This window comes from Maylandia zebra, linkage group LG3 (assembly GCF_041146795.1).
Source record: "Maylandia zebra isolate NMK-2024a linkage group LG3, Mzebra_GT3a, whole genome shotgun sequence".
Lineage (NCBI taxonomy): Eukaryota > Metazoa > Chordata > Actinopteri > Cichliformes > Cichlidae > Maylandia > Maylandia zebra.
In genome coordinates, this window is record NC_135169.1 from 4,988,102 (window position 1) to 5,098,662 (window position 110,561).

Consider the following 110,561-nt stretch of genomic DNA (forward strand, 5'->3'; position numbering starts at 1 on the left):
ATAAGAAAAACAAGATGAACAATAACTGAAAAACAATGTATACATAAAAAAAATCTCTTGATGGATAAATTATAGGCAAGGATATGCCCAAAAGCTTAGCTCCACTGGATGTTTCCTTGGAAAATTGTTTCATCCAAGTGACTTCTTCAGTCTCACAGATGAGTGATGAAATGTTTGAAAACCGTTAAATTCAATCGACTTTTTAAGGAGAGTAGTTTAATGCTTAAATGCTCACCAAAGCTGAGGGAAAGCGAAAGTTCTTTCAATAGAAGTGAAACTGACCCCTTTCATCAGTGTTTGTTCTCATAACCAATTACAGATCTGCCAACATCCAAACTCGTTATGTGTTCGTATTTTTATTTCTCCTATTAGTTTGACCGTGTACAAATCACCTTTGAACAGGATGTGTTTTTAAAAAGGTGTGCTCATGAAGACAGTGGGTTCATCTTACAGCACAAGACAAAGTTGCCACATTTGATTAAACCTAATTGAAAAATGAAGGAGAAGAACAGTCAGAGTGTAATATCATCAAACACGATTCATGGTCTCAGATAAAACTTTACAGTATTCATGCTACTTTACCAAACTTTTGATGGCTAGGTGTGCAGTTCATGCTTTAAATGCATTCACTGTTTAGATTGAGAAATCTAAGTGATCGCTGCCCTCTGCTAAGACTGGAGATAATATAAGCAGTGTTGGGTAAGTTACTTTAAATTAGTAACTTAGTTACATTACTAGTTACTTCTGGCAAAAGTAACTCAGTTACTTCAAGTTACTCGTTACTTTCAGAGTAACTAGTTACTAGGGAAAGTAACTTTGGTTTTACTCAGAATTCTCTTGATAATGTGTTGCTTTCGTACCTGGATACCCAGCAAGTTTTCCCGTCTTCTTGCTTACTTGCCACAAGTGCACTGTGCCACCTGCCAATAGAAAGGAAAAAATAATGTGCACATTTCCACGAGAGAAATCCCACGCCTGATTCTATCCTAGCCTGCTTTTTACATCCAACACAAAAACTGCAGTCGTGGTGCTTTCGATTGTACTCAGAACTCGGAAATTCTGCCTTCTGAATAGGAAGATGTAGGTAACACCAGACTGCAGATGAGCTGCATACAGGGCTGGACTGGGACAAAAAAATCATCCCGGGCATTTTGACTAGAGACCGGCCCACCATTATAGGAAAAATCATAAAGCCTTTGAATGAAAACAAACACTGTTGTGACAGTGATGCACACTGTTCTGATGGTATATATGTATCAATCTATCAATTGTTTGTTGCAAGACTCAGATAATTATTCTTTTAAAAGTGAGACATTTTAAATGAGAATAAGAAAGTATTTCACCCAAGATGCACCTGTCCAACTGAACCGTCTGAGAAAAGCCATTTTGTTGTGCTAGCTGGGTTTATGTTAACGAAAGCCAGCAGTAATTTGGGATTTTTATGCCACGTAGACCCCTGGCAACACTTTGCTAGATCCGCACCTGCACAGTTACCAGCTGTCAGCTACCTAAAAAGGGATCCTGGTGTTATTTGTCTCTCAGAAACAGTTCATAACTTCCCTTCAACTCATTCATGTCACCTAAAAGGTAAACCTGTTTCTCCATCACAGCTCTGATGATTCAGTAAGAACATCTCCTGGTTTCATCTTCATGTTTCCCTCTCACCACATATCCAAACCATCATGACCAGCAGGTTTACAGCTGTGGCTCCAGCAAACATCAGCTGATACTAGAAATTAATATTAAATAAATTCTAACAACAGCTGATCAAGCTTAAACGTGCTGCTGTTGTTTAGCGCGACATCCGCTGGTTTCCTCTTTCTGGCACAAAGTGGGCGATAAACAAACAAGAGAGCCGATCAGCTGATCACTGATCAGTTTCATGATTGAAGTAGAAACAGGAGAGGGAGGGTGAGAGAAGAAGAGGCAGCTGTGCAGCGTAAACACAGAATAAATCCAGCTTTGTGTCTTTTCCATTCTATCTGAATTACGGGACAAACTGTTCCTTTTCACCTCAATACGAAACGCGTAATATTTTCTCTGAATGAGACGATTCCGTTTTTTACGGGACGGTTGGCAACTCTAATAATTACCTGTATGAACAAAATAAAGTTCACTATCAGTAACATAGCACCACCCAGCTGTATAGAAACTCCGTCATGCTAGCTAGCACGCAGTACGAAAAAGTCAGCACAACGAAAATAAACTCCAACTAAACTTGATTTATATGTGACTCAGATAGACTGCAGGTCATAACTTCTTACCTGAAGTTCAGTTCACCTGACACTCGGACCAGCGGCCGCTTCGGGTCTCTTTTCCTCTTGCGTCCCTTTTCCTTCATCCACCTGCTGGCCTCCACCACTCGCTAATGTTATTGAATCTGTGGAAGCTCCGCGATAGCCACCACACGAAGTAACGAATAACGAGCCTATCTAAATCCCAGTAACGACTAACGCGTTCCTGGTTTTGGCATAATAACTAGTTACCGTGCTCGTTACCACAATAATAACGTAGTTACTGTAACACGTTACTTAATAACGCGTTAGTCCCAACACTGAATATAAGGAATGAGAGAACTGAGACAGCTGTTATTTTAATCAGCCTGTCTCAGTTCTTTTAACTCACAAAGTAATGTGGTAACATCTGGACTGATGTGTTTACTGTCAGCATTTTAATAGCTAGTTTAAAGGCTGTAGGTTGCAGTTTGCTCTGACACTGTATAAATGTCATAGGCCTCAGTGCTGGTTCTAATTAGGGCTGATATCGTCACTGATTTCTATAACTGATTCCATTCTGATTCACAAAGTACCAATTCAATTCAATCCACAACTCGACTCAGTCAGAAATAGTATAATTCTGCTCATTTATCTGTACATATCCATATTTTTATATCTGCGTATAAAAACAAAGCTGACACTTGTGAGACTTCATCAGAGGTGTAAACATTGTCTTTATGTCAAAGTAGCTGAGGATAAAACAGAAAAACATGAAGGAAATTGTCCTGGACTGACTTTTTACAGCCGATAACCTTAAAAATATACTGCAGAACTAAAACAGAAGAAAACTATGAACATTACCTGATGCTGTTGATGTGAAGCAAGTTATACAGGTTTGATTAGAGACACAGCTAAGAGTTTTGCGATATTTTTCTGTTTACCTGCTCTTTAATCCTGTTGTTGTTTTTGCTGTTCGGTGGTTGTTGAAATTGTTTCATCAGCTTTAACCTAAGATTCTGGTGTTTCTGGCAAAATAGGTTTATATTTAAAACTCGATTCAGGATTTAAACATTCGACATCACTCTATTCAAACTGAAATCAATTTTTCAAACCCAGCCTTAGTTCTAATAGTCTGAGGTGTTTTAAGCTTTATTTGCGAAGAGCACATTAGCTTACTAAAAATGGTAGATAGCTTGTACTGCTGGGGCGTAATACATTCATCAGTCTTCCATCAGTTGTGGTGGACAGCTTCAGCTTCAGTCTTCACATATCCGTGCTGGTCAGAGTGTAAATCTTGAGGCTGAACGGCCTTTGTACAAGATCACACTCTTCTTAGCTGGGCGCAGCTATGAGCACAAACAGCAGTGGCAGCCAGCCTGTGTCTGTCCAACCAATCAGAGCTCCTCACATCAAAAGCAGCATGTGGTTAATTTGGATTGCTTTGGGGTTGTCATGGTCCTACGTCTGACCCAGTGTTTTGTGTTCGCTTATTGGTCATTCGTGGTTTTGGTTTTCTGAATGTTATATGTGTTCTTGCTTCCAGTTTGGGTTACTGTATTTTCCTTGTGTACCATGTGTAACATTCCTTCAGTCGGTTTCTCAGCCTCAAGTACTTGTCCTTGTGAATTGTTTCAGGTTTTATTTTGATAGTCCCTGTCCTGTGTGCAGTGTGTCTGGTTTTGCTTCCCTTGTCTCATTAGCTGTTTCCCTCCTATCTCCCATTCCCTGAATACTCTTGTGTGTATTTAAACCCTGTGTTTTCTTTGCTCTGTGTCGTGTCACACTGTCATATTGTTTCTAGTGTTCCACAGTTTAGTTTTCTCTTTGATTGTGTCAGGAATAAAGCTGAGGTTTTTGAGTTTATATTGTGTATCCTAGAGTACATTTGGGCCTTTCTCTCCTGTCCACACACAGCGTTCATCCGTGACAGGGATTTAAAAAATAGATAGCAAATCAAATAGTTAATCCCAAAGCTAATTCATTATCTAATATCATAGCTAACCTGTGAGCTAACAGGAGGTAAAATGGGTTTCAAATGAGTGGAATCACCATTCTACATGTCAGTAATAAATCTTAATTTTTGTATCTATTGATTTCTTTCTGTTGTTTTTTAAAAACAATTTTGAAAATCAATTTTTGAATGCAGAATGCAAAAATGGTTTAATGAAATGAGGTTTTTATTGAAAGTTTAATTCTGCTTTTCTGAAATTCATAAATATTGATTTAGATGTTTTATTTTTGTTTAAAATTAAATCGTTAAATAATAAATGACATACATCTAGGATCCCATCTCATTTGACCTGACTTACATCCCAGCACCCCACTCACTATCTGTCTTTTGCCCCATCTGTTTCAGCTTGTTCTTGTTGTGTGTCATGTCCTGTATAGGTTTTGCCCTGTTAAAATAAAATGAAAAAAAACAGAAGTCAGATAATACACGCAAACTAGTTAAATTACTGTATTAAAGACTTAAAGAGTTGGATGACCTCTAATCTTCTTCTTCGAAATTCAGATAAATTGAGTAAATTCTTGTACTTGTCCCTGCAAATATAATAGATGTGGTATCCAACCTGGCTCCAGTAACACTGTGAGGATTCTTGGGCTCATTCTTGACAAGGATATGTCCTTCAGCATGGACAGTACAGAAATCTGTGGGAGTGTTTACCTTCATTCTAACATGTGAGCACAGATACATGTTTGTTACCATAAACATGAACATTTTACTATGAAAGCTGCTCAGACACAAATGTTCCTCAGCTCATATGTAACGACTGAAGAGAGGAAACTATGTGGTAGTTTAACAGCTCCACGCTCCCTCTGCTGGAGACATCTGGTAATTGTTTCTAATCTTAGTACTGCTGGTATATATACTGCGTGACTGTACTGTCAGTCACAGGAAAACATACAAGATACTGTGCTCTAAGCTCTCCTACTCACAGTGACATTGAAAACATCAGATATCACTTTAACCCTCTCAGGCTCAAATTAAACTTTTTGTTGCTGATGCACAACCAAGTCCTGCAGCGGTACTTCTGAGTAAAAAATCCTCATAAAATATGTATGTGAGGTAATCAGGTTGTTAGTTTTTAACTGTTGCAAATCGGCAACACCTGCCTTGAGAGGGTTGAACTTGACAAGAAAGATGGCCCGTCTGTCTCCACGGTGATAACCCCACCTACTGAGGTTGGATGTAAAGAGCGATGATGATTTTTATTTTAGCTCTATGTGCCTGAACTTTCCTTACTTTTTAAATGACTGTATCACATTTAAACTAAACGTGAAAAACTTATATTACTTACAGCAGATCTAACCAACAGGTACAGGTCAGGATTTTAAATATTGATGAAAAATATGTAATTATAGTCTAACTTTTGGAACAACCTGCCGAATTATAAGAAAAGCATGTCAGTAGATGAGAAATTTGACTTTATTTATTTCTTTATACGTTATATTTACAAACTGTTTAGCTCGTGGATTATAATTGTTATTCCAGTAAATTTGAGTTTAGATGTGTGAGACTGATTGTTTTAGCTGTGGTGGGCTCTGATACTCTGAGAGTTTAAAAAAAAATTTAAAAACTGAGCTCAGTCTACATGAAATGTCTGTATGAAGTCATTAAGTACATTCCCTGTTTTTTGATCGGGTTAATAACGTTTGTTTGAATAATCTGTATTTCTTACTGAAGCTGGCCAGATAAAAACTTTCACTCAGTGGGCCCACGTCCTCATTTTAGGTTTGATATTATTTTAATACATGAAGGTGAATGGCTTAAACATGAAGTGAGCTGTGGATTGGGGAAGGCCTCGCCCCTGAAGATTCCCAATTACTAATTGTAAGGGAGAAAGTTAAAGAAGTGAAAAAAGGAAGGGTAGACGGGCATGAAGATGAGAATGAACCGCTTGTAGAACTGGGGGATTATATATAGAAAGGAACTGGAAGATGCTTGATTGGAGGAATGGCCCTGTTCCTGAAATTCAAATACTTTATCTCCGATTAGAAAGCACTTGGAGAGCTTCAGTCTCTCTGACCTGAAGCTGTAGGAACTCTGGTCTCATCCTCAAACATCAGGAGCAGCTGCTCCATCAGAAACACCACAGAAGAAGAACCACAGTAGATCAAAGAGGGCATTTTTATTCTGTTCACTGAACAGATTAATATAAATATAAGAGAACTACACCTGCCTCATTACAATAAAATTATTTACATTTGTCATGCCGGGGCAGATCACACGACTCTGTACAATATACAAAGATAAACATAAACAATCACACTGAGGTACACATGAAAACAGATCGATTGGACTGAGACGAAGCAATCATATCTTTGTTTCCTCTCATTTAACAGAATAATGTCTTCCTCAGAGGATCCACCTGTGCTTCCTCTCCTCTCTCCTCCACCTGTTACAGTGAGGGAACGTCCTCCATGATGGAGGAGCTGCTGGAAAGTGCTGAGAGTTTCCTCCAGAGTGAGACCTCTGTCACAGTTCAGAGGATCTACGGCAGCAGAGACCTTCATGGACACTAAAAGTCTCAAACACACAACAACAACATCACACTGACTCCACTCTGACATCACTGATCAATAATCAAAGAACACACAGATCAAACTGATTGATCAGCCATCAGAGGAGTCGGATCAATGGAGCTGCTTCTGTTCCTGATGTCCCCTGTTTGATCCTGGACCTGAACTCTCCCTGCAGAGGAGACACAAGACAGTCAGAGACACACACACACACACACACACGTTTGTATGTATTTACATCCTTGTGGGGACATGCCACTGACATAATGCTTTCCCAAGCTGCTTACCCTAAACATCAAAAATGAAGTCCTAACCCTAAACCTAACCACTGTTTCTAATTTTAATCTTGGTTATTTTATGTTGTAATCTGATATATTATGCTCCGTAAATTTGTTCTGATTTGTTCATCTGTTGTGTGGTTTTAAAGTGTTGGTAGGTGTCGTAAACGTGGTCGTATTGAGCTGCCGTGTTGATGAAAGGTTAGGCAAGTAATCAGGAGCAACAGTTTTCTAACCGTTGCTGTTTATAGTTGTTTTTGGTATAATATCAGGAAAATACAAACTGGGGTCCAACTGGAGATATTTGTTTTGCAGTTTTCAGTTTCAGTGGCATACAAACTATGTTAGAAAAGCACGAGTCAGAAGATTTATGTCCTGCAGAAGTGGAAACGAAGGACTGAAGATTGCCGCTACACTGACACTTAAACCACAATTTGAGACTCAAAAATGCCTTCGAACTCATCGAAATGGGCATTTTGTCCCCACAAGTGACCGTTAGACCCCACAAGTATTGTAGCATGCCAGGTTTGTGTCCTCACAAAGATGTCAAAACATGTACACACACAGAGACACAAGCAAACCTTTGACTTTGAGGAGCACTGTTTTGTTTCTCTTGACCTCCCCGTCGACTTCACATTTATACTCTCCTCGGTCTCTCTCTGTGGGCTGTTTCAGGGTCAGACTGAGGTCTCCAGTTTTCAGCAGGTCTTCATTCATCTTCGTTCGGTCTCTGTAATCCTGGTGCTGTTTGTGAGGCTGGTCAGAGCCGTTCTCATACACATGGACCATTTTATCACCACTGACCTTCCACTGCACCTTGGTATCTCCAGGCAGGTTTGCTGTTGTTTTAAATGGCAGCTGGACAGACTCCGCCCCCTCATCCACCTCCACCTGACAGTCTGAGAGGACGACAAACAAAAGATGAGCTGTACAGACAGCAGCAGTGGGTTTCTCAGTAGAACAGAAGGAGGAGCTTTTGTACCTCCTCACAGTACTCTGTAGTTTCACTGTGTTTACACTGTGTGTGTGCAGGCCTGGATCTCTAACAAAGCTTGGACCTCACTGTTGGTCCATTTCTCTGTAATTTGTTCCAGTTTAGAGCAAGCTGTTCTTCACAGTTAATGATGACGTGGATTTCACTATGTACATCAGTATTTGCCTCGCACCCCACCACATGGAAACCACACAAACCTTTGACTCTGAGCAGCACTCTTTTGTATCTCTGGATCTCCCCGTAGACTCTACAGCTGTATCCTCCTTTGTCTCCATCTGTGGGGTGTTTCAGGGTCAGACTGAGGTCTCCGGTTCTCAGCGGGTCTTTATTCATCTTTGTTCGGTCTCTGTAAAGCTGGTGCTGTTCATCAGGCTGGTCAGAGCCGTTCTTATACACGTGGACCTTCCTGTCATTGCTGTCTCTCCACACCACTTCAGCTTCTTCAGGCAGGTTTTCTGTGGTTTTGAACGGCAGCTCGACAGACTCCACCTCCTCCTCTAACTCCTCACAGCAGACTGAGAGGACAACAAACACAACATGAGCTGTAGCAGCAGCAGTTTTTCAGAGTTGTAGAGAAAGCTGAAGGACAGAAGCAGATCAAAATCTAAAACCTGGAGATATCTTCTTTTTTTTTTTGAAAAATTCTTCTGCAGATGGCTTTGGTTTGGTTTTGTGTGTCTAAAATAGACTTTATTAATAGCTTCCTATTTTCTTTATAATTAGAATTGCCAAGTCTGGTGCATAAGGGGCCGGGCTTTAGGAGCCATTTATGTTTGTGTGCCTCTGTTTTTACACTATGATATGTCTTTATGGCACAGTTTTTAAGGTAGGCACATTTAATTACCATCAGGTGTTGTTGGTCAGTAGGACCTTAAGGTTGTTGTGATCAATGTTCAATGATGTTGAATACTAAGAGGAACTGTTAAACTATGAATAAACTATGAATACAACCATTGGCAAATAATAAATGGGTTAAATGGACAAGATATGTACAGCTGGAGTTATTACACTTTCTCAAGTTTCAATGGCATCTGCAGCTCACACACACAAAACAGCACTGACCTTTGACTTTCAGCTCCACTTGTTTCATCATCAGGATGTTTCCCTCCCTGCTGTAGGCGGTGCAGGTGTAGGTGTCTGTGTCCCAGTCTGTGGGGTACTTCAGGGTCAGACTGAAGTCTCCAGTTCTCAGCGGGTCTTCAGTCATCTGTGTTCGGTCTCTGTAACGGTGGTCCTGATCTTGAAGCTGGTCAGATCTGTTCTCATACACGTGGACCTTCCTGTTGAATCTGGTCTTCCACTCCACTTTAGCAACTTCAGGCAGGTTTATGGTAGTTTTGCAGGGCAGCAGGACAGATGCCTCCCCTGAAACCACCTCCAGCTGGGGGACTGAGAGGACAACAAACACAACATGAGTTGTACAGACTGAAGCAACTCTGAGCATGTTTTGACTGGTTCAAATTAAATATTTGCAATGACAGGTTCCAGTCTGAAACATGTCCAACTGCCCCACTGAACATAAACAGTTTCTTTGTTTTATTTCTGTTCAATCAGCAGCAGAGAGACAGTCAATCCAAACCAAATGAGGCTTGTCTATGACAAGATTTATTTTTTCATGAGCTCTGGAGCTCTACTTAAAGAAATACAAAATAATCAATACAATCCATCAGTGAGCTGATAAACGCTCATTCAGTTTTATGATGATTTATTTCATCCAGTCTGCTGCTGATCAATAAGCTCTGCCTTTCTAAACCACTGAGAACATAAACTGGCCAAGAGGCTGAAGTATGGAGAGGAAATAGTGTCAAATATAAAATATGTTTATTGTATGAAACTATGTTCAGACCTCTGACATGGAGCTCCACTTGTTTCTTCTTCAGCAAGTTTCCCTTCCTGCTGATGGTGCAGGTGTAGGTGGAGTTGTCGTCATCTGTGGGAAGTTTCAGGGTCAGACTGAGGTCTCTAAATTTCAGCAGGTTTCTGTTCATCTCTGTTCGTCCTCTGTAAAACCGGTGCTGTTCTCCACGCTGGTCACGTCCATTCTCATACACATGGACTGTCCTGGTATATCTGTCCTTCCACTCCACTCTAGTGTCTTTGAGGAATCTGACTATAGCTTTGCACGGCAGCTGGACAGACTCCTCCCCTGAATCCACCCCCACCTCGTAAACTGAGAAAACAATAAAGCACAACATGATGACATCAGCAGCAGCTGTGATGGTCACATGACCTCCCTGTCCCTCCTTGTCTTCTAGTCTCAGTCAGATTGTGTCTCAGTTTGTTGCTGATGTGTTCCTGACTCGTTCTTTGGTAACTCGTCTGCAGCGTCCTGTAAAGTGCTGCAGACATGTTGGATGAAGAAGAACAGACAGACTGAGCCTCCACAGTCGGCCATGTCTCACACACATCAGCACAGAAACCATGAAGATCTCGTGTGTCTGAACATCTGAAGCTCTCCACCACATGACTGAGCACAACTCAAGGAGGAACATTTACTGAAGCTGCTGCAACATTTACTGTCAGCACATGTTTCCATGTCAGCTGCTGTTTACCACCACAGAAGAAGAACAGCTTGTCCACATGCAGCCTCTGTGGTCGTGTCCAAATTCATGGGCCGCATCCTCCTGATCAGTGATGGGAATAACGGTGTTACAAGTAACGGCGTTACAAGTAACGGCGTTACTAACAGCGTTACTCTTTTCAGTAACGAGTAATCTAACTAATTACTATTCCTATCCTTACAACGGCGTTACAGTTACTAACAAGGAAATGCGGTCCTTTACTATTTTTCAACAAACAGACGGTTGAAGCTGTGCTCAGCTTACCGCATCTTATATCAGTTGTACGGAAGTAGCTGTAAGTAATCTGGACGCTACAGCTTTAAGCAGCTGTGCGCTCCCGCGGACGGTAATCACGATCACTGTCTAGCACAACACCTGGAGCTAAGGGGGCAAAACAATCGCATGAGTGCTGCTGTTTGACTGAGGAAGAATAAAGTAGTCGTGGTAAGACAATCACATGACCACTTAAAGACAAAGCAACAAGGTGATAGATACCAGTTTGTAAATTGTGTTGATAGGCCACGTAAAACCAAAGTCATGATAAACAATATATACGCAGCGTTTTTTCCTCAATAGTTTCGTCACATTTACTGTCTAAGGACAGCGCAGCGAGCACTCTCTGCTTTTGAGCAAAAAAATTAAATAAAACAGGGGAAGTTTTAGGAGTGACGGCGAGAGAGAGCAGGAAAAGAGAGAGCGAGCGAGTTTTGAGATGTGAGAGATTTGTGACGTTTAGCGTGTTTGGAGTGTGTAGTTAATGTGTTGTCTTGTGTAGTTAGTGTGTGGTGTTGTGGATAGTTTTGTGTTTGTGTCAGAACAATGAGGCGACTGCTGTCTCCAGGTAGAAACAGGAGTGATACACCTGCTGCTGTCAGACCTGCAGGTATCAGGCTGTGATGTTCTCCTTTATAGTGGACACAAATTTTTGGAGTGGCACAAATAATTTGTGGCATCTTATTGAAGAACAGCTGATTGTTCTGTAAATAGTTTGAAATGGTTATTTTAAAAAATCAAGGTAAAAGGTAAATGGATGCAAATAACTTTGTTTGCAAAACTTGTGCATAGGATTTTAAAATTGACAATTTATATTTGCATTTAAAGTTGTGAAATATGATCATTAAACATGTTTGTGGTTGTTACAGTAAAAAATATAACTTTTTCTACTCGGATATTATGTTTTTGTCTGATTTTAGATCAATCGTGTTAATACAGTATGTCAACATGAAAACATGACTGTAAATTCAGACACGTGAGGCTGTGCTGAAAAGAATGACACCAAACAAGGCAAAGTAAATAGTTTAAAGGTGAAATGTGGAGGGAACATCAAAAGTAGTTACAAATGATCAATTATACCCTGGACCCAGAGGGTTAAACGTTTTTTTTTTAAAGTAACGCAATAGTTACTTTTCAAGTAATTAATTACTTTTAGAATATTGTAACTCAGTTACTACCTCAGTTACTTTTTTGAAGAAGTAACTACTAACTATAATTAATTACTTTTTCAAAGTAACTTGCCCAACACTGCTCCTGAGGACGCATTTGTAGACCGATTACATCACAGCGACGCGCCGAAGGCTGTCCAAATTTGTAGACTCCTCCAAATGCAGCCGACAAATGCGTCCTCCTTTTCCCCGAATTTGAAGAATGGGTCGGGTGTGTCCTTCGTGGCCTACCATATCCCAGAATTCATAGCGTGGCCCAGCCAAATTCCAGTTTCCAATAATGGTGGCCGCTACTAAGTTTAAAAATTACTTAGTTTTAAAATTAGTCTTATTAATCTTTCTGGGTCACAAAGTAAGCTTTTAACATATTTTCAGGCGAGAAAGTAGCTGTGTAAACATCAAATATCTGCTCGGTTTATCAAGACATCGCATATTTGCAAAAGTGCTTCAACGTTTTCGGAGACATCTGCTACCCACCAGCTCGATAGCTAGCCGGGAGCTCGAGGATCACTGATGCGGCCGAGAACGGCACAACTCCCGGCACATCATTTTCAGATCACCGCGGACTTTCGCTACTCAGGTTAAACGTAATATATAAGTCACTTAGACAACCTAAAAATGTTATTGTTGGGCTTTTTTCAGTGTTTTGTTTGTTCGTGAGTAAATCGGTTTGGCTGAGATTAAAGTTATTAGATTAGATTAGTTTAGGTAAAACTTTATTAATCCTCCGTGTGGGTTCCTCCTTGGTTTTCACACAGCTGAATAAACGTCAAACAGAAAACTGATTAAACAGAAGTATGAGACAGTCGAGAATTTACGCCAGTGTCCTGTTATATTTTAGATAGCAAGAAGCAGACGGCTGAGTTTATTAAACTCCACCGAGACAGCGGTGACGCTAATCAGAAGGCTAGACCGTCCAATTTCACAGCAGTTTACTTCTGGCCTACCCGACCTTCTGAGGACCCAGCCCACGTAGACCGCGAAGGCCGGGTCATCAGGAGGATGCAGCCCATGAATTTGGACACGACTTGTGTTAGATCAATGCAGTGAAGCACACACACTGTTTAGTAAAGTCATGTTGTGGAGCTGTTTCACTGATCAATGACTGAGTCTGAAGGAGGTTTTCTGACTTCTGGAACAAACCTGGAAGTTTCTCTTCAGCTCTCTGTATCAGCTGTTTGTAACTCTCAACTCTTTCAGCTTCTGGAACAAGTTTGTGTGAGCCACAGTCAAGGAGCCACCAGAGGACACCTGCTAACCATCGGCATTATGGGTAGTGTAGTAGAAGTGACTCACCTGGCATGAAGTACTGCCGGAAACGAAATAAAAGACCTCCAGAAACCACAACAAGAAGCAGGATAACCAGGAGTGCCAACAAAAGTTTGGCCCAGGATGGAAATGGTTCTGCAAAGAAAATAAATATGACTTCTGACTTATATCTATAGCACTCACCTCTGTGTACAGCACTGACCTTTGACCTGCAGCACTACTTTCTTTGTCAGGATGTCTTTGTCCCTGTAGATGGTGCAGATGTATCCTCCACTGTCTCTCACTTTGGGGTGTTTCAGGGTCAGACTGAGGTCTCCAGTTCTCAGCAGGTCTTCATTCATCTTCGTTCGGTCTCTGTAAACTTCGTCCTGAGTCATGAGCTCATCATTTCTGTTAGAATACTCATGGACTGTGATGAGTCCGAGGTCAGAGCGACTCCACTCCACTGTGGTGTCCTCAGGCAGGTCAGGTTTTGCTTTGCAGGGCAGGATGACAGACTCTGAGCCTTCCCTCACCTTCACCTCCACCTGCTGGTCTAAGAGGACAAGAAACCGCAATATAAACCATAGGACTAGAACCCCCCGAAGCTTATCCTGTTCCTGGACATAGCGTTTTCTGTGGGAAAAACATTTCCTCACTCATCCAAGTTACTTGATTTGGTTATAATTAGCAAGGCATCTAAAGAAAGCTCCAGGCGATCCGGGAGAGAAGGAGGACAACTTCTGTTTAAGCGAACAGATTTTTGGATTTTCTTACCTGGATGACTGAGCGCGCATTAACATATAACATATTAACATATAGGACTAGTAATACTGATTGTAACTGGAGCACAGTACAGTATCTACATTCCTGACCTGACTGTTCAGCAACCATTAACAATAATGTTCTCTCTTTTTGTTTTCAGTGTTAAATGTTATTTATGAGATGCTGCTACAGTTACTAAAAGTTCATAATGAATATGTTGGGGGTCAAGTAATTCAAATTTTGGGTTAGCATAAAAACATTGGTTCTGGCAAAACAACCTGAATGTTTCATGTTGAATGATGTATAAAATGACAGCAGGCACTTATAAATATATGTGCAGATGTGTGTGTGTCTCCCTGACATGAACCTCTGACCCGAAGCTGAACTTAGTAATTCTTATTATCACCAAAGGCTGTAGCAGCAAGATCCTATTTTCTTCTGCTTTGTTATTCTTGTTTTGCTGTTTTCAGTGAAGGCAAATCTGAAGTCAAAAGTTGCTGCTGGTATCATCAAGACTTTCAGAACCGCTTAGGAAATACTTCACTTCAGTTTGACCTCTGACCTTTGTTTGTCTTTGTCAGTACTGAGTTATGACCTTTAAGTACAACAGGCCTTTGGGTTTTGTTCTGACCTTTGACCTGCAGCTTGATGGCTCTGATACTCCGTTCTTGTCTTCCATTGCTGATGGAGCAGGTGTAGTTGCCGCTGTCAGTCAGTTGTGGTTTCCTCAGAGTGAGGCTGAAGTCTTTTGTGATTAAGGCGTAACGATTCATTGATGTGCGCCCTCTGTAACGCTGGTTTTGTCCTCTAAGATCGTCTCCTCCTGCTCGACGTAGGTGTACTGATTTGGGATCTATGCCACTGCGAGTCCACATCACTGTGGTGTTGTCCTCAGGTATAGAACCTGAGTACAGACATGACAGCAGGACAGACCTTTCCCCCTCATTCACCTCCACCACCACAGCCAGAGCATGCTGGGAAACTGGAAGAACAGAAACAGAAATCAAATTCATCTTGAAATGATGCACTATTAGCTAATACTACCTTCAAGAACAAGTTTTACAAACAACAAAGAGCCAGCATAAATGTTATCAGTCCCACTGAAGTAAAAGAAATAACATTTTAATCTTTCAAAGAGTGAAATTGCTGCACTCCAACAGATGTCTCGAGGTATTGAGAACACAAAACAGCTTCAGTTTTCCTCAGCATTGATTTTCCTATTCATTTTTTTTTCATAGTCAGTTCTGCGTTTATTTCAGTTTAGCTGTTCTGTTCATGTTTTGTATCTGCCATAATACGCCTTCCATTAAAATTTAGTTTTGCCTCTTGTTGTCTGCATTTAGGTCCTCACAGAAACACACACAGTCTGCAGCCGCAGATCGTGACAACTCCTATAAGAATAGGTCAATCCAAGCTGACTGACATTCACTACAACAATATATGCTTGAAAACATGTTGGAGAGTCAACAGAACACTTTTATTTATTCACTCACTGAGTCATATCCCTAGCTACTCCAATCTGCATGACAAATATCTTGCTGTAGGCAAGATACTAACCCTAGGTTGCTTCTTGGCTGCATCTATGAAATGATGCATCCATGATGTGTTTTCAGGTTGAGCTTTAAAAGAACCATGAAAACACTCACACTGATGTGGAAACAGTAACAGCTAGGCTATCACACTGACTGCACCTGCAGTTAGAGCGCAAATTCTGTTCACAGCAGCTGAAACTGAGCCTGGTTTCTATGTTTGATGAAACTCCAGTGCTCCAGCCTGAGTTTAGTTAAATTTTCAGTTTTATTTACGCCACAATTATTCTTTAGTGGACTGGTGTGTTTGCAGTCCCTGAGCAGTTATGGACAGCCCATCTACCTGCATAGGGCTCTGTTGTCAGAGGGAGGCAGTGGTCATTCTGTGGGCCACTCCTCTCTGTACTGTTGTTGTACCACCAACCAGCCAACATACAAAGAGCTGAAGTGAAACTGAGTGATAGGAACAGTGTTAAGTGTGACTGCAGGGTTTTCCATCTTTCTCTTGGTGCTGCTGCTTCTCTATTCTGGCACACACGTCAACCAGCATCATCCATGTCCATTTTCAGTCTGTGAATACAGACAATGTCATGGGGAAATAAATGATTAATTAGAAATGTTTTTCACAGAGTGAAGTGAGACTGAAGGATCAGAGCTGTCTGAATTCTCTAAATACCAACAAAAGAGTCCTCAGTGCCTTTGTGCTTCACAGTTCTCAGCAAAGCAAAAGTGATTCTCTGCTCAGACGACATTTAAAGTGGATGAGCAGGTACATTTTTGAAATGCTTTTTATTTTTGTTGTGTTGAAGCACAGTCAGACTCTGTTTGGTGAACTCTAGTTTTATAAGTGTTCCATTTTAAAACATACTTTAACAAAGTTTAAGTGTAATAACTTAAAGCTGTGGAGGCTACATGTGTGGCGCAGTAATGTGGGTTCTGCCTCAAAGAACAAAAGAAACCAAAAAACACAGAAAAAAATATCGAAAAGACAACACAGCAGTGGTCAAAATGTTAACACTGAAGCTTCACAGAAATCAAAGTCAAGAAACCAGTGAGTGGTTTCTGGTGGAGATTTTATTGATTGTGTTTTATATATCGTCCATATTAACTAGAAGCATGTTTGTATCTTCGTGTTTGATTATTTTGACCTGAGGCAAAATCCAGCTGTGAGGGTTGTGCAGCTGAAAGTGAAACTATGAATGAAATGAGCAGAATTTTCTTTGTTCAGATGTAATTTTTGGCTACACACACTAACCGTGACATCACCTAAACCTCGCTGATAAGAGAAAGAAAAACCAAAAGTTGGATTCACAGATGTTTTTTTCTTTGGTTTGGGGGTTTAACAGCTTAAATAAATAACTTATTTAATTTACCCCCCACCCGTGTGGGACTGAAACCTTTTCATTTATCTTCATACTTTAAAACTGGATTCAGCGTTTGTTAAATTTTTCAAATATTTCATATTAAATGTATTATTATTATAATAATAATTATTGCTGTTGTTTTCTTCTATTACATGTGTGAATACTTAATGGCAGCAATGAATTTAGATTATTGATGTTTGCAGGTAAACGTCAATAAAGGAGAATCATTTTAGTTTAATCTGTAAAAATGTTGCTGTAACTTTGTTTGGAACAATAAGGGACATTAATAACTGTTTGACTGGTTGAAGTCATTATTCAGAAGAATGCATGTGTGTGTGAATATTTTAAAAACGTTGGTCTACAAATAACTGTACAATAGTCATATTCATAACCTCATGAATGTCTGTTTATGTGATCATGTATTCAGACGCAGTGTCAGAGTTAACAGATGTCAGTATCACAGCTCACAGAGGGACGCCCGACTGTGACTGCAGCTGGTACTGTGCTCTCTGACCCAGCAGAGTTAAATTCTTCAACGGCAAATGAGTAACAAAAGTGATGAAAAATAATAAGAAAGCTGATTTTATGCAAAATAAATCAATACAAGGAGGAATTACGCTGTTATTTAGAATCTATATTCCATATAAAAAATAAATAATCTTTAATTTTTCAGTGTGGACTCTATAAAAAAAACCATAGAGGCTCTGGCTGTTTGCAGGTTGATCGAGAATCACTGTTTTCCAGAGAACTTTTATCTCTAGTCCAGACCCTGGTAAGAAGTGGATCACTTCATATTATTGTGAACTCAGAGTTAAACCTGACTGGACTTCATTAATCCTGCCACTGATATCTGCTTCTCAGGTCCACTCAGACCTGACATAAATCTCTTCATTACATGGTGAACACACAGATGTCCAGTGACATTTTATATTTCACACTTTAAGGAAATATAACAGGGTCGACTGTTGAACCATCAGGTCTCCAGCTGCCAATGGGAACAAAGACTGTAATAAAGGTTCAGTTTTAAGTCTGAACCAGTTGAATCTCATCAGTGTGTAATTGCTTCTAATGGGCACAGTTTATTTTGCATATGTATAAATGTTTCTACACTGACGTAGGCAGACTAGAAATGACTCATGAAGGTAATTAAAGCTAATGTGTGAAGAGTTAAAGAGAAATTGAAGTAAAACAGCTGAAGCAGTCGTATTGAAGAAAATAGCTCCTGTCGAAACGGCACAGTGCAACACTGTAACCAGACATGTGAGAGAACTAAACTTAATGAACAAAGAGAAAAACAGAAACATGGTAAACTATGTAAATTTTTTGCTGAAGTACGTAGTTATTGAAACTTCCAGCAGTCGTATTATTTGATCTGAATCAGAATCCAGTGTTTGATGGAAATCTCCTCCTGCTGCACTTCAACACATTAAAGAGAGAGAGATGAAAGAAAAGCTGATGATGAGAGCAGAGAGAGGAAGGTGTACTTACCGTGCAGGAGGATCACAAACACCACAAACATCTTCATGTTCCTGTCAAACTCAGAGACTCTTTAAAAGCCCTTCAGGACATCAGCTCACAGCAGCTTCACTTTCCTCTGCTGATCATCTACTGACACTCTCACACTGCTTCACTGTCACAGCTCAGAGTTCAGCTTCACACTTTGTTAAAGCACATCTGTGGAATGAAGTCCGGCCGGCCACAGATCAGACGTTTGTGAGAACGGAGGCAGTGATTTGCTGGTTCACCTGTGGGGGCGTGGCTAACAGAAAAGTGGATGAACAGGATGGAAACCATGAGAGAATGAACTCCTCCTACTACTCTTATCAGATAAGTTTGTTTTTGTTCTTTTACTAAAAAGAAAGAGACATAGTTTCATCACACTTTACTTTTAGCCTATTTAGCAGAAGCTAATATTCAGAAGATTGTATTTATGAATATCTAAACACTGCGTGTGTGAAAAGAGAGGGAGAAAACTGTGAGCTCAGGTATTTGCTGATCTTTAAACTTTAAAATCACCACATTCCCACAGACCAATCAGATACAGGATATGAGGAATTATTCACCAGGTGGCCTTTATGACAGGAGAGGAGTTTGGATTCAGCAGCTCTGAGCCTGATACTGAGGTGGACAACTCCAACATACCACGGTACATTTCACCCTGCCCACATACTACATACATACCGTGGCCCAGTGCTGGGTACACGGCCACAGACAGGTTTCTGTGTTTTGTCCTGGTTTGGAGACAGCATGCTGTCGTCTGAGCAGAGGAGGCCTGAGGCAAACTCCTCAACACCAAGTTATCCTGCCCATCATTGAGGTCATGTTGCTGTTTCAGGGCTTCATCTGGATTCCTGCTGATTTAAAGTCTCTGTAGGTTCATGTGAAATAAAGATCTGACATGATAACCTGGTGTTATGTGGACTGAACCAACAATCCAGCAGAGGTCAGGTAAGCAGGGCACTGTGGCAGCCGTCACTCCTGAAGTGGAAACTAAACAGCTCTGTGTGGACTGTGATAAACCAGTATTCAGAGCTTCTAACGACACAAACAGAAGTCTGCATTATGGATCTGCTGCTTTCACAGGACAACAGCAGAGAGCTGCACAGCAGGATTATTCTGAGGCCTCGAGGATCACAGAGGAAAACAGGACATGATTTATGTAAGTATGGGGGAAAGCTCAGTGTGGTCATCACCAGGCACCACTGATAATATTCTTATTATGCAAACTGACTTCAGTAAAAGTAAATATAACTCTCAATTATTAAACGTAAGATGTTAGTTTTAACTGATGAGGTTTCAGTGAATGTAGTGAGATTTATTTATTTTTATATGCAGCACAAACTGTTCAATCCAATTTATCTTGTTAAATCGGTGTAGAGGAGGAAGATGTTTTTGTCTGTGTGCAAACAAATTCACATTTTAATGTTGTTTCTGCAGGCTGTGAGGCATTTAATGAACCAAAGGACAGAAACAAAGCGTAGACATACATGCCAAAGTTTCTGTCAAACGTTTTAAATTGGTCCTAATTTTAATTCTCTGTGACGTTATGAAGTTTAAAAAGTCTTAAATCGAACTTTCCTGAAGCCCACATTCAGCCCCAAACACATCAGAAGCATCAGAAACACCACAGAAGAAGAAGAACACTGATCAAATGAAACCTTACAAAGTTTTTATTTCACAGTTTATAAAATTACAAAAATGTAAAAATATCAGATTTGGCCTCATCTGTAGTCCCTGTGCAGACCAACCAATAAATGAAGAGAAACAGTAAACGGCTCACACTGAGTGGAGCTGGTCACAGGTCAGTTTGAGACAAACACCTTTAATACTTTAGAACTATGAAAAGGTTTTATGACTAAAGTGAAGGCACACTTACATTAATGTGATGCTGCAGATATTCTTTAAAACAGGTATTTTTCCAAGTTAGTTTAAAAAACAATCTCTCTATCAGCATAAAAATGTAAAACATAATCAATAATAAATAAATAATCTCAACTGCTGTAAATAGCATGAAGAACCTGTGATGTTTCCTACAGAGTCAGTGGAACATAATGAGGCAGGTTGTGCATGGAAAGAAGGAGGAAGAAAACGTTGGGGTCCAAGGAAAGCTGATAATAAGAGAGATCTTCTGGTGATAATAACAACAGTGTGTCAAACGATGATTAAAAGGAAGAGGCAGCATCATCCAACACAAAGTCAGAGTCTCAAGGTGACTGAAGCCAGACCAGCATCTGTAGAGGCCACATCTATGGCTCCACATTTATATTCAGCTTTGTCAGCGAACTGAAGTTACACAATTTTAGCACTCTATCATCAGGAGCGTTATCTTTAGTGGACATGCTGCCAGTGGTAGAATGGAGAAAAACCCATCACTCACCAGTTGTCAGAGACTACAGTGAGGTGCAAAGAATCCCAGAAAAAGAGAAAAAGTACAAGTGGCTACAGCAACATGAGATTTCAGAACAAAACAGAAGAGATAGAAGAAGCAAGAAGAAGAACCACAGTGGATCTGTGGGAATGAGAGTGAATGGGAGATTTTCTGGGACAGTAAAAGAAGGAGAAAACTGATGATTTAGAGATAGAAAACTCAGAAAGAGAGTACTGTTACTATTGATTTCAGGAGTCAGACGAAGATGAAGAGAAGAGATTCGCCCTATCACAAGAATAATTCACAAGATCTTAGACACAGATGGAACAAACTTGGAGCTTTCCTCCAAAGGTACAGATGTCACCAAGAATTGCATCGTCTGGCCAGCCTGTGTACGTGCCATCTGTCCATCATGATATGGACTAGTTGCTAAACTCCACCTCTGACAGGAGCTTCAGATTCAGCTGTGAGGGTGAGGCAGCTTCAGGCTGAAAGAAAGTGAAACTATGAATGAAATGTTCAGCATCGTCTTTGTTCAGATGTGATTTTTGGCTACAGACACTAAGTGAGACGTCACCTAAACCTTAAGTGCTGATAAGAGAAAGAAAAACCAAAAGCTGGATTCACAGATGTTTTATTCTTAGTTTTTTTGTTTCACAGGTTAAACAAACAACTTTTTAAATGTAAAAATTCATTTGGAACGATATTTGTTCAGTAATATTAATAACTGTTATTTTGATTGGTTGAAGTCATTGTTCAGAAGAAGCATGTATGTGTGAATATCTCAAAAACATTGGTCTACAAAGAATTGTGCAATATTCATATTCCACAGTTGAAAACAAAACATCATGTCTGTTTATGTGACCGTGTATTCACAGCCAGTGTCAGACTTAACAGATATCAGCATCACAGCTCACAGATGAATTCTTGACTACAACAGCAGCTGGTGTCGCGGTCTCGGACGTTTTTGCAGCAGCAACACCAGCAGAGTTAAATCCTCTGACAGCAACAAGAAACAAAAGAGATAAAAATGACAGTGAAACTATCTTATATAAAGTAAATCAATAAAAGGAGGAATCAAATAGAAATATTTGTATATGTAGTTTTTCACTATGGACTGTGTGTATAAAACTACAGAGGCTCTCACTGATTGCAGATTGATGGAGCTTCACTGTTTTCCAGAGAACGGTTGTTTCCACAACACCTTGAAAAAACCTCACTGAACTTCAAATCCTGCCTCTTGTACCAGCCTCTCAGGTCCACTCAGACCTGAAGTAAATGTCTTTATCACACCGTGAGCACACGGCTCCACAGGGAAAAGGACACCAAAACACACCAACTGCACATTGACCCAAGCACTTCACATAGATTATAAAGAAGTATAACAGGAACGCCTGTCGGACCATCAGGTCTCCAGTTGCCCGTGTCCACAGAGATTGTAGTAAAGGTTGAGTTCAGGAGATTTTCTCTCTGCACATTAAGTTTCTTCAAACAGTTCTTTCTGTAAATGTCAGAGTAAAAAGTACTTCAGCATTTAGATGCAGTGTTGAAGTCTTTGTCACGGTGTGAGCCGTATAGACCTCACTGGTGTGGAGTTCAGTTGCTATATACAGGTGGAGTGAAACAGTGACTAAGTGTAGGCAGTGATAACAATGATCACATGGGAATTAACTACACAAGTATACTTGGGACTGGGGTAATATGTACAAGGGTAAGGCAGGAATACACAGTGAACTGGATTTACTATGGCGGACACTTGGCAAAGAAGTAGGCTAAAGATTACTGCTTTGATGTTACTCTGGTGAAGACTGTGATTGTGGGCAAAGTTTTTACTTCACAGTTTATCATTATAAAAATACAAAATGTAAAAAATATCAGTCTTGACCTCTGTGTGCAGATCCAACTAATAAACAAAGAGAAGTAATCAACAGCTCACACTGAGTGGAGCTGGTCACAGGTCAGTTTGAGACAAACAACTTTAATACGTTGACACCATGATTGTGACTGAAGTGAAGGCACGCTTACATTAATGTGATGCTGCAGATATTTTTTAAAACTGGTATTTTTCCAAGTTAGTTTAAAAAAAAAAATCTCTCTATCGGCATAAAAATGCAAAACATAATCAATAATAAATAAATAATCTCAAGTGCTGTAAATAAAATGAAAGTGCTGAGAGTTTCCTCCAGAGTGAGACCTCTGTCACAGTTCAGAGGATCTACGGCAGCAGAGACCTTCATGGACACTAAAAGTCTCAAACACACAACAACAACATCACACTGACTCCACTCTGACATCACTGATCAATAATCAAAGAACACACAGATCAAACTGATTGATCAGCCATCAGAGGAGTCGGATCAATGGAGCTGCTTCTGTTCCTGATGTCCCCTGTTTGATCCTGGACCTGAACTCTCCCTGCAGAGGAGACACAAGACAGTCAGAGACACACACACACACACACACACACACACAGACACACACACACACAGACACACACACACAGACACACACACACAGACACACACACACACACACACACACACACACACACACACACACACACACACAAACCTTTGACTTTGAGCAGCACAGTTTTGTATCTGTAGATCTGTGTGCTGTCCACTTCACATCTGTATTCTCCACTGTCTCCATCTGTGGGCTGTTTCAGGGTCAGACTGAGGTCTCCAGTTCTCAGCAGGTCTTCATTCATCTGTATTTGGTCCACATAAACTTGGTCCTGTTTGTCAGGCTGGTCAGAGCCGTTTTGATACACATAAACGGTCCTGAATGGTTCATAGTGTCTCCACTCTACTTTAGCATCTTCAGGCAGGTTTTCTGTGGTTTTGAATGGCAGCTGGACAGACTCCGCCCCCTGCTCCACCTCTACCTGACAGACTGAGAGGACAACGAACCCAACATGAGCTGACAGAGACAGCAGCAGCAGGATTTCACAATTGTAGAGAAAGCTGGAGTACAGAAGCACAGTAGAACATAACAGAGGACAGAAATCTAAAAGATAAAGCAGCTTTAGAGCTGATTGAGTGATTGGGTGGGGGCGAGGGTCATCTGCCATGACCAGTTTGGGTGAGTGGAGGAAGACAGGACATAAGTCATGTTTGACTTTTTTGATTTGTATGTACGACACTGACCTTTGACTTTCAGCTCCACTTGTTTCTTCATCAGGATCTTTCTATACCAGTTGTAGACAGTACAGGTGTAGATGCCACTGTCCCAGTCTGTGGGGTATTTTAGTGTTAAAGTAAGATCTCCAGCTTTGATGAGACCTTCATTCATCTCTGTTCGGTGTCTGTAAAAACGATGCTGTAATTCATTAAGGTCAGAGGTGTTGTGATACACCTGGACCTTCCTGTTGTCCTTATCTGTCCACTCCACTTTAGCTCCATCAGGCAGATCAGGTTCGATACTAAAGGGAAGCTCGACAGAATCCTCTCCTGAATGCACCTCTTTCTGGTGAACTGAGGGGACATCAAAGAACAACATGAGCTGGTTAGACAGCAACAGCACTGAACACAGTTTTTTCCTGGATGAAGTGAAATATTATGGATATCCCAAAAAGTTGATTCTGTTCATCTGGATGTAGAATTTTCAGTGGGAGAAATGTTTTGTAACTAATCCAAGTGTCAGCTGACTGCAGGTTTCCCCAATCTTATAAACAGTACATTTGCATAATGACTGAAACCAGATCACTGAAGGAACAATGGGCTGGAGGTCAGTTTATGATCCCTGATATGCATAATCATGACGATTGGCAAAGACTATGAGTACCATTCACAGAGATTTGGGGAATGGCTGCAATCACAGCATTGTAAGATGGCGAAAGATGTACCCTTAGGCCCCTCCTCGATTCAGAGATGGTCTTTCCCTTTTCACATAAATAGCCTCCTTGACTCTGCGCTCAAACCAGCGTTCCTCCCTGTCCAGGATGTGTACATTCTCATCATAGAAAGAATTCAATTAAATTTTAACAACAACTGTCGCCTCAAGGTGCTTTATATTGTAAGGTAGACCCTACAATAATACATACAGAGAAAAACCCAACAATCATATGACCCCCTATGAGCAAGCACATTGGCAACAGCGGGAAGGAAAAACTCCCTTTTAACAGGAAGAAACCTCTGGCAGAACCAGGCTCAGGGAGGGGCGGAAACAGGATAAAGACATGCTGTGGAAGAAAGAAAGACATTAATAACCAGAGTAACGCGTTACTTGTAACACATTACTGTAATTGGATTACTTTTTTCAAGTAACGAGTAAAGTAAGGGATTACTAATGCAAAAACGGTAATTAGATTACTGTTACTTTCCCGTAGGAACGCTGCGTTACTGTGTTACTAAAACCGTGATTTTTTGTGAGAATGTTTCACGACAGTGACGTAAGCAAGTGCGCCGTTAGTGACAACAGCTGTGTGCAGATCAACAATGGATCATATATCGAGTACGGGAGAGAGTATGAGCGTGCAGCGTTTAAAGCGTGGAAGTACTGACCTTACTTTGAGTTTGCTTCCATAAAAAGTGACAAAAACATTAGCGTCCATCGTGCGTGGGAAGAAAACTTCTTTTTACAGCGAAAAAAAACCCCTAAGTTTTCAAGCAAGCACCGAGTAGCTACGACGTAATGGGAAACTCACAGAGAAACTCGCGGATTCTTCAACTGACCTCGGCACACCTGCACCAGGGTAAACCTCTGCCTACTCTACTCCTGCTTTACAGGAGAAAATAGAGCAACAGGACTGCTTAGTCTTTGACTTTATTTATTTTCTGCTGTGTTTTACTTGCATCTATTTGAAAGAGTGAGTGTAAACACAAAAAATATTTTATTTTATGTGCTGGAATGTGCAGAAAATAGGTTTAAATGTTAAACTAATTTATTCAAGTCAGAGAATGTTTCATATAATTAAATTTTTGCTTGATGCATAAAGTTAAAAGATTAAAACTAATAAAACAAATTTTAAAAAGGGACTTTTCCATTTGATTACATTTTGTATGATGGATTATGTAGAAAAAGTAGAATTGGGCTGAAAGACCTATCGCTTTATCACCTATTCAGGTTGTAAATTGTGTTTTTAAAAAGTAACTATGTAACTAAGTAATTGATTACTTTTGAAAATAAGTAATCAGTAAAGTAACGGGATTACTTTTTTGGGGAAGTAATCAGTAATTAGTTACTGATTACTTTTTTCAAGTAACTTGACCAACACTGTTAATAACAGGTATGTTTAAATGCAGAGAGTTCTATTAACACATAGTGAGTGAAGAAGAAACACTCAGTGCATCATGGGAATCCCCCGGCAGCCTACGTCTATTGCAGCATAACTAAGGGAGGATTCAGGGTCACTTGGTCCAGCCCTAACTATATGCTTTAGCGAAAAGGAAAGTTTGAAGCCTAATCTCAAAAGTAGAGATAGTGTCTGTCTCCTGAATCCAAACTGGAAGCTGGTTCCACAGAAGAGGGGCCTGAAAACTGAAATTTCTGGACATACCAAAATTCACGGATCACTTGAACTGTGGTACAGGGAAGCAGAAGAACAGCACATCAAGAAGGCCCTGAGTAAATGTGGTTATTCCAGCTGGACATTTGTCAAAGATGGGAAGACACCTAAAGAAAGCTCCAGGCGAGAAGGACAACCGCTGCCCAAGCGAAAACCTGTCGTGATCCCGTGTCAGGAGTATCGGAGCAGTTGAGACACATTTTTTCTAAACACTGCATCTCTGTGGCTTTTAAACTCCAAAACAGACTGTGCCCAAAATTGATTCACCCCAAGGATCAGGTCCTCCGACACAGAGTAACATAGTGTACGCTGTTAAGTGCCAGGAGGATTGCCAGGATTTTGAGTTTTAAAAATTCTGACACAGTTAAAACGTCAATTGAAATTACAATGAAGTAAATCGAGCTTATTTTCGATTTTAAAAGTGGTCATACCAAATATTAAATTCAATTCAGTTTCATTTATATTTATTGCACCAAACTACAAGAACAGTCGCTTCAAGACCTCTTTAAGTAGTTGCCTCTTTATGTATTGTTAGGTAATACAGCCTACTTCAGCCCAAAACCTTAACAGAGCCTCCACCGAGTGTTCAGTGGGGCCATTTCAGACTTACAGGCAAACAGTAGATGGATTAACTGAAAGTCCACATGGATCTCTCAGGTGTTTTGCCAGATTCCTGCTGGATTTTCTGTTCTTCAGGATTTTACTTCCGGATAGTGTTCATTTTGTAGACCTGCCATGTACAGTACCTTAACTTCCACATGTCCTGTTTCCTCAACTGTTTAAAGGTCACACTGCACAAAATGCCTAGTGTTTGGTTTATAAGTTATTACGAATGATAAGGTATGGCTAGACATCAGGTGATGATGTCAACAATGATTAGATTTTCAGAGAAAAACAGGATGAGAGAGAGAGGAGTGATGCAAATGAACACATGAGGAAAATTTGGGGCTAGTTCTTGCAATGAGCAGAAGAAATCATGTGACTGGATTGTAGGAGTTCACAATGATAAAATATACCAAGTACAGCAGGAGGAACAACCACAGCCAGAACACTTTGCATTTTTTACTTTTTCTCTACTCATTTTTACCGTGTTGGATTATAAATTCAAGAGGATTTGCATCTGCATTGTTTCCTACTGGAATATAACTTTAAAGAACTTAGCACAGAATAAAGATCATAACAAAATCAACATTAGCTCAGAGTAGGTTAAATAGATAAGTGTGATTAAGTGACTTGGTTTTGGAATTATTGTTGTTTGATTCTGCTTTTGATTTGCTCCTGCTAAACTTCTTTAATGAAATCCTTCATTCAAAGAGTCTAAAACATGGACATTCCCTTTTTAACCCTTTGTGAAACAGTAAAGGTAAAAACTTGAGTATCAACCCACATTAATATAAATTACGGAAGAGATTAGAGCTACTGGGGGGAAAAAGCAGGCATGTCTTTTTTCCCCCCCCTTTTCCGGAATTCTGGAAAAGGGAACAAAAATGCACCAATTTGTTTTTTTTCCCACTGTCCCTAATCCTCTTCCGTAGTAAATAGCTGTTGCAGATTATTTTAACTTTTTTAAAACTAACAAACTACCCTCCAGGCCTCTAAACTAAACCCAGTCATAATTCCAAAAGCACTGAACAAGAGGGGAGCTGCTGCAATGGGTGTGGGTGGTAAATTCTAGGCCTCCAGGGCTAATATGACATTCTGTTTTTTTGTTTGTTTGTTTTTGTTTATTTTTAAATCAAAGTACGTGATCAACACCCTTCAAGGTAAATGTAGCTTCTAGATGTAGGTCCAACAAATGTACTTTTACCAAACTTCTGTTATTAAGTGTGCACTGACCTTTGACCTTGAGCATCACTTGTTTCTTCATTAGGACAGTTCCCTTTCTGTTATAGACGGTGCAGGTGTAGGTTGTTATGTCATTGTCTGTGGGGTACTTCAGGGTCAGGCTGACGTCCCCAGTTTTCAGCAGGTCTTCATTCATCTTAGTTCGGTCTCTATAAATCAGGTCCTGCTCATCAGGCTGGTCAGATCTGTTCTGATAAACGTGAACCTTGTCATTATCACTGTCTTTCCACTCCACTTTTGCATCTTCAGGCAGGGGAACTTTGGCTTTGCAGGGCAGCTCAACAATATGCGCCCCTGAATCCACTTTGACAACCTCGGGGACTGAGAGGACAGCAAAGCACAACATGATGACATCAGAAGCAGTAACAACATGGCATAACACGGCTAGATGGCTAATATGGTAACCCTGATTTTTAACTCACTGAATCTTCTTGAAAGACTTTAAACTGATCAAACCAAACAATGCACCAGTTTCACTAATAAATATATTCAGCTGTAAGGATAGCAATGTTTAAGATCCAAACCTTTATCTCCTGATTAGTCTGAACGTTCCTGATTTGGCTCTGTTACATACTATGGGGCTAGGTGGGTGTATCTGTGTGGTGCTCCCACTCTCTCTCTCTTGCATTTTTTCCCCCATCTGGCACTCCTTTCCTCGACTCTGGACCTGGCTCTCTCTCACCAATTAGTCTTCAAACATTTTAAAGGCTAGCTGAGATCTACTTTCAAGGGTTGTTGGAGACCCAGCCCAAAGAATGGAGCACCTCGGTGATGTGTTTAGACAGTTTCTCATATTGGGAGCAGTTTGGAGTTTGCTGCTGGTAGTCAGTAGTGCAGGGTTGTGTGTTGCCCTCTCCTTGTGTGGAGACCTTTTAAATTAAAGTTTGTTATTTAACCATTTTGCCCTGTCAGGCCTTTTTCTTCTCCCTTCAGGCCAAATATGTGAAAAAAATGTGATGAGATGAAATTACAAATAGGTGTAGTTAGGAGAGCTGAAATCTATGAAAATTAACCCATCACTGTCATAGCCATTTAGATCCACATATGCTTAAATATCTTGTATTTCCATCAGAAATGATTCAGCATCCCATGATTGCAAATTAATTATCAGCATGTAAAGAAAGTCTCTTTAGTAATTTGGACTCCAAGATATATATAACAGAGTTCCTCCCAGTAATAACTGAAACTGATGTCAGTTCAATAACTGACTTAACTTAGTATTAATTTTCATTGATCATCAATAGAGTCCAGATGCCCTGGAGAGGGACCACCAAATCAGGTTCCCTATGAGCAACCAGTTGGTGACATTGGCAAGGAGAAACTTCCTTTTAACAGGACGTTCTTCCAACAGAACCAGTCTCACAGAGGTGCAGTTATAACAGGTTGGCAGTGAGTGCAGGAAGACAGCACTGAAGACCCACTGTGTGAAAGTAAAAGAGTTTTGTGATTATTAATAATTAATGCAAGTGGTGTTGGAAAACATGGAGAGTGAAGAGAGAAAAAGATATGCTCAGTGCATGATGGGAAGTTCCCCAGCAGTCGCCATGAATTATGGATAGTTCACAACTGGGTATCATATGAAATGCAAAATAAAAACAAAGTAGTGCTCTGACCTTTGATCTGTATCAACATCACTGACCTCTGACTATCAGCTCGACATCTTTCCTCACTGGGCTTCTTCGTAACCTGTTGTAGACGGTGCAGGTGTAGGTGTTTGTGTCTCTGTCTGTGGGGTATTTCAGGATCAGACTGAAGTCTCCAGGTTCCAGTAAGTTTCTCTTCATCTTTGTTCGGTCTCTATAAACCTCGTCCTGTTCTCCAGGCTGATCAGAGCCGTTCTCATAGACGTGGACCTTCCTGTTGTTTCTGTTCTGCCACTCCACTTTATCATTGTTAGTTGGGGGAAGAATGATTTTGCAGGGCAGCTGGACAGACTCCACCCCTGAATCTACCACCACCTGGTAAACTGAGAGGACAAAGCACAACATAATGACATCAGCAGCAGCTGTGATGGTCACATGACCTCCCTGTCCCTCCTTGTCTTCCAGTCTCAGTCAGATTGTGTCTCAGTTTGTTCCTGATGTGTTCCTGACTCGTTCTTTGGTAACTAGTCTGCAGCGTCCTGTAAAGTGCTGCAGACATGTTGGATGAAGAAGAACAGACAGACTGAGCCTCCACAGTCGGCCATGTCTCACACACATCAGCACAGAAACCATGAAGATCTCGTGTGCCTGAACATCTGAAGCTCTCCACCACATGACTGAGCACAACTCAAGGAGGAACATTTACTGAAGCTGCTGCAACATTTACTGTCAGCACATGTTTCCATGTCAGCTGCTGTTTACCACCACAGAAGAAGAACAGCTTGTCCACATGCAGCCTCTGTGTCAGATCAATGCAGTGAAGCACACACACTTTAGTAAAGTCATGTTGTGGAGCTGTTTCACTGATCAATGACTGAGTCTGAAGGAGGTTTTCTGACTTCTGGAACAAACCTGGAAGTTTCTCTTCAGCTCTCTGTATCAGCTGTTTGTAACTCTCAACTCTTTCAGCTCCTGGAACAAGTTTGTGTGAGCCGCAGTCAAGGAGCCACCAGAGGACACCTGCTGACCATCGGCATTATGGGTAGTGTAGGAGGAGACACTCACCTGACATGAAATAGTGTCGCAAATGAAATAGAAGACCTCCAGAAACAAGAAGAACCAGAAGAATCATCAGAGCTATGGCCCAGGATGGAAATGGTTCTGTGGAGAGGAAAAGAAAATCACCTCTACTTTCTCATTTGCATCTATACTCTGACCTTTTGTATCACTGACCTTTGACCTGCAGCACTACTTTCTGCCTCAGGATGTCTTTGTCCCTGTAGACGGTGCAGATGTATCCTCCACTGTCTCTCTCTGTGGGGTGTTTCAGGGTCAGACTGACGTCCCCAGTTTTCAGCAGGTCTTTGTTCATCTTTGTGCGACCACAGTAAAGGTCGTCCTGTTTCTTAAGGTTCTCACTTCTGTTTGGATACACATGGACCGTCATGAGTTCTACATCCAAATGAGTCCATTCCACTCTCGTGTCATCAGGCAGGTCAGGTGTTGTTTTGCAGGGCAGGATGACTGAGTGTGACCCTTCCTCCACTTTTATCTCCACCTCTTGGTCTGAGAGGGCAATACAGCAAAATAGTAGCTGTAGAAGCATTTATATAAATATTTTAATCATTGACCTGTGACAAAGGGCGTATTCCAGTTGTCCATTTCTAACTGAAAGAAGCAACCCAAAAGTATCTGCATGGTGGAACATCCTTAATGAAAGCAGAGTGGAAAATCCCACCGGTAATTCAGTGTGACGGACTATCCAATCAACAGTGAAAATAATCAGCAAAATAAACAATGACCTTTTTTCTGCTTGGCCGTTACCTAATGATTTGCATTCATTAACAATCTTGTGCTTGTGCTTAAAGTGCTTTGGCACTCTTTGGCAATATTGTAGATAATATTAAACTTAATCATCACATCAGCCTTCTCTGATGACCTGTTTGCTGCTGCCTGCCGCTGAAAGGCATTGGGGACAGGGGACACTTGGACAGTGCATTTATCACCGTATATAATATGTTTTCTGGATACACTGTGCTTTTTCAGCATTCAGAGGTCGATGGCTCTGACCAAATTGGTTGCACTCTAGAGCCCAGTATGTGTGTGTATATATATACATACACAAACACACACACATATATAAAACATTCCCTGTCCTATCTGGCATTGTAGCAATCAAAATTATTGTCTGAATGTCAAGAAAAATGCCCAACAGATTTACTTTCCGCAGTAGACCTTTTTGCTATACTGGTCCACTTAATTGTCATAGTTTATTCAATCTTTATTTTTTTAAGTTATTACAATTAGACTGGACATGACTCTGGGACACAAACAAAAACAAAAATGACAGTAGAGAAACTACAGCAACAACCATGTCAGTGTCTAATGGTAGGGGTCAGGAGCCATAGCCCTGCCCCCCAGCCCATGAAGCAGGCATGGAGGAGATCGAGGCTCCAGACATGTAGAGGTCCCCCAGAGGACAAGAGCCCAAGGAGGACCACCAGAGGCGCAGCTATGCCACCATACTGGAAGCAGCTGAGGAGAGCTCCAGATGGGGGGTCACCCAGCAGTCATGGTGCAGAAGCCCATAGTCTTTGCCAGCAGCCAGCTGTGCCAGACCGGACCGAGCCTCCGGCCCATAGGCCAAGGTCCAAGGGCTCCCCGGAAGAGGCCTGACCGAGCCAAGTGCACCAACCAGGCCCCGCCAAGCCAGTGAGCTAGTACATACCTGAGAGCCCAGCATGATGTTGAGACCACCAATGCACAAACAGTTGATGACATCAGCCAATGGCAGGGAGTGTGATGGCGGGAGATAGGCCCCCAAACCAGGGGGGCCTTTGATATACTCAGAGAAGTTGAGTCTAAGAACCATCCAGACATATAAACATAGACAAAGAGGCACACACAGACACAAACATCTATTCCCACCCTCATGCACACACATACAAATTCTTAGCATTCACCCAAAGTGGGGACAAACAGAAATGAACACTGTACACACAATCACACTCCCCAAACATACTCTATGCCCCAGGTCCTGGTACCAGGAGGGGCAATCCATCCCTAGACCCAGGAGATCTTGACTCGCCACCATTTGACCTTAGAACTGAAGAAGCTTCTCAGATGAGAGGTGAAATGTCTTCAAGAAACTTAAAGAAGCCCAGACGCTTTTCTTTCCAAGCTCCTTAGACATTGTTCTGCTTATGCATTTTGTCTCACAGTGTTGTTGGATGTTCTTAGTGTGCTGTTGTTTCCCTGTCGCGTACAGCACTTTACTGTAACATGCTAATTTGCCGAACTAAGGTTTGGTCATAGGAGCATGCAGGTGGTTTCTCATGTGGTCCGCTATTCTTCTCCCTTTCTTAAAGGTGTGCATGCAGAAGCCCAGTCATATGAAGTTGCTCTGCTGAATTTGTTTTTATGTGAACAGCTGAGAAAGCAAGAGTTGACTCCTCTCATCCTACACATAACACAACACAGAGAACACGGCAATCTGAGTGTCAGGCCAGACCGGCCACAAACACTTGATACCCTTTTTTAAGAAAATAAAAATAAATATAAATGAACTAAATCAGATTGTATCATTTACCCAGTATAGGGTTTTTTACTAATCAGTTGCAGTTACTTTCTGACCTTTGACCTTCAGCTCTATGTTTCTCTGTCCCAGTTCTTCTCTTCCATCACTGACGGAGCAGGTGTAGATGCCGCTGTCGCTCAGTTCTAGTCTTCTGATGGTGAGGCTGAAGTCTACAGTTTCCAGAGCATCAGACGTCATTGATGTGCGCCCCCTGTAACGCTGGTTTTGCATTTTGAGATCATCTCCTTCTTCTAGTCGCAGATGAACACATTTGGGATCAAGATCGTTACGAGTCCACATCACTGTGGGATTCTTCTCAGGAAGAATACCCGAGTACTGGCAGGGCACCAAGACGGACATTGCCTCCTTATACACTTCCACCACCTCAGCCAGGGCATGCTGGGAACCTGTGAGGACACACAAACAGAAACCACGGTTAACTGCATGCTTTGGGTTTGTGTCTGTGTCCAAATGGTAAATTTCAGGGACCAGGGAGAGAACTATTTACAGTTAATCTGTCTATGAAATCTAAATTTACTCAGTAAGACTGAAAAAATCTTTAATAAGCTTGTTTAACAGAGTGAAATGGGTACCTGTGCTTGGTAAAGTTACTGTAAAGGTAATGTAATCAGTGAATAAATAATGACTGAACATATGTATTTATTGTAAGATCTAGTAAATGTAAATGGTCAGTTAGACTTTTGTGTAATTTGTTTGTATAAACTTAGATGATTTTGTTATTTGACCTCAAACATCTTAAAAGTAAGTTTGGTGAGGCAAAAGACAGTGGTAATTAATTTAATCTGTACATTTGAATGCACACCTATGTTTTACTTTTTTTTACAGTTCTGCCAGACACTTTAAAGTCAGAAATATACCACGCCTTCAATCATGAGCAGCTAACATGAAACATTCAAAGGCTTCAGTCAGTTGTTAGTAATAAAATGTCCATCCTGTACAAGGACTGATTGTCACATGTTCACCGACACTTTTGTGATATTTATAATCCCTATATGCCAGTCTCATTTCCTTTATGTTGCCAAAACAAAACAAAGACAGCAGAATTTTAAGCAGGGATTTAATGAAAAAAAAATACATTTTATGAAAATCTGACCTTGAAGAAGAGGTCTGAAGTTCAAAGTAATGTGATATTTAGAATTCCAATATATAATTTCCCATATGCATACAACCAAACGCTGCAACTGTAAAGAGCTCTATACAACATTATTATCACTGTTGCCTTCAGATCAATATATTGACCTTTAAAAGAGAATTCAAAGGTAAACTTTGACATGTTATTGTAGAAATCATAGATTTTAAGTCATACTATTTTTTTTGTCAATTTTAGAGCAATGAATGATTAAGTTGACCTTAAAGAACCAATTTTAGAGCCAATTTTAATGGATTGTTAACGTGTGCTCACTCCACACCACTACATAGTTTTCATAATTCATTTAAAACTTCCCATGTTATTGTGTTTTCAGATGTCCTGTTGTGATATCTACACCAAGAAATGACATTTTCAAAGGAAATTTGATCTGTGAATCAGTCTCTTAGGTCAGCTGACCACCTGCTCTTGGAAGTACCGAGATCCAGGAGGAAGCTCAGAGGGGACAGTGCCGTTTCTATCGTCGCTCCTAAATTATGGAATAACTTGCCCTTGCACGTTAAAGCGGCCCCTTCACTGTCCACTTTTAAAACACGTCTTAAAACCCAACTTTATTCTTTGGCTTTTGACCTCAGTGAGACTTAATAGCTGGTTTAATAACAAGTGACACTAATTAATTAATTTACTTTCATTTGGCTATTATTTACACATTATGTAATTTTATTATTTACTTCCAATGTAAAACACTTTGCGTAAGCTGTGGTTGTTTTAAAGTGCTTTCTAAAATAAAGATATATTTAAAAAAATATATCTGCATTATATATATGTGAATATATGAATAAATGTATTTTATAAATACATTTATGTATAGATGTATTTATAAATAAAGAAATAGTTATAAATATATCTTTATTTTATTTTTAAAAATCTATGAATAAATGTATTTTATAATAAATAGATCTCTTTCTGGCCAGACAATGGCAGAAAGAGAGTACCAATTTGTTTATTTGGTAGTTCAATTAAAATGCTTCAGTACGTTAAGAGTGAAAAATAATGCATTTACATTTGCAGTTTTGTCTTGTTATACAGTATTTTACATTTTTTAAAAACTAAACGAAACTAAATTTTCAGAAATATTTCTGGGTGTTTGCTTGTTTGCTTGCACTTGAACATTAAAGTGCCCCTCACATAAGATGACAGTCCTCTAAATACTAAAACGTTTATTTTATTACTTAATTCAGTATAGCAGACACTGGTGCATTCTTTATGAAAGGAGGCGAGATAATGTTGTACCACAATTCACACACCATCATTCATGAGAACAAACCTGACTGAGACACAAATCATTGCAATGACCATCATAAACAGTGTGTTTCCCAGTTCCTGCCAAAACCTGATAGGTTTGAACAGTTGTTAAACCTGCAGCTGAACCCTAAACGTCACACTGCTGCTTTTAAAGGGATTTTAAAGTTTATCCCGATTTCATTATTTATGTCTATTGTTACAACTGATCGTAATCATATGTAAATTTGAGTGTCCAGGTGCTCCTCCGGGATTGGTGCATCCAGGGTGGATGGCTCACACCGATTGGCTGAGGACTGGGAGGCAGCGGATAAGAAGAGAGCGCCAGGGACTGCCAATTCATTCATCCCCGGCCCAACCCAACCGGCAGACCGTTCACTGTGTCACTATATTATGTTAATGTAAGAGCATGTAGGGGTGGACCGCCTTTTTGTTTGATCAGTTTTCTCCTGTTTTTGTTAGGCAGGGAGGAAAGTGATTGTCGTTTGGTTTAGCTCTTTTGAGTAGGTAAGTTGTGTTTATTCCTGAGATAGGTTACCCTTTGTTTGTTGTTTTGGCCTTGGGTTCACCCTGAAGTTATGGTATGCTCCCTTCCTTTGTTTAACTGCACTTATTGTAAATAAATCACTGTCACAAAGTATTAAGTGTGTGACGTGCTGCTTGTGGTTGGACGGGGATGGATCACCCTTTATGTTGCAGACGTGGTCTGGCCGCGCCTAGACGGGCCATAACACTATTCTTATGTAGCAGTCTTTATGATAAGCATTACTTTTACTTTCATTTGGAATAGAAAGTAACATTTACTGTAAAACACTGGTATGTAACACGGGAATTAAAAAAAGATAAGAAATAAACAGACTTATTCCTGGTGAAATCAAAACCAGCTTTTAGAGGGGAAAAGTTCCGGTGACCGGATCAGAGTATGCGAGATTAACCAGGAAATAAACAATCCGCCATCCGCACAGTTTTTAGAACGAAAACAACTTTCAAGTTTAACTGGTGATATCCCAGTGAGTCACACTTTGTGAACAGTAACAGATATAGGTGACCACTCCAGTGCCTGTTCCTTCTCCTGAGAATGATGGTGGTTTTGTTATGTAGAGGGTTATCTGATCAAAGCCTTTTATCTCAGACCTGCAGCCATGACCTGCGTCACCGGGCTAGCTTCCCCCAGGCTCAAACTTCCAACACAAAGCACTGAGTCTGTCGGTCCAGACTTTCTCACACCATCCCTTACTCTTTTGTAAATAAAGCCACACATCATTAAATCGGTAATCTCACGCACTGCGCGTATCTACCTTTGCGATAATGAGCAAACTTCGGTCTGAGTGCAAGATAAACATTGTTTACAGAGTTTCTTACCGCTAATAAGGAGCAGGAGAAACAGCAGCATCTTCAACCTCCTGCAAGAAACCGCAACCTGCACAAATCCAAACACTTCTCACTGTTGCTCTTAATATTTGCGATTTGTGTCTCATACAAATATTGGGAACCGTCGATAAAAGACAATGGAGGGCGTAACACTCGTTATTAACATATCAACTGTTTACTTTCGGTTTCACGGAAACTCCCGGTGTCCTGTCCCCCAGATCAACTGGTTATTACGTTTGCAGGTGTTGTGCCAAAATGTGATTGTCTGCCAGAAACTGATTGCCGTCCGCGGGAGCGCGCACAGCTGCTTAAAGCTGCAGCGCCCGGATTACTTAACGTGGGGGGGAAAAACCCAAACACATTTATGCCTTCGTTATTAGGCAAAGGTATGCATTTATGGAGCTTTAACGTTTCTTGTAACCGAATTATGGCGCTTATCAGAAGGTTGCTTTCAGTGTGTAGCGCAGTCACGAATGACTACACGCATCACGATGGAATAATTAATGCCTACAGGTTTAGTATGTCTACTCTCGTTGTTCATATTTGTTATAAGACTGTCGAATAGTAGTTAAAACAATAAAGACCTATTGTGCCAGTATCACCATGACTCTTTCTTGTTTGTTCAGAATAACGACTGAGAACATGGCATTTTAGCGCTACCAAAAAGTGATTGTGGCCTATAACTTGTCACTGAAACAATATTTCGGCTTCAAACTTGTTGGATATATTCCAGAAGGGTTACATGTGATATATTATATCCCAAACAGCCTCCAAGAGCTGCTGAATAACTTGTACAGGAACAATAAAACTGACAATATGCCATTTTCAAGCTGCCAAAAAGTGATTGTGGCCTATAACTTGTCACTGAAACAATATTTCTGCTTCAAACTTGGTGGATGTCATTCAGAAGGGTCCTATGTGACACATTATATCTCAAATACTCTCCAAGAACTGCTGAAAAACTTTTAAAAGAACATTAATATAATAATATGTCATTTTCAACCTGCCAAAAAGCGATTGTGGCCTATATCTTGTTAATGAAATACTATTTCTGCTTCAAACTTGCTGCATGTCATTCAGAAGTTGTAATGAATGGTGGACTGAGTATTTTGCAAGATTGTTATTTACATACTTATTTGTATAACACTTTTAACAAAATATTCATGTTACCTTGTTTTGTCTAATTCATACTGGCTGCAAGATTTACCCACGGTGGTACCACAGGAGCTGTGCCAAGAAGCCCTGCAAGACCAAAAAAAACCCATTTGTTTGTGAAGCATGCTGGTCAGAGGGTCGCTGTCAATTTTTCAACGTTTTTGAAATGTTTCTTGTTTTGTATCGTTGTCTCCTATAATATTTATTGGTTGTTTATTTGTTTAGTAATTCATTAATTTATGTTTGTGTTGCTGTGTGTGTTTCTGTGTTGTTCACAACATTAGAGTTCAGCTTTGATTGCAATTTGTTTGTAGGATTATTCAATTATTTTGTGTTTCCTAACATGTTACCATAGTTACTGTATGCAAAGAATTAATATTGTTGTTCCATGGTTAATTGGTGTTGAGCTTCCGCTATACCCCCTGTTTCTGGTCTATTTGTTGGTTTATTTTAACTGGTGGTTTCTTCTTTAATTGGATTTAATTGTTATTTGTTTTTGGTTTTCGTTTCAATTAATAATTGCTGTATTGGAATGACATTTTTATTACCGTTTGTTTTGTCTTTCCTATTACTTGGTGTTCCTAATGTGTTTAAGCAGATCTCCTTCCACCTGTTTCCATTTGGCCATTATCCTTTTTTTGGGTTATTTTTAAATTACAACATTTTTGAAATTTGACGTTTTATGCACAGGTTGAAAATGACATATTATCGGTATTAATGTTCTTTTAAAAGTTATTCAGCAGCTCTTGGATAGTGTTTGAGATATAATATGTCACATAGGACCCTTCTGAATGACATCCACCAAGTTTGAAGCAGAAACATTGTTTCAGTGACAAGATATAGGTGGCAATCACTTTTTGGCAGGCTTAAAATGGCACATTATAGGTATTAATGATCCTTTAAAAGTTATTCAGCATTTCTTAGAGACTGTTTGGGATATGATGTGCCACATATCATCCTTTTGGATGATACCCAACAAGTTTGAAGCAGAAATATTGTTTCAGTGACAATTTATAGGCCACAATCACTTTTTGGCAGCTTGAAAATGGCATATTGTCAGTTTTATTTATTGTTTTATTGTTCCTGTACAAGTTATTCAGCAGTTCTTGAAGAGTTTTTGGGATATAATATATCACAAGTTATAGGCCACAATCGCTTTTTGGTAGCGCTAAAATGCCATGTTCTCAGTCGTTATTCTGAACAAACAAGAAAGAGTCATGGTGATACTGGCACAATAGGTCTTTATTGTTTTAACTACTATTCGACAGTCTTATAACAAATATGAACAACGAGAGTAGACATACTAAACCTGTAGGCATTAATTATTCCGTGTAGTCATTCGTGACTGCGCTACACACTGAAAGCAACCTTCTGATAAGCGTCATAATTCGGTTTCAAGAAACGTTAAAGCTCCATAAATGCATACCTTTGCCTAATAACAAAGGCATAAATGTGTTTGGGTTTTTTCCCCCCCCCCACGTTATATCAGTTGCACGGAAGTAGCTGGCAACGCAAGTAATACGGGCGCTGCAGCTTTAAGCAGCTGCGCGCGCTCCCGCGGACGGCAATCAGTTTCTGGCAGACAATCACTTTTTGGCACAACACCGGCATATGTGTTAGTGATGAGAAGCTCGCCTGTTTTCTGAGAGCTGTCCCACGGCTCCCAAAGACGAGCAAATCTGGAACACCGGCTCTTTTGTCTCCCAATGGCTCTTTATTATCATTCGTGGCCTCATATTTTAGTCTTACCTGGCAAATACGAGTGCTTTGTGTGTTGATAAACCCTTTTGCATTGTGTTTTTTTATGAGAAGCCTTATAATTGCCTAATGCTGTGTATTTGTTCTGTTACAAATGCAGGCATTCTTATTTCTGTTTAACATTTTAATATAACTTTTAATTTATACAAAAACAAAACACTGCAAATGAATCCGCAAAACAGGAGTTTTAATGAAAATAATTTCATTGTGTCTGAAGGTAATATTGATGCGTGTATGCATTTGTAGGACCTGGATACAGAGACTTTTATAATCTTGACAAATCTTGAATTTCGACTCATAATGATCCCCCAAAAGGGAGTCAGTATGAGGAGAAAACAAAAGCTCCATAGCACATAAAGAAGCACAGATATCATCACACTATAACACCATGAAACTGATGAAATACATTCATTCTTTTATCCACATCCCACGATTTGGATGTACCAAACTGCATGAAATAAACAACAGCACCACCATAAAAGCCACGACTACGAGAGAAAAAGTAGTTGCTGCTGCTGTCAGCCTCCGAAGCAAGTTTGACCAAAATAAATAATAAATAAGAGACATAAACTTTTCTCTTTGTTTTTCGTAACACACATGTTTGTGTTTAGTTCACTTCAGACTTCTCTGGATCATAATTATTTACATGTTTGAAAATAACAAAAAATATAAATAATAATAATAACAGAAATTGATGTTTTCAGTCAGTTACTATGGTGACATAAGAGGTAAAAGGCAACTTTCTGATTCTGAAAACCCAACAATTTGACTTTATAGATAACGACTGTGTTGATGTGATCATGTGGTTTGTAGGAACGCTCCTCTTCCTCAGAGGATCCACCTGTGCTTCCTCTCTCCTCCACCTGTTACAGTGAGGGAACGTCCTCCATGATGGAGGAGCTGCTGGAAAGTGCTGAGAGTTTCCTCCAGAGTGAGACCTCTGTCACAGTTCAGAGGATCTACGGCAGCAGAGACCTTCATGGACACTAAAAGTCTCAAACACACAACAACAACATCACACTGACTCCACTCTGACATCACTGATCAATAATCAAAGAACACACAGATCAAACTGATTGATCAGCCATCAGAGGAGTCGGATCAATGGAGCTGCTTCTGTTCCTGATGTCCCCTGTTTGATCCTGGACCTGAACTCTCCCTGCAGAGGAGACACAACACAGTCAGACAGGAACTAAGAATAGAATATAATAGAATAGAATTCAACTTTATTGTCACTGCACATGCACAGGTACAGGGCAACGAAATGCAGTTTGCATCCATCCAGAAGTGCTTTAGTGATATAGATATATTACAATATATATTAGCAATAGTATAGATATGTGAGTACATTACAGAAATGGGTCTATTATGGTATGTTATAATGTACACGGTATGAAGTATGTTGTGAATATTCTATAACTAAGTATGTACAGGCTGTAGTGAGTACAAGCTATGAACAGGCTATTGTGAGGGCAGGGAAATTATTTTACTGCTATTGTTAAAGAATAATCATCATCACCATTGCATTAATAATATAATCTGGAGTTTATATTGCATTCAGAGGTTGAACAGTGTGTGTGTCTTTCAGAAAGACTAAGTCACAGGCTGACAGGAAACAGGCTTGCAGAGAGTTTGCAGAAGTGAAAGTTATTTTGAGCAGCAGGCTAAGACGAGGCTTTAACAATGTAACAGATAGCTTTAAGAAGGCCTTAAGATGTTATGCATACAGTTATTATGTTAACCTTGTATTTCAGGTGCAGTTATAACTATTTTATACATATTGCATATCTGTGCTTATTAAAGAGTTGGTGCTCGGTCAATTAATTGGAGGTTGTAAGCTTTGTTCGGCGCGATGTCCGGACAATCTATTGTGCAAGTGACTTGGAGCTATAGAAGGTTAAAACTGCGTACATGCTTACAAAACACTTATATCAGGTCATTTTATATTAAGGTTTTAGTAGAGGTTCTTGGTTAAAACATTTATTTAGTAGATGACATATACATAGTCTCAGTTAGGTTGTAACACATAAGGATGAGCCTCTGTTCTGGTAAAAGGTCAGAAGTGCAACAGGTGAATTGAGAAAGAGCATTTGAGGACGAGACACAGACAGTTAGTAGGTGAAGAGGTGACACAGAGAGCATGTGAGGTCGTGACACACACACACACACACACACACACACATATGAGTTAGATTTATTTAGAGGAGAGAGAGATTAGTCATGTCTGGATTGTAACGGCGAAAGTGTCTCGGTAAAAGAGGAACAAGACAAGAACTGAAAGGTAGACAGGAAGTGCCAGCCATGAAAATAGAAGATGATGTTCTTTCGAACGGTGGTAAAAGTCATTGTAGTTTTGATATTGACGTATGTCTATATCCTGTCTGTGACGCATGAAGGGGCGTCAGTAAATCAAACCCTGATGCTATAAAAATCTGTGTATGCTTTGATTAAGTCGAAGACCACTTGCTGTCTGCGTACAGAGTGTTCTTCCCACACGTGTGTATTCATTAAAATCAATTGTTTGACCAAGATCTTCTGGACCAATGGTGGTTTGTACTCTCCTTCCTCAATATTTGAACCTTAACACTATGTACAGGATATAAATATGAAAAACTATACAGAATATGAAATAAATAACTTTACAGAAATCTGAGATATACAGCTATACAGAAATGGGAACTATGCAAGTTGTAAACAGTTGTAGGATTAAAGATTATTGAATGTACAGAATGATTATTTACACAGAGCTATACAGTACAAGTACAGCTATACAAGAAACAAACAAACAAACCTTTGACTCTGAGCTGCACTTTTTTGTATCTGCTGGTTCTCCCGTAGACTTTACATCTGTATGTCCCACTGTCTCTCTCTGTGGGACGTTTCAGGGTCAGACTGAGGTCTCCAGTTTTCAGCGGGTTGTTATTCATCTCTGTTCGGTCCCTGTAAACCTGGTCCTGTTCTCCAGCCTGGTCTGAAAACACGTGGACCTTCCTGTCATGAATGTCCCACCACACCACTTTAGCATCTGCAGGAAGGTCTTTCTTGGTTTGAAAGGGCAGCTGGACAGACTCCGCCCCCTTCTCCACCTGCACCTGACAGACTGAGAGGACAACAAACAACATAAGCTGTGAGGGAAAATTTCTATTTGAGTTGACACTGTTTTCTTCCCTCTCATATGAGATTAATGAAGCTTGGACTTTACTGCCTGTCCATGTCTCAGTTTTTTGTTCTGTTGTTCACAGCTGATGATTACGTGGATGCACAGGTCCTCTTCTGCTTATCATGCCTATGGTGTGTCAAAAGGTTCAGTTTTGGAGACTCTTACTATTTCTGTTATATACGTTCCCGCTTCACCAGATTTCCGGCACTTTGACATTACTTGTTACACAATGCAGATGACATTCAGTTGTACATCTCTTTTTTTGAAGTTAAGTTAAAGATGTGGAATTGATGCTTAGACCATTAAAAGTAGGATTGCTGAGAATCTTCTCCAATGTAATAACGAGAAAGCAGAAACAGATTCACTTAAGAAAGATTTCCAAGTAGAGTTTCTTTGTGTTGGGCGTCCTTGTCTAGATTATTGTTGTATTTATTGTTGTACAACCTCGCTGGGATGTCTGCAGATCAGCTTCAGAGTTCACTTTAAGATTTTGCTCTGACAGTTTCTCCTTCAGCTTCATGCTGATCGATTTCCAAACTGTTGCCGATCAGTAAGCTCGATCTTTCCTAACTCACCAGGAGGATAAAGTATGGCGATACATTAGTGTTAAAAGGGTGATATGTCCATATTATGTACATCACATGTGAAAATCAAAGTATTATCTAACCTCTAACTTTAAGCTCCACCTGTTTCTTCATCAGGGTGTTTCCCTGTCCGTTGTAGACGGTGCAGGTGTAGGTCTTTCCATCCCAGTCAGTGGGGTATGTCAGGGTCAGACTGAGGTCTCCAGTTGTCAGCGGGTTGTTTTTCATCTCTGTTCGATCTTTGTAAAACACAAACTGTTCTTCAAGGTTGCCAGGTCTGTTCTGCCATATGTGAACTGTCCGTCCACTCCACTTTAGCGTCTTCAGGCAGATTAACTGTGGCTTTGCAGGGCAGCTGGACCGACTCTACACCTGAATCCACCACCTCCACCTGGGGGACTGAAACAACAACAGAGCACTGAGCACAATAAGTTTTGCACTGAAGTTAAATATTTGTAGTTAAAACATGTTTGACTGATTCCCCTGAAGCTGCCTTTGATGTCCAATCAGCAGCAGAGCTGGTTTCTAATGAACTCAGTGTCATTTTAGAATAAAAGCTTTATTTGCAGTCTTTGAAAGACAATGATACTGCACTTATTATCACAGAGGTGTCCTATGAAACAAGGTCGACATATCCATACTTTCTTTGTTTTAGCTGGATCAACAAAATCTAAAGCCTGTTTTTCTTCACAGCAGTTGCAGGTAAACTGCAGCAACAATGCGACTCAGACAGTTTCTCTGTAACTGCAGGGCTTCCTGCGCTGCTGTTAGTCAGACACGGATCAACAGGTTGTGGATAGAAAGCAGATTCCTTCAGCAGAGGATCCATATCACACGTGAAGCATGTCGTCGGGAAACAATCAGTGAAAATGGGACACTTTGAGCCTCAAACTCTGAACATGACCTGCTGCAGACCAGCTGATGTGTTCAGTTACCATGGAGATCTATTTTTATATTACACACAAACACATATGTACATACATATACATATATGTAACACACGATACTTTACCACTACTGAATGTAGAGAAAGTTAGGATCTTAGGCTTATGGCCTCTAGGAATCGACTAAGGAGCGAATGACACACAGCTAAAAGAACAGTCAACATTTATTCAAAACAAAACCAAAAACAGTCATTCAACAGTTCACAACAGTTCCAATTGTCCATATTTGTCAGTCTGTGTATTCAGTTTTAGAGTTCAGAGTTCAGTGTTCAGAGTTCTTTTCAGTCTTTTCAGTTCAGGTGTGTGAGTGTGTGTGTATAGTGTTAATGTTAGTAGTACTACCCGGGTAGTGTATTGTTCTGAGATCTCATAAGCTTATCTGTCAAGAAGTAACGCAGTTGTCACTTCTAAGTAGGCTGGAAATCTTTCCTGCATCGCAGCTGGGGATCCGGAATCCTGGCTCGCAACTTTAGACTCCAACAAAAAAACCAACCTGCACAGGGCAGTGAACATATTTTACATGAATATCATATAACAACTTAATCAACACTAGTGACCAAATGTCTCTCACTCTTTGTATATAACGACTTAATGCAATCAATAATAAAATTAATCAAAGAACCTTAAAACAATTTCCACATCATACAAATTTAACTCAAATCTCATATTTTGTGAAAAGCAGTCACATCAATCCAATGAATTGAGAGAATGTACATTACTGATGCACGAGGAAAGTGCAAAACGTGGTCGCAGTACTATTTAGCCAAAGACTGCTCATATTTATCATCTCATTACAATAAATAAAACTTACCTACTAGCTTCCAAAGAAATATTTCCGATTGGCTTAAAACATTCACAAGTGAAGAAATAAAAAGATAATACAGCACTTAAAAGGAACACATGAAATTTACATTATACTGAGCTAACGATTAGCTTGCTATGCTAGCGCAGTTAGTCAACTCACCGGAAATGAACAAAAAAAAACACAAAAACAGAGGTACATCAGCATCAACAAAAAGTGTCCGCGTTTCCCAACAAGCGGAAAAGTAAAATCCAATTTGTGTCTTCACACACAATCCTTGTTCAAGAAAAAGGTTAAGGAAAAACTCTGTGAGTAGCTCCGACCAGCATACGTAGCCTTAGCGCTATTCTCCTTCTCTATAGTTCTCAACTCAAGTTCACAAGCACTAAACAATCTCATAGTGCCACCTACTGACATTTTTGGGGAACAGCAGTTCATTTTCATGAGGCAGATTTTAGGTGGGTTACATATATAAAATGAAATTCGTGTTTAAAAGGTCACAGATGTGGATTATATGAAATATATGTGAGTTCTGAATATAAACACACGACTAACCTTTGACAATGAGCTCCACTTTCTTGCTCATGATTGGACGATTTCCTTCGTGGCTGTAGATCGAGCAGGTGTAGATGTGTGTGTCTTTGTCTGTGGGGTATTTCAGGGTCAGACTGAAGTCTCCAGGTTTCAGCAGGTTCCTCTTCATCTCTGTTCGGTCTTTGTAAACCTCGTCCTGTTCTCCAACCTGGTCAGACACGTGGACCTTCCTGTTGGAAATGGAATTGTCCGTCCACTCCACTTTAGCATCGTTGGGTAATCTGACCGTAGTTTTGCATGGCAGCCGGACAGACTCCTCCCCTGAAACCACCACCACCTTGTAACCTGAGGGAACAACAAAGCACAACAGGATGGTCACATGACCTCCCTGTCCCTCCTTGTCTTCTAGTCTCAGTCAGATTGTGTCTCAGTTTGTTCCTGACTCGTTCTTTGGTAACTCGTCTGCAGCATCCTGTAAAGTGCTGCAGACATGTTGGATGAAGAAGAACAGACAGACTGAGCCTCAGCCTGGGGCTGATGAATACCATGCCTGAAAGACTACTCAGGACTTCTGGGTTTTCATCAGAAAGGAAGACATTCAGAAGGCTTCAAGGCAATGAGAACATGTCGAATCCACTCAGCTCTGTCTAAGCTTTGAATTGGATCAGAGTTTAGGTTTTGTTAAAGAGAGAATCAATCTAGACTTCCTGCTTGATGTGCTGGTTTATGCAATTTACACTATAGTGAAATCACATTACCTCTGCCAGCAATGTTGTTGTGTTTAAATTCCACCAAGCCCAAAGCAGCATCAGCAGATTAAAGCAGAAACATGCATATACAATAACACTGCGTACCCTGAGCTTGCTCGGTACAGCTACATCTATCACTACAGCCGTCTTCTTCTGTTTGTCTATCACCACTATATCCAGTTGGTAAGTCCCACAGGATCTTAGCTCGGTCATTCTCCACCACCCTAGGAGAATTTTGACCTCGGGACTTCCAGGTTATACTCGGCACAGATGTTCCTGTACACTATGCCGGCCACTTGGTTATGGCGTTCCATGTATGCCTTGCCTGCTAGCATCTTGCACCCTGCTGTTATGGCTGGATTGTCTCTGGGGCATCTTTACACAGCCTGCACCTGGGGTCTTGCCTGGTATGATGGACTCCAGCCTCTATGGATCTTGTGCTCAGAGCTTGTTCCTGTGCTGCCATGATTAGTGCCTCTGTGCTGTCTTTCAGTCCAGCTTTGTCCAGCCACTGGTAGGACCTTCTCAATTTGTTATCATCTGACTACATTTTTTGGCAGTTGGTCAAGTCTGTGCGTATTTGGTTGGCAGTTTGTAAGGCCTCAGACATCGACAGCTTGCTGGACTTCTTAGGCACCTTCTTGTAGCACCTTTCTGCAGCTCCGATACTTGGCTAACCTCCCTCCGTGCCACCTTGATCTTGTGGGTAATTCTTTCTCTAATGGTTAAAATTGTATTTGTGAAGAAATTGATGAAGTTATCACCATTAACACTAAATGAATGGTTGTCTCAAGAGTGCTCTGACTTTTTGTCAGATGTCAAAGGTTTACGGAGTTCCTTTTTATAGAGCCACAAACCAGTGTTTGATCCCCGGCAGGTGTGTCGCAGAGTGGGGAAAAGAGGTTTGAAAAATGTGCAGACACCTGCTAACGCTCGGCATTATGGGTAGTGTAGTAGAAGAAACTCACCTGACATGAAATACTGCCGCAAATGAAAAAAAACAGACCTCCAGAAACCCCAAGAACAACCAGGAGAACCAGGAGACCCACTAAAACTTTGGACCAGGATGGAAATGGTTCTGTGGAGAAGCATAAAAAAAGATTTCTGACCTGTATCTAGAAAACTGACCTCTGACCTCAACTTACAGCACTGACCTTTGACCTGCAGCACTACTTTCTGTCTCAGGATGTCTTTGTCTCTGTAGATGGTGCAGATGTATCGTCCCGTGTCTTTCACTTTGGGGTGTTTCAGGGTCAGACTGAGGTCCCCAGTTCTCAGCAGGTCTTCATTCATCTTCGTTCGGTCCCTGTAAACTTCATCCTGAGTCATAAGGTCATCATTTCTGTTAGAATACTCATGGACTGTGATGAGTCCGAGGTCAGAGCGAGTCCACTCCACTGTGGTGTCCTCAGGCAGGTCAGATGTTGTGTTGCAGGGCAGGATGACAGACTGTGACCCTTCCCTCACCGTCACCTCCGCCTGCTGGTCTGAGAGGACAAGAAACCAAAGTGTCAACTGTAAAAGTGGCAGCAAAATTCCTCTGAGTGTTTTGTGCTGGGTGATGCATAGAATGTCATTTATTTACATATTTACAGAAATATGTGTGGTAAACACAGCCCTCTGCACACGAGCTGACATGAGTCTGTCACATTTTCCAGAGGCTGCAGCAGTTCTCTGCAGTCATCTCCTGCTTTGTTGTTCGTGTTTCCTCTGAGGTTACATCTGTGCTAAATAATGCTGCGGGTTTCATCTGTATTTTTACAAGACTTTCGGAATTAATTTGCGTCAGTTTGACCTCTGACCTTTGACTAGAGTATTGACCTGTAATTATGGCAGGTGTTGGGCTTGTTGCTGACCTTTGACCTGCAGCTGGATGTCTCTGAGTCTCCGTTCTTTCCCTCCAGCACTGATGGAGCAGGTGTAGTTGCCGCTGTCAGTCTTTGTGGGTTTCCTCAGAGTGAGGCTGAAGTCTTTAATGATGAAAGCGTAACGATTCATTGATGTGCGTCTGCTGTAACGCTGGTTTTGTCCTCTACCATCGTCTCCTCCTTCTCGTCGGTGATGTACAGATTTGGGATCGAGGTCACTGCAAGTCCACATCACTGTGGTGTCCTCAGGTGTAATACCTGAGAAAAGACAGGGCAGCAGGACAGACCTTTCCCCCTCACTCACCTCCACCACCACAGCCAGAGCATGCTGGGAAACTGAGGACACACAAAGAGAAACTCAAATCAAATACATGTTGTGGGTTTGACCCAGAGTTTAAATGATGAATGAAAAGTGACATTATAGTCGGAAACCAGATGTACAAATACACAAATGACCAAAACATAAATAAAATCTAGAACTTAATTGCCCTTTATTGTTTCAATTTGTAAATAACTAGAAATTTGTTAATTCAAGCATAATTAGAAATTGATATAATCTGTGAGTATCAGGCCATTGGTGCACATTCAATTCAGTTCAATTTTATTTATATAGCACCAAATCACAACAAAAGTCGCCTCAAGGCGCTTCATATTGTACAGTAGATACAGAGAAAAACCCAACAATCATATAACAGATTTGATTCTGTAGGAGCCATAACTAAATGTATTGAATTTTTGATGATCACTGGGTTTTCATTTGTTTGGTTGCTATGGTGATGTGTAATGGGAGTCACATGGGTGCTAGCGGTGGCATTAAGAGAGCGTTGTCAGTCTGTCTTTCACTGGTTTGATTTTGACAGAGGGCTGGGTCGCCGTAGTTTTTGTTGACCGCAGCACAACGAGTTTCCCCTTAATTGTTGCGTTAGAGCCTGTGATGTTTTATTGCTCTGTAAACTTTTCAAGCACTTTAATAAACAAGTAAGCAATTCCACCTCTCGCATTATGGCGTAAAGTTGACAGCGCATCAGGCAAATAGGCAAGCTCAGTCCCCGGCCTCTAGCGACTGAGGAAGTCGCTACAGATTCAATGCAGAGAGGTCTATTAACACATAGTGAGTGAGAAAGGTGACTGGAAAGGAAACACTCAGTGCATCATGGGAATCCCCCGGCAGCCTACGTCTATTGCAGCATAACTAAGGGAGGATTCAGGGTCACCTGGTCCAGCCCTAACTATATGCTTTAGCAAAAAGGAAAGTTTTAAGCCTAATCTTAAAAGTAGAGATAGTGTCTGTCTCCCGAATCCAAACTGGAAGCTGGTTCCACAGAAGAGGGGCCTGAAAACTGAAGGCTCTGCCTCCCATTCTACTTTTAAATACTCTAGGAACAACAAGTAGGCCTGCAGAGCGAGAGCGAAGTGCTCTAATAGGGTGATATGGTACTACAAGGTCATTAAGATAAGATGGGGCCTGATTATTTAAGACCTTGTATGTGAGGAGCAGGATTTTGAATTCAATTCTGGACTTAACAGGAAGCCAATGAAGGGAAGCCAAAACAGGAGAAATCTGCTCTCTCTTTCTAGTCCCTGTCAGGACTCTTGCTGCAGCATTTTGGATTAGCTGAAGGCTTTTCAGTGAGTTTTTTGGACATCCTGATAATAATGAACAGTCCAACCTGGAAGTAATAAATGCATGAACTAGTTTTTCAGCGTCACTCTGAGACAGGATATTTCTAACTTTAGAGATGTTGCACAAATGGAAGAAAGCAGTCTTACATATTTGTTTAATATGTGCGTTGAAGGACATGTCCTGGTCAAAAATGACTCCAAGGTTCCTCACATGCATTTAGGTTTTTAATATATTGTGTAATTAGTATTTTTTCAGGTTTGTCCGCATTTGTAAAATAGTTTTAGATCGCAGGAAAACCACACAGCAAAGCAGGGAAGAAAAGAGGTGTTTGCTTTCTGATGACCGACAGCAACACACTGACCTCGTGTCGTTTTCTCCAAACATTAATAATCACATGCGACTTAACGCTTATCAGCCCTGCACTCATGTCTCATATCAGCGTCGCCCACGCACACTGAGCTACTGTAGCACATAGCTACTGTGGTTAGTTAGTGTCTCTTGCTAGAAACTTTCACCTGAAAGCCCGCAGTCTGTTGGTCCTAGGCCTCTCAGACATCGTTCACACACTCGCTGTTTTCCGGGAATGAGTGAATTTGTGGCGCTGTGCTGTGACTGAGTGCAGGTTAAACAGGTAAACGGAGCTCAGAGAGTTTCTTACCGCTCAGGAGGAGAAACAGCAACATCTTCATCCTCCTTTATAAACCACAGCAGCCACAAAGTCCGGTAAGCCTGGAAGAAGCAGAGCTCCCACACACGCCTCACTGTTGTTCCTGGAACTTTGTGTTTTGTATGTGAGGGAAACGCCCCGCCTTCCTCCAGCTGTAACTACTGACAGCTGCTGGTGTGTTCCAGGAAAAACACGACAAACAGGATTTGTTTTGCTTCTCAGCACGTACAACCATCCAAACGCCTAAATGCATAAGAACGCCTTTACTTTTGTTTGTTGCAGCACAGTCACAGACTGAGCCTGTGCAGTGCTGTGTGTGGTTTACACAGCGACTCACGCAGCTGATGCAGGCCTGATTCAGAACCGCTCCTTACAATCACTGCTGCCGTCTTTGATGGTTAAGTCCTGTTATGTCATAGGTTAAAACGAACTCTTGAATCTTTTGAGTGCATTTTGTGTAATTTTCCTGTTGTTGTGCGTGTCTGTGGATTCAGAGCATGTCACAATCCACACGACAGGTTCACGCATGTTCCACGTTCACTGTGTCTTTGTGACATCTAGTGGACATTTGAAGATGCTACACAGAACAGTGCAGGGACAAAACCAGTCAGGTAACGTGCTCTAAAAATAAAATAATGCAAAACGAAATAGAAAGCATAAATTAACCGCAGAGGAAGTCCCGTTACTGTGCAGACAGATGTGGAAAGAAAGCAGTTGGAATAAAGAGCAGACTGGCTACGTTCAATACTGAATAATAAAGGGCTCACATAAAGTTTAAGTTCGATAACAAAGTCTCAGCCACAGGGGTTTCGTCACTACATTTGTGAGAAGCCACTTTATTAGGTACATCTGTTCAGTTGTAGATGGTTTAAGGCGCCGTTTGTTACTGTATGACACAGTAATACAGTATATGAAGCTATCAGTTCATGCTCCTTAGCTCACTCAGATTATGCAACAGGATAATGATGCAGAAAGCCCACCTCTGAAAATGAACATTTTGCAATGGTGTCGATTAGCACAGACTTTAGTCTGAGACTGATATACTTGGGCGCGACCTTAAACTGCTGGATTAAAACATATTATTGAAATATAAATAAATATAAAAAACATGTTTAAAATGTTCATGCTTGTACTTTCATCATGTTATTCAGACATGTTAACCTGTTGTAACTGTGAAGCTCATCAACTTCACACTTGGCAGAATATCACCCTAACAGTGAAAGACAAGGGAACAGAGGAAGATGAGACAGAAGGAGGAATTGACACTCAGGGAGCCAAACAAATGAGAATACACGAAAATAGGTACAGAAACAATGAGACTTTAATGTAAGTCTTCGGTGGTTTCGTGTTAAATGTGTTTCAAAGGCTGTGTGCAGCTAAGACTCATTGGAAAAAAAATAGAGAAAAGGCTAAATAAAAACCAAAGATTCAGAAAAAAAAAAACATAATAGGGCAGCAAAGGTCCAGAAAAACTGCTGCGCTAGTTCACCAGTCCTGTTTACTCTTTATACAAATGACTGTACAAACAGTTACCTAAGTAGCAATGAAATGCATATCAAATAAAAACATGGTAAAAGCACAAAGCCATAAAAGAAATGTATAAAAGAGAAACAGAATAAGTCTACACATCAGGTGCAGCCAAGGCAAACGCACGGTCACCTCTAGATTTCAGCCAAGATCTTGGCTGCACCAAGATTACCTGAGTAGATGATGTTAGTGCTCTAACAAGGATGTACAATCTAAGGAATTCAATAAGGTAGCTTGGCGCTGTGTTGTTGATCATTTTAAAAGTAAGCAGCAGTATTTTAAATTGGATACGGTATTTAATGGGTGCAGTGCAGATCAGCAAGAACAGGGATAATAGAGGCAAACCTCCCAGTTCCAGTCAGAGGGCATGCCTAGCCACAGTTGGTAGAAGCTAGATCTATCTACAGCAGACACTTGTTTATCAAATTTAAGAGCTATCCAGCAACACACCCAAATTGCTAACAGTGTCAGAGATGGAACTGGCAAGGGAACCAAGGGCATCATGAAGTTGGCCGTGAGGGATATTACTATCAAATACCACGATTTCCGTTTTCTTATCATTTAAGAGAGTTTCCTAAGAGCCATTATTTGACCTCACACAAACAGTGCAGAGACAGAGATCATCAGTTAGTTCAAAGTAGATCTGTATATCATCAGCATAACTATGGAAAGCGATATTGTATTTCTGAAAGATCACACCTAGAGGGAGCATACAACCCCCCTTTTACTTTTCCTGTTAACATCACTGTTTTCAATCTGATTATGTCTTCCTTTCTCCAGATGTAACATGTGTATCTCCCACTGTTTCCCTCTGTGGGGTTTTTCAGAGTCAGACTGAGGTCTCCAGTTTTCAGCGGGCATTCATTCATCTGTGTTTTATCTCTATAATCCTCATCCTGTTCTTCATGCTGGTCAGATGCATTATGATACACATGAACCTTCCTGTTGTATCTGTCCTTCCACTCCACTTTAGCATCTTCAGGCAGGTTTTCTGTGGTTTTGAAGGGCAGCCGGACAGACTCCGCCGCCATCTTCAGCTTCACCTCACAGACTGAGAGGACAACAAACACAACATGAGCTGTACAGACAGCAGCAGGTTTGTTTTCAGAGTTATAGAGGAAGGTAAAGGATAGAAGCAGATCAGAGCAGAGGACAGAAATCTTTAAAGAGTTTTAGAGCAATTGGAGATGATCAGAGTCTGATGGTGCTGTGGTTTCTTTTAACTTATATCTTTGGTCTATGTGCATCAGAGTAAACTCTCCTGTCACAGCTGGTCTTGGCTCACAGCCAAGGGTTGCCTTTTTTGGCTGGATTTACAGAAAGGAAGACTGAGACACAGTATGGTGTAAGCAAGAAGTGTTTATTTGCCCATATAGCTTTAAGGCCATGACAATCACTGGCAGATTAAGCTTTCTCACAGCACAATCACTCTCCTGTCTAATGACAACTGGCAGCCTTAAATACTCTAGCTGTTAAGGACTAAACCATTATTTTACTGTTAGGTGAGTTTTCTGTTCCACCTCAGACACTTCACACCTCCTCTATTCACCCTGCTCACTCCCCCCCACCCCCAACTGCAGCATCCAATACACACTCAACACAAGGCTCCAGCCTGTCTCTCTCAACCACCCAGGTTAGGAGGGAACTGAGGAGGATTAATGGCAAGAAGGCAGCGGGGCCAGATGGCATCAGCTCGAGGGTCGTCAGGTCCTGCGCGGACCAACTGTGTGGGGTGATGGAGCACCTCTTCAACCTGAGCCTGAGGTTGGGAAGAGTCCCACAGCTCTGGAAAACCTCCTGTGTTGTACCAGTGCCAAAGACTTCACGCCCCAAGGACCTCAACAGCTACAGGCCGGTGGCTCTGACATCCCACCTGATGAAGACCCTGGAGCGGTTGGTCCTGGCTCAGCTTCGGCGCCTAACAAGCTCATCACTGGACCCACTTCAGTTTGCCTACCAGCCTGGCATTGGAGCGGATGATGCTGTCATTCACCTCCTACATCGTTCCCTCGCTCACCTGGAGACCGCTGGAAGCACTGTGAGAATCATGTTCTTTGATTTCTCCAGTGCCTTCAACACCATTCTTCCCTCAGTTCTGAAGGACAAGCTGGAGAACTCTGGAGTGGACCATCACCTCACTACCTGGATCCTGGACTACCTCACCGACCGACCACAGTATGTGAGGACTCAGGGCTGTGTGTCGGACAGGGTCGTCTGCAGTACGGGGGCCCCACAGGGAACGGTTCTGGCTCCGTTCCTCTTCACCATCTACACTGCAGACTTCTCCCACAATTCCACCCAGTGCTTCCTGCAGAAGTTCTCTGATGACTCTGCAATAGTCGGCCTCATCACTGATGGGGACGACAAGGAGTACAGAGGACTGACTCAAGACTTTGTGGACTGGTGCCAGCTGAACTACCTCCAGATCAACGCCAGTAAAACCAAGGAGCTGGTGGTAGACTTCCGCAGGCACAAGCATTCTCCACTGCAACCACTGAACATCCAAGGTATGGACATTGAGGCTGTGGACAGCTACAGGTACCTTGGTGTTCATCTGAACAATAGACTGGACTGGACTCATAACTCAGACGCCCTCTACAGGAAAGGGCAGAGCAGGCTGTACCTGCTGCGGAGACTCAGGTCGTTTGGAGTGGAGGGCCCACTCCTGAAGACCTTCTATGACTCTGTTGTGGCTTCTGCTATCTTTTATGGTGTGGTCTGCTGGGGCGGCAGCATCTCTGCTGGGGACAGGAAGAGACTGAACAGGGTGATCCGAAGGGCCAGCTCTGTTCTAGGATGCCCTCTGGACCCAGTGGAGGTGGTGAGTGACAGGAGAACGGCGGCTAAGCTGTCATCCCTGTTGGACAACGTCTCCCACCCCATGCAGCAGACTGTGACAGCACTGAGCAGCTCCTTCAGTGGGAGACTGCGGCACCCACGGTGTGGGACGGAGAGATTTCGCAGGTCTTTCCTCCCCACTGCTGTCAGACTCCATAATAAAGACTTTAACTGATCAAGCACACACATCCATACATATGCAATAATACTAAGTGCAATAATCCTTTCTGTCATCGTTGTATTTTTACTCAGTTGTATATAGTATTTGTATTTGTATTCTATTTTTATCTTATTGTATATTTATTTTATTCTACTGTATATAGTATATTATTTTATTCTATTCTGTACAGTTGTGTACTGTATTTATTCTTATTGTATTCTAATTTTTGCCTCATAACTTTTGCACTGTCCACTTCCTGCTGTGACAAAACAAATTTCCCACGTGTGGGACTAATAAAGGTTATCTTATCTTATCTTATCTTATCTTATCTTATCTTATCTTATCTTATCTTATCTTTTAATTTCTGAACTTCCATTCTACAATAAACTATTTTAATAAATAAATATATACATACATTCTACCATTATCATCTGATCAAATATTTTATACAGGGTTCTAGATTAACTTTTTGCCATGGTTGCACTGGTGTGCCTAACTTTTTTTCTTAGGTGCACCAGCACAAAACTTAGGTGCACCCAAATTTTTCAACCACATTGCTTAAAACCGCAGTTCTACAAGAAAGAATAACTTTATTTATCCCGAGGGGAATTCTTTGGTCATGTACATGCTCAAAGCAGCAGGAGAGACAGAGGAACAGATGAATAAGATATACAATATATACAATAAGAATAGTAGTATACAGTAATATACAGTAGGATAGTGCAAGACATCGTATCAAATAACTAATGCACAAAGATTCCCCACAGTCCCTAACACACACACACACACACACACACACACACACACACACTGCAGCACTGACCTCTGACTTTAAGTTCCACTTGTTTCATCAGCAGGATGTTTCCCTCCCTGCTGTAGACGGTGCAGGTGTAGGCGTTTGTGTCCCAGTCTGTGGGGTATTTCAGGGTCAGACTGAGGTCTCTAGTTTCCAGCAGGTCTTTGTTCATCTTCGTTCGGTCTCTGTAAACCTGGTGCTGTTCTTCAGGCTGGTCAGACACTTCTGGATATACATGGACCTTCCTGATGTTTCTGTCCTTCCACTCCACTTTATCCTCTTCAGACAGGTTAACTCTGGTTTTGAAGGGCAGCTCGGCAGACTCCGCCTTTGAATCAGCCACCACCTGGTGGACTGAGAGGACAACAAAGCACAACATGAGTTGTTTGACTAGTTCCAGTCTGAAATATGTCCGACTTCTCCACTGAACAAAGACAGTGCTGCATTTCTTCTCTGTCCAGTCAGTGGCAGAGATAACCATTTGCTAAAAGAAGTGTTATTGTCACATGTCCAGACTCAAAGCTTTACTTGCTGTCTTCGAAAGAGAATCAAGAACTTGTTCCATGAAGGGTGTCCTATGAAAGAAGTTAAACATATTTAGACTTTCAAGTTCAATTTCCCTTTATGGGATGAAATGTTTCTCTTAGCCCAAGTAAATGCAAAATTGTCAAAGTGAAAACCACTCAATATAACAAAACAATAGACAATGCAAGGTGATAAAATACAAGCAATTTTTTGGAGATTTTCAATCTGAAAAATAATCAAGTGTCCAAAACCTCTGGTATGACCCTGTCTGGATTATGACTCTGATACTGGATATTGGACTCAGAGTAGCAGAACAGTAGCAGAGTAGCTGCCGACTAGCCAAGAAGCTGGCTAGTCGGCAGTAGGGCTGGGTATCATCACTGATTTCTATAATCGATTTGATTCTGGTTCGTTTCAATTCAATTTTGACTCAAACAGTCAGAAATAGTATAATTTGTCATCTTTAAGCACAGACAGTGTGTCCATGTATGTGCCGTCTGCACTTTGTGTTTACTTGTTTGTATGGAATCCGCTTACCTGCTCTCATTTGCTGTTTTAGCTGTTTGGTGGTTTGTGAAACCACCAAACAGCTAAAACAGCAGTGTGAGCTTTAAGCTGAATCAATCCTGGATTTTACAGAATTGATATTGTGATATTCAAACTAAAATCAATTTTAAGCTGACAAGTTCACAGCTAACTGAGCTTGTTCACCAGATAACGTTGGGCCTACGAGGACACAGATGAGGAAGCTGACAATAGTCTTTCAGAAAAAGTCTTTTTTATATCTGCTGTTGGGATGTAATAGAAAAGTATATTGGACTTTGTTAAGTTAAAGTTGCTCTGTATTAAAAATGTGAGGAGGAAGAAGCAGATAGCGTACCTGGAGAGCAGGATTGCAGACTTGGAACAACGCACCAGGACAAACAATGTCATTGTTTCACCAACACCAACAAGAAACCAGCAGTGATCTTAAGGTTTGTAAACAGGAAGCTAAATGGATCTCATGTCTTCATGAATATATATGTAACAAATGCAATGTTGGCATAGCCAAGAAAGCCTCAAGAAATTGGGTAAAATTCAAAGCACTGCAAACTAAAACTAAGCTAAATGTAACACTGGAAGATGTGGAAAAATACCAGTGAGCAACATGAACTGGACTATAAACAAGGTGACACGTATCCACACTTAAAGCCCACAATTAAAATAAGTGATCTGGAGAAAATAGCTGCATCACTCAGACGATTGCTGAATATAATCAACTCCAACTTAAAACATTTGAATATATGAATCACAATATATCAGGTTTTAAAAACATCTAAGAATTAGGGATGCAGTCTTCAGATCAGGGACTAAAGCAGGCCTCAGACTGCCAAGAACTGACCTCTCCCAAACTCACCTGAAGCATGAAGACTAAGCTGGTGTAATGGAAATCTGAAATAGACTGAGCTACACACAAAAAACCCATTCCCTTTCAGGGCTCTAGAGTGTGATCAATTTGTTCACATATGCGACTTAATTTCTCAGTGGTGCAACTAAAAGAAAATCGTAGGTCGACCAGCCTTTTGAGTAAAAAAAAAAAAAGGAAAAGAAAAAAAGTTTTTTTTAAAGTCTCAGCAACTCTGAAAAATCTCCATGTGGTCAACAACAAACACACATTATGCCCATATCGTGGTCTAAACCAATCAAATGTAGTCAGGGGTGGGACCTCTCTGATTGGTCGTGGTTCAGATAGTCCTGTCAGCCTACATGTTTGAAAGTGCAGGCGGATAGACAGAGGTGAGTAGTAAGCTGGGTTTCAATAATTGATTTAAAATTATTTTAGCTTGAATAAAGCAATATTAATTCATTAAATCCTGAATTCATTTTTTTCAATGTAAATTAATTTTGCCAGAAGCTCCGGGAGCTCACAAAACTATTTCAACAACCACCAAAATAGCTAAAACAGTAAATGAGAGCAGGTAAACAGATTCTACACAAAGACAAACACAGAGCTTTCTGGCATGTTTGTGCCATCGGGGCTAAAAGTCTAAAGTCTAAAGGCTAAAAGCAGCATCAGGTAATGTTCATATGTTGATTCATGTTTTTCTTCAGTCTTTGTTCTTCTGCAGAATATTTTTAAGGCGGTTATCTGTTATAAAGCTGGCAACATGATGCACTGCATTTACTATGGTGAGTGTGGAAAGACCATGGCCGGCAATACTGCATTTGTGACTGCTGCTAATACGATACACAGTGTATCCAGAATGCTGTGATAAAGGCACTGCCCAAGTGTCCCCTCTTCCCACTGCCTTTAAGCGTCAGACGATGATTAAGTTTATCATTGTCTACAATATTGCCAAAGCACTTTAAGCACAACCACTTTTTCAGTAACTTATCTTTCTTGTAGAAATGTTCTTCAAATAAAGAACTTTGTGTTGACAAGATTGTTAGTTAATCATTTACAAATCAATATTGTCTGTATGGATGGCAATTTCCCCCTGAAAAAGTGCAAATGTGAAAATGCGGTGTTAATTGATGTGGTTGAAAAATCTGGGTGCACCGAAGCAAAAGGTTATTCAACAGCCATCGCTTTATATGGCTTTAATATGGCTTTATATGGCTTTAATATGGCTTTAATATGGCTTTAATATGGCTTTATATGGCTTTCCAAAACGGTCGGATAAAATGTTTTTAGTATCATCAGTAACTGACCCATTATTTTTAGTTGTTGTATTGCAATAACTCTCATTGCTGCATTTCTAGTTAAAAAATTCAAAAAAAATGTTTAAAAAGGTCAAAAATGAGTATGATATCAAATCCAAGGCAAAACTATGTACGCTCTGACCTCTGACTTTAAGCTCCACTTGTTTCTTCAGCAGGATGTTTCCCTCCCTGCTGTAAACGGTGCAGGTGTAGGTGTTTGTGTCCCACTCTGTGGGGTATTTCAGGGTCAGACTGAGGTCTCCAGTTTTCAGCAGGTCTTTATTCATCTCTGTCCGGTCTCTGTAATCCTGGTGCTGTTCTTCAGGCTGTTCAAAGCCGTTCTGATACACATGGACCTTCTTGTTGTTCTCCGTCCACTCCACTATAAGGTCTTTTTTTATCAGACGAACTCTGATTTTGCAGATCAGCTGGACAGACTCCACCCCTGAATCCACCTTCACCTGGGGGACTGAGAGGACAACAAAGCACAACATGAGCTGTACAGGCAGCAGCAGGTTTTTCTTCCTCACCAGTTGCAGGTAGATTACAGCAGAAGCTTTCTGCATTTTGGATTGGAGTGGAGAAAGATTACACACTCCTGGGCAAGTGAGGCTGGTGATACTTCTTTTATCACATCCTACTTATGTCTTTTCTGCTGTGGCTTCAATCAATAAAAAAAAATATAGAACAAAGTTGGACATTGAAAATCAGAGTGACAGTCTTAAAACTCCACCCCCAGGTTTCAGAAGATCTGCAGCAACAAGCAGGCTCACACCAGTCTTTCTAACACTTCCTGTTGTTTAACAAGTATCCTCTAACTTTAGAGAGAGATGATTTTCACAAACAAGGGTGATGTGCACTGTCAGTAGAAGCATAGCAGAATACAAGTGCATGCATGAGAGGCAGACAGGTGGAAAGGTGAACATGGAAGTAGCAGAAGTAGTGCAAGTAGATGAGTTTAACTACCTGGAGTCAGCCCTTGAAAGGAATGGACAGTGCAAAGGGAGGTGATAAAGGAGAATGCAGGCGGGGTGGATTGGGTGGAGATCAATATCAAAGGTGATTTGTGACAGAAGGAGAACAGCAAGACTGTTAGGGGTGGATGCTGGAAGAGGGGGAGATGTAGGAAGATAACCTGCTGTGGCAACCTTTAAAATGAGCAGCCAAATGAAGACAAAGTAATCTAATCTAGGTAATTAATTAACGTGTATAGCCTCAATATATTCATTCAGCGAAAAAGATCTGGCACAGACACAAAATGCCTCATTTAACTGAGAGTCAAAGTGAACAAAGGCAGTTTGATGGCACGACTTGGTCTCAATATAAAGATTCCTGCAGAAGCACAACATTTTCCCATTATCATCAGTGAATGGTCACAAGTTAATATTATATGAAATACAAGTGAAAACTAAGTACACACTGACCTCTGACTTTAAGCTCCACTTGTGTGTCATTCAGGATTTTTTCTCCCTCCTTGTTGTAGACGGTGCAGGTGTAGGTGCCTCTGTCCTTGTTTGTGGGGTATTTCAGGATGAGACTGAGGTCTCCAGTTTTTAGCGGGTTGCGCTTCATCTCTGTTCGCTCCCTGTATGCTGGGCTTTGGTCTTCAATCCTATCACAACCATTCTGGTGCACATGGACTTTGTTGTTGTATCTGTCCTTCCATTCCACTTTAGCATCTTCAGGTAGTTTTTTTGTGTTGGTTTTGAAAGGCAGCTTTACAGACTCCACCCCTGACTTCACCTCCACCTGACAGTCTGACAGGACAACAAACAACAAGAACTGTACAAACAGCAGCAGCAAGTTTTCAGAGTTTTAAAGAAAGCTGAAGGACAGGAATTGTTTCAGCCTCTGGACTTTTGAGTGACCGTTAAGGAGCCACCAGGGGACACTTGTTAACCATTAGTGTGTCTGGCACGAGAGACTCACCTGACATGAAATAGGGTTTTACACTATATATGAGACCCACAAAAAACACCAGAACAGGAAGAACTACGACAGCTGTGGCCCAAAGTGGAAGTTTTTCTGTGGAGAAACAAAAAATAAATGCATAAATAAATTATGACCTTTGAATTCTGAAGTTAATCTGAGCCACTGTCCACCAGCTCTGACCTCTGACATAGTGCAGCTCTACTTTCTGTCTCAGGATGTCTTTGTCCCTGTAGATGGTGCAGATGTATCTCCCACTGTCTCTCTCTGTGGGCTGTTTCAGGGTCAGACTGAAGTCTCCAGTTTTCAGCAGGTCTTCATTCATTTCCATTCGGTCTCTGTAAAACTTGTCCTGTTTCATAGGTTTGCCACCTTTGTTTGAATACTCCTGAACTATCACGAGTTCTGGGTCAGAGCGAGTCCACTCCACTCTGGTGTCCTCAGGCAGGTCAGGTTCAGTTTTGCAGGGCAGGATGACAGACTCTGAGCCTTCCTCCACCTTCACCTCCATGGGGTGATCTGAAAGGACAAGAAACCACAATATCAAATACAGGACCAATAGCAGTCACACTCATGGCAAATGACAAGTTTCTGCATTTCTGACCTCTGTTTTTACAAATGTGGATCCCTACTCTTTGCTTTGAGTGATAACTAAACTGGAATTTATGAACTGGTGCTACAGCTACAGACAATTGAGGGATCATAATGAATGTTTCAGTGTTTTAAAAGAAATCTTGAATTTTTCCTCATGGACAATATGTAAAAAGTCTACTGAGATTTGTCTCCCTGAGAAGAGAAGACAACTCTGCAGACCTAAAAGAATGTAATGCCATATATCACAGAGGCTGTATCAATAAGATCTTATTTGAGTTCACTTTCTTGCTCATGTTTTGTTGTTTCATCTTAAGGTTAGGTCCATTGTAAATCTTTCTGTTAGGTTAATCAAGACTTTCAGAACTATTCAGAAAAAAACTTGGCTTTTCTTCTTGCTTAAAGCACTTTGAATCACCTTGTTGTTGAATTGTGCTATACAAATAAACTTGCCTTGCCTTGCCTTGCCTTGCTTTTGGGACTATTTGAGCTTTATCTACTGTACTGACTTTTACTCTTTCATTACAGCAGGTTTGACCTTTGACGTGCAGCTGGATGTCACTCAGTCTATGTTCTTCTCCTCCAGCACTGATGGAACAGGTGTAAATACCGCTGTCAGTCAGTTTGGGTTTCCTCAGAGTGAGGCTGAAGTCTTTTGTGTTTAGTGCATAACGACTCATTGATGTGCGCCCAGTGTAGCGCTGGTTTTGCCCTTTAAGATCGTCTCCTCCTTTTCCTTGTAGGTGGACAGATTTGGGATTGAGGTCACTGCAAGTCCACATCACTGTGGGATTGTTCTCGGGTATAGAACCTTTGTAAACATAGGGCAAGAGGACAGAATTCTCCCCCTCATATACCTCCACCACCACAGCCAGAGCATGCTGGGAAACTGTGAAGACACAAAAACAGAAATCAAAGGAATGTTTGGGTTTGGTTTAGTGTTGAAATAATAGATGACAAGTAACATTATCTTTAGGGAACATTTTACAAAGAATGTTAATCTTTACATATTTAAATAGAGTGAAAAGGCTGCTGTGTCTGAAGGACCTCTCGATGTATCAAGAACAGTTTAATGCTCCTCAGCACAGATTATCCAAGTGTCCTTTTCTGTCCTGAATGGATGAACACATTCTCCCAAAACACTCCTAAGGAAGAATTTGGGTTAGGTCCCAGCTGCAAAAATGGACCACTAGGAGCAGAAATAGCTTTAAATGATCAACTAAAAATATTCCAACAGGCAGAGATGTAGTCAGTGTTGGGGAGTAATGGAATACATGTACTGGCTTGACACATTTAAAATACACAATATGAGAAACTCTATTCCGTTACAGTTAACGTTTAAATAGGTGGTAATCAGTTATCAGGTAACAAGTTCGGGCGCAGGTTTAGCTCAGTTGGATGAGCATGTCTTCAGGATCTCCAAGTATTAACATGCTGTTTTTAGACTTGGTGGATAGCATTAACAACCTGTTAGCTGCAAATAATCATGTGCAGTTTCACATGATTATTAACAGACAAAAAGAAAACATATTACTGATACAGAAATAGTTTTCTAAACAAGATCGCTGCAAAAAGTGCAGCCTTACCTAATGTCCACCCTACTGTTACTCATTTTATATTATGATTTAGGCTTAGAGTACTACCGTATCAAAAGATGGCAGCTGAGCTGGTTCATGCATCTTACAAGGATGCCTCCAAACTGAGGTTTTTCTAGGCATGTCCTAATGGAGGAGGACCAGGGCAGAACTAGGACTCGCAGCTTCAGTTAAGAGTGAGAAGAAAATAAAAATGTGTTCACGTTTGCAGTTTTGTCTTGTTCTACAATATTTGAAATTTTAAAAAACAAACACTACATTTTTGGAAATATTAATGGGTTTTTTCTTATTTGTTTGTTTGTTTAGCCCAGGACTCTGCAGTCTATTTACACCTACAGGCCAGTGGACACTCTTTCAATGATGATGATGTAACATCCTGGACAGGGAGGAACGCTGGTTTGAGCGCAGAGTCAAGGAGGCCAATTACGTGAAAAGGGAAAGACCATCTCTGAATCAAGGAGGGGGCCTAAGGGTACATCTTTCGCCATCTTACAATGCTGTGATTGCAGCCATTCCCCAACTCTGAATGCTACTCATGGCCTTTGATCAGTGGGTTTTGGTCAGTGGTTGTTGGTCATGAGATTTTGCATAATTAAGATTAACAAACTGACCTCCCAGCCCATTGTTCCTCAGTGGGCTGGTTTCAGTCATTATGCAAATGTACTGGTTGGGGAAATAAGATTGAGGAAACCTGCAGTCAGCTGAGACCAGTGTTGGTCAAGTTACTTGAAAAAAGTAATCAGTAACTAATTACTGATTACTTCCCCCAAAAAGTAATCCCGTTACTTTACTGATTACTTATTTTCAAAAGTAATTAATTACTTAGTTACTTAGTTACTTTTTAAAAACACGATTTACAACCTGAAGAGGTGATAAAGTGATAGATCTTTCAGCCCAATTCTACTTTTTCTGCATAATCCATCATACAAAATGTAATCAAATGGAAAAGTCTCTTTTTAAAACTTTTATAGTTTTATTAATTTTAATCTTTTAACTTTATGCATCAAGCAAAAATTTAATTATATGCAACATTCTCTGACTGGAAGAAATTTGTTTAATATTTAAACCTATTTTCTGCACATTCCAGCACATAAAATATTTTTTTTTGTGTTTACACTCAGTCTTTCAAATAGATGCAAGTAAAACACAGCAGAAAATAAATAAAATCAAAGACTCAGCGGTCCTGTTGCTCTATTTTCACCTGTAAAGCAGGAGTTGGGTAGGCGGAGGTTTACCCTGGTGCAGGTGTGCCGCAGCGGTCAGTGGAAGGATACGGCAGTTTCTCTGTGAATTTCCCATTACGTCGTAGCTACTCGGAGCTTGCTTGGAAGTTTAGGGGTTTTTTCGCTGTAAAAAGATGTTTTCTTCCCACGCACGATGGACGCTAATGTTTTTGTCACTTTTTATGGAATCAAACTCAAAGTAAGGTCAGTACTTCCACACTTTAAACGCTGCACGCTCATACTCTCTCCCGTACTCGATATGTGATCCATTGTTGATCTGCACACAGCTGTTGTCATGACCGTCGCACTCGCTTACGTCACTGTCATGAGACATTCTCGCAAAAAAATCACGGTTTTAGTAACACAGTAACGCAGCGTTCCTACGGGAAAGTAAAGGTAATCTAATTACCGTTTTTGCAATAGTAATCCCTTTCTTTACTCGTTACTTGAAAAAAGTAATCGGATTACAGTAACGCGTTACTTGTAACGCGTTACTGCCCATCTCTGGCTGAGACTGAAGAAGTCACTTGGATGAGTGACGAAACGTTTCTCCCACAAAACGCTACGTCCAGATGAACAGAATCAACTTTTGGAGATTTACTTTCCTGGATGATTAAGAATGCATCAAGATGCCTTTAAAGAGATTTTAAAGTTTATCCCGATTTCATTATTTATGTCTGTTCTTATATAGCAGCCTTTATTATGAGCATTACTTTTGTTCTGTGTCATTTGGAACAGTGTCAAAGTAGTATTTACTGTAAATCACTGGTATGTAACACCGAAATAACTCATGTGGTCAAGTATCTTCTGTCACTGTCTGTTTATGTTTGACTTCAGGAGGCAGACCATAAACAACCCCATGAAATTGTTAATCAAACTCTCTTTTCTGCTCTTTTCACCAGTAATCAATTCAGTAATTATTAATTTGTATTCTATATTATATTATCTGACTTTTTGACAGAGCCCAGACACAAATCTGCAAGTGTGTCCACGACTCTCCAACATACTTTTAAGTGAAGTTTAGTCTGCACTGGGTTTTTGTTGTCGCTTTGTTTTAGACTGTTACTGTTTCTGACTTCCTGCCCAGCTAAACTATGCATGTTGACGGTGCTTCTTTGAAAAAGATTTTTACTTAAACAACTTAGTTTTATTTTCTGGGAAGTTAGTGAAACGCTGCGGTGAAATCAAACTTTTCAGAGGGAATCAGTTCCGGTTACCGCATCAGTGGTAGTTTGCGAGATTAAACAGGAAATAAACAATCCTCACAGTTCTGAACAAAAAAAAGAAAAGCTTTCGATTTTAACTGGTAACATTCCAGTCAGTCACACTTTGGTAACAATAGCAGATATAGATGGCCACTTCACTGCATGTTCCTGTCACCTGTCTGAGAATGATGTTGTGATATAAAGGATTATCGGACCTGTCAATAAAGCCTTTTATCTCAGATCTGCAGCCATGACCTGTGTCACCGAGCTAGCTTAGCACGGCTAGTTAGCCTCTCCCAGGCTCAAACTTTCAACACAAAGTCGGTCCAGACTTTCTCACACCACCCCTCGCTCTCTTACAAATAAAGCCATCATTACATCGGTAATTTCACACACTGCGTGTATATACCTGTGCGATAAAACTTCGGTCTGAGTGCAAGATAAACATTGTTTACATAAAGTATATAAGAGTTTCTTACCGCTCGTGAGGAGCAGGAGCAACAGCAGCATCTTCAATCTCCTGCAAGAAACAGCAACCAGTTAAATCCAAATACTTCTCATTGTTGCGCTTAATATTTGGGGATTTATATCTCATTTGGAGCCGTCGATAAAAGACGGTGGAGGGAGTAACACCAGCTATACTGTTTACTTTCGGTTTCACGTGAACAACTCTTCACCCTCCTGCCCTCTGGGAGGCACCACAGGAGCCTCCGGACTAAGACCACCAGGTACCGGAACAGCTTCTTCCCCACAGCTGTCAGACTCCTGAACTCTGCCTCCTGACATCTGACCCACGTTAAACTCATGGACTGGACATACACACACCCACAATGGACAACTGTACCCTCAAACACAATAATAACATGGACTGAACCACCACTCACAACCACTAGCTCTTTATATAGCCTCTGTAGAAACTATCTACACCCTCACTTATCTTAACTGCACTACTGTATAGCTCTGTGTAAATAATCATTCTGTACATTCGATAATTTTTAACCCTACAACTGTTTACAACTTGCATAGTTCCCATTTCTGTATAGCTGTATATCCCAGATTCTGTAAAGTTATTTATTTCATTTCATATTCTGTATAGTTTTTCATATTTATATCCTGTTCATATCCTGTACATAGCTTGTACTCACTACAGCCTTTACATACTTAGTTATAGAATATTCACAACATACTTCATACCGTGTACATTATAACATACCATAATAGACCCATTTCTGTAATATACTTACATATCTATACTATTGCTAATATATATTGTAATATATCTATATCACTAAAGCACTTCTGGATGGATGCAAACTGCATTTCGTTGCCCTGTACCTGTGCATGTGCAATGACAATAAAGTTGAATTCTATTCTATTCTATTCTAACAACAGTGTCCTGTCTTCCAGGTTAACTGGTTATTACTTTCACTGGCATATGTATTATGCCAGAGGTATAATATTATGTATTATACCTCTTATCTCCAAACTAAACTCTCAGCGCCCTGAACTTGTTTATTGATTAAACTTACGATAAAACATTACAAATACACTTACTCAGCAGTGGCGTGTTGTAATGCAGTGTATCGCCGCATGGTGGCGTCTCTTGTGTCATGACTGGTAGGTTACCCTCTTTTTTATTCTTCTTCGTTGTGTACGCGGACTAGTGTGCTCTCGTGTGTGGTAGAGCTGGCGCTTTTATTTTTGATATTTGAAATAAATGAGTACTTGTGGAAAGTTAGAAGTTGTTGCTCATTCGCTATCCACCTGCACACATCTGCAGCTGGCGTCGTCTCCACCGCATGTTACAAAGTGTGACTTTCACCAGGTAACGTGGACATTTTTCCTGAATCAGCAGTAGGCGTGTTCAGGTAAAATGAGGGTTCAGAGCTTATCGCTGGTGTCATGAGGAAAATGTCGGCTCATTATTTACCTCATTACCATCAAATGATTCGGATGCACCAAACTGTATGAAAAACATTGGATTACAGGAAAACTCGATGCATGCTCAATAACCCAGGTAAAGAAATCCCACAAATGATTTCTGATCATCTGGACGCAGTAATTTCAGTTTCACATTCTGCAATTCTTCCTGATGTTCATGAACAACAAAAATGCTTTAAAATTGTAGCCATCGGGGGAAAAAAAATCAAAAATAAATTCTCTCTGAGAATGTGTATTTCTTCCTTATCCTCATCAGATAAAGAATTTAGATGCTCTTAAACCTGCAGACCCTCCCCCAGGAAGAGTGAGACTCTTTCCCAGAGATCTGATTAGTCCAGTTTGTGGTTTTGAACCCCTTGATGTCTAATCTCAAACGTTAACCTCTCTAGATCATATTATCGCTGCAGCTTCAGTAACCATGGCGATATACTCCAACAAGATGTGTACGACCTTAATAAAATAGAGAAGTTGAAGTTTTCTCAATAAGCCTCAAATCCTGGTTCAGGGGTGATGTATGTCATTTAGACCACAAACACCACAGAAGAAGAACATTAAACGTTAGCAAGATACATTTATTGGGATTTATTTAAGAAGAATAGTGCATGTTTGTAAGCATCCTTATAAAAATATATGTCAAACATGTTGAGTGCTTATTCACATAGTCCTGCCTGTAGCGATTTGTGAAATGTCCATAGACGAACTCAAAACAACACAAAGTGGGCATGAAACACTACACTACATGTATTAAGGCTGATTTACATCATGGAGCCTTGCTCTAAAAAACTTAGATTTATCGCTCTCTGTAAAGCATAGTGTGGATTTAATAAATAAGTGTTTAAAAGATGTTTAGTCTCAGTACAGAATGTGATGTGATGTGCTCTATAAACCCTAACATTACAGCCAACAGGGTGATCTTCCTGTTTCAGTGCAGTTCAGTAGTTCAGTTCATGTAGTAAATTAGAGGACCAGGACAAGGACAGATGACATACAGACCACAGGTCACAATCTTAAAATGATCACAGGTCTGCTTTGGTAGAGACCGACCTTCAAACTGGAACATGTTCCTTTGATACCGTCATGATGACTTACTGATTATTTACATGTTTGAAATAAAGAAAAATAGACAACTTCCTGACACAAAAATCCATCAATGTGACTTCATAGTAAACCCCTCTGGTCAGGGGTGAAAGAAGTCCTGCCATTAATTAATGCTTCAATCTTAAATATGATCAACCTATCTCTAATAATCGGCTATGTACCACAGGCCTTCAAGCTGGCTGTAGTTAAACTTTTACTCAAAAAGCATCTCTAGACCCAGCAGTCTTAGCTAATTATAGGCCAATCTCCAACCTTCCTTTCATATCAAAAATCCTTGAAAGAGTAGTTGTCAAACAGCTAACAGATCATCTGCAGAGGAATGGCTTATTTGAAGAGTTTCAGTCAGGTTTCAGAGCTCATCACAGCACAGAAACAGCTTTAGTGAAGGTTACAAATGATCTTCTTATGGCCTTTGACAGTGGACTCATCTCTGTGCTTGTCCTGCTAGACCTCAGTGCAGCGTTCGATACTGTCGACCATAATATCCTATTAGAGCGATTAGAACATGCTGTAGGTATTACAGGTACTGCGCTGCAGTGGTTTGTATCATATCTATCTAATAGACTCCAGTTTGTGCATGTAAATGGAGAGTCCTCTTCACACACTGAGGTTAATTATGGAGTTCCACAGGGTTCAGTGCTAGGACCAATTCTGTTTACATTATACATGCTTCCCTTAGGCAGCATCATTAGAAGACGTAGCATAAATTTTCACTGCTATGCAGATGACACCCAGCTCTATCTGTCCATGAAGCCAGATAACACACACCAATTAGTTAAACTGCAGGAATGTCTTAAAGACATAAAGACCTGGATGGCCACCAACTTTCTGCTTCTTAATTCAGATAAAACTGAGGTTATTGTACTCGGCCCTGAAAATCTTAGAAATATGGTATCAAAGCAGATTCTTACTCTGCATGGCATTACCTTGGCCTCCAGTAACGCTGTGAGGAACCTTGGAGTCATTTTTGACCAGGACATGTCCTTCAACGCACATATTAAACAAATATGTAAGACTGCTTTCTTCCATTTGTGCAACATCTCTAAAATTAGAAATATCCTGTCTCAGAGTGACGCTGAAAAACTAGTTCATGCATTTATTACTTCCAGGCTGGACGACTGTAATTCATTATTGTCCTGCTCCTCACATACAAGGTCTTAAATAATCAGGCCCCATCTTATCTTAATGACCTTGTAGTACCATATCACCCTATTAGAGCACTTCGCTCTCGCTCTGCAGGCCTACTTGTTGTTCCTAGAGTATTTAAAAGTAGAATGGGAGGGAGAGCCTTCAGTTTTCAGGCCCCTCTTCTGTGGAACCAGCTTCCAGTTTGGATTCGGGAGACAGACACTATCTCTACTTTTAAGATTAGGCTTCAAACTTTCCTTTTTGCTAAAGCATATAGTTAGGGCTGGACCAGGTGACCCTGAATCCTCCCTTAGTTATGCTGCAATAGACGTAGGCTGCCGGGATTCCCATGATGCATTGAGTTTTTCCTTTCCAGTCACCTTTCTCACTCACTATGTGTTAATAGACCTCTCTGCATTGAATCATATCTGTTATTAACCTCTGTCTGTCTTCCACAGCATGTCTTTATCCTGTTTTCCTTCCCTCACCCCAACAGGCCGCAGGAGATGGCCCCGCCCCTCCCTGAGCCTGGTTCTGCCGGAGGTTTCTTCCTGTTAAAAGGGAGTTTTTCCTTCCCACTGTCACTAAAGTGCTTGCTCATAGGGGGTCATATGATTGTTGGGTTTTTCTCTGTATCTATTACAGGTTATACTGTACAATATAAAGCGCACTGAGGCGACTTTTGTTGGGATTTGGCGCTATATAAATAAAATTGAATTGAATTGAATGTGATCATGTGGTTTGTAGGACGCTCCTCTTCCTCAGAGGATCCACCTGTGCTTCCTCTCCTCTCTCCTCCACCTGTTACAGTGAGGGAACGTCCTCCATGATGGAGAAGCTGCTGGAAAGTGCTGAGAGTTTCCTCCAGAGTGAGACCTCTGTCACAGTTCAGAGGATCTACGGCAGCAGAGACCTTCATGGACACTAAAAGTCTCAAACACACAACAACAACATCACACTGACTCCACTCTGACATCACTGATCAATAATCAAAGAACACACAGATCAAACTGATTGATCAGCCATCAGAGGAGTCGGATCAATGGAGCTGCTTCTGTTCCTGATGTCCCCTGTTTGATCCTGGACCTGAACTCTCCCTGCAGAGGAGACACACACACACACACACACACACACACACACACACACACACACACACACACAAACCTTTGACTTTGAGCAGCACAGTTTTGTATCTGTAGATCTGTGTGCTGTCCACTTCACATCTGTATTCGCCACTGTCTCCATCTGTGGGCTGTTTCAGGGTCAGACTGAGGTCTCCAGTTCTCAGCAGGTCTTCATTCATCCACATAAACTTGGTCCTGTTTGTCAGGCTGGTCAGAGCCGTTTTGATACACATAAACGATCCTAAATGGTTCATAGTGTCTCCACTCTACTTTAGCATCTTCAGGCAGGTTTTCTGTATTCATAAAGGGCAGCTGGACAGACTCCACCCCCTCCTCCACCTCCACCTCCACCTGACAGACTGAGAGGACAACAAACACAACATGACAGACAGCAGCAGGTTTCAGAGTTGCAGAGAAAGCTGGAGGACAGAAGAAGATCAGAGCAGAAGGTAACAGGACAGAAATGTAGAAAGTCAAAGCAGGTTTTAAAGACGTTTGAGGTGATCAGTGTCTGTAATGTCTCCTGTCATTGTAGAGCTGCTGTCTGCTGTTTTTTGGGGGGATTTAAAATGTATCATTGAAGAGGAGTTTAAATCAAACATGCCCTCTGTCATGATCTTGTTTCTGTCCAGAACAATCCTCTCTGCCAATGAATCTTAATTGTATTTTACAGATCAGATTTTCACACACATCTGCAACATGAAGCCACAGAAACCTTCATCAAATCAAAATGTTTTTGTTTCTGCTGCAACATTACTGAATCCTTGGGATCGACTCAGCTCATCTCTCATTTCTAAAGAAGCTGTACAGCCTCATTTATTCCCTTTCAGCATCACTGATTTTGGCTGGAATCAAAGTTTGATGCAGTTGACTCGAAAACGATGTTCAATGAATGCAAATTAATCCCACTCAAAACTGCTGATGATCAGATGGCATGAGACAAACTAAATGGATTTGTTCCATCAGTCATGCTGAACATGAATAGTTTTGTAGGATGATGAAAACGGGACACAACTTCAATATCTGAGAACAAAATCCGAGTGAAACATCTTGAGAGGTGAGAAGTAACAGAGTACAAATACGTTGTTTTTGTATTTTAGTTTAATAGTGTTTGTGTATTTGTGCTTTATTTGAGTATTTATGTTTCTAACAATTTTTTGACTTTTTTGATTTGTATGTACGACACTGACCTTTGACTTTCAGCTCCACTTGTTTCTTCATCCGGATCTTTCTATACCTGTTGTAGACAGTACAGGTGTAGATTCCTCTGTCCCAGTCTGTGGGGTATTTCAGGGTTAGACTGAGGTCTCCAGTTTTCAATAGGCCATCATTAATCTTTGTTCGGTTTCTGAAAAAAACGATGCTGTAATGCAAGCAGGTCAGAGGTGTTGTGATACACGTTGACCTTCCTGTTCTCTTTGTCCGTCCACTCCACTCTGGCTTCTTTCAGTGAGTGAACTGTGGTTTGGCAGGGCAGCTGGACAGAGTCCTCACCTGAATCCACCTCCACCTCTGGCACTAAGAGCAACAACAAAGCACATCATGAGCTGTACAGACAGCAAAGGTAGTGATCACATTTTCTTTAGATAAATTAATGTATTTGGACATCCCAGCAGGGAGGTCTCCAGCAAAATTAATGAACAAATATAACATCAAACACTCCAATCAAACATAAAGAGAGGTGTTGAAGTGGGTCCATATTGTGCTTTCATTTCTGAAGAGTTCCTCAGAAACATTGTTTCTCACAATGCTGCTGCTTCAACTGCAGCTGATTGTTAGATACAAGAGTCCTCTTCACACACTTAGGTTAATTATGGAGTTCCACAGGGTTCCGTTCTAGGACCAACACAATGTAGATGCTTCCCTTAGACAGTGTCACTACAGGGCACATTTTCATTGTTATGCAGACAGAGGTTGTCCTAAAAACTCTCTGAAAAGCCTGAGAAGTAGTCCTCACATACAAGGTCTTAAATAATCAGGCCCCATCTTATCTTAATGACCTTGTAGTACCATATCACCCTATTAGAGCACTTCGCTCTCGCTCTGCAGGCCTACTTGTTGTTCCTAGAGTATTTAAAAGTAGAATGGGAGGTGCATTCAGTTTTCAGGCCCCTCTTCTGTGGAACCAGCTTCCAGTTTGGATTCGGGAGACAGACACTATCTCTACTTTTAAGATTAGGCTTCAAACTTTCCTTTTTGCTAAAGCATATAGTTAGGGCTGGACCAGGTGACCCTGAATCCTCCCTTAGTTATGCAGCAATAGACGTAGGCTGCCGGAGATTCCCATGATGCATTGAGTTTTTCTTCTTCACTGACCTTTTTTCACTAACTATGTGTCTATCTACCAATCGGTATTTAATCGTTAGTCTTTACCTTTATATGTAAATCACCTTGAGGTCACTGTTGTTGTGATTTGATGCTGTATAAAAAAACTGAATTGAATTAAACTAAAAGAATGATGACTGACAAAAACAGTGAATAGACAGCTATCTGTGGACCAGGTTTGAACTGAAGTCCCTGATGCATTTGTGTTCATCATTTAAAACACAAAAAAGCGCAAGTAGAGAACATGAATGTGCCTATTCTTGTAAGCAATTGTAGTACTGCAATTGCACCCTTGGCAGAAACTCAAATACTGTGTTTAATTCTGTTTTGTAGTTTATAATGTACAAAGACCAGTCTAAGTACTAAAATTGATCTTTTAAATGCAAAGTTCTATTTAAATATTCAATTTGTATTTGTGTGAATGAAAATGGGTGAAAAAGCAGCCAGTGCCCAAAGTAAAACATTGAAAGAACTTCAGAAAACCCGGAGAACTATTGCTCAAGACCATTTTATGAAATTATAAAATTAGAAGAAACTTTGGCTCATTGGCAGCAAAATATAAAGAAACTAGGGGTACCTCTAGATATACTGTATGCAAAGCACAGTATATGAATACTTTTGCCCTAAAAACCTCAGCAGTTCATGTACATTCCAGAGGTGGGACCGAGTCATTGTTTTGCAAGTCTCGAGTAAGTCTCAAGTCTTTATCCTCAAGTCTCAAGTCAAGTCTCAAGTAATGTCAGGCAAGTCAGAGTCGAGTCTCAAGTCACTGGTGTAAAAGTCCGAGTAAAGTCACAAGTCTGAAATTTTGAATTTCAAGTCCTTTCGAGTCTTTAAAAAAAAAAATGAAAAAATAATGTTGCAGTTATGCTAAATGTAAATATTAGACCATGTAATTTTTAAATCTGTGTTTTTCTCAACACATGACAAAATAGTGAACTTAGAAAATATACACAAATTGTGAAATTGCACCTCTTTAAAATGCAGCTCAATTAAACCTAGCTCCAAGAATAATTTTCACCGACAGTTCTGAGATAAGCTGCATGTTATTCTTGGATGCGGTTGTAGGACCGGCTTTATTAAAATCGCATGACAAAAATATCATACATATTAAAAAAAACTGTATCACCAACGTAGCCTGGACAACATTTGCTAGTTAGATGAAGTCAGCTATCTCATCGTAGCATATTTATATGCATATTTATAATCATACGGTTCTTGGAGTGAGTGCATACACTCATGAAGTTTAGTAACTTCAGGTCACTGCAACAAGCCCAGGTACAGTTTACCGACGGATGGGTGCAGGACCTTGAAATGCACCGTGTAGAACGAAAGACCATCGTACGTATCATAAGTTTACCAGTCTCACAAATTGTTGTCATAAATACACATTCCTTAACCGTTTATTAATAGGACCTTTGAGCTCAACGGTAATTAATTAGTAGTGGAAATAATTTCTGGTAGCATTACAGAAATGTAGCAGTGACAATAATATTGTATGCTGTAATCGTACTGGACAATTAGTGATACAAAAAACCTGTTTTATCCTGTGAATAAAAGTATATGTTTTTGTCAATGTGCCATAATAACAGAAGCGAAACGCAATATTGTGTCAGGACAATTCACTATTTATGCACAATAAATAAAGGAGCATAGCACGACAATTTCTGTTCAGCGCCAGACTTGCTTGTAACCTATATCACCAGTTATGTTATGAAAAATGACGCATTAACTACAACAGCAGACTGACCTTTGTGTAAATGCTTGGAGCAGACTAACCTGTGAGCTGGAGTGTTCTGGGACGTTATATTTGGTCTTTGAATGGCTGCAATCCAGTCGCCTCTTTGTTACTTCGGAAACATGGCTCGAACAATTTCTCTTCAACGACGTAATCCGAGAACAACCGATCTCTTTACCCGTCGGCTTCCCGTGGCTGTCATGCGACCGGCTATTGCAGTTAATAATACAACGGCTTCTTGACATTTTTGTGTTTCTTTTTATCGCTGTGTGACTGAGTTCAATTGAAAGCCTGCGTGCGCTAGTACCTCTTGCCACGAGTTCCCAGAATCCTTTGCGGTTTTACCCGTGAATGACGTCACATTTTCAATCTCTATATAATATGCATGTTAAATTTTATATTTGGGGTGAAATATCAAGTCTTTTCAAGTAAACCGGTTCAAGTCCAATTCAAGTCCCAGGTCATTGGTGTAAAAGTCCAAGTCAAGTCACAAGTCTTAGAACATTTTTTCAAGTCAAGTCTAAAGTCATAAAATTAATGACTCGAGTCTGACTCGAGTCCAAGTCATGTGACTCGAGTCCACACCTCTGGTACATTCTACTTGAAGGGTCCATAAATGAACTAACCACATTTCTATTATTGAGGCTGTACTGACCTTTGACCTGAAGCACCACTTGTTTTTTCATCAGAACATTTCCCTTAGTGCTGTAGACAGTGCAGGTGTATGTCTTTGTGTCTCTCTCCGTGGGGTGTTTCAGGGTCAGACTGAGGTCTCCAGTTTTCAGCAGACCTTCTTTCATCTTCGTTCGGTCTCTGTAAACCTGGTCCTGCTCATTGTGGTGGTCAGTGCCGTTCTGATACACGTGGACCTTGTCATTATCACTGTCTATCCACTCCACTTTAGTGTCTTCAAGCAGGTGAACTTTGGCTTTGCAGGGCAACTGGACAGACTCCTGCCCTGAAACCACTTCCACCACCCGGGGGACTGAAAGGACAACAAAGGACAACATGATGACATCAGCAGCAGCTGTGATGGTCACATGACCTCCCTGTCCCTCCTTGTCTTCTAGACTCAGTCAGATTGTGTCTCAGTTTGTTCCTGATGTGTTCCTGACTCGTTCTTTGGTAACTCGTCTGCAGCGTCCTGTAAAGTGCTGCAGACATGTTGGATGAAGAAGAACAGACAGACTGAGCCTCCACAGTCGGCCATGTCTCACACACATCAGCACAGAAACCATGAAGATCTCATGTGTCTCATGTAACTCTCAACTCTTTCAGCTTCTGGAACAAGTTTGTGTGAGCCACAGTCAAGGAGCCACCAGAGGACACCTGCTAAGCAACGGCATTATGGGTAGTGTAGTAGGAGACACTCACCTGACTTAAAATAGTATCGGAAATTAAATAAAAGACCTCCAGAAACAAGAAGAACCAGGAGAACCAAGAGAACCATGGAAGCTATGGCCCAAGATGGAAATGGTTCTGTTGAGAAACATAAGGAAAAAAAATAACAACATAACCTTTGATCTCTGACCTGCATCTACACCTAAGGCCTTTGACTTATTTATGCATCACTGACCTTTGACCTGCAGCACTACTTTCTGTCTCAGGATGTCTTTGTCCCTGTAGATGGTGCAGATGTATCCTCCACTGTCTCTCTCTGTGGGGTATTTCAGGGTCAGACTGAGGTCTCCAGTTCTCAGCAGGTCTTCACTCATCTTTGTGCAACCACAGTAAAGGTCGTCCTGTTTCTTAAGGTTCTCACTTCTGTTTGGATACACATGGACCGTCATGAGTTCTCGATCAGAGCGAGTCCACTCCACTGAGGTGTCACCAGGTACGCCAGGTCTTGTTTGGCAGGGCAGGATGACAGACTCTGAGCCTTCCTCCACTTTTATCTCCACCTGCTGGTCTGAGAGGACAATAAAACAAAACTATCTGAATTGCAAAACGTCCAGGCTATCATGCTTTTCCAAATAAGACTTCAAATGAGTACAAACAATTGTTTCTAAAAATTTTGAAAGGACAGGCAGCTTAGTGATAGGCATAAAATTAGCTAACATAATTTGATCAATATCAGGTTTCTTAAATAAAGGTTGCACTGATGAATGTTTAAAGTCTACAGGAACCACACCAAAAGACAAACTGATATTCATGATGGCCAACAGTAACTGACCTATACTAGGAAAAACCTGTTTATTAAAATCAAGGAGCAGCAGCATCTTGAGGGAAACCTGAGGGCTTAATTTGATGAACCACATCTTGTATGAATCCCAGAGTCACTTGCTTAAACTGGTTCAAAACAGTTGAACAACTGGCTGAGGCAGATGGATGAAAAACACAAGATCAACTGGGAGCCTTTGTGGTGGCAACCTCATCAATCGAAACTGCATTACACATATCAGGGGAGGTTTTGAAACAGACAAGCTGTGAGGCATTAGAAACAGAGTATATAGTTTTGAACATCAGGCCTGGGTTATGACAGTTGCATGCAATCATGTTTGATAGGTGTTCTCTTTAACAGTATTCTAATAAAGACGCCAGCAATTTGATAAGATTTGAAGCGTGTCCTTTTTCAGCCTCCATTCTGCTCTGCGACACTTCAAGATGGTTTGGAAGAAGGAGCTGAACAAGGCACTAATCTCCTCCAGATCAGAAGAACTATAGTCAGGGGGAGATATTTATTTAGACTCTTTTCCTCCAATATATCTTTCTGAGTTAACTTCAGTAATTACTTCCTCAAAACCATCAACGTGTCTTTAGACCCAATTTCTGCAAGAGTGCTCAAGGATGTCCTACCATTTATTAATCATATTTGAATCATATCTATCTAATAGTCACTCATTTGTTCATGCAAAGTTTCACAGGGTTCAGTCCCAGGACCAGTTCTATTAACACATGCTTCCCTTAGACAGTTTCATCAGAAGACATAGCATACATTTTCACGGCTATGCAGATGACACCCAGCTCTATGAAGCCAGATAACACACACCAATTAGAAAAACTGCAGGAATGTCTAAAAGACATAAAGATCTGGATGGCCGCTAACTTTCTGCTTAGGTTACTGTACTTCTTGGAAATATGTTACTCACCAGCTTACTCTGTAAGACTAGTACCATTTAATTTAATTGCTATTGAAGTTGTTTGAAATTATTTTTGATCAAATCAAAATGAATTGCTGACCAGGTTTGAGAGCCGATTATGTAATATGCAGTTTGTTTGTAACAGATCTTAGAGGCACGCGCTAAGGACAGGGGAACCTCCAGAATTTTTCCATAGGGGTGAATATTTATGGGGGCCACAAAAATATTTTTCAAGATTTCTGAAAAACTTCAGGACTGAAGTTTAAAGTGCACATCATTGTTTTATATGTGAAACTTTCTGCCATGAGGGGATTATTATGGAAACCCAGCTCCAGAGACTGTAATCCCAGCTTCCACCCACCATCTAGACACACCTCACCTGTCATCGCTGGCTCCACATCCTTACAACTGTGCCCCATCTCCACTTTAGTCTCTGGTAAAGAGGGTGTGCTGGCTTAACCTGTGGCCAGCCACCCTCTCACCAGACCAATAGCCAGGCTGCCCTCTGTCTCCTTCCGCACCCTTGCACCAGTTCACCAGCTTCTTTCATAGACAGCCCAAGGCTACAGGTGGGCCCTGCCTGTGCTAACATCAGCAGGTGCTCAGGGTGAGGAACAGAAACAGGATATGAGCCCTGTGTAGCCCCAGCAGGAGCAATCAGAGATCCCTGAGAAACCTGTGTAACCTGAGAATCAGGTGCATCTAGGTCCAAGCTAGTAACAGATTTTGTCTGCTGACGCTGGGTCCCTGGTGTCAGCTTTTGCCCTGGTCAACACAAAAACTTTTTTTGGTCTTGCCCTGCCCAAGTCTCTGCTTGCAAGCCCTGCTTGTCAGAGGAGACAGCATGACCAAATGAGGGTACCGATCTGTCTAAACCCAATCCTGAGGGTCCTCGGTCGCCTGAGCCTGGGTGTCCTGGACCATCTCGAGGTGAAAAGAAGAAATGGCAATTCATACACAAAATATTTTGCCCCCTGTTTTTGTGGTTAAATCTGCTGATAAGTATTCAAAATTAATGAAAGCATATGTATTTTATTCAGTTGGAGGTCTTCCAGTACCAAATCCTGGTGTTTGATGGAAAGCAGTTCACCTACAGTATAAACAGACCATAACCATGATAATAACCAACCAGCTGTGCTTTCCAAGGATGGATGCATGATGTGCAATGTAAATGCTTTTAGCTCTCTAGGAGTGTAGGTTATTATCAGGTGTTTGGAAAAGAAATAAAAAGCAAAAAACAACAACCCCACCAAAACAAAGCAAAGCAAAATCTAAATCATTTCAGTGGCCAAACCACAAATAATATGAGAAAGTAACATGATGCATTAAAGCAGTATATTTTTGTGCAGTTGATATTTTATACCTTTTAATGAGTGAAAATAACGTAAACCAGAAAAGCTAATTCATTCAGTACAGTGTGAAATTCTTTTTTTAATAATAACTGTATTAAATCCCTGTATTTTCTCATAAATGTGGTAAGCAGTTGTTTTTTAAATAATCAGTTGCTGACCTTTGACCTTTAGCTGCACATTTCTCTGTCCCGTTTCTTCTTTCCCATCACTGATGGAGCAGGTGTAGACGCTGCTGTCAATCAGGTCTGGTTTTCTCAGAGTGAGGCTGAAGTCTGAAGTCTCCAGAGCATCAGGCCTCATTGATGTGCGCCCGCTGTAGCGGAGGTTCTGCTTTTTGAGATCATCACCTTCTTCTCGTCGCAGATGGACAAACGTGGGACTGAGATCACTGCAAGTCCACATCACTGTGGGATTTTTCTCAGGAATAATACCAGAGTACTGACAGGGTAGCAGAACAGACTTTGCCTCCTCATACACCTCCACCACCACAGCCAGGGCATGCTGTGAAACTGTAAGGACACACAAGCAGAAAGACAAATTAACAGCATGCTTTGAGTTTGTGTCAGCATCCACGTGCTGGAATGCAGGTTACCTTATCTGCAACTTCTACACTCAGTCTATCCATGTAATCTAAATTTAATCAGATTGAAATCAAAGAAATTATTTTAAACAGAAAGTGCTGCATTCTCTGAGGGACCTTTGAAAGGGACCAGAATTTTGATGCAGTGTTGGTGTAATGATGGCAGCATATGACCAACCACAAAAATGAACAGGGTTCATGAAAACTAACCTACGAAGCCAATGTTGGAAAAATCTGAAGGTCTGCAGCTTAAGTTACCACAGAAACAAGTGGAGCTCCTTCACATAACGCACAACTGAGGGTTAAACTCTGCCCAAGATCCTAATCCTGCTTCTCCTGATCAACAAAACGTTAAGCAGAGAATAAAAATTTAGTGTGAAAAGATTCGGTTTCTCTCTCTCCTGGTTTGTTCAACAGTTTTTGATGTAAATGTCTGAGTGAAGCGACGTTCAACGTTCACTCTGAGCTCTGAAGTCTGAGATGCCACTCAGATGACCACTGTGCAAGGAGAAAAAATAAAAAAATAAATATCCTGTTGAATCAGAAATGTGTAATTAAACAGCTGAAAAGGTCAAAAGTAATGATCAAACAGTTCAGCTGTAACAGCTGCTGCACAGAAACCCTTAAAGCTGATGTGCAATTCATGCACAAAACATTATTAGTGAAATGTACAGGTGGTCCTGGCACAAATACAAACACAAGCAAACCAAACAACTGCCTCTTAAATTGTATTACAAATAAACACAGTTTGCAGAAGTCTACGAGGACAAAGCTTCTTTTCTAAACGTGGCAGTACAGGTCACATGACTTCTGGAACAATGTCCTTTGGAGGAAGCGCACCAGCAAATCTACATGTCTGAATCTCTGAAGGAGAAAAGAATCAAGATTTTGCAATGGGTCAGTCAAAGTCCAGACCATAACCCAACTGAAATGCTGTGGTGGAACTAAGAGAGAGCTTTGCATAAACAAATGTCCAAAAACCTCAATGAACTGAAGCAATGTTGTACAGTAGAGTGGGCCAACTGTTCTTTTTACAGGGATGATTAGAAATAACTATATCACAGGTGTTTGACAAAGTTTATATATACAGATCAGGCTGAATGAAACAGCTACCAACAAGAGTGTGCGAGAGTCCAAGTGCTGTGTATTCTGATCTGTGTGCTTTGACTGGAAAACCAGTTGTAACATGAGCTCATCTGAAAGCCACCAAGAAGAATCCAGAGATTTGAAAGTTGCTGCTTTGGATTGTTAGTTTGATCTGAATCAGAATCCAGTGTTTGATGGAAATCTCCTCCTGCTGCACTTCAACACATTAAAGAGAGAGAGATGAAAGAAAAGCTGATGATGAGAGCAGAGAGAGGAAGGTGTACTTACCGTGCAGGAGGATCACAAACACCACAAACATCTTCATGTTCCTGTCAAACTCAGAGACTCTTTAAAAGCCCTTCAGGACATCAGCTCACAGCAGCTTCACTTTCCTCTGCTGATCATCTACTGACACTCTCACACTGCTCACACTGACACTGTGAACCACACAAAGTTTCACACTTCAGTGAGGGAGGACGTCTGTTGCTCAGATCATTCCAACAGAAACTTTAACCTCGATCAGATCGGGGCAGACTGAGGAAAGTGAGGAAAAGCAGGAGAAACAAGCTCATTAAATAAGAGACATCAGACAAAGGTCATTTACACTGAAGTCAGATCCAACTTTATGAAGAAGCCAGCAATAAAATCTGAATCGTGTGGAGGAAAAATCTAACGTGAATGAATTTTGGTGTTTGAGCTAAAATATTTTCCCTTCACTGAGTTTACAGTTAGAGTCCATACAATAAATACTCATAATAATAATACTGTATATGAGTGTTTTACAGGACTAACACTGTGAGTTCAGCTGCTGCCACCAACTTTTATGACATGTCACATTCTCCTGTAAAACACACTCTTATCTCTTTATCAATAAAATGAACTGAACTTTGACCTTTAGGATGTTTATCCTTTGCACTACTAAACCTAAGGTCTGCAGCCAGACTGGATGAATAATAACAGAAGCAGAGGACGAGGATGAATACAGGACTTACCTCATTTGTGCATTTAACCTGAAACTTTGTGTCCACATTAGACACTGAGGGCGGCTCTGAGGCCCATTCATTAAGGATCCATCAATTTTCAACAAACTGAAAGTGGTTCAGACTACATCTGAAAAGAAGTTATGAAGATTATTAATTCAATTCTATTTTTCTTATACAAAGGAAAAAAACACAGCCAGAAAGAATAAACACATCAGTAAACTTCAAATAAAGACATTAAAAAAGGAATGAAGGACTTGTGATGTTCCTGTTGGTCTCGCTAAATGGTCAAAATAATGAAGGCTGTTCTTTCTGAGCCCAGGACAAAGAATCCTAGAAAAACAGGAAGTGATGAGTTCTAAATGAAAGTCAAACAGTCTGAATGTGTGATGGCGATGTTGAGATTAGCTCTATTTAAAAAAACAAACTGTATCCGTAAAATGAGAGAAACTAAAAAAGACTGCACAGGTCTGCAGTAGTGGAGAGGTTAAACTGCACACAGAAAGATGTTCACACGTCGCAACAGAAGCTGCATTTCCTCTTAATACGAGTGTTTAAAAAAGAAAACCACTCAATAAAAGGAAAGTCGCTCTGCGTTGTGGTTCTAATAGTTTTCTTCCCCCTAAAACTCTTTAACCTTGATGACATGTTGCATCTACTTTGAGGTTTAGAAACAAATCTTTGGTGCTCAGATAATCAGCTTTTAGCCTCAAATTAAGACAAAGCAAAAAGTTTTGTGTAGGACTTTAGCTCTGACCAGTAAGCTTGTACTTTAAAAAACAAACAAACTAGTCTTTTTTTTTTTAATTTGGCAGAGTTTAAAAGAGTAAATTTTGCTTGTCCCTCTACAAATCACTTTCTATATTTTGAAAGTACAGTGGTATTCATATCATATGCTATCTGCTTAGCAGGTTAATTAATTAAATTGACAGAAAAGGGGTTCTGTAAACTGTGCATATGCTACAAGCTGATTAGCTGACAAGTGGAACAGCTGTGTGTTTGTTTCAAGGTGACCAGCAGCTGACTCCACCCAAAGGAAGTGACCTCACCCCTGTTTTATTCATTGAAACAGGATGATGAAAAGCTGTGAGCGAGCGTTTTGAGATGTAAACACTCACTCAAGAAGAAAAAAACTGGATCAGACTAAAAGTTAGCCAGTTGTTTTTATTTTCACTTATTTAACAGGATGGCTCATTTCAATAAAATCAATATGAAACAGTAGAAGATGGAAACCTGCCAGATTTGAGCTAAACTGCTCATTTCCATGTGTCATCCATGGGCAGGTCACATGACTCTATCCAACATACAAAGACACACAAGAAAAGCCAGAGAAACAAAGACAAATCCAAACAATCCATCATACTGAGTCAAAGTGATCACAGGTCTGCTTGTTGGAAATTACATTAAACGTTACACAAAGAACAAAAAAGAACTAAACTTCATAAAAACTTCCCAAATGATGCTTTAAATGAAAAATAAATCCCTGTAAATAATTCAACAGGTCACATGTTAGAACCACCTTAACTAAACTCTGTAGCCGCTCACTGTGGTTTGTCCCAGCAGCTCTTAGGAAACAAACTGCTAACTTCAGTGTCAGCACACACTGTTAGTAAACTATGCAACACTGAATTCAGGTTTCAGTTGTGTTAAGTTGTGAAGTTGTGATGAAAGTCTTCTTACTGACACAGGTAGGATGGTCAGGCGTCCTCTGTTCCTTCACCGTTCATGAACTGTCACTTATAAAATGCTGCCAAACATCAACTACACTCAATAACTAAACGTGTGCAGGTTAAAGTGATGGACGCCCAGATCTGCACTCCAAATACAAACAGACTAAAGGTGTTTCCTCCAGAAACAAAGACAATATTTACAAAGGTCTCACAGGTAAATTGTGAGCGATCACAGCAGCATCTCATCCTGACTAACAGCTTTTAGATGCAGGGAGAGCGTCGTGGTTCAGAGGTGGTTCAGCAGATGATGAAGGCCTTTCTGTTGCATTGTGTAGTGCTGTGGAGGCCATGATGGTCGACTGGGTCTGCTTCTACTGAACTCACAAACACTTCTGAGGTATTTACACCTGAAGCCTCATTGAATGTGAGTCAGAAACAAACGGCTCAGCTGTGATTAATGGATGTTTCCCTGCATTTCTATTTTCACACACTTTATTTCTTACAGCAGGAAAACTGAACAGAATGTATGTAAGAGGTCAGAGTGAGGATGACGTCACTTAATACAGGAAATACATGTTTGTCTGTTTTGATGATGAAGGACTTCTTCAGCTCTGTAAACAGCTACACTTGAGAGGACAGAGGTGATTTCATGGATCAATAACAATGTGTTTATCAGCTTTCATCATCGCAGTGCAGACATGACGTCAGATCTATCAGAGTGAAGGCCGTCTCTCTGATGACGTCACAGAGCAGAGTCCTTCTGTCCAATAAAGGATCTCAGATCAGCTGCTGCCATCTTGTGGCCACAGTTGGTTACTGTCTCTGAAAGTTGTCTCATGTTTCCTGTTGTCCTGCTAACAAAGGCTGGAGCTCATCATGCTGAGAGGGCAGCAGCATTTTGTGGCTCTTCACACATGTTCATTATATTCTGATGATCCTGGATGGAGACAAACTACAGATAAGTGTGTTCAGCCCAACTAGTTTATCTCATTACAGCAGTTTGATGTTTCCCTTTGAATCCCCCTGAAGATCCTGACAGTGAAGCACGTACATAATACTCCAGCCTTTCAACTCTGAGCTTATTTAGTTCTATTAATACACTGAAATCTCATTTGTGTCATGAAGAAAGTCTTTAATCAAACAGAATTCAAAGATCAGAAACATTTCATATATGGAGTTAAACATGAATCATTGTTTCAACAACATATTTATTGTTGTCATAAACAGACAAGAAGACAACAACAAACTGCTCCTCCCATTCAACACATGTCAGTCCATATCCCAGCAAACTAAATCATCTCCATTTACACATCAAATAGAAACATGAATCACTTGTAATGATTAGAAACTTGATAGAATTTCAAATCTAGTTTGGGGAGTCATTCAGTGAGAAACAGTGAAATGATTTTCCATGTGAAAAGGTGGACAGCAGAAACAGAAAGAAAGAGTGAAACTAAAAGAGAAACAAAGAGCTTTGGAACAACAAGGCAGCAGGAGGACAGCTGCAGTTTAACAGCTTCAACTCACTGACAGGAAACAACATTAGAAACATCATCATCCTCAACTCATCTGCTGCACTGACACTGACACCTTCAACGGACACACCTTCAGTTTAACAGCATCAACAGTGTTAATGTATGGAAACATCCTGTGAGTGAAAGTGTGTGTGAAGGTGTGTATGTGTGTGTTAGTATCAGGATCAGAGAACAACAGCTTTCCTCTGTTCCAGTCCAGATTCACTCTGATCCTCTGGAACTTCTTCTGGACTGAGAGAGGAGATTCTGCTGATGGTGAGTGTGCTGAGTATTTTCCTTTATAAAACTCTATTCTCCATAATCCAGTCCATATGACTCCCTTCCTCTGCACAGACTCTGCTAACACACCCAGTACCCACCATGTACTGTCTCCAACATCAACATCCCAGCTGTGAGTCCCTGAGTTAAAGCCCTCAGAGCCCAGGACAGAGCAGAACAAATCAAACCTCTCTGGATTATCAGGAAGCTGCTGCTTCTCTCCTCCTCGTCTCACACTGGTCAGATCTTCAGACAGGATGAGGTCTGGGTTTGCAGTGTTTGGGTCCAGAATGAGAGGAGTGTAGGAGACCATGTCCTTCATGTTGTTCCAGATGTTGAAGGTCAGGTTGCCCAGGTGTTTGGCCTGGTCTATCAGAGCTCCTGAGGGCAGCTGTGGATCATCCAGCAGGGGGCAGCGCTGGACTCTTTCCACTGCAGCCTTGTAGTTGTGCAGGAATGAGACGTCTTCAGCTCTCAGCTCCTCCTCTGTGGCTCTGACTGTGTCTGAAAGAGCTGCTATCTCTCTGCTCAGAGCCTCCATCTTCTCCTTCATCATCCCACTCTTCTGCTCCTCTTCCTCCCTCAGTGCAGCCAGCCTGGCCTCCTCTTCCTCTGCTAGAAACTGGTGAAGCTTCTTAAACTGCTCCTTAATCTGCCTCTCTGTGTGTCGGGCCTGGACCTTAATGTGTTCTGCTGTTTGATCAAACTCCACTTGAACTTCTTCACAAACCTTTAACTTCTCCTTTAAGGGCTCCAGAGTTTCCTGAAGTTCCTTCTTGTGTTGTTGTGCAGCTTCATCGATGGGTCTGAATCTGTGATTGGTGTGTTTTTCTGAGGCACAGCAGATGACACACACTGGCTGCTGATGGTCCAGACAGAAGAGTTTGAGTTTCTCAGAGTGCAGACTGCAGAGAGCCTCTGAAGCTCTCTGATCTCTCTCCTGTAAGAACGACTCACACAGGTTCTTTAAAGCTCGGTTTAAAGGTGGATCATAAACTGATATTTCCTTACAAACTGGACACTCGTGTGTTGGTCTCTCTCTCCACCATCTCTTCAGACAGACTTTACAGAAGCTGTGGCTACATGACAGAATAACAGGATCTCTGAAGACCTCCTGACAGACCGGACAGCAGAGATCCTCCTCTGATCTGGAAGCCATTGAGTCTGTGAGTGAAGCTGAAAACAGCAGACAGGAAGTACAGTCAGTCCTGGCTCCCCTCCCTCCTCTACCACCTTCACTGAAACTTCCTTTGAGTCGTGTTTTTGCTCAAACTCACATTCAGTGTGTGGAGCGTCAGCAGCTTGAAGCAGCAGTGTTGGAGTTTTCCACTTTTCTCTCCTGTAGCTGGACTCACTCAGAGGAAGCTGCTAGTTTGGTCTGAGCTCAGTCTGATCGTCTGTGCGTCTCTCTTTACTGAGGACGAAGAACTTCCTGTTTCCTGGTTTGTCGCATTTGAGTGACGTGAGGGGAGGAGAAAATGTTGCTGTTTGACTTTTAACTAAGGTGTGTTTCAATCCTGCCTGCAGCTCAAAAGCTGTAAAACAGGTTTTGTGTCTTTTCACCTCCACAGGTCACAACATGAAACCTGTTGTGAAGGTTATAAAATAAAGTGTCACTCGGTGGTGCAGCTGTTTGTCAGCTTCTATTTTAGACTTTGTTCTGGTTCTTGTTCAGGTTCCCAGCAGTGGGAGTGTAATGCAGTCACACACACACAGGTGGTGTTAAGGTGGATTCACTTAGTTACAGACAGTGGTGTTATTTCCTGTAACTAAGGGTGTGTTTCACTCCAAAGTTCAGACATTAACCTGCCAGAAGTTGTAAAAGTTACTGCTAAAGAGCTTTTATCTCATTTCACATGCAGGTCAGAGCATGAAAGCTGTGATGCAGCAGTTTGAGGAAAATTGCTGCTGATATAAAATATTTTTTGTGGTTTTACAAAATATATAAAAGAGCAGAAAGAAAAGAAATAAGTGTAAAGAGTGCAGCAAAATGCATGTTTTAGTGTGAGTTGGTTCATCTGATCTGGTTGTGTAAAAGTCACTGCATGACACTGAGTGTTACTTTTGTGTTACTGACACTCATCTCTGACTCAGAGAAACTATTTCTCCCCTGTGATGTTCACACAGTGGTGAGTTACATGTGTGTGGAATTTTCACTGTTTTATAGAATAAAATTTTCTCTTACTTTCTTTTTTCTGTTATTTACTAAAAAGAAATAATGAATTCTCCACATGTCTTTGAAGGTTGCATGCAAATATCATGTGATCTAAAAGTCAAATATCTGCTGATGGAGCAAAACAAGGCCAGATGTTGAGCAGCTGTATTGCTGCATGACATCAGCCCACAGCAGCAGAGACCGTGGAGCCAACATGTGAGAAACAAAGCAACACGCTGAACATCTGAACCACAGCAGGAAGTGCGACTCTTTGTAGACCTGTGGACAGGAAACACACAGCAGGTCCTGATCAGTAACAGGGTCCAAAGACAAACATTTGTTTATCAGCATCTGTATATATGAGCACACAGAGAGCTCAGCTGGACACACTTCAGTCCTCCATCAAACACAACACACCTACACACTGTTTCCACCAGCTGCAGCACAGTCCAGTCTTTACAGTCAGGGAGGGCTTTTAATTTGAAAGGCACCACACAGGAAGTTTCAGAGGAACAGAAGAAGAACCAAAGGATGGTCTGTGATGTTAAGGTTAGGGTGATCAGCATCAGCTGAAAATATGAAACATATCAAACATGTGAGGAAGAAGCAGCAGCAGCTCACACGTTTACCACAACCACACACAGTCCTCTGAGAGCAGCGTGGCCTCCATCAACACACAAACTCAAACGCACAAACTCACTGATTAATTATTGACTGATTGATTTTCAGAGATAAGTAATTGAAGTTTATTTATTAAGCTCTTTTCACAGCGGTCACAAAGCGCTTCACACAAAAGGCTCAAATAAACATGAACATTAGGTGAAAATAAAGATTCAGTAAGACAGTAAAATAAACAGGTAGTTTTAAAATAAATTAATAATAATTCAATAAAATGTTTGTCATTAGAAAGCCTGTAAAACAGAAACATTTGAACTGCTTTTTAAAGAATCCACAGAGTCGACTAAACGTAGCTGTGGAGGCAGACTGATCCACAGCCTTGGCGCCACAGACTGAAAGGCTCTGTCACACTTAGTCTTTAGTCGTGTACAGGGAACAACTGACACATCATGAGTCCGTGAACGGAGACAACGAGCAGCAGTTTATTTTGTAAGAAGCTGAGATAAATAATCTAGGACGTGATCATTTAGTGTTCTGTGTGTTAAAACAAGAATTTTGAAACAAATCCTGAAATTTATTTGGTGCCAATATAAAGAAAATTAAATAGCAGTAATGTGAGCTCGCTTGGAGGTGAGAACGACGGGATTTGTCCAGGCTGGTAAACAGGACATTACAATAATCTAAACACGATGACACAAATGTTTTTTTGTGGATCGGATCAATCCATCCACAAAAACTGATCAATGGTTAAGCTGTTTTGTGCGCTTGGCCTTATCAGCACCTGTAAAGGGAGTTGTTTTCTCAAACTGCTGAAGTAAGTTCATCTAGTTTTCACTGAACAGTCTATAACAGTGTCACAACTAAGCATATGCATAAGCACTTAAATACTTTAAATGAGAATAACAGAAAGTTTCTATTACAGAGGCTAGAGCCTGTCCCAGTAGTCATAGGTAGAGCACACCTGGACAGGTCACCAGTCTGTCAGAGGACTAACACAGAGACAGACATCAGAGTAACAAATCTATTTAAAATGAATGTAAGTTTGCTGCAGCTGTATGTATGAACATGTGTTTCTGTGCTCACAGTCAGGAAGCTGCAGTTCATCTTTAGTCTACTTTAAACAGACCTCACAAAAGGCTGATGTGGCTGGATCAGTAGTCTGATTTAAGTACGATACCTTTGGCCAGGGATTCATCTGCTGCATCGCTTCACTGCAGTCTTACGTGTTTTCCCCACAGTGGTAATAAGGGGGCATTAGTCCAAGTTGGCGGCCAACCAAAGCGGTTTGACCGGTTTCGTGCGTGTGCGCATGCGCGTTCAGGTGCGCTCGGGGGCATGCGAGTTCATGTGTGGAAACACACAGGGCGTCAGAGGGGTTGTATGAGTTTATGTGTTTTTAACTGGGTTTTAATTTAAACAAACCATAGGGTTTTTAATGAAACTATTTTCATCACTTTGGTGTATCTCAACATTCAGTTATACAGACGTGTGTGTTCTTAAAAGCAATTCTTTGTTTTGGAAGCCGTGTTGCTTCACAGTGCACCTTAACAAAGAGGGGATGCTTTTTATTTACATCTAGTCAAACGTGTTGGTAATAGTGTTTTAATCACACTAATTTTATAATCCTGACAATATCTCAGCTTGCAGCGATGCATGCATTTCATTTTAAAAACGGCACAAGTGGGAATTTCTTCTGAATGGGTAAAGTCAGCTTGTTCACAAGCGTTTCATTTAATCAAACCACTAGTTTTAATTTAACTAGTTTTTACGCATCTACTGGGGTTTCTTTCACGGGTTGATGAGATCATTTTATTTAAAAATCGGGATTTCGGGATGTTGAACTAAGAGTGAGACAGGGGTTACTAGTTTTAACACAACAGATGGTCACAAATAACATTCATAGAATAACATAGAAGAGCGCACTACATGGTTTAAGGACATGTTTTTATACAGTGGTGCGACTGGAGAGCTATGCTGCGTCTCTTTAGCCAGATTGACGACACCATCAAGAGGGATAGGCTCAACACTGCGTACGAGGATCTTAGAAAACGCCTTGTTTTTGATGATTTTGCGACTTGTCTGAAGACTGGCATGCATTCTACCCTGTGCAAACCTAAAATCATAAGGCGTCTGACAACTAAATAAACCAAATGGTAGGTTAAATGTGTGTGGGTGTGTGTGTGTGAGTATCTATGCAACAAAATATAACATCTTGTTATTGCTCTCATTTTTCAGAGGGAGACATACAAGCATGGGACCTCTCAGACTCGCCAGACTCCGAATTGCCCGAGTATTACTGTGACACCCACTATGATGATGTGATGCCGAGGCTCACGACATTCCGATTCATCCCCGCCATACGCTTGTTTGTACGCTCATACACAGTCGATGGGACTGGAACACAATTCAGCAGGATTGCAGAACACACCATGACTGAACTGAGATCATCACAACATATAGTGTGATGGAAATGCAGTTTCCAGTAGCACCGACAGAAGTTGCATGTTACAGATGCGCTAAGGGAAATGAGAGTAAGGATATAAGCACACAGCCCCACTCCACTGACGACCTGCTGTTGGCCAACACCCTCAACGACTTTTACTGCTGGTTTGATGAGACATCAAGCAGCCTCGACACCTCCACCTTCCCCAACAATAGAGACACTTTGGTCCATCATCCCCCCACCTCCCCACTCCCACCAGCACAGAGCCATCACCACCATCAAAGACTTCACCCACAGGAGCCCCCTCCTCACTCCACAGCTATGAGGATTTCACACCACCTTCTCCCACTACAACCCTTCATATTCATGAAGCAGATGTGAGGACGCAGTTTGACCCTTTAGACCTACTAAAGAACCCAGTCCGCCTGAGCTTATCTTTATATTTTTACATGTTGCAGTGCCATTTCTGGGAGTATTTGAAGTTGCTATACATCAATACAACCATTATATCCCAAATTTTAATCATATGTATGCATTAAGTCATCAGTAACTACATAAATTGCAATAGTGGTATTTTTACACGCATTTCTAGTTAAAGTAATTTCAGAGGTTCATCCCTGAAAATTGTAAATGTAAAAAAGTTGCATAAAACAGTTTCCAAATTAATTTTGAGTGTCTTCATAATTTTATTTTTGAGATACACCAATTCGTATATACTGCAGCCACCAACTTTGACATTCTCATTTACATGACTTATTTAAACATTCTCCTCTTGAATGCAAAATTCTTAAAAACATCTTTTATCCTTTCAAGAGTAAATAAATCTGAAAGCTGTTCCATCCTAAAAGAGTACAACAATGTGTAGTTTATGATGTTCTAAAGGTTTCAGCATCTTTTTGAATTTGTCACATGTGTGGAAAGGTATGAGTGAGCCTTTGTATCATACTGTGAGAGATGCTCGTCAGCACACAAACCCAGAGTTTCTCTACAGGAACACACAGAGTTATTCCCTGTACTGTAAGGACACGTTCAGCATTGTGCAGTAAATCCAGATCATCCCAGTTAAATGCTTACATGGATGTGAGTGTGGTCGTCAGAGCAGCGCTGATCAGTGTCAGGTTATAATGACCAAGGTGTACACAAACACTAAGTTTGAGTGTGTGCAGTGAGACTTCAGTCACAGCCTTTAACTGAGGTGTGAAAAAATAAGCTGAACTCTGCAGCTTGTTGTGGTCCCCTGTGGCTTGACACGCCTTCCAGCTGTTCTCCAGCATTTTCATTTACAGTCAGAAAATATCTCCACATGTTGCTCCTCTTTCTCTCTCTCTGCGGTCCAAATGCGTCTCTGAGCGCATCTGAGTCACGTGACGGCACAGTAACAAATCCCAGCAGGGCAGGAAGAAGGGGGCGGAGCAAAGTGCGTCTGCCGCATAAGAAGAGGTGTTCACACAGACAGAGCTGCTTTTTCATCCAGAGCGAGTAAATAGTGAGCCTCCAGGAGAGAAACAAACTAAAGTATCGATCATATACCACTACCAACGTTTGGATCGATATCTGCATCGATCTGCCCACCCTTGTCTCCTGGATCGTAGCTGCGATCAGCGTGAACCACGTGGGTCTCTGCTCCCTGACCTGTTTCCTGTGTTTGGAAAGAGTTCCAGCTTCATCTCTCGGTTTGTGGGCTCATCTAAAGGTAAGCACCGAGCTAACTTCAACACTACATTTACTAACCCTGCGCAAATTTGCAGAAATCCCTTGAAACCAACACCTACTAGAATCACTGACTTTTTTATTTTCTGGTGCGTTAATCACCCCTGCTGAGATTTGTACGGGTCATATGCTCGATTCACATCCTGCTTTTGTTGTGCAAACCACCCATTGTCTTTGAGGCCTGGCACATTTGCTTTTGCACACACATACAAACAGTGGCGGTCCTAGCCAGTTTGGTGCCCTGGGCGAAAACTCCCTCTGGCGCCCCCCCCCCCCCCCCCCCCCACACACACACACACACACACAGACAAAACATATTAAGGATTGTACATTAACATAAAGCTGTTGTACGTACACACACACACACACACACACACACATGAAGAGAGAGAGTATGCAAACAGCCATCATAATTTATCATACAATGAGAACAGGACAAATCAACAACTGACAATGACTAATTAATATTAAAATCTGTAACATAATGTATTGTCTGGAGTTTGGTCTGTTACTGTTGCTATTTTTACCATCTCTTTTTGGAGCAACTGTAACCCACATAATTTCCTTAGAGATTAATAAAGTATTCTGACTCTGATTGGTTCAGGATGACCTGCCATTATCCAATCACACATCTGCTTACCTGCATCTTTTGCTCGTTTCTCCTCTTCTTTTCTCCTTTTTCTGAACTGAAGACATGATGGCTTTGAACTTTTCTTGTCCATCTTCCATTGGTTCTAATTTTGCACTCCAGTATGAACACAAATCTCCAACATATATATGTGGAGTTGGGGGATATATATATATATATATATATATATATATATTATTAATTAGGGGTGCAACGATATTCGTATCGATATTGAACCGTTCGATACAGTGCTTTCGGTTCGGTACGCATATGTATCGAACAATACAAAATTTGTAATTTATTTTATCAACTTTCCTTCTGACGATGCTGTCTGTGTTGAGCGCTCAGTGAATCTGTGTTCGACTACTCCGCCTAGGCTGCACTGTCGAGTGCAGATCCACTGAGCGCTCAACACAGACAGCATAGTCAGAAGGAAGAGCGCAGGGCAAGCTAGCGAGACAGAAGTTAAGCTCTCCTTGCAACATGGACCCCCCCCCCCCCCCCCCCCCCCCCCATTCAGATCTGGCGTTTGGAATTATTTTGGTTTTCATGTGACGTATGACCCTGAAGGTAAGCGAGTCATGGACTAAAGTAAAACAGTATGTTGGATGTGCCACGCAATGCTCAATTACATTGGTGGGAACTAGTGTGTTAGCGCAGTTAGCTCGTTAACGTGTTGGCCGTCTAGCCCCATGCACGGGGCGATCGGCGGTAGCTCGTTAACGGAGATTTGCCGTGTTGTGGCGTTAAGGTCATTTCAACGAGATTAACCTGAAAGCACTAGTGGGAACACAACGAATATGACTGCACATTTACATGATCCTAGTGCAAAGACAAAAACAACAAGCATGCTACTAACTTTAGCCGAGTCATTTAGACAGCTGTTAGCACATGATTCTCCTTATGCTGCTGAGAATATAGCCCAGAAGAAGCGGATAGTATAGCTTTTATTTTGGAAAGAGCCATTTCTCTGTAATAAACTCTCTTTTCCAAAGATGAGTGATTCCTCAATCAGATACAGGGCTCGCAAAATCGCTAGCCCGACGTCCTGGGGCTAGCGATTTTTTTCAGATGGGCTACCAAAATCTATCTCTTCCCTGCCCGTCGGGCTATTGTAGGAAGGAAAAATCTATGTCAATGCTTTTGCATTCTTTCGGAAATGTAGCTGGGTAATTATGTCATTGGCATCGGTGAGCCACTGCCAATATGTGACATATTGAAATCGCGTTTGAATTTGCGCTTGTTTTTTTGCTTTCACTTTGCAATCGCGCGAACTGTGTATAGAGAGCGACAGCACTGATCTGTGAGTGATGATAATTTGTGCACCAATTCCTCTGACATCGTCTTATTAATCGTTAGCTTACTATGCAAACATGACAAGTGAAATCTCCCGCAGCAAGCTTAAACATGTGAGAGGTTGATCGTGCAGAGAATCGCTGAGCATTATGTGAGTGCGTGTGTAAAAGCAGCAGGATATATATTGTAGCGGATCAGGGCTGTTCGGGGTTCTGTTTGTACAGTTATGTTTTGTTTATGTTGCCATAGTGACGGGTGACGCCCTCTCGCTGCGACGGTGTGTCCTTCCGGGGTCAGAGGGCGCCCTGTGTGGTGTTGTTGTTGTTGCTGTGCTGTTGCCGCGCTGAGCAGTTAGCTAGCGGCAGTGTTCTTCTGCAGATGTCAATAAACGGCTGTGCTCCCTGGCTAGCTCACGGGAAGCAAGACCAAACGATACCTCCGTCTCCTCCTTGTCTGAGCTCGCCACAATATTTTAGTTCTGCTGAGCCAAATAAGACAGGTCAGGGTGAAGAAGTGACAGCCAAAGAAAAACTTACCACAAAACGGAGAAGTTATGACAAATCAGACTATAAGGCAAAAAGAAAGTGCAGCTTTATGGTTTCATGGACAAAAGAATTTCTGTGGCTGCAATATGACAAGCGAAATAACCAGGGCTGCACATAAGTGGTCCGCAGGTGCGCATTCGCTGTCAAAATAAAAAACGGGCACAAGATAAGAAGTTGCAACGCGTGTTTGCATACATAAGATTTTCAGGAGGAGGACAGACATTTGTTTAGAACTCTTAAAGATGTCGAAGAAGCTCCTTTAAGCAATTACTGTGATGTTCCTCCACCTCCAAAGAAATGTCAGGAGTCCGAACCACAAAAGAAGCACGTATTCTCGGAAAAGTAGTTGCAGAAGGTGAGCTGGCTTCAAACAAATGATGAACGCACAGAGATGTGGTGCGGAATGTGCCGTGAAAATTTAATAAATGATAAATTAAAAAGGCATGAACATTATTTTTGTATCGAAAAAATATCGAACCGTGACACCAAAGTATCGAACCGAACCGAACCGTGAATTATATATATATATATATATATATATATATATATATATATATATATATATATATATATATATATATATATATATATATATATATATATATATATATATATATATATATATATAAGCTCACAAAATACCACTACTAAAAGGCCGGTTAGAATAATGCATTTCCCACAAATCACTGCCTCTGTTTGTATCTCTGTCACTGCAGGACCAACGTGGATCGAGAAGTCAACGCTCTCAGGAGGCCGACAATTTCGTTGAAGAAAGAAGCGGAAGAAAAAAATACAACCGTGACGAGTTTGAGAAAGGTTTTACTGTGAAAGCTTCCCTAAAAATGCATCAGGTCATGCACACCAGAGAGAGACCATTCAGCTGTGGAGACTGTGGAGAGTCTTTTACCAATTCTGGAAACTTAAAAAGACACAAACTCATCCACACCAGAGAGAGACCATTCAGCTGTGGAGACTGTGGAGAGTCTTTTACCAATTCTGGAAACTTAAAAAGACACAAACTCATCCACACTGGAGAGAGACCGTTCAGCTGTAACGAGTGTGGAAAATCTTATACGCAGTCTGGACACTTAAAAACACACAAACTCATCCACAGTGGAGAGAGACCATTCAGCTGTGGAGACTGTGGAAAGTCTTTTACCGATTCTGGAAACTTAAAAAGACACAAACTCATCCACACTGGAGAGAGACCGTTCAGCTGTAACGAGTGTGGAAAATCTTATACGCAGTCTGGACACTTAAAAACACACAAACTCATCCACAGTGGAGAGAGACCATTCAGCTGTGGAGACTGTGGAAAGTCTTTTACCGAGTCTGGAAGCTTAGAAACACACCAATTCATCCACACTGGAGAAAGACCGTTCAGCTGTGGAGACTGTGGAAAGTCTTTTACCCAGTCTCAAACATTAAAAACACACCAACTGATCCACACTGGAGAGAGACCATTCAGCTGTGACGAGTGTGGAAAATCTTATACGCAGTCTGGACACTTAAAAACACACAAACTGATCCACACTGGAGAGAGACCGTTCAGCTGTAACGAGTGTGGAAAATCTTATACGCAGTCTGGACACTTAAAAACACACAAACTCATCCACAGTGGAGAGAGACCATTCAGCTGTGGAGACTGTGGAAAGTCTTTTACCGAGTCTGGAAGCTTAGAAACACACCAATTCATCCACACTGGAGAGAGACCGTTCAGCTGTGAAGACTGTGGAAAGTCTTTTACCCAGTCTCAAACATTAAAAACACACCAACTGATCCACACTGGAGAGAGACCGTTCAGCTGTAACGAGTGTGGAAAATCTTATACGCAGTCTGGACACTTAAAAACACACAAACTCATCCACAGTGGAGAGAGACCGTTCAGCTGTGGAGACTGTGGAAAGTCTTTTACCCAGTCTCAAACATTAAAAACACACCAACTGATCCACACTGGAGAGAGACCATTCAGCTGTGACGAGTGTGGAAAGTCTTTTACGCACATTTCAAACTTAAAATCACATCAACTCATCCACAATGGAGTTAAACCGTACACCTGTGATCAGTGTGGCAGAGCTTTTACTCACAGTAGCAACTTACAGAGTCATCTAGTTACCCACTCTGAAATTAAGGCGTACAGCTGTGACATTTGTGGAAAAACTTTCAGCCGGATAGGGAGCCGAAATACACACCTACGCATTCACACCAGACATGACGTGTACAGCTGTGATCAGTGTGGTAAACAGTTTACAACAAACGCAGAGTTACGACGTCACATGTTTACCCACACCGAGGAGAGACCTTATAAATGTGACCTGTGTGAGAAAACTTTTAAATCTCCACATTACCTGAAAGCACACCAACAGATCCACACCAGAAAGACTCTACAAGTGCGGTTACTGTGAGGTATGTATTTATATTTTTATCTTGTCAGCCCGACTGTTTGAAACAACTCTGCTCATCAAATTGTGTTAGCATGTTAGCAATTCTACTGCATGGAAAGGCAGCTCTGAATGATTATTCAGACTCTAATCACAGGTTTTTAGGGATAGTGTTTGAGAATCGTTATTGTTATTGTAGCATTAAACTAGTTTTAATTTAATGTTTTTACTCTTATCATTTTTATAGCACATTAAATTGATCTGAGTGTGATAATGTAAACAGTAAAATGTAATTGGACTTTGGCAGAGATGCTCTTTATTTCAGGTGACGTTCAGGAGAAAAATGTTGAAGGACTGACTTACTGTCTTTGTGTTTTTGTTTAGAAGCAGAGCGACACAAATGGATCAATTTCTCAACCCTGTAATCGCTGTGGGAAAGACTTTTGTTGTGACCTTTGTGGAAAAACTTTAAGTCATTGAAGGACTCTGAAAATACATCAACGTAGACACACTGGAGACAAAATGAACTACCGTATTTTCACGACCATAAGACGCACCATACTAAAAGGCGCAGTCTCAGTTGTGTGTGCCATTACTGTATTTAACACACACATAAGGCGCACCAGGTTATAGGGCGCATACAAGTATGCGTATTTAACAATTAAGCGGAAGCAAAACTGAGTTTAGTACTCACATTTTTAATACCGGTAATTGTCATCAATCAAACCCATCGAAGTCCTCATCCTCTGTGTCTGAATTGAACAGCTGCGCTAAATCTCCATCAAACATTCCAGGTTCACTGTCTTCACCGTCAGAGTCACTTTCCGTGCCGTGCGGCTCCTCGGAAATGATGCCGGCTTTTGCGAAAGCTCAAACAACAGTGCCAGCAGACATGTTAGTCCAAGCATCTACAATCCATTCGCAAATTGTGGCGTAACTCGCCCGGCGCTGCCTTCCACTCTTAGTGAAACTGTGGTCTCCATCGGTCATCCATCGCTCCCACGCCGCTCGCAGCCTTACTTTGAACGGCCGGTTCACACCGATGCCCAGCGGTTGGAGTTCCTTTGTCAGGCCTCCCGGAATGACAGCAAGCTCACAGTTCATTTGTTTCACTAGTTTTTTCACATCGGCTGTGAGATGGGCACGCATAGAGTCACAGATTAAGAGCGATGGTGATGCGTGGAAAAAACCACCTGGTCTCCTTACATACACCTCCCTCAGCCACTCTTTCATCATTTCCTCATCCATCCAGCCCTTTTCATTTGCCTTAATGATGATTCCTGCTGGAAACTTCTCTTTAGGCAAAGTCTTTCTCTTAAAAATCACCATAGGCGGCAGTTTCTGTCCATTAGCATGGCAGCCAAGCACAACAGTGAAAGAAGACTTTTCGTGCCCCGTTGTGCGTATCGCTACCGTGCTGGTCCCCTTCTTCTCCACAGTGTGACTCACCGGGATGTCGAAAGTGAGCGGGACCTCGTCCATGTTTGTGATGTGGCTGGGCTGGATGTGTTTGTCGGCGATGTGTTTGCTGCAGTAGGAGCGGAAGATGGCCAGCTTTTCATTATAATCCGCTGGAAGTTGCTGCGCTACCGTAGTCCTGGTCCGGATGGAAAAATGGCACCGTTTCATGAAACGAAAGCACCAAGACGGACCTCATTGGAAATGTTCAATTTTCATTTCTTCTGCTAGCGAAACTGCTTTTAGTCGAATGGTGACCGTCGAAACGCTTCTCCCACTTGTTCTTTGCTCGATGATCCACTGCTCGAGTCTTTCCTCCAACTCGGGCCACCTCGCCTTATGTCCGCGGAAACTCAGCTGCGTTTTCTTGACCTTTCAGAGCTTGTTTTCCAGCTTCCTCCACTTGCGAACCATCGATTCATTAATCTTAAATTCTCTCCCGGCTGCTCGATTTCCATGTTCCTCCGCGTAGCTGATGGCCTTCAGTTTAAACTGCGCTTCATAAGCGTGTCTCTTTGCCGTTTTCAGGGTTGTTAAAACAATGATGTTCTGCATAACGCACATACCTGACCTTTTATACAGGTATGTGCGATTGTCCCGGTATATACAATCAACGCCCACACTTCACCCTTTAGTGTTCTCATGGTGTTCTCTACTACGTCCTCCTTACAACACACACAGGGCGCACTGCACTATAGGGCGCGCCGCACTTTTTAAAGAAAATTTAAGGCTTTTATGTGCGCCTTATAGTTGCGAAAATACGGTACTGTAAAGAATGCGGGAGAGGCTTCACCACTTCAAAGGACTTCAAACAATATGAACTCCTTCACAGTGGCGTTAAAAAGCATGTCTGCGATCAGTGTGGGTCATCTTTCATCCGTGCACGTCAGCTTGAAAAGCCTAAACGAGTCCACACATGAGAGAAACCATACAAGTGCAGACACTGTGACAAAACCTTTTCACAATCATGTGATCATACTAAGCATGAGCGCAGACCCATTAAAGAGAACTTCATCTGTGAAAGAGTTTGAGTAATCTCAGTTCATACTCCACTCACAAACGATTCCATGTTACAAATAAACTGTTACGTCTTGATTCCCGCTTTTACGTTAATCTTGTAAACAGTACATTTGCATAACGACTGAAATCGGCCCAATGAATGAACAATGGGCTGTGAGGTCAATTTCTTCATCATTAATATGCAAATTCTTATGAGCATTGATCAACAACCACTGGTCAATGGCCACGAGTACATTCACAGAGTAAAAATTTGCATAATGATTATGAAGTTTACTGTTACCAATGTTCAAAAACATTTACTAAATTATCTTCTCTGTGCAAACATCAGCGTGATGCAGGACTGAAATCATTGCCATCTCTGGATCGCAGTGAATCTGCAGAGACAGAAAGATCCTCTTCTGGTTTCAGGGTCAGACTTAAACCCTTGAGATCAAGCTCCACAGACTTCAGGTGGAGTCTTCTGTAAAGATCTGATTAGGCCCCTATGAATGAAAATGTGCCTCTTGTTACATTTTAAGCTTTCTAAACTGTTCCACTGTAGTGTTTGTGTTGAGTGGTTCGCTTTGTTCCAGCAGTTTGATTAAGAAATCTGTTTCCTGTTATATTTTTAAAGAATGCATTGATCCATGTGTTCTGCAGTTTTTTTTCAGCTTGTTTGTGTAATGAAATCCTGCAACAATTAAACCAAAATTTTATATGTTAAATAAAGAAATGGTTTACTGACAAAGAGTTTGAGCCGTGATGTCATTTTCTGTATATCAGAGCAACACCTGAAGTGACCAGTGTTTAAAGTCAGAGTCAAATTTTGTGTCAGCATGACCTTGTAAAAACTTCTTGGCGATGCTTCACTATGTTATCTGCTAACTGTTCGGGTGTAGAAGGACGAAACTCCCAGGGTGACCAGTGGCAGCAGCTTCCTGATGCAGAGAGTTGAGTGTGGGGGGATATAAAAGAGAAGCTGAGGCATCCCAAGGTTAAAGCTGGCATAACTGAACTTTAATGTTTGATGTGTTTTGGCTCTCCTGCGTGCAGTAATTAATAGCTTGAACAGAGCAGAGCTTGATATAAAAGCCTGGGTGACAACTAACTTTATGCTGGTGATTATACTTGGCCCTAAAATACCTAGAAATATGGTATCCAACCAGATACTTGCTCTGGATGGCATTACCTTGGCCTCCAGTAACACCTTGGAGTAATATTTGACCAGGACATTAAACAAATATTTAGGGCTGTGTGATGAACCAAGTTGAAAAAGCAGAAGGAGTCACAAGAATTATTAGAAAAACAGTTTTCATTCATTTAACCCAAATATTACATTTACAAAAGTAATTAATGTTAAGCTCAAAAAAATGTCAAAGAAACAAAACTGAACTCAGGCAAAGAACTGCAAACTTAACAAACCAAATGACTGCACAAAAAAATATAACTGACCTAAACAAACATTTTCTCTGTATCTACGACAATATAAAGCGCCTTGAGGCTACTTTTCTTGTGATTTGGCGCTATATAGATACAATTGAATTGAATTGGTTCTTTAGTATTTCTAAAGGGTTAAACTGCTTCCTCACATCTGCTTCATGAATATGAAGGGTTGTAGTGGGAGAAGGTGGTGTGAAACCCTCATAGGTGTGAAGTGAGGAGGGGGCTCCTGTGGGTGAAGTCTTTCATAGCATTAATTGCTTTGTTGTGGCGGGAGTGGGGAATGTGCAAGGATGGGGTGGCTGTAGCTCAGGAGGTAGAGCAGGTCACCTATTGATTGAAAGGTTGGAGGTTCGATTCCAGGCTCCTCCAGTCTGCCAAGTATCCTTGGGCAAGATACTAACGCCAAGTTGCTCTCCGATGCATCCATCGGAGTATGAATGTGTGTGAGTGTAGTTAGAAAGCCCTCAGTATACACTCAAAAAAATGAACTCAGCCTATCTCTGCTTTTACTAAAGTAGATTTTGTTGTTTGTTCTTAATAAACTCGATTTTGCAAAAATCCTTAAAGTGTTTGTGCAAATTTAATGAAATGTTGTTACTTTTTGTTGTTACACAAAGTCATTGAACTGTGTCAACGTAACATTGTTGAGTAAATTCACAGGTTTGTCCCTCTGCACATACTGCTGCGTGCAGAGCCCGCCTAAATAAGGGCCAATGCGCATGCGCACCACCCTCTTTCTCAAGCTTGCTATTTCTTCGCCATGTGGACTGGTTCAGCCGCATTTTTGTCCAAAAATCAGGTAAGAAGTCATTTTTCTTGTAAAGCCCGTCTACATATATATGTTCACACGTCAGTTAATGTCGCAAGTGCTACTAAGAAAAGAGTACAGGCAGGGTTTTGCCCGGTAAAGGTTTGCTAACGTGGACTTGCTGCACGTGAGTTTCCAAATGATTTTGGAGGGGACTCCATTGCAATAGCAAAGCTCTGTTTTCAGCCCAAATGTAGTGTAGCGCTAGCGTCGGTATGAGTCGGTACGCGTCGGTACAGGCAGCGCATTCGGTCCGGCACGCACTTTCGCGCCAAGTTTATACTCGGACGCCTGACTGCGTTGCACTTTAGCCAACAACAGTGGAGAAGCGCTCCTCGCTAGCAGACAGGTTAGGGTGTATTTTCTGTCTAATATTTCAGCTTACGTTTTGATGTAGCTTGCAGAAAGCATTTAGTAAGCTGGTGTAAGATGAACTGCATTAATGTTGTACAATGTCCATGGGATTTCTCACTCGACTTTTAATGTCAGATTACACACACATTTACACAATATGCAGTGGTGATGATGTAGATCAATAAATTCATTGTTGTAGCATACAATATTAAAAATAAAACTGATTAATATGAAACATTAACAATGTGCAAATTATTTAGTTTTTTTCAGGGACAGTGTAATGAAAATGTCTTTTGTGCTTCTCCCCCAGATACGTTGATGTGGCAGTGCAAATTGTGCAAAAAAGTGGTGTCATCACGAGCTCTGTTATTAAAACACTACAGGTTAGTTCATAGTAGACAGCAGTATCCATGTGCCTATTCTGATTGTGTCTGTGTTTTCAAAACATGGAATGCTCTACATAGCCACTTAAGCAGATCACATACCCAAAGAACTCTAGACAAGTCTGTGAGTTTGGCAACATTTAACTGCCATTTGTGTTCCTGCTGCAACATAGCTTCGGAGCAGGAGTATTTTTCTCACATTAACAACCATCTAAAATGTAACGAGACTGTGCATTGCATGTTTGAGGGTTGTTCTTTCAAAACAAATATCTATGGTACATTCAAGTCTCATCGAAATAGGAAACACAATCCTTATACCTTAAAAGACTTTAAAATCGGTATTGCTAACACTATTGTAGGCCAAACATCAGCTGATGACAGTACAGACACTATTGTAGAAGAGGACATAAGTGCAAATATTGATCACGATACAACTACAAGTGAGACTGAAGATTTGGCAAATGTAATAGAACTTAATTTTGCATCTCTTTTACTTAAGTTGGAAAACTATTTTCATGTTCCCAGCATAGCAATTGACGAGTTGCTTTCAGAATTGCACTACCTGATAAGCTGTGCATCAGTGCCTTTGACAAATCAAGTAATTGTAGACATACTCAAGAATCATAACCTTTGTCTAGACCAGCCTGTTATTGAAGAACTGACAAAGGCAGTTTCTTTTAACCCTTTGTTAAAAGCCATAGAAAAGGACGGCACACTTGCCACTGCCTTCAAACGCAGACAGTATTACAGAAAACATTTTGAAGTAATTGATCCAATTGAATACATTCTCGACTCCCAAAGCAAGAGGACCTTTCAGTATATTCCTATTCTAAAATCATTACAGCAGATATTTAAACAAGAAAACATACTGAACAAATTTGTCACTAGCCACAATCAGAATCCTTTTGTAAATAAGGAAAAGTATACATCATATAAAGATGGTCTACATTTTCAAAATAATGAGTTTTTCTCAGGCGGTGAACTAAGAATCTCTATTTGTCTTTATGTTGATGATTTCGAAATTTGCAATCCATTGGGGACATCACGGAAAAAGCATAAACTTTGCTCAGTTTACTGGATTTTAGGTAACTTGCCACCAGGTAGTCATTCATCCCTCTCTTCTATTTATTTGGCTCTCTTGTGCAAAAGTGAGGACCTTAGGACCTTTGGCTATTCAAAAATATTTGAGCCACTTTTGCAAGACCTTGTCATTTTAGAGCAGCAGGGAGTGTTCATTGACAATTTAGGGGTCAACTTTAAAGGCACTGTCCAATATGTAGTGGCAGACAGCCTCGGAGCTCATGGATTGGCCGGTTTTGTGGAAAGTTTTTCTGGAGATTACTTTTGCAGGTTTTGTACTGCTACACGCTCAGAAATTGAATCAAAAGCTACAAATAGTGACTTTTCTCTGAGAACTGAGGAGCTCCATCGTGTACACATAGCAACTGCACGTGAGACAGGGGTAGCTTGTTGTGGTGTGAAAAGCTCGTGTGTCTTAGCAGACAGTCTGTCTTTCTTCAAGGTCACTACAGGATTCCCCCCTGATCTTGCACATGACCTTTTTGAAGGTATTGTGCCTTTTGAGATAGCTGAGTGCCTTCGAATACTAATAGGCAAGAAGTACATCACTTTTGAAAATCTAAATAGTCATTTCCCTACAAAGGAGGGGATCAGACTAATCGCCCTCAGAAATTGCCTCACAATTTTCTTAGTAAAAAAACTGTTGGTGGCAATGCACATGAAAATTGGTGTTTACTAAGACTTCTGCCACTTATTATTGGACAACACATACCTGAAAACGAACCAGCTTGGGAACTTCTACTAGATTTGAAGGATATTGTTGAGCTTGTTGTGTGTCCTGTTCATAACAGTGACTCAGTTGCATACCTGGAGAGTAAGATTTTAGACCACCATCAAAGGTACAAAGAAGTATGCCCAGATAGAAGACCATTGCCAAAACATCACTTTCTGGCTCATTATCCCTCAATAATTCGCCATTTTGGTCCACTTGCCTTATTATGGACAATCAGATTCGAGGCAAAGCACACATTTTTTAAAAAAGTTGCTAGACACACAAACTGCTTCAAAAACATAACCCTGTCTTTGTCAACCAAACACCAGCTCATGATTGGCCATTACATGCATTCATCAGGCTGTAGCAAAGCCACTTTTGAGGTTTCACGAGTCTCGGCAGTCCCAGTAGAACTTCTCAAACGTGAAATTGCACATTGTCTTGCTGAAAAGTACCCTGACACAGCTGTAGTTAGCCTTGCCCAGAGTGTGTCTGTTGCAGGCATCTACTACAGGAAGGGCATGTTAATAGTACATGGATCACTGGGGGGTCTGCCAGAGTTTGCTGAAATCCTGCAGATGTGTATTTTGGCAGATTCGTTGGTGTTTATAGTAAAAAAACTGAGCTCGTGGTACACTGAACACTATGGATCCTTCAAAATTGACCCATCTCCAAAGGAAATTTCTCTTGTTGCACATCAGGATCTGGTGGATTGTTATCCACTTTGTGACTACCAAGTCGGAGCTTCTCGCATTGTTACATTAAAGAGATACATACACTGTTCAGGTAATTTTAATGTCCATGTTGCCGATTTAATTTTTGTGCTGTATAGCAGTTCTTCTCAAAGTTTGGTTCTTAAAAATAGTTGGACCAGAACTTAAATCTACTCGGATATGTTTCAAGCCTTGTAAAAATACTAGAAAAAAAATTGTGCTGCAAAATTCTGAATACCACTAAAAAAATGTAACATGTACTGAAGTTTGGGAACCACCTGCTCATGTTCTTGCACTTATTTTTTAGAGTAACAGTTGGAGATTGGGACATCAGAAATGACAGCCCCAACAAAGCTTCTGATAATCCTGGGGGAGAACAACGCACTCAAGTTAACCCTTCCTTTGGGGATACCAAAGAATGTTAATGAGCTCAAAGCGGAGATTGAAAATCAGTGCGGAGTTTCTGAACAGTTCAGATTGCAGTACATGGACACAGATTTTAATCAGTTCCTTAACATGACATCCACATTTGATCTAAAAGACATGGACAAAATAAAAGTGATTAAAACAGGTGTTCCAGAAACATCCACTGGTAGTAATGAAAGCAGTGTGTCCTCATTTAACTTGGGTAGCCCCTGCTCTGGCCACAACCCTGATTATGACACAGATATACTGTCATCGCCAGAATCCAGGTCATCAAGCTCCTCGAGCTCAGCAAACTCCACGCTGCGATCAGAAGCCTGGCCACTGGACTTTCGCATACCTGAGTTTAGCTTCGATGTAGAGCTGCAATTGACAAAAGGCAACCAGGAATTCCAAGCCAATGGAACACTTTTAACCCTAAAACCAAAGCTCAAGTCTGACATTTTAGAGAGCTTGTCTTCAGAAATTATGAAGTACAAAGCTTACCCTTCAGACAGCAATCTTAGTGATGTTTGCCAAGCTTTGGTTGTAAAGCATCCATGCTTGAAAGAGAAGGGTTCAGAAACTGGATTTTCTGCATGGAAGATCAGTTTGAAGTATAAAATGTCAAACTATCGTGGAAAACTGAAGAACTTAGGGTGTAGTGAGTTGGTCATCAATTCTCTCAAAAGAAGAGGGAACAGTAATGTGCATCCCAACCAAGTCAAGAAACCCAGGAGAGCAGAGGTGAATTTCTGCCCTGATTATCCAGCTGGAGAAACCCGAGAGAGTCAGGAAGAAGAAAGGTTGGTGCTGCTTTCAGAGTTCAAGAAGAAGAACAACAATGAAACCATCAAAGCAAAAATGGCCCAAACCTTTCCTCACCGGAGGCAAGAAATTCTTCAGGACATGCCCTTCGTAGCTGACTTTAAAAGCCGATGGCCAGCTCTTTTTTCTCCACGTGAGGTAACTGAATCAGTTGATCTGCAAATGCACTCCACATGCAATATTTTAAACCCATCACGCTAAACATTTGTTTATTTTACAGATAAATGCTGAATTCCAGCGCATCACTACGATCCCGCTAACATCCACATTTATGGCACAGCTGGACAACAACACAACCAAACTGACCAAAGTCTTCAGAAACAAGGGAGGAACATCTGGACGCAAGATCACAGAAATCATGGCTGCAATTGATGAGGTTTGGAATTAATTTTTTTCAATGCTTCATTCCCTCTTTTAATACATATGATTTTGTTGTCTCCTTCTATTGTAAGGTAAAGTTTAATGTTGGTATTATGGGATTGTTTATTCTTTGTCCTTTTCATGATAGTGTTGTCACAGTAATAAAGTTTTAAGTTGATTTGGATACTTTATAAAAAAAAATTGCCAGAATTAAAAGCTGTTTTTACAGGACAGTAGCGTTTCCAAAACGGGATTTGCCGCGGCTCCCTGGGGAGAATTTTGGCATTTACAGTAGAAAAGCTGAAGCTAGAATAAACTGCCATCAGGCACCTTTCAAACCAAGACGGGATAAAGGGAGGTCTCTGAGCTTAGTACTACAACTGTTTTTTCATTTGTCCTTGCAAAACCTCCTGTTCAAGTCCTCCAAACACACCCACGTCACCCCGCTTCTCTTCCAGCGTCACTGGCTGCTGGTCAACTTCAAGGTTCATTTCAAGATCCTGGTTCTGGTCCTTAGGGCCTTACATGGACAAGCACCATCATACAATGGAGATCTTCTCAGTCCCAACACCCCCAGCAGGTCCCTGAGGTCCAGTGATCAAAGCCTGGTAGTGCACAACAGTCTAAAGACCAAAAGTGACAGATCATTGCTGCTGTGGCCCCCAAACTCTGGAACTCTCCTCCTAAGCCTTAGATCAGTGGACTCAGTGGTTTACTTTTAAAAAAAAATCCTCTGTTCAGGCTGGCTTTGGTGTGACCTCTTGTTCATCCTCTTCCTCACTGGATTCTTCATGCTGCTGTTTTTGGTCGGGTTTCTGTTTTTTTTGGGATCCTGTGGTTACCTTTTTTTGCTCGTCACATTTTTTCAAATGATAATGTTCCTTCTTTCCTTAATTTTTTTTATTTTAAATTTTGTTGTTCTTCTGTAGTGTGTCATGGACTTTTTTTCTCAAAGCATTATATACATTTATTTTGCTGAAGTTAACTGAAAATGTCTTTAAAGTTTAGCTAAGTAAAATTTGCTTTTATGTTTTACAGAATGACACAGTTGCAATGAGAAGAGTGTGTACGCTGAAAGGACTTGCAGTCTACCTCAATGAAGATCCGAACAGCTTGATCAAAGAATATCAGGCAAGTAATCAAATAGAAACAATTTCCAGTAATAAAAATTTAACTGACGGTAATTTTTCCTCACACACATTCATTAGATTATAACAAAAAGTTAAAATTAGAACATTATTGGAGATATAAAAGCACAAGCTTATGCGGGAGTGACCCTTGCCATTACAGTTGGGGTGTAATGTGGGCTGAGTGTACTGTCTTTCTGCTTTGTTGTTCTGCCGTGTAATCTAGATGATGGACCAACACCTCTCATCTCGCTCTGAGCTGTCTACTGTTTTGCAGCTTAAAGGGATATTCCACCCCAAAGTGAAAATTGGTCTATTACCATATTACCCAGAGTAAGATAAGTGAGAAAAAATAATTTTGTAACCAGTGCAATAATTCTCCTGATCCGGCAGCAGTCTATTTGCTTTTGCCTAGCATTTAAAAAATGGAGTGAATGGGAACTATAAGCATTTTGGTTGCAAATGACTCTTTAATGGTACGAATTATTCCTGGTGAGCTCAATAATCATGTCGACTTTAAATGAAAAGTAATAAGTAACTTGAAGGATTTGGAGGAGTAGATTTAGACTTGGGAATACATTATGGTTACCACATACAACACTGTAAGCCGCCGCTGCATGGTGCATGGATATTCGAATATGTGTTTATTTATGGAAACCAGAGGCTTTTTCAACCACTGTTGTTGTATCCAAGTGCTATGCCATGGCGGGTTACAGGGTGCTTTGGCGTAACCGTAATGTAGGCCCAAGTCTAAATCTCCTCCTCCTGCAAATCCGTCGTGTTACTTTTTACTTTTCATTTGCAGTCGACATGATTATTGAGCTCACCAGGAACAATGGGTATAAGATCAGAAATGTACTTTGCTGGTTACAAAATGCTTTTTTCTCACTTATCTAACTCTTGGCAATTTATGGTAATAGACAAATTTCCACTTTGGGTGGAATATCCCTTTAATTGATATGAAACCCTGCAACTTGTATTATTATGTTTATTTACTTATTAATTTTTTTAGGATGTGGACTTCCATGAGGCCGAAAGTGAAATGGAGAAGACGCTCATTGGCATCTACGTCATCAAACCAGAAGGAGAGCGTGACCTTGACCCGGCAGAAGACATTGGTATCATAATTGAGGGTGTCGCTGTGCTCAGAGATCTTCCTGATGTTGCCACTGCTGTTGTGTTGTTGTTCGGCCTGATCTACACTTTAAACATGAGCTACCCATCCAACCTCAGGTACACTTTTGAGTTTTTTCAGAAAGTACTGATGGGACTTGATGCTAAGAAGCTATCAAACAAAGTTCAAGTGCTCAGAAACAAACTCCTTGAATAAAGAGGAGGAAGCGGGAGGCCCTTATTGCTTAACTTAGTTTGAATGCTTTACGTTCAGGTATAGTTAAGTTGTTCATAAACACTTTTTTTCATTGTCAGTACTGTTTCTTGGGAACATTCACCAGTTTTAGAGAACAATAATGTTCATTTGCATTTTAGCAAAATACTGTTACTTAAAAAATTGGTGTTGCACTTCTTCTACTGCTACTTGACAACATACAGAAAATGACAGACATTTTAAAAAGTTCTAGCGGTTAGGCCGCTGTGATTTGATATTTCAAAGAATGTGACATTTGGCAGCTGTCTGCAACTTGGGATGTAACCATAACTTGAAAAACTGAGTAGCACTGTTTTACAGTACAGTTTTTGAACAAAACAGCCAATTTTCACTGTTTTAAATGAGTTTAGTTTGCTCTTTCATGCTTATCAGTGTTTGAAAATAATTCCTGAAACGTCCTGTAAAATGTAGGATTTTTTTTGATAATTTGGATGCTTTCTGGACCAGTTGAAAGACAAGTTGGTTAGCACTTCACTGATCTTTGAAGTAAAATATTGTTTTATGCACAAAGTATTTAGTTAAAGTTGTAACAAGTTGTCTGCATTGATTGCACTTTGTGTTAAGCTACGGCTCTACAGTCTTTTCGGTCTGTCAACAAGTATTTAATATGCACTGAATGTGCTTAGTAAAGACAGGACTTTGTTGGATCATTTTTTTTAATCATTTTAGTTTGACGACAAGTTGGTTAGCACTTTATACTGATCTACATTTTCTGCACAAAATATTCACTTGGAATTTGTAACAAGTTGCATTGATTGCACTTTGTGTTAAGCTGTTGTGCTTGGAAAAAAGTATTTTATATGCACTGAATGTGCTTATTAAAGGCAGGATTGTGTTTG

General features: G+C 40.9%; 8 protein-coding genes across 12 annotated transcripts; 2 read left to right on the plus strand and 6 right to left on the minus strand.

Annotated features, from left to right (window-relative positions):
* Positions 1-6,330: 6,330 nt before the first annotated feature.
* On the minus strand, positions 6,331-18,670 carry LOC101469189 (uncharacterized). The gene is made up of 9 exons (XM_076878909.1): positions 18,407-18,670; positions 14,657-15,007; positions 13,484-13,816; positions 13,309-13,416; positions 9,856-10,179; positions 9,072-9,398; positions 8,207-8,524; positions 7,597-7,914; positions 6,331-6,909 (listed from the first exon to the last, which is right to left on the minus strand). The coding sequence occupies exons 1-9, from the start codon at positions 18,441-18,443 to the stop codon at positions 6,818-6,820; spliced, it is 2,208 nt and encodes a 735-aa protein (XP_076735024.1). The 5' UTR covers positions 18,444-18,670; the 3' UTR covers positions 6,331-6,817.
* A 2,734-nt stretch (positions 18,671-21,404) lies between these two features.
* On the minus strand, positions 21,405-37,312 carry LOC143414475 (uncharacterized). 2 transcript variants are annotated; one of them, XM_076878905.1, is made up of 9 exons: positions 37,073-37,312; positions 33,357-33,707; positions 30,957-31,289; positions 30,789-30,884; positions 29,780-30,106; positions 28,132-28,461; positions 23,936-24,262; positions 23,358-23,681; positions 21,405-23,201 (listed from the first exon to the last, which is right to left on the minus strand). In XM_076878905.1, exons 1-9 carry the CDS (start codon positions 37,101-37,103, stop codon positions 23,110-23,112), a joined length of 2,211 nt encoding a protein of 736 aa, XP_076735020.1. In that variant the 5' UTR covers positions 37,104-37,312; the 3' UTR covers positions 21,405-23,109. The 2 variants fall into 2 exon arrangements, with proteins under 2 accessions (XP_076735020.1, XP_076735023.1); XM_076878908.1 differs by lacking the exon at positions 37,073-37,312 and having other exon boundaries at positions 30,957-33,183; positions 33,357-33,446.
* A 2,852-nt stretch (positions 37,313-40,164) lies between these two features.
* LOC143414499 (uncharacterized) lies at positions 40,165-51,165 on the minus strand. 2 transcript variants are annotated; one of them, XM_076878995.1, is made up of 8 exons: positions 50,918-51,165; positions 48,624-48,971; positions 47,922-48,254; positions 47,736-47,845; positions 46,040-46,363; positions 43,822-44,137; positions 42,786-43,094; positions 40,165-41,153 (listed from the first exon to the last, which is right to left on the minus strand). In XM_076878995.1, exons 1-5 carry the CDS (start codon positions 50,946-50,948, stop codon positions 46,184-46,186), a joined length of 1,002 nt encoding a protein of 333 aa, XP_076735110.1. In that variant the 5' UTR covers positions 50,949-51,165; the 3' UTR covers positions 40,165-41,153; positions 42,786-43,094; positions 43,822-44,137; positions 46,040-46,183. The 2 variants fall into 2 exon arrangements, with proteins under 2 accessions (XP_076735110.1, XP_076735112.1); XM_076878997.1 differs by lacking the exons at positions 40,165-41,153; positions 42,786-43,094; positions 43,822-44,137 and adding an exon at positions 44,144-45,175.
* Positions 40,165-81,774, minus strand: LOC143414226 (uncharacterized). Its single transcript, XM_076878141.1, has 9 exons — positions 81,738-81,774; positions 79,942-80,292; positions 76,928-77,260; positions 76,726-76,830; positions 76,007-76,336; positions 72,479-72,806; positions 71,329-71,647; positions 70,939-71,261; positions 40,165-40,835 (listed from the first exon to the last, which is right to left on the minus strand). Exons 1-6 carry the CDS (start codon positions 81,772-81,774, stop codon positions 72,619-72,621), a joined length of 1,344 nt encoding a protein of 447 aa, XP_076734256.1. The 3' UTR covers positions 40,165-40,835; positions 70,939-71,261; positions 71,329-71,647; positions 72,479-72,618.
* LOC143414481 (uncharacterized) lies at positions 52,230-67,311 on the minus strand. Its single transcript, XM_076878920.1, has 9 exons — positions 66,647-67,311; positions 66,477-66,517; positions 62,513-62,863; positions 61,567-61,902; positions 61,384-61,479; positions 60,879-61,211; positions 59,597-59,923; positions 56,275-56,601; positions 52,230-53,504 (listed from the first exon to the last, which is right to left on the minus strand). Exons 2-9 carry the CDS (start codon positions 66,505-66,507, stop codon positions 53,116-53,118), a joined length of 2,190 nt encoding a protein of 729 aa, XP_076735035.1. The 5' UTR covers positions 66,508-66,517; positions 66,647-67,311; the 3' UTR covers positions 52,230-53,115.
* Positions 81,775-85,581: 3,807 nt separating the features above from the next.
* On the minus strand, positions 85,582-87,349 carry LOC143414490 (nuclear factor 7, brain-like). Its single transcript, XM_076878953.1, has 2 exons — positions 87,170-87,349; positions 85,582-87,068 (listed from the first exon to the last, which is right to left on the minus strand). The coding sequence occupies exon 2, from the start codon at positions 87,049-87,051 to the stop codon at positions 85,660-85,662; it is 1,392 nt and encodes a 463-aa protein (XP_076735068.1). The 5' UTR covers positions 87,052-87,068; positions 87,170-87,349; the 3' UTR covers positions 85,582-85,659.
* Positions 87,350-96,093: 8,744 nt separating this feature from the next.
* On the plus strand, positions 96,094-100,825 carry LOC143414228 (uncharacterized; the record flags this gene model as incomplete). Its single annotated transcript, XM_076878144.1, has 2 exons — positions 96,094-97,693; positions 98,056-100,825. A coding segment is annotated over one exon (1,599 nt), but the record flags the coding sequence as incomplete, so codon positions are not given.
* Positions 100,826-102,051: 1,226 nt separating this feature from the next.
* LOC112430682 (uncharacterized) lies at positions 102,052-108,209 on the plus strand. Of its 3 annotated transcripts, none has more exons than XM_076878932.1 (5): positions 102,052-102,725; positions 103,041-103,113; positions 105,926-106,986; positions 107,069-107,224; positions 107,667-108,209. In XM_076878932.1, the coding sequence occupies exons 3-5, from the start codon at positions 105,955-105,957 to the stop codon at positions 107,928-107,930; spliced, it is 1,452 nt and encodes a 483-aa protein (XP_076735047.1). In that variant the 5' UTR covers positions 102,052-102,725; positions 103,041-103,113; positions 105,926-105,954; the 3' UTR covers positions 107,931-108,209. The 3 variants fall into 3 exon arrangements, with proteins under 3 accessions (XP_076735047.1, XP_076735050.1, XP_076735054.1); XM_076878935.1 differs by having other exon boundaries at positions 102,052-102,367; XM_076878939.1 differs by lacking the exon at positions 102,052-102,725 and having other exon boundaries at positions 102,991-103,113.
* Positions 108,210-110,561: the final 2,352 nt, after the last annotated feature.

Bases quoted from the DNA above. Each gene is read 5' to 3' on its own strand.
- LOC101469189 (XM_076878909.1), bottom strand. From the start codon at position 18,443: ATGAAGATGTTTGTGGTGTTTGTGATCCTCCTGCACG. The intron at 15,008-18,406 runs GTAAGTACACCT...CTGTTCTTCCAG, and splicing joins GTTTGTGATCCTCCTGCACG to TTTCCCAGCATGCTCTGGCT. The intron at 6,910-7,596 runs GTTTGCTTGTGT...TCTCCTCTGCAG, and splicing joins AGTGCTCCTCAAAGTCAAAG to GGAGAGTTCAGGTCCAGGAT.
- LOC143414475 (XM_076878905.1), bottom strand. From the start codon at position 37,103: ATGCTGCTGTTTCTCCTGCTCCTTATTAGCG. The intron at 31,290-33,356 runs GTCAGAAAGTAA...TTGCCCTCTCAG, and splicing joins CATAGAGCTGAAGGTCAAAG to ACCAAGAGGTGGAGATAAAA. The intron at 23,682-23,935 runs GTCAGTGTCGTA...TTGTCCTCTCAG, and splicing joins AGTGGAGCTGAAAGTCAAAG to TCTGTCAGGTAGAGGTGGAG.
- LOC143414499 (XM_076878995.1), bottom strand. From the start codon at position 50,948: ATGAAGATGTTGCTGTTTCTCCTCCTGAGCG. The intron at 48,972-50,917 runs GTAAGAAACTCT...GTGTGTCCTCAG, and splicing joins GCTGTTTCTCCTCCTGAGCG to TTTCCCAGCATGCTCTGGCT. The intron at 47,846-47,921 runs GTCAGTGCTGTA...GCTTCTCCACAG, and splicing joins AGTAGTGCTGCAGGTCAAAG to AACCATTTCCATCCTGGTCC.
- LOC143414481 (XM_076878920.1), bottom strand. From the start codon at position 66,507: ATGCTGCTGTTGCTCCTGCTCCTCACGAGCG. The intron at 61,903-62,512 runs GTCAAACCTGCT...TTGTCCTTTCAG, and splicing joins CATCCAGCTGCACGTCAAAG to ATCACCCCATGGAGGTGAAG. The intron at 56,602-59,596 runs GTCAGAGCGTAC...TTGTCCTCTCAG, and splicing joins AGTGGAGCTTAAAGTCAGAG to TCCACCAGGTGGTGGCTGAT.
- LOC143414226 (XM_076878141.1), bottom strand. From the start codon at position 81,774: ATGAAGATGTTTGTGGTGTTTGTGATCCTCCTGCACG. The intron at 76,831-76,927 runs GTCAGTGATGCA...GTTTCTCAACAG, and splicing joins AGTAGTGCTGCAGGTCAAAG to AACCATTTCCATCTTGGGCC. The intron at 72,807-76,006 runs GTCAGTACAGCC...TGTTGCTCTTAG, and splicing joins AGTGGTGCTTCAGGTCAAAG to TGCCAGAGGTGGAGGTGGAT.
- LOC143414490 (XM_076878953.1), bottom strand. From the start codon at position 87,051: ATGGCTTCCAGATCAGAGGAGGATCTCTGCTGTCCGGTCTGTCAGGAG.
- LOC112430682 (XM_076878932.1), top strand. From the start codon at position 105,955: ATGACAGCCCCAACAAAGCTTCTGATAATCCTGGGGGAGAACAACGCA. The intron at 106,987-107,068 runs GTAACTGAATCA...TTTATTTTACAG, and splicing joins CTCTTTTTTCTCCACGTGAG to ATAAATGCTGAATTCCAGCG. The intron at 107,225-107,666 runs GTTTGGAATTAA...CTTCTCTTCCAG, and splicing joins TCATGGCTGCAATTGATGAG to CGTCACTGGCTGCTGGTCAA.